General features: G+C 40.4%; 5 protein-coding genes across 9 annotated transcripts; 1 reads left to right on the top strand and 4 right to left on the bottom strand.

Moving 5' to 3' along the window:
• The first annotated feature begins 5802 nt into the window (after positions 1-5802).
• dph5 (diphthamide biosynthesis 5) lies at positions 5803-22119 on the top strand. Its single transcript, XM_063501387.1, has 7 exons — positions 5803-6071; positions 8012-8136; positions 8715-8823; positions 14366-14486; positions 16556-16595; positions 18201-18304; positions 21257-22119. Exons 1-7 carry the CDS (start codon positions 5937-5939, stop codon positions 21487-21489), a joined length of 867 nt encoding a protein of 288 aa, XP_063357457.1. The 5' UTR covers positions 5803-5936; the 3' UTR covers positions 21490-22119.
• A 115-nt stretch (positions 22120-22234) lies between these two features.
• On the bottom strand, positions 22235-36777 carry slc30a7 (solute carrier family 30 member 7). Of its 3 annotated transcripts, none has more exons than XM_063501384.1 (11): positions 36633-36777; positions 36251-36352; positions 33882-33995; positions 33710-33797; positions 32251-32380; positions 31217-31477; positions 30260-30310; positions 28781-28916; positions 23468-23558; positions 22887-23036; positions 22235-22706 (listed from the first exon to the last, which is right to left on the bottom strand). In XM_063501384.1, the coding sequence occupies exons 1-11, from the start codon at positions 36710-36712 to the stop codon at positions 22659-22661; spliced, it is 1251 nt and encodes a 416-aa protein (XP_063357454.1). In that variant the 5' UTR covers positions 36713-36777; the 3' UTR covers positions 22235-22658. The 3 variants fall into 3 exon arrangements, with proteins under 3 accessions (XP_063357454.1, XP_063357455.1, XP_063357456.1); XM_063501385.1 differs by having other exon boundaries at positions 33882-33990; positions 36633-36742; XM_063501386.1 differs by having other exon boundaries at positions 33882-33936; positions 36633-36742.
• A 14342-nt stretch (positions 36778-51119) lies between these two features.
• Positions 51120-64605, bottom strand: vcam1b (vascular cell adhesion molecule 1b). Its single transcript, XM_063500973.1, has 10 exons — positions 64389-64605; positions 61301-61603; positions 59874-60179; positions 59535-59792; positions 59182-59448; positions 58202-58480; positions 55057-55359; positions 54693-54965; positions 52767-53027; positions 51120-52640 (listed from the first exon to the last, which is right to left on the bottom strand). Exons 1-10 carry the CDS (start codon positions 64432-64434, stop codon positions 52480-52482), a joined length of 2457 nt encoding a protein of 818 aa, XP_063357043.1. The 5' UTR covers positions 64435-64605; the 3' UTR covers positions 51120-52479.
• Positions 64606-66035: 1430 nt separating this feature from the next.
• cdc14ab (cell division cycle 14Ab) lies at positions 66036-101860 on the bottom strand. Of its 3 annotated transcripts, none has more exons than XM_063460447.1 (16): positions 101345-101858; positions 95170-95260; positions 94591-94666; positions 93526-93618; positions 91971-92050; positions 86209-86275; positions 85793-85855; positions 84961-85048; positions 83208-83438; positions 82450-82588; positions 79529-79709; positions 78801-78901; positions 76467-76514; positions 76251-76367; positions 75209-75569; positions 66036-68871 (listed from the first exon to the last, which is right to left on the bottom strand). In XM_063460447.1, the coding sequence occupies exons 1-16, from the start codon at positions 101487-101489 to the stop codon at positions 68842-68844; spliced, it is 1911 nt and encodes a 636-aa protein (XP_063316517.1). In that variant the 5' UTR covers positions 101490-101858; the 3' UTR covers positions 66036-68841. The 3 variants fall into 3 exon arrangements, with proteins under 3 accessions (XP_063316517.1, XP_063316518.1, XP_063316519.1); XM_063460448.1 differs by lacking the exon at positions 101345-101858 and adding an exon at positions 96513-96893; XM_063460449.1 differs by lacking the exon at positions 75209-75569 and having other exon boundaries at positions 101345-101860.
• Positions 101861-103791: 1931 nt separating this feature from the next.
• On the bottom strand, positions 103792-108632 carry rtca (RNA 3'-terminal phosphate cyclase). Its single transcript, XM_063460450.1, has 11 exons — positions 108487-108632; positions 108232-108332; positions 107581-107724; positions 107325-107448; positions 106697-106755; positions 106471-106612; positions 104997-105118; positions 104707-104765; positions 104387-104481; positions 104203-104307; positions 103792-104018 (listed from the first exon to the last, which is right to left on the bottom strand). The coding sequence occupies exons 1-11, from the start codon at positions 108535-108537 to the stop codon at positions 103920-103922; spliced, it is 1101 nt and encodes a 366-aa protein (XP_063316520.1). The 5' UTR covers positions 108538-108632; the 3' UTR covers positions 103792-103919.
• Positions 108633-108837: the final 205 nt, after the last annotated feature.

Below are 108837 nucleotides of genomic sequence, written 5' to 3'. Positions count from 1 at the left end.
GTGAACGGGTTTCTCTTCATCATGAAAATGATTCTGCCATCATCCACCTCTGTTGTCTTCCATGGTCGTCCAGGTCTTTTTGTGTTACTGAGCTCACCAGTGCTTTCTTTGTTTCTCAGGATGTACCAAACTGAAGTTTTTGCCACTCGTAATATTGTAGCAATAGGTAGGTTAGCTTATAACAAAGTTAAAATGGCTAAAAAGCAAGGCCCACTTTAATTGCAGCTGGCCCTGCCCAGTCTGCAAGCAAAGTGCTCTGTTAGGATGATAATGTACTATGAGACCTTCAAGATTTGATGGTGCCCATTCAAGATTTTATTTGTGCAGAAAAGCAATTTAAATTTATTCTGGATTTAACAAGGAGCCAATGAAAAGATGTCATTATGGGAGATATGTCTCTTTTTCTAGTCACAGTTAGGTTTGCGGGTTCCCTTCCTTCATCTTAGTCTTTCTATGGAGTTAATAACCTTGTTTTGAATCTTCATCTTCATAATAACGGTACATCTTCAGTTTATTCTGTTTGCCTCAGGAGTCTGCACAGTGAAATGATCTAAGGCATTATTGACCTTCACCAAACATTAAACAGCTTTAATCCTGCCCTAAGTCTTTATCTGTTTGAGCCTGTTTCTGTCAAACAGAGACAGTCTGATATCAGATTGCATCACTGGTAGTTACTGAAGCTGTGAACACTTTACAAACATAGAGCACAACTGTCACTTACATTTTTAGAATTGCAACTAAGCTCATGATCTAAGACTAAGAAAAATAGTATACTAATATAGGTCTAAAGTATTATTAGTAAAACTTAAATGCTCCATCTTCATAATGAGTTTTATGAAAAAAGGTTTAAATAAATATTTTGCACAGGCCACAAGTTTTCCCAATGTTCACCAAAACTTGCAGATAATCTTCAACAAGACCAAGACATTAAAAAATTTTTTCAGATTAAGTAAGTAAGTAAGTAAGTAAAACTTTATTTATATAGCACCTTTCAAGATAAAAATCACAAAGTGCTTCACAGAAGCTAAAACCTAAAAATAAAAATCAACCAAAAGCAAGTTTAAAAAGATGAGTTTTTAGCTGTTTTTTAAAAGCGACCACTGAGTCCACAGATCTCAGGCTCAAAGGGAGAGAGTTCCACAATCTGGGGGCCACAGTTACAAAAACTTTGTCGCCTTTTGTTTTCAGCCTCGTGTGCTGGACAGCCAGCAAGCCCTGGTCACATGACCTCAGGGACCTGCTGGGAATGTATGGATGTAAAAGTTCACTTATATATGTTGGTGCTTGTCCATGCAGAGCCCTGAAAGTCAAGGTCAAAACCTTAAACTGGATTCTGAATTTAACGGGGAGCCAGTGCAGCTGAATCAGCAGGGGTGTGACATGGGAGTACTTGGAGGACTTGGTCAGAAGCTTTGCAGCAGCGTTCTGAACAACTTGCAGATGCTCCAAAGAGGCTTTACATAAACAAGTAAACAAAGAATTACAATAGTCCAGACGAGATGAAACAAATGCATGAATGACAATTTCTAATTCGGAGCGCGATACAATGGGACTCAGCTTAGCAATGTTTCTCAAGTGATAAAAACAGGAGCGAACCAGAGATTTTACATGGGCATCCAAAGTCAGAGCTGAGTCAATACTAACACCAAGGCTCCTAATAGACGGTTTTGCAAATGTAGCAAGTGGACCCAAGTTTTCCATAACACTAGGTACAAAATTTTTAGGAGCACAAACAAGAACTTCAGTCTTCTCCTCATTTACTTCTTATTTGTCAGCCAATTTAAATTGGCAGAAAACAAAACTGAAGTCATACATCGGCCTCCATCAACTGATGAATGCCAAACTTGGTGTATGGGTTTAGAAGCCGATTTTGAGAGAGCACAAAAATTGGACTTTATGGATCATTTTGCAAACGTTTTAATACTTTGAGCAGTGCAGAGCTCTATGCCCTATAATAAACAGACTCTCTGGGCCCTTGTTCTTTCTTAATCCACATCTCTTATGTTTTCATTGTTTTTCAACAAATAATTGAGCCATGTACATTACAATTTAAATAACTAACAAAAACTAGAAGCAGAGTCAAGGGAGAAAATAAACAAGAAAACGTAAAGACATTTAGTACACAAACAGAAACCTGAATACAAGGTAACAAAAAAAGCTAATTACTCAAATACAGAAACGCAGGAATACTAAGAAATATTTCTGATATAGGCCACATACGCTTATAAAACCTTTCAATATCCCAGGTGAGAGCACCCACCCTGCAGGTGGCAGGTAGAATGGGAACTGGGAAGGATTGTTCATTATCCGAGGAATACTGGCAGGAAAGTGCTTCTGTCTTGGTATTCTGAGAGCCTGGGTGGTAGGAGAGAGAGAGAGATTAACTTGGATGAAAAACAGAGACCAGCGAGCTTGCTGGAAATGAAGTCCTTTAGCATTTCGGAGATAAGTTAGATTTTTTTAATCTGTCCATAAGAGAAACGGCTGTTTGGCTCCCTCCAGCCAGGGATGCCATCATTCCAGGGTTAATTTATAATTTCCAGAAGCTCTCTATCCCCCACATTATAGTTTTGCTTGGTGGGGGTGAGGTGACATAAATAGAGCTGGCGTTTACCTTGAGGTTCGTATCTGTGGGATAGCACTGCCCCTACTGCTACGTCTGATGCATCGACGTCTACAATGAGCTGCTCATTAGTACCTGGGTGAATTAGAATGGGGGCAGAGGCGAATAGCTGCTTTAAATTAGTGAAGACAGTGTGGGCCTCCCAGGGCCAGGTGAATGGTATCTTAGAGGAGGTGAGACGAGTGAAGGGAGCAGCAACTTGACTGTAGTTTCTGATGAAGTGCCTGTAAAAGTTAGCGAACCCAAGGAAGCAGGGGAGTTCCCTTCATGGCTTAGGAACGGGCCATCCCTGCACTGCTTTGACCTTTGCTGGATCTGTCTTCACCTGTCCACCCCATGTTAGAGGACACCAAAATGACTGTCTCACATGATTTCAGGTTCAGCTGATGATTGGCTGTTTGTGGGCAATAGTTAAACAACTCACATGTCTTAAAGAAAAGGACATCCCATAGAGTTTTACTCTGTTTCTGTCTTGTGCTTCGGTTTACTGTGTTGTTAATGTACCACAGGACATAGGTTGATGTTTTTCAGATTTTTCATAAACTGCACAAATTCATATCGAATGGGACAAAAACACCTGAGCTACTGACTCATAAAATCTACTTTGATCTTTAAAAGAAGGACATGATAAATGAAATCTGCTAAATTGAATTATGAATCACAGGGCTGGAAATTATTGAAATTGTTTGTAACTATAAATTTGTTTGCTTTGCCTTTTCCTTTTTCTTTGAGGGGCAGATCCAGATCAGAGTTTGTCAGGATTTGAACCTGAAGAGAAACAGTTAACAGAGACGGAGTGTCAATTCTCTGGATGACTGGACTCCAACAAACCCTAAAACACAGCAACAAAAGACCACAATCTGCCTCTCCAACCACCCTCCTCTTCACCCCGTCGCAGAAAAAAAAAAGGATCCCATTATGTAACCCACCAACCATCTCACTCATTAACTGGTTCCCAGTTAAAAGAGTGAAGGGGATGGGAAGGATCACGTGGTGCAGGGGCTTGTTTACCAAAACAAGGGCTGAACGAGGGAGAAACAGACTGTGAAGAAAAAGAGTAAGAAAGAGAGTTAAAAAAGAAGAGGCGAAGCAGCTTTTCCCACCAACTCATTCACAACTCAAATGCTTTCAGTCGCTGTGCTGCTGACCGCCGTCACCATGGAAACGATTGCTCAAGCAAAAGCAGCAAGGGGTGGGAGGGTGAAGGAATGGGAGTGGGGGCAGAAACAGTTTCACATCTGTCCATCTGTTTGTCCACTTCATGAAAACTACACGATTAAAACTCTAAAGACACCTGAACGTCCTTTTTGTGCACCACAGTGTAGCCACTGTGTGGATGGAAAGGGGAAAAGAAATTCAATTCAGTTCTGTTTAATTTTCTGTAGTCTGTTTTATTCTGTTTGCTATTCGTAGTCTCTCTTCTCTTGCCTCTCAACTGTGACAGACTTATTTTAGGATAAAGTTCATAGACTTTCTGAATGCTTTCTGTTTTATTTGAATTTTTTGTATGTTTGTTTGGCTTTAATCAGATATGAATGGTAATTATATGCATGCAGTGTGACCATTAAAGTTAATTTAAATAGTATGTCCTCAAAAGGCATTTCAAGATGTCTGCTGAGTGGCAAGCCCAAAAAGGATCTTGCTGTTACCATAATATCAAAATAATTCCCATGTGTGGGACTAATAAAGGTTTGTATCTTATTTTTAGTTCATTCAACTGAAGGACAGATGCATTTTTCAGTAGCCAGTCATCTGTTGTCCACCCATCCCTCACAGTTCACAGGAATCCTCCTGGAATACTGGTCAGATTTTAGTGAAGTATGACTAATTTGTCTGTGATACAACTTTTTGTTACTCTCCTTGACATCTCGGAGGGTTGGTGGGATTACTGTTTTATACATTTAAAAAAAGTTTAGTAATAACTCTGTATTTCTGCCTGTATTAGTCCTCACCTCACTGTATCATCCTCCTAGACTGAGACATGGCTTCTTGGAAGAATTGGTCAACTTTTTTTTCAAACTTAGAATAGAATAGCCCTTTATTGTCATTGTACATGTACAACGATAGATGTGCTATAGAACTTTTTTTTTAAAGCGACGTGGGACATTAACGTCGTAACTCGGACAGCTTGTGATCTAATGATAAATAATGTTTTGTGTTCTTTTACAAATCATACAGGTCAGCCGTTCCACACAGATTCCAGTTTGTAATAATGTAGCTCTCCACTGGAGAAATCCTGCACTCCACCCGAGCTGCACTCACCCCAAGCTACTTAGGAGTTGCTTGGGAGGTAGAGAAGGAGGTACAGCAGGTCATCTACTAATTGGAAGGTCGACGGTTTGATCTCTGGCTGCTTCGAGTCTGCATGCAAAATGTTTGTGGACAAGATACTAACCACAAGTTGTTCTCTGATGTATTCATCAGAGTATGAATGTGAGTGTTGTATAAAAAGAACTTGAATAGAAAAAGTGCTCGTGTAAATGAGGTGCTTTGAGTGCGCAGGGAGATTAGAAAACTGCTATGTTGGACTGTTTTTTCTCGGGTCCCCTCCCCAATCGGACCTGCTCTTGTTAAACTGCTGTGTACAAAATGATGTGGTTCTTTACAGATAATTGGGAGATTTTCTGGGGTAAAAACAACGGCATCCACCCCACTTTGGATGGATGGAGCAGCTGTCATTTGTGGAAATCTGAAAAGCCCCCCCCCCCCCCCCCCCCCCCCCCCCCCCCACACACACACACACACACGGAACAATGCACAGTTGGGACCACGAAGCATAGTTGCAGTCTTACATGCTTACATGCCTCTCTGCTGCTCTGTCTCCTTGAAGGAGGAAGTTCATTGTCACACTGATACTTTCTACTTTTAGCCATTTCTGCTTCTCCTGACACAAAAATGAAGTTCATTGAGCTGCTTGTAATTCAGAAGTAAGATATATACAAGTTTTACGGTAATTTCCAACAGAAAGACTGCTGTCATGATGGACACATGCAGACCCACTTGTAAATCAAGCTCTAGTAAAACTACTTAACTAATCTCAAAGCTCCCGCTTAACAAGAAACTAGATCAAGTTGTAAACATATGCGATCCAGGTATCAGGGCTTGCGTCGGCACGCTGAAGAATTAACCGTATCGCGGCTGTAGCTGTCGCAATTGTAAACAGTTCACGACAAGCCGTATTCCGAGTAGAACAGCGAGTCCCCACGTGAATACGGGAAAATTTCACGCCTGGGTGCTTCTTTTTGAGAAGTTTTAGCTCCGTTAAGTGCTGCGGCAGTAACACTGACCCTGTACGGAAGGCGGGACCGGCAGGATGCTGTATCTGATCGGTCTGGGGCTCGGAGACGCCACAGACATTACAGTGAAGGGTTTACAGGCGGTGAAGAGCTGCTCCAGAGTTTACCTGGAGGCCTACACATCTATTCTCACCGTGGGCAAAGAGGCGCTGGTGAGTCCGGAGCATTACGACCCGGAGGATTTGGACCAGGGCTGAAATGAAAGCTCGTCCCAGGAGAGGAGCTGCTTGTTTTGGCTGTAGGACTGATTCAGAACTAGGAAGAAATGTGTTAGTTTTTACATAAGAACTGGGTTTCAGTACGTGTTACTCGAAGACATCATATGATTTACAATGAGTAATTATAGTAAATCAAAAGGATGAATCCCGTCGGGTTTTTTTAACTGCTTATTCAGACCTGGGTCCTAAATTGGATAATTCAATGAATTTATTTCAACAAATAAATGTAATTTGTTGCTTTCTTCAGACGATCGGTGTAGGATTAGAGATGTCTAATGTCTCTCATAGTAATTTATCTAGGACTTCCTCACATTTTGATCAAATTAATACCACAAGCTCAATGTCCTCATTCTCACCTGTAAATGCTAACAATCTGAAAGAAATTATTCATCAGTTAAATCTTGCATCTCTTTACTTGATCCCATCCACAACAAATTGTTCAAATCTGTATTTCACTGTTTTACAAATTATGTAGTACGCATTATAAGCAGCAATCTACAGACTAGCATTTTCATTGTTTCTATTAAATATACTTTAATTACTCTGATTCTCAAGAATAATAACTTAGACCCACTGGTTATTAATATTTATAGACCCTTTTCTAATCTAAGAAATTATTTGGAAAACTGTGTTTTTTTGCTGGGACATGTCGGTCCTGCTGACTCAGAAAGTCCCTGCTGAATTGTGCTGCAGGAGAGCTGCCAAAAGTGTCCCTACATGATCTGCATGCTGGACGAAGTGCAGAGTGTAGTCGTGGAGACCAAATTCAGGGTCTGAGTCGTCCACGGGGGGGCGGGTCCAAAGATTTGGAGTATGGGCAGACTGGAGATCCCAGCAGAATCTTCTCCACCAGCCTGTGGAAGTGCAGGCTGATCATGATGAAGGCCACAATACTCCGACCCCTCCAGATGCCGATGCCTGATCTGTCTGTCTTTGCTGATGAACTTCTATGGATGAGTCTGCATATATAGGTTTAAAATCCTAGAGCGCCAGGCCAGCTTCTTTGCTGACTCCGTGCTGCTGATATGATGGTAGGACAGGAAGCACCCTGCGCTCCAGCGGACGATCGCGGAGGACTCTCAGAAGTAGGCTCGGCTCTGCTCCAGCACGACCTTCTGACCCCCATGAGTGTGCAGCGTCAGCTCCCAGCTCACATTCAGGTTCCTGAGCACCCACTCATGCTGCCAGGGCAGCACGGTGTGTGGGCTGATGTCTCTCTATGCAGATGACACCCAACTTTATCAGTCCTTAAAGCCAGATAACACACACCAGTTAGTTAAGCTGCAGGAATGTCTTCAAGACAAAGACCAGGATGACCTCTAATTTCCTGTTCTGAATTCAGATAAAGTTATTGTACTCGGCCCTAAAATCTTCGAAATATGTAACCATATGCTTACACTGGATGGCATTACCTTAGCCTCCAGTAACACTGTGAGGAATCTTGGAGTTGTATTTGACAGCGACATGTCCTTCAGAGCACAGCCCAAGGTGCAATCAGAAGGTTACTGAATTGATCCCCAGCTGCTCCAGTCCACATGTCAAAGTATTCTTGGGCATGATACTAAAGACTGAGTTGCCCTCCAATTATCATCAGAGTGTGAGTGGGTGCATATGACTATAAGAAAGTATTTAGGTATAGACTAAAGTTGAGTATGAATGTGCGCCTGTGTGATTGGGTAAATGAGACTTGTAGAAAGTGATCTGAACGCTACAATTAGTACTTTGTAATTACCAGTCCATCCATCTTTTGCTTATTCAATGCAGGGTCTCAGGAGAGTGAGAACTAAATAGAAAATGAACATCTACTTGAATAGTACCTGTCTGCTCTGAGTATTCTTGTTAAAATATCCTAACAGTATATTCTTTTGCTTCAGGAGGAGTACTATGGGAAGCAGCTGATCCTGGCAGACAGAGATCTAGTTGAACAAGGAGCTGATCAAATCCTGGAGGATGCAGATGTCACTGATGTGGCATTTCTGGTGGTGGGCGACCCATTTGGGTGAGTCACAATGTTTCTGGACTGTATAAGCAACAGCTCAAATTGATCCCACAGATCTGAAGTATGCTATGTCAGCACACGCACTGTAGTGGAGAGCAGCAGAGGCAGATAAAACCACAGAGTTTGTGTCAGAGCAGAGTTTTTACATTTCAGCAGATTTCTGCCCAAAGCCACATTATTCCTCTCAGACATAATAACAGAGTGCTGAGCAGCTCGCCTGCTGAATGGAATATACAAGCTCTATAGTTTTGTCCGTGGGAATTTAAGACTCTGTTTTTCATCAAAAAAACACTGGTCCTTTTTTGGCCCACTGAAAACTATAATGAAGCTTTTTTTCATCACACTGAGGTTTGACCTGTCCGTGACCTCAGCATCTATACATTACTCTGTCATTCAATCTGCCCAACACAACACTGGGGAAAACCTGTTATCTTCATAGGTTAGTTTACTGTAATAATAATGAGGCAACTCATTGTCAGCTAGTTTGCTGTTACATAGGCACCAGGCATATAGCAGCTGAATTGATTTTGTGTATTTTATAAGAAAAGGCTGCCCTTGTTTTCTGTGTCTTTCTGCAGAGCCACCACACACAGTGACCTAGTGCTGAGAGCAGTGAATGCTGGGATACCATACAAAGTCATTCACAATGCCTCCATCATGAATGCAGTGGGCTGCTGTGGTTTGCAGGTAATTATTTCCTGAACTGAGTCTGTGAAGCAGAACTTCCAAACACAGGCTCAAACACATCCCCTTTCTTTTTCTGCATTTTTTTTAAACTTCTTTATATTTTTCCACCTGGTGGCAAGCAACAACAATAATGTAATAATTCAATGAAACTGGTTTGAAAATGCAGGAAGAAAAGCTGCTGTTTATGTGTGTAGCCTGATGGTTTCTACTCTGTTCACTGCATAGGAGTCAGTGCTGATAATAGGAGGAACAGAGTCACTGTGACTCCAGACTCAAGCACTCAGTGTTAGGAGTCCTCAGTGGCTTTTGGCTGCTTTCGGGTTTTTTGGGGGGGTGGGGGGCGCAGAAGTGACCATATTTGAATGCAGGGGTGGAGTGTTGCCAGCTAATTTTTTTCACAGTTGTCAATCAAAACACCTTTTACTAACTTGAAGACATAATGACAATGAAAAGGCGGATTTAAAAAATAAATCAACTGCATTCTCTTCACTATCGCTCCTCTGTGCATGTCCAAACCTTCTTAGCCTTGTTGCTCAAACCTTTTGTCTAAACTGCTCAACCAGAGCTGGCCAGAGAGTGCCTGGTGGCCAGGCCTTAGCCTGTGGGGCCCGGCCAGGTAAAGCAACCGAAAAAGACTTTCAGTCTGCTTCAAAGTGATTCTAGCAAACTCTCAGCCCAATCAGAAAGGGAAGGTGGTGCTCCACTCACATGCTGTTTAGTGGGGGTGGGGTGTAGCTGAATTCAACTGTGGACATAGTCTTCTGTATTGGAGTCTGGGAATGACAGAGATGACCTGGTCATCACTAGCAGCAAGGTTAATGAGAGAGTTAAATAGTCCTTGGTGGCAGCTCCCCTGTAGTGGAGGGCTTTCCTGGTCTTTTCCTGTGTGTTATGAATGAATCTTCTTTTTTGGGGGGTACCGGTACTGGTTTTATTTTGTTGTATTTATCCGTGAAACCTTAAAGGCCGGTCCGTGAAAATATTGTCGGACATAAACTGGTCCATGGCGCAAAAGAGAGCTGGTGTGGGTGACCGGTCTGGTAGCTGCGCTGCTCCTGGGTGAGTGCGGGGTGGGCTTGGTGACTTGGAGTTCTGGGGGTGTACCACCTCCATGCTCTGGTTCTGGCTAGGCCCCAGGGGCTTGGGTCCTAGCTGGTGTTTTGACGGGATTTTGGGTTGCTGCATGCACTGGGGCCTGGCCGTGGCCCTTTGGTGCATTGGTGGAACTGGGGGCCTCTTTAGCTGGCAGAGAGTGTTTTTGCCATCTTTTTGAAGGTGCTCTCTACTTTTGAGGAGACCAAAAAGTAGAGGGGGGATCTACCAGAGGTGCTGGATGGACTCAACCTGGGTGTCTAGATTAGAGATTAGATTAGATGAAACTTTATTAATCCCTCTGGTGGGTTCCTCCGGGAAATTCAGTTTCCAGTAGCACAGCACAGACAGAAGTTGCATGTTACAGATACATTGTCAGCTGTCTATTGTCTTATGTAGTCTGATGACCATCATTTCCAAAAGGGATTAAGCCCATTGAGTCACCAGAATAGTGTTTACTGAGGTGACAGATCAGGAGAGCTGGTTTTTATGCAACTGAAGGAGTTGGAAACCACTTCCATTTTTTATGCACAGTCTGTGTTTGTATTTATGTGTCATGAGTGCAGCTGCAGCTCATGATGAACCTTTTTACCTTTTTGTCACAGTAAACACCTCTCAATAATGCCATCTCATCAATAACTGAACTGTCAGAGCAGCCAATCATAGAGCAGAACCCAGCTGCAGCTCCTCCTCCTGCAAACATGCAAAGATTAGCATTAATGTAAAGAGACCATTTCCAGTGGGAGTAGTTAATATGCTAATGAGAAAGGACACATGCAAATGAGCTCTATTCCTTCCTCTAGGTGCTATGCACTCACACTTACAACTGGAGTCCTTCAGGGCTTTTCTCTATAAAACAAACAGTATATTAATTTTTTTGATGGTGTTTTATTTATAGATAAAACGAATAATAATCAGCAAAAAACATTTATCCAAGAACAGCTTGTCAGAATTTCACTGTTCAGCACCTTTCAGACATGAGCTCCTTTTTGTTAATTTGCATTCAGTCACATTAGCACATGCACATTAGGACTCTGTATCTCTTTTCTGCATCTTGAGTTGCCAGTGGCAGATGGTGCCCCCTGCTGATTGGTTCTGCTGGAGTTCGCTTCTCGATTTAAAAAAAAAAAAAAAAAAAAGAGTTCTTCTTTCCCACCTCTACCAAGTGCTGTTCATAGGACGTCGTTTGACTGTTGGGTATTCTATCTATGTAAAACTGATTAACAACGCCCTCTGTTACTAAGCATTGGCTAGCATCTTGATGCGTGTTCAGTCAGGTCCAGGCACATTTATAGAAAGGTAAAAAAAGAATTGCAATTTTGCCTCTGTAACCCAACATGGAGGATTGTAAACCAAGTTTTCCAGTCTTTCTAAAGGTCATTCAGAGTGTTTCTCTGGGCATTAACTGCTTCTTTTTATTATTATTATTATTATTAATTTTCAGTCCAGTTCTTGTACCTAAACCATTTTCAGATGGGTTTTTTTGTTGTTACACCACCCAATCATTCAAAAATGTAAAGCACTTAAGAACCAGTGTTATGTCTACATAAGAAACAACTTACCAAAGAACCACTTTTTAATTGCATCTTTAGGAACTTTGTTACTAGCAGCGTGTCACAAAAGCACATCATTTGCTCTCATTTCTCGAATCTATTTGAATCTACAAAGGAAAAAAAGATTTGACAGAACCAAAAAAAGCACTGTCGTATAGATGTCATATGTAATATCCTTGGGAGGGCTGCCATCTTGATGAGGCTGATTATGCTAAGAAATTATACAGGGAGGCTTATTTTCCCAAAAGTCTTGGGGATCATCAAGATGTTTTTGGCAAACACAAGCCTTTGTGTACTTTTTGGTCAGCAGTGGTTTTCTTCTTGGAACTCTCCCATGAATGCCATTCTTGCCCAGTCTCATTCTTATTGTTAAATCATGAACTCTAACCTTAACTGAGAGGAGTGAGGCCTGCAGTTCTTTAGATGTTGTTCTGGGGTTTTTGTGAGGGTTTACCACTTTTCTCCATTTTTGGATAATAGGTCTCACTTTGGTTCTCTGGAGACCAAAAGCCTTATGAATGGCTTTATAATCCTTTCCATACTGATAGATGTCAATGATTTTATTTGTCCTCTATTCTTATGTTCCCTTTTGTATGATGTTTTCCCTTTTGAGACCATCAAGCCTATTTCACTTTGTTAGACATTTAAATGATTTCTAGATTCAACAAGTCTGGCAGTATTTCAGAATGAGTGAAGTTGAGCTCAACTTTCCGAAAAATGTAGTTAATTGCAGTTAATTCATGATTTAACAAAGGGGTCATATAAATGGGAAGTATCACACATTAAACTTAATTTGGAGTTCCACACTTAAGAGCCAGTGTTGTGTCTACACATAAGAGACAACTTGGCAAAGAACCACTTTGTAATTGCATCTTTAGGAACTTTGTTACTAGCAGCGTGTCGCAAAAGTGCTAGAACCAATTCTATTTACATTTTACATGTTAGGCAGTATTAGAAGAAGGCAGCACAACATGCTTTATCTATCCATAAAACCAGATGGCACACAGTAATTATTTAAACTGCATTAATATCTTAAAGATATAAAGACATGGATGGCTTCCAATTTCCTGCTTCTAAAACAAGACAACTATGAGGTTATTGTACTCGGCCCTAAAAATCCAAAAACGTGATGTCTAACCAGACACTTGCTCTGGATGGCGTTACTTTGGCCTCCAGTAACAATGTGAGGACTCATGGAGTCATTTTTGACCAGGAAATGTACTTCAGTGTGCATATTAAAACTTCCAGAAAAGTCTTCAGTTGATCCAAAGTGCTGCAGCAAGAGTACTGACAGGGACAAGAAAGAGAGCGCCTATATTGGCTTCTCTTCACTGATTCTGTGTTAAACCCAAATCAAATTTATAATCCTTCTCCTCGTATACTATCACCCCAGTAGAACACTTCACTCTTGGAGTGCAAGGGTTTTCTAGGTAGAACATGAAAACATGTAGAACATGAAAGCTGGAGGTAGAGCCTCCAGCTTTCAGACCCCTCTTCTGTGGAACCAGCTCCTAGTTTGGATTTGCTTGGATTTACTCCCAACCGGTCATGGCAGATGGGTCCTCTCCCTGAACCTGGAGCTGTTCGAGTCTATCCCAGCTACCATAGGGCGAGAGGCAGGGTACACCCTAGATAGGTTGCCAGTCTGACACAGGGCTATAAATAACTGAATTCAATTTTATTTATTTATCATCAACAATTTTGAAGCAGTGCGGGATTATGTTGACCGAGAATTGAACAAAAAGTCGGCCAACATCCAAAGAACTATGGTGAACTATTCATGAAGACTACTTAACAAAATTAGAAGAAATGTTGTCTAACAGTTCAGTCTATGTTGAAGAATAAAGGTGGTCATACCAAATATTGACTTTCAAGCTTGGAGACTTGAAACAAAACGTTAGCGTATATACTATATTTCTACTTATGTTTGCACATTTGAAGAAACAACTGCACTTGTTTCCCGGTGTCCTAGAACATTATAAGTGTGTTGAGGCAACTCTTGTTGTAATTTGGTGCTATATAAATAAAATTTAATTTAATTATAAAGAAATAACCCAAGACTTCTGCGCATGACTGCATAGTCCCCCATTTTTCAGTCTCAAAAGTATTTGGACAAACTAACACAATTTTAAATGGTAAAAATGGTAAATGGCCTGTATTTGTATAGCGCTTTACTAGTCCCTAAGGACCCCAAAGCGCTTTACACAACCAGTCATCCACCCATTCACACACACATTCACACACTGGTGATGGCAAGCTACATTGTAGCCACAGCCACCCTGGGGCGCACTGACAGAGGCATCCAATTTCTTTGGCTTTAGAAACTCTTGTTACTTTTGCAGCTTACTTTGGTTCATTGTCCATTTGTTATGTGAAGTTCTGTGCAATCAGTTTGTAGTTTTTAGTTGTATCCAAGCCAAGCGTACATTAAGTCCTGTACACTTCACAATTCATCCTACCTAACAGTTAACTGGTTCCACTGGTAGCTGTACATGCCCATTAAATAACACTGCCACCTCCATGCTTTTCTGTTCCCATCCTTCTGGTATGAGTTCATCTTGGTTTCATCTGTTCAGATCATTTTTTCTAAACTTCACTGGCTCTTTTAGATGTTTTCTGCAAAGTCTAATCTGTTTCTCTGTATTTCCATTCAAGACATTGATATAGCTACCTCCTGGAGTATGTTTATGATTTTTAACCAGTGAAATAAAAAAATGTCAATCAACCATTTTACAGTCACATATTTGAATATACACTTGCTTACATTATCACATTGTGAGGCCTCGCTTCCTTTTGAGGGACAAGAAACTGTGATTCTCCTGGAAATAGCTGTTGGAAAAAAAGCCCTTTGATGTGATGGAAACATGTGTCTGTCTGTGTGTGTTTGTGTGTTTCAGCTGTATAATTTTGGAGAAACGGTGTCTGTAGTGTTTTGGACAGAGACGTGGAGACCAGAGAGCTTCTACGACAAAATTTGTAAAAACCGAACAGCTGGACTGCACACACTCTGTCTGCTGGGTGAGGCTTGCACACAAAGACAGACAAATCTCCTAAAATAAAATCCACAATATCCAAGATAAAATTATAATGTAAAACAAAAAAATTGAATTTCTAGCAAAGGATAATAGAATAAAATTATATATATTTGAAACAAAAACTGATACCACTGAAATTTCTGAAATTTTCATGTTAAGTGGCCAAAAAGCAAACAATGAAACATAATTTTCTAAACTGAACTGAAATAATTTCATTAACAAACTAGAAAAATATATTATAATCCTCTAATACATATAGTTTCATATATCCAAGAAAAGTAGTACAATTTACTAAAAAATAAATGATGGAATAAAGCATTTTAACATAAAAAACGTATTAAAAATGTAAAACATTATTGAAAATATGCAAACAAAAGGTCTGAATCAAAACAGTCATTGTGAATTAATCTGAAATAATGCTGATGGCCATCTGAGGCTCTTTTATTTTTTTCTGTAATGAATATTTAAAACACACCCACTCGCCAGCAGGTCATCCACCTCCCACTGGACTCTTAATTTATGGGCGTTTGGGGCATTTGGGGTCCCTGGGATGATTGATGCTGGTGTCCGTACCTCATCTATTACTTCTCCACACACACATTTACAAAAGAGCACGGCCATGTTTTTTGACTTCACAAACACGGCAGGACACCCAGATGAGCCATTTATTTATTTCAAGAATTCACTATGATTTTGGACATTTTTAACATAATAGGGAATTATTCATAAGTAAGTAAAATAACAACAGTGATGAAAAAAGCTGCGCCATAATTAAAAGATTATTTACAGACACTGCACAGCTTAAAATAGAGCATTAAATAAAATATTACAAAAAATAACAGCCATACTGATACATGATCAGTGAGATCTCTCTTTAGTTGACAGAAAATAATAAGATTTTGCTGAAATGTTTCACCCTACTTTAGATTTTTAGTTGGCCAGAAGGGCAAGTTTCATGGAAACCCAAGTTTGTGAATGCGATAAATCAAGAACAGGGCGACATAGGAGCTTCAAATTGATACCATAGGTGTATTTGCTAAAAATCTCAGATGAGTCCAATTAATCGGTGACCTTGACCTCAAGGTCAGAGGCCAAATTTTCTTAAAATTGTGTGAGTGAGATAACTCGGGAACAAGGTGACATATTTTTGAAATTTGTACTATGGGTGTGTGAGGGATGGCACTGGCGGTTGACAGTATTTTCTTATATAATGTTTTTTTGTAATGTTATGTGGTTTGTTGTCTAAACCTCAAGAACCTTCAGTCTGCAATATGACAGAAATTGTTTACCAAATTGGTAACTGGGTAGCTGTGGCTCAGGAGGTAGAGCAGGTTGTCTACTACTGTCCATGGATGCACTCGTTAGAGTGAGAATGTTAGATAGAAAGCACTTAGGCACAGAAAAAGTGCTTGTATGAATCGGTGAATGAGGGTTGTACTTGAAGTGCTTTGAGTGCTCAACCAGAGTAGAAAAACGCTCTATAAAAACCAGTCCATTTACCAGAATACTTACTTACATTCTTATCCATCCATTCTCTTCTGCTTAATTAATTTCCTGTGCTTGATTCTAGTAAAAATAAAAGCATGGTTTGGAAATGTTTTGTAATTTCTGTACTGTACTTGCATAGTGCTTTTCTAGTCCGATCACTCAAAGCATTTTTTTTTACCACAAGCCTCATTTACCCAACACACACACAAACACTTTTTTCTGCCTAAGTGCTTTCTATCTAACATTAACACACTCACAGTAATGTGTGCATTTGTGGCAACTTGGGGTTGAGGATTTTTTCTGAGGACAATTTGACATGCAAATCGACGAGCTAGGGATTGAGCTACCAACTTCCCAACCCACTCTGTTCCCTGAGCCGCATCCATTTTTAACGGGTGAGAATTTTTATTTAAAATAAAACTGACAGATTTCTGTGAGATATTTTACATTGGATATTAATTTAAAGGGATAAGTGTAAGTGCACGTTTAGTTCTGAGCTTAAAAGTAAAAACAGTGCGAGATGTGTTTAATACAGTTTTCTTCTTCTTTTGTTTTTATTGTTAGATATTAAAGTCAAAGAGCAGAGCATCGAGAACATGATGAGGTAAGAATCACATCCAGATCACATCCAGAACCACCTCTGGAGTGTTAGAGATCTCACCATGTGAGGTCTGTTATTTTCTAACTTAACCCTCAGTCAGCGTTTGTCAGAACCAGAAACCCAGACCATGTCCACATGAAGTTTTTGTGTGGCTTATCTGCGTAGCAATTTAATAAAAAAAAAAAATTATAGATGACGTCTTATTTCATAGTGTATTCTTCACGTGCTCTATCAAAAGCACATTCTCTGTTGATTCACCCACTAATTACATTCACAGTATTCACTTACTGTGTCTTTAGGGATTCGCTATCTTAGCTCAGCTCGTTACCGACTCGCTAGCAGCATGGCCTCTTCACCGTCCCTCCTGCACTTTCCTGTTCATCATGTTAGATGTTTAGTTACTCCTCAGCCGCCTTTAGTAATAACAATACTTGTAATGATTATAGCCTGTTTGCAGCTCCAGGATCACTGAATGGCAGACCCGGCTTTGCACACTGGGAAAAACCCGTAGGGCTAACACAGAGACAAATAACCATTTGCACTCACATTCACAACTACTTGCCATTTAGATTCACCAATTAACTTAACCCCATTTGGATTCAGGGGACAGACACTATCTCTACTTTTAAGATTTTAAGGCTTAAAACTTTCCTTTTTGATTAAGCACATAGTTAGGGCTGGATCAGGTGACCCTGAATCCTCCCTTAGTTATGCTGCAACAGGTGTAGGCTGCTGGGGGATTCCCATGATGCATTGAGTATTTCTTCTTCAGTCACCTTTCTGGCTCAGCATGTGTTAATAGACCTCTCTGCAGTGAATCATTACTTATTATTAATCTCTGGCTCTCTTCCACTGCATGTGTTTTGTTCCGTCTTCCTCCCCTGAACTCGGTTCTACTGGAGGTTTCTTCCTGTTAGCTTTTCCTTCCCACTGTTGCCAAAGTGCTTGCTCATGGGGGGTCATATGATTGTTGGGTTTTTCTTATTATCGTAGGGTCTACCTTAATATATTAAGCATCTTGAGGCGACTGCAGCTGTGATTTGGCGCTGTATAAATAAAATTGAATTGAATGATTAATTCTTTGTGAACTGATCAATTGGCTTAAATCTGTGACTCTCCACCACTTGGCCTTAGAACTGAAAAGAGGTGAAGCATCTTCGAGATATTTAAAGAAGTTCAGTGGCTTTTCAAGGTCATTAGGAGACCACATAAAGTTTGGAGGTCAGCAGCAACTCTGCAGAAAGTTGGTGACCTCTGCGTAGTACGTATCTCAGTATCCATTACTTTGTTATAATAGCACTAACAGCTGATCGTGTAACATTTAGTAACAAGGAATTTTCACCACTGGACTTGTTGCAAAGGTGGCATCCTATCACGGTACACTCTGGGATTCACAGAGCTCCTGTGACCCATTCTTTCACAAATGTTTGTAGGCGTTTGATTTTCTAAACTTGTGCCCATGAACACCTGAACTCAGTGATTTTAGATGTGTGACTGAATACTTTTGGTAATATAGCATAGTTTCAAAGTTTTCTTGCACAGATGTGAAGGTTTGAATTAAAGGAGCCTGACATGTGGTTAAAGTGAATCTTTGGTTACTGATTTCAGAGGGAAGAAGATCTACGAGCCTCCTCGCTTCATGACAGTCAACCAGGCTGCAGATCAGCTAATACAGGTCATCCAAAGGAGGAGGGAGGAGGGCGAGGAGTTGGGTGAGTCACACCTGACATGCGAGTACTTTCTTTCAACCCAGGGCTCGCAAAATCGCTAGCCCGACGTCCCGGGGCTAGCGATTTTTCCAGTCGGGCTACCAGAATCTATCCCTGCCCTGCCCGTCGGGCTATCATAGTAGGAAAAATATATGTCAGTGCTTTTGCATTCCTTCGGAAATGTAGCTGGGTAAATACGTCTTTGGCATCGGTGAACCACTGTCAATATGTGACTAGGGCTGCTCAATTAATCGAATTTTAATCTAAATTACGATCTGGGCTTTCAACGATCATTAAAAATGACTGAGCCGATTATTAGCACCTCCCTCGTGCTTTACTCTCGCGCTGCTCTGTGTGGCAAATCGAGCGCAGCTCTCGTCTCGAACACGCGGCACAACAATTAAGAGGAGCTAACAGAGGGAAGCTCGGAAAGCTAAGCAGAAGTTATTTGGAGAGGAGAGTGACTGCCGTTGGCTGAAAAGAGAGGTAAAAAACCCTTCAGTGGTGTGGAAACATTATGGGTTCGCGGAGTCAGACGTGGATCAAGTAGACATAGTGTGTAAACTTTGGTGTCGTAGCTGCACCACAGAGCGACATGGCAAAGTTCACTAAACATAGATGTTTACATTTTATTTTTTATATTGCAAACATTTGCACTGTTACCAGTATTTGCACACCATTTTATACTATTTTGACAATCTTTAAAGCCATTATTCAATACATTGTTATTGTTAAATAAATATCATCAAATAATCGAGATCTCAATTTCAGTGAAAATAATCGTGATTATCATTTTTGCCATAATCGAGCAGCCCTATATCAATCAATCAATCAATCAATCAATCAAGGCTTTATTATTCGTCACATGCAGGGGGGTCCTGCAGTGAAATGGGACCCCCCCCCCCACCTTACATAGACACACAAACATCACATGGGGATACAGTCACATATGACATGTGACATATTGAAATCGCATTTGAATTTGCGCTTGTTTTTTGCTTTCACTTTGCAATCGCGCGAACTGTGTATAGAGAGCGACAGTACTGATTGGTGAGTGACGATAATTTGCGCACCAATTCCTCTGACATCGTCTTATCAATCGTTAGTTTACTATGCAAACATGACAAGTGAAATCTCCCGCAGCAAGCTTAAACATGTGAGAGGTTGATCGCGCAGAGAATCGCTCAGTGTTATGTGAGTGCGTGTGTAAAGGCAGCAGGATATATATTTTAGTTCTGTTGAGCCAAATAAGACCGGTCAGGGTGAAGAAGTGACAGCCAAAGAAAAGCTTACCACAAAACGGAAAAGTTATGACAAATCAGACTATAAGGCAAAAAGAAAATGCAGCTTTATGGTTTCATGGACAAAAGAATTTCTGTGGCTGGAATATGACAAGCTAAATAACCAGGGGTGCACATAAGAGGTCCGCAGGTGCGCATTCGCTGTCAAAATAAAATACGCGCACAAGATAAGAAGTTGCAACGCGTGTTTGCGTCCATAAGATTTTCTGGAGGAGGACAGACATTTGTTTAGAACTATTAAAGATGTCGAAGAAGCTCCTTTAAGCAATTACTTTGGTGTTCATCCACCTCCAAAGAAATGTCAGATGGAGTCCGAACCACAAAAGAAGCGCGTATTCTCGGAAAAGTGGTTGCAGGAGGTGAGCTGGCTTTTAACAAATGATGAATGCACAGAGATTTGGTGCAGAATGTGCCATGAAAATCCCACTCTAGCGGACAAAAACACTGCCTTTTATATGGACGCAAACGCGCGTTGCAACTTCTTATCTGGTGCGCGTCTTTTATTTTGACAGCGAATGCGCACATGCGGACCACTTATGTGCACCCGTGTAAATAACATAATGTTCTGCCGGGTGTGTTGTTGGTTTCCCTCGATTTCTGAGTCGACAAGTGCCTTTGTTACTGGGACCAGTAATTTTAAGAAAGGTCCCCATTAGAACCAATGAGAAATGCAAGAAATGGATTATTGCTCAGTCTGCAAATAACATACTAAAAATCAACCTGAAAAATCTGTTTAGAACAGCCTACTATGTTGGAAAGAGTGAACTACCACTGGCAAAATTTAGCAGTCTTTGCAAACTTCAAAAAGCAAATGTCCTAGATCTTGGTTCCACTTGCCTCTTACCTGTGATTTCAGTGGAAATTTCAAATTCAGGATCTGACACAGACTCATTCATGTTCTACAGTTCTTACAAGTTCATAGAAATTTCTGTTCAATTACAACCAAATATTTGAGTTGATGATTGTAATTTTTATACAATATTGTAATTTGTGTTTCAACAATTTTTTGATTAATGTTTTGTTTCCGTTACAATATTATACATTAAAGTATAATATTGTAACGGAAACAAAACATTAAAAAAATTGCTCCCTTTTTTATTCGGGCTACTTAAATTTATTATGGGCTACCAAAAACTGAAGAGTCCCTGCCCGAAGGGCTACCAGGGATTTTGAAATTTTGCGAGCCCTGCAACCCCATATTTGTTCAGATTGAAGTTCTGGTACAGTCAAGTCATCAATTAGAAGGAAAAAGATCAAGTTTACAAAAATTATTGCAGTACTGAGTTTTAACTTTAGGATATTTTGAACCACGACTTTGCTTTAGGCACATTTTTAAAATTGTGGATGAAGGGCTCAACTGTCTGCAGTCTGAGCAATTCATCCTTTTATTATTTAACATTTTAGCCTTAAGCTCTCTTAATTGATAGTGCAACACTAGACTCAGACCTAAAACACTTGTTACTGTGTTGCTTAGCCCTGACACTGTGCTAACCACTGTTAATCACATATTATTGTTACTAATAGGAGTAGAACCAGCAGCATGCTAACAGTCAAGTCATGTGTCTGATTGGACCACCTCATCTTTCCTTAAAGAGCCAGTCAGCTGTGTTCGCTGCAGCTCTCAAACTCATGAGTCTTTGCCCCCCTTCTCCAGGCATGACGGAGGACACTGTGTGCATTGGCGTGGCCCGACTCGGCTCTGATGACCAAAAGATCCGTGTAGGAACATTAAATCAGCTGGTGTCATGTGACCTCGGTGCTCCACTCCATTCGCTGGTCATCACTGGTCGACTCCACCCGTTGGAGGTGGACATGCTGCGAGTAAATGCAGAACCAAACGCACTGGAAAACCTGCACATGATTGACAGCTCAACCTACACCTCTTGACACACTTGTGTTCACCTGCTTGTCTACAACTACCATTAGTGACACACTATATAATCCCAGGCCCCAAACGGTAAATTAAACTGCACCCTGAGGCAGACCTTGAGCCTTCCCAATTAACTGTTCTTTTTTTTTTTGTTATGTGATGTTTTAGACTCAATTGGAAATTTTTGGGAAGTTGAAGACATGTCATCACCGTGAACTTTTACTCAGTAGTACAGCTGCTGTCCATTTGTGAACTTCCCATGCTCATTTCTTTTTCAATGTTCCAAGTTTCATAGATTTAACTTTCCTTCATAAAAACAGCTATACAAGGCCGAGTCATTAGTCAGGACTCAGTGGCATAATATTAAGCATTTCCCTAATTCCCAAACTCAGTTTGAACCTTTTTGGGGCCAAAAATGTTCCCTAACTGTGATGGATTTAAAGTAATCCTCACAAAGAAGGCACACACACAGATGCAGAAAAAATGAATTAAAGTAATATATTTAAAAAAAAAAAAAAAACATTTGAAGGAGGCAGGAAATATGTTTGAACTCAGCTCCAACTTGTGATCATTTCATGTTAAACCTTCATGTTTCCACTCGTGCAGAGGCACCACTGTTAACAATTCTGATATTAAAACCATGTACAAATATTACTGCACGTGGAGTGAGAGCTTTTCTTTCCATAGGGCTCCAGTCCTCCTGCAGCTGTTTAATTAACTCAGTTTTGTAATCAGTACTACAGATGTGATTATGAATAATCATTCTCAGAGAACCAGATTTATTTATTACAGCTGTAATAAATATTTTTTTTTTAAAAAAGAAACAAAAAAGGCTTAAATCCACTGGTCGGTCACATGGTTTGGCACATACAGAGTGACTTCACACACACTGTCAACCAATCGAGTCTGAGCAGTGATGTCAGAGGTGTTGGGAGGGGCTCAGATTGTCTCATGACAAAGGCACTTACCCATAATTCTTTGTGGGAGGGGCAGAATTTCCACTGTGAGCAGGATTATTATTATTATTTTTATTTTTAAGAAAGTGGGTGGGGCTGTTTTAGTTCATCAGTTCTGAGAGCCCTCCCCCTATTCCAGTCTGTGCTGGGGTGACTGTGGGGGTCAGAAGTCACCTGCAGAAGTAGACTGAATGCGATTGGTCCCAAGTGTAGTGGAATATTAGCAGCTTCTACATGGCAGCTGTGTCGATCTGAACATACAGCTGCCGAACTCCTGCCTGTGGAGACAAAACCATTCATCATGGCTGAATACTATGTCGACATCCTACTACCATCAAACCATCAATACTGCTACTGAAATTAAAATGTGTAAGGATGGTGCTGCTGACACAACCCTACATCTACAACTTCAACTGCCACCAGGTACAGTGTACTTGAATGAAGCTGTGTTTAGGTACCTGCGTGAAGATGTGGTGTGTCTGGCTAAGGATCCAGCGGGTGTCAGCGTCAGGGGCGACCAGCAGCTTTAATGTTCCGATATAAACATCAGTACACAGAGTCCAGAAGTGAGGCTCCTGCAAATTATATACTCCCTGCAGTTGCTGCACCTGGCCACAACACAACAAAACAAACATCAGACTTGTCCACTCCATTCAAGGGCTTGAGGTACAAATACCTTCTTAAATTAGTGCTACAATTGTTACTACTACTAAAACAAATGATTAGTTACTAATGATAGTATCAAGAAATGTACAGTTTATACGCTAAAATACATATTACAGAATCTATTCAGTGGCATCTTTGGTTTCTATTGTCATGAACTGCCAGAACCTGCAACAAGTAAAGAACTGGTTCTTATTCTACTAACTGTATCCTAAGACGATCTGTGCAAAATCAGACTTCCAGGAAATGCAGCTGCATACACTTTAAAATTATTATGTCAAGTAACTGACAAAGTACACCAAATCTAACTTTATGCTAAATACTGATGTTTGCTCAGTTCCTACCTCTTTGAACATTGAGTATGGTCACTACTCACCCTCTGGTAGCACTCTGGTAGGGCATGGTCTAGTGAAAATGGAGTTCTCTGCATCAGAATCCCAATAGACTCCTTCAGTAAAGGTACCACACTGAGGATCAAATGATAGAAGAGAGAAAGTTAAGACAGAAAGTAGAGAGTCTTTATTGCTTTTTTAGTTATGTTGTGCCAGTTCCCAACAACAGCCACCTCAAGGCACTCTGCATTGTACGACCCCACAATTTTGGAGAAAAACATTCCAGCAGTCAGACGATCCACTATGAGTAAGCAGTGACAGAATCAAGGAAGAACTCCCCTTTAACACGAGGAAAACTCCAGCAGAACCAGGATCAGGAGACAAAAGTCAAAGATATAACATAACAGGAAAACAAGGGAGAACAAAAAAAAAAAAAACTTGCAATACTGTTCCACTGCTGTGCAAGAATACATTCATGTAAACATCCATGCCACTAGTCAACCAATTTTGAAATCATAGTCCCAAGTTCAGACTCTTGCATGTACCATGAACCACAGTTCAGTGTGAAAATTGTAGAGATTCTTAAGATGGGTCCGAGTTTAACTCGTTTACAGAATCTGTAGATTTACAACTGAAGTTCAGCTCCATGATGAGTTTGACTTTCCAGCTGCAGAAACCTGATACCTGCAGTTATGTGAAGGCCTCTCAGCTAACCACAGCACCACTCTGCTGACTCTTTAAATTGGCAGCTGTGCTCACTTCCAGCATATCAAACCACATCAGCACACATGAACTCCATTTATCTTGGATTTCTGGGAAATCTGACCACTGCATTCACATTCAGAAGACCAGCGATTCGAGAACAGACTCCAGGACTGTATAAAGGACAATACCAGTGGTTTGGCATGTTGGCGTCCATTAAATACTAATTGGACATTCTTTACATTAGTGGAAACCATTTTCCAAAGAGTCTGTCAGTTTTTGATTGATTTTCTTTCTTCCAGGCAGATGTTGTTTCCAGCTTGTTTTTCTCTGGAATTCGACTGCAAAGCTGAAACCTGATTGATAATCCATAAGCTCTAGTAGTCAATGAGGAGGATCTGTAAGATGTTAAGGAATGTCTGCTATCATCTGAAGAAAATGAGCTTTTCTAACATATGTTTCTGATAAGACAAAGTTACACATCATGAGCACTACTAAAGAATGTAAAATACTCAAGGGATCATTAAAAGAGAAACCAAAAAAAAAAAAGGTTCTCACAGTCCTGCAGTGACTTCAGGCCTGAAACTGGGTTTTCATTATTAGAGAGTGGTTCACTTCTTTTTGGCATACATCACTGTTATGCCACAGACCAGATCCGACCCAAGAACAGTTTATGTTCCAGATAGGAAAATGTGAAGTAATCACCTACTGACCCATCAGCTCCCTTAGATCTTCGGGTGGATATAGTTACTGCCTAAAAGTTTTAAAGACCAAGTATTTGCCTTTAACTGATGATAATTAAGTAATATAGATTATTGGGTGGTATGGTGGAACAGTGGTTAGCGTTGCTGTTTCACAGGAAGAAGGTTCCTGGCTTGAATCTTTGCTTAGGCCTTCCTATGAGTAATATTAGCTTATTTTGTGATTTTAAATTGGTCATGGATATGAGGTCAAGTGCTTATGATATAGAGAATACAATGGTTAAATAACTTTAGTTTCAAGCACTCCGAGTGGTCAGCAAGACTAGAAAAGTCCTTTATAAAGGCTCAAAAGCACTATATGTATATATAACTCATGGAAGGGAAGATTACTTGCTGTTAAATGTTCATAGAAACTGAACATTTAACAGTGTTTCCTGAAAACCCTCTTGTCTTATCACTTCATGATAACATTTAAATTTACAATAAATAATTACACAGCAGTGCGGAGTAGTTTTAGTCACAGTAGATGTCTTTCTGAAAGTGCTGTAACTAGAGCTGGGCGATATAAGATTTTTTCATATCACAATATGTTTTTTTCATTTCAGGCGATAACGATGTATATCACGATATAAGCCAAATAACTATATTTGTAAGATTTAAATGTGCCGTTGCTCACAAGTAAAATGTGAAATAATCAGCAGCTTGTTTTGATTTAAATATTTATTTCCCATAATAAGTTCAACAGGGTAGATGTACTTAAGGAACATGAGACTTCAGTTTCAGATAAATAAAGGCAAATATTGCAAACTACACAAAAGGCAGCCGCTAAAGCGTTTAAGTTTCAAAATAGAACAAACAAAACAGACTATTAAATTGTCAATTCCACTTAGAAACAAAATATTAATTCTAAAAATAAATCTTAGTTTGTTTTACAGAAGAACAGACAAAATTGACTAACTTTTGTCAATATCAAATAAACTGAGAACTAAAAGGAAATTCTCAATCTCTCCTTGTTGTATAGCTTAGCTTTTCAAACAGTTTTAACAGTGACTTTAGTCTGACAAAAGCCGAATGACGAATTAGCGCTTTCAGTCAGAGATTGAGCATGCACCGGTTTATTGTATTTCCACACTTGCTTTCGGCACAATTTACAGTGCGTTACTCTGTTTTTTGTCAGACTTGAAATAGCCGAAATACCTTCACACTACGGAACTTCTATGGCCCTTCCGTTCGACAATCTCTCCGGCATTGGAACCATCATTGGTTTTTTCTTCGGTAATCTTCGCTCACGCTCTCGGTTGATTTTTCTCTAGTCGGCACACTCATTTCCTCCATTACCCGGGCAGCACGGCGGCTGGCTGCTTCCCAAACAAATACACATGTGCGGCTTGGGACTTGTGTTGTACGTAACAAGTCACGTGACGTGACGTTGCGGCTGTGATTGGTTCGGCTCTGCGCTACTTAATTTGGATTGGCTGTTCTTCTTCTTCTTTTTTTTTTTTTTAAGAGGACAAGAGAGATGAGGCCTATCGCAATAGTTTAATTTTTCTATCGAGAGAAAGTTATTTCGCAATACATATCGTTATCGTTCTATCGCCCAGCTCTAGCTGTAACTAAGTTTAAGGATATAATCATCCACAGTTATCTTCTTCAATTCCTTGTACCAACACAGAGCAGAGCAGCTACACTAACACTACTCCAACAGAGGTCGATTATCTTGTTAATAATTTTTCCTCTTCACTACGTATGACTCTGGATACTGTAGCTCCTGTGAAAAAGACAGCTTGACTAGTATTTGACTCCCTGGTATAACTCTCAAAAGCGCACCTTAAAGCAGATAACTCATAAGCTGGAGAGAAAATGGCATATCACAAATTTAGAAGATGATCATTTAGCCTGGAGGAATAGTTTGCCGCTTTATAAAAAAGCCCTCCGTAAAGCTAGAACACCTTGATTGATTGAAGAAAATAAGAACGACCCCAGGTTTCTCCTCAGCACTGAAGCCAGGCTGACAAAAAGTCAGAGCTCTGTTGAGTCAACCAGTCCCTTAACATTGACTAGTAATGACTTCATGAATTTCTTGACAAATAAACTTTACAGTACATGTACTGATCCTAAAACAGGACACCTACACTGTGCTTCCTGACCACACATCAAATTTGCAGGTAGAATAAAGCCTTTGTTTGATATTTGTTTTATATTTAATCTCAAAACAGCTCTGAGTCTGCAGCAAAGAATCCAAACTGAAATTGTCAGGAGCAGGTTGTGTTCAGAGTTTTAGTTTAAAAGTGAGCTGGGAGTGCCACATTTTCACTGTTTCTTTTATTTACAGCAGGTTTTAAGCTTATTATAGATTCTCTGCTAGGGGGATATGTTTTATATGTGCATTCTCTTAAGCTGTACCTTTCTAAAACCATTGGGTGAAGCTCAAACTGTGTGCCGCACTGTTAAAGGAAGGTCTGTTTATTAATTTGGTGAATTTGAAAATGTATAAATGTTGTTATATGTGATTCTAATCTGCTGGAACTGCAGCTACTGAAACAGAGGACACACATCAAGTTAATCAAATTCAATTGTTTAAAAATAATTTCACTTTGATCTGCATCAAATTGAGGGAATTTTCACATCTCTTTTATCAGGCTGGGATACTACTGGGATGATACTGGGACAGTAAGCTTTAAACTGGATTCATTTAAACATTTAAGTTTCACAGCTCAAATGTGCAGCCATCATCTTAGAAATCAACAGCAGCACTGAGAGAAAACTCTGTGATAAAATAATTAACTAGAATTAAAATGTTTATTTAACTGCACTAAATCATCCGATTATGGGCATGTACACACATGTATTCAGTTCTCTTCTACTGTGCGTCTTTTGCCCTGTTACTGTCCCCAAGTGGTCGCAGCAGGTCGCTGCCTCTCCCTGAGTCCATTTCTGCCAGAGGTCTTTCCTGTTAAAAGGGAGCTTTTCCTTCTCACTGTCATCTGATTGTTCTGGTTTTCTCTCTGCTACTGTAGGGTCTTTACCTTACAATATAAAGCACTTTGAGGCAACTGTTGTGATTTGGCACTATATAAATGAAACTCAATATAAAATACCAGAGTAAAAAAAGGATTTTAGCACAGTATTACTGTCCAGACTAATACTCGCTGATCAAATCACTTTACGAATTACTGGCAATTTCTGCTGTAGCGTTAAGTCTAGGCCAGCGGTCCCCAACCCCCGGGCCTCGGACCGGTACCGGTCCGTGAGTCGTTTGGTACTGGGCCGCGAGAGTTGAGGCTCAGGTGTGAAATGCATGGTTTTCAGGGTTTGTATCGGTTTTCAGCGTTATTTTGTTATCGTTTTTATCGTTAACTCGGTTTTCCTGGGTCTTTTCACGTGTGTTATGAATAAATCTTCTTTTTTTCGGTACCGGTACTAGTTTTATTTTGTTGTATTTATCCGCGACACCTTAAAGACCGGTCCGTGAAAATATTGTCGGGCATAAACCGGTCCGTGGCGCAAAAAAGGTTGGGGACCGCTGGTCTAGGCCACTGTTTTTGTATTCAGAAGAAAATCAATCATCACCTCAGTATAAGAAATAATAATAACAATAGCATCAATATAAGGACTCACATATGTCAGCAAATCCCTGACCACAATGAGGTGAGGGGTATGCACAAAGAAGTGGGGAAAAAATAGAGGGACAAATTTGTCTGCCCTTAAAAAACTGAGCACAGTGAAGAGCGAGGACCCAGGAGGGAAAAAAGTCCAGCATTTTATTTGTTTCTATCAGCTGGCAGCATGTGTAAAACACCAGGATACCAGCACATAGTTAACCCATATGTACCAGCACACGCAGAAATGGCGGCAACGACGGCAGCCATTTCTGTAGGTTACATCATAGCTCTACATAAATTCCCTGGCCAAGGCTAAATCAGACATTAAACAGAAGTGACAAGGAAGTATCACCTGACTCCAATGAGGATGGCGATCAGCATGGAGCAGATGGGATCGGCAATCATTAGATCGTATTTCTGCATCAGCAGAGCGGAGATGATCACACCGACACTGCCCAAAGTGTCTGCAATAATATGCAACAGGACTCCTGGAACACAAAGATACAACACACATCGATACAACTTTGATACATAGTCATCAGAATACAACAAGTTGAGATTAGTTTATGTAAGACAATGAAAAAGATACTAAAATAGGTTAAAAAATAAGTGCACAAACTAATAATTATAAATGGTTGGCATAAATTTAATTCTTCTAAAATACTACAAATCCAATCGTAAGTATAGTTACGAAATTAAGCTAAATAAAAAATAGAACAAACTGCTTCATGTACAGTGATGGAATCTAACATGTAGCGTGAAGTTCTCAAAGACTTACACTTGAGTAAATTTATAATATACTCCTTCAGAGCTAGCTAGTAATAACTGTAGTTACTGTAAACTACTGTTAATTCTGACAGAATTACTTTCACAAATGTGACTGCTCAGGAGGAGGAGGTACTTTAGCTCTTTACTTAAGTAAAAGTACCAGTGCAAAAGTTTGAAAGCACTCTGGTTTAAGTCCTGTGATCACAATCCTATTTATTTGCACAGAAAGGGCCAGGGCAGTCTTTTCTGAGGCGGCTGAGGTCTTAACATCTGTCGGATAATGCTAAGCAGTTTCCAGAATTGTGCTGTGACCAGTGCCATCTTCTAAGCTGTTGCATGCTGGGGCAGCAGGCTGACACTTGCAGATGCCAACAGACTCAACAAACCGATCCACAAGACCAGTAGTGTTGTGGGGTGGAGGTGGGCTCTCTTAAGATGGTGTCGGAGAGGTGGATGTTGTCCAAGATAAGGACAATGCTGGACAATACCTCCCACCCACTTTATGGCATGCTGGCCAGTCACAGGAGCACGTTCAGTAAGAGACTGAGATTACCCAAAATGCACCACTAAACGACACAGGAAATCATTCCTGCTTGTGATCCTCTTGCTGTACAATTCCTACATCTAAAGTACAAATAAACACTGCAATAGCACACACTTCCTATCACATCCTCTACAGAGAAAATAAAGTCGGTATGAAAGGGGGGCACCATAATTTCAACTTCAGCTACATTCAACTTTGTGTAATATACTGTGATAATTATATATTAGAGCTATTTTAATTTATTAGAGATATTCTATAATATACCGTATTATTTAATATTGGTACTATTGTTATTATATGTATTAGTGTTCTTACTGTCTTGGAGCACATGTGACCACATAATTTTCTCTGGGATCAGAGGACAAATGTACAGGGTACCAAATGCTAAGATGATGAGGATGCTATGTACTGCATGCTCAGAAGACACAGAGCTTTGGGAACACTTTGGGAACGCCCCTCCACCCCAGTAGTATAGTGTAGCACTGTGTGTGTGTGTGTGTGTGTGTGTTCATTTCTCACCCTGCAGGATCTGTTTGCTGGCGCCTTTTCCCGGCAGGTGTTGCAGTTCGTCTAAAAGGCAAAAAATAAATAAATAAAAAACACAACAAGTGAGGTGAGGTTGGACATGTGCCAAGTCTGTACCACGCAGGTTTGTTTTACTACTAAATGAATTTCATAGACCAGGAGATTCTGATGACAGTTTGTTAAATCTACATGTGCATTCAAACGTTTTTTGTTTTTTTTACAATATACCGTATTCACAAATTCATATTTATAGATTATAGATAAAAAGCTTTCTAACATTCACACACTGATGAATGCACTGGGAGCACCTTCGGCATGCAGACTGAGGCAGCCAGAGATCAAACCAACAATCTTCTAATTAGTAGCTAACCTGCTCTACAGCAATCCCTAATAGCCCCTTTCCTTTAGTACCTACTAGAACTGGATCGCCTTGACCTACTCAGTTTTTAGGGTTTTCCATTAGGTGGTAGTACCTGTTACCAGGCACGTTTTTTAGTTCCTACTTGGGGTTCCAAGCGATTCGAGGCCATCCGAAATTGTGAGCCACTGATTGGCTAGTCAGTGGCATCTGAGTGTGTCTCCTTCATGAAAATCAAAACCGCCATTTTTGAAACCCAACAACAAAGGAAGTGTCTACACAAAAAAATAACACTGTGGTCCCCGAATCTGACAAAAAAAAAAAAAAAAAAGACATACACCAAGCAGGAGATATACCATCACCTCAACAGCCTCCATTGTTGTGGTGTTCATGTTGTATACAAATGACATCACGGGATGTGCGGCCACATTGCTATAATGACCCTCACGAGGTGGTCCTCAATTGTAATAGAAAATGAGTTGAGTCGAACTGAGCCAAGCCAATCCAAGTAGGCACTAAGGGAAAAGGGCTAGAAGTGTCTAAACTGTGTTTGTGGCATGTTGGTGCAGCATTTTCCTGTGTCAGACTCTCACCATTATAGTGTGGTTCCTCGTGTCCTCCATGACTGTGCCAATCTGCGTGTTTGTCGTGGTGATGTCCTCCATGACTGTGGCAATCTGCATGTTTGTCGTGGTGGTGATGTCCTCCATGACTGTGGGAATCTGCATGTTTGTCGTGGTGGTGATGTCCTCCATGACTGTGGGAATCTGCATGTTTGTCGTGGTGGTGATGTCCTCCATGACTGTGACCGTGACTTGTGCTACCATTAAACAGAGAGTGACTGTGTCCGTGGTCTGAGGATGGAGAAGGAGACGTCAGACAAGCAAAGATCTGCAGTGAAGTTGTACAAGGCTGCAGTCAACCTGTGAGGTTCTGCACAGATGTATCAATGTTCTAGTGGCATGCAGCAACGTTTAACTGAGCCTGAGTTTAGTTCACTTGATTTACAGAGGGTCTACAGAGTTGCAGAGTCCCTATAAAAGGTGGACAAGCTTCGAACATCTACCAGGTTTACAATATCAAAGTTTTAGAGACCTGCTTTAGTGTTTGTGTCTGCAGAACACATTTTAGAGAGCTGCAACAGTACTGTAAAACAGAGACGTGTGGTTACATGTTGTATGGTTGCACTCAGATGACTGATCTGTACAGGCTCTACTTGATTGAACAAAAACTAGCTATGAGGGTTCAACTCCAATAATGTGATATATTTATTCCCAACTCCATTACAATGAGGTTTTTAGGTGTAAAGCCAAGGAATCCATGAAAAATGTAGGATATAATGCTGGGTAGTTGACACTAAAGATGCCATATTCTAATTTGGCTGAGGTATGACTAAAACTTTCTGTGGAAAATGGCTGGTGAAGGTACACCGTAACCGCAAACCTTTCAGACACCCCATGTCGTATCTGCGCTCTAGAAATGTAATTGCACGCTGGCATCAGTGCAGCCCGCACGGGTATGAATGCTGAAAACAACATCATTTTCACTGGAACCAAACTGTGGAATCTACTCAAAGCACTTCAAGAGCTGCAGAGAGACTCTAGGCTAAATCTTTCAGGTGTATTACCTCCCTCTCCATGTGAGTGCCCATGTCCTCCATGCTGGAACGCAAAGATCCCGACCAGGTTCACCAGCAGACCGGCTACAGAGACAGGAAGCAGCCGCTCATGGTGAACATCTGGAGGCTCTAGAGCTCTCTGACAAACAGAGACAGATGGTCACATGCTGCCAGGTGTATTGTCACTAAATTTCAACATGCTCTGTTAAAGCTTAAGGTTATGTAACTACAAGAGAAAAAATGATTTGTTTCTACCCCAACTTTTGCAGTATTAGGAGAGCTGATACGGCACACATGATCAGCTGGAAAAACCTACACAAGGGACTCATTGTTCTTACCTTGTTTAATCACCCAGTTGATCACTCAAGATCAACTGGGTGATCTACTGTATACACTCTTATTATATACTCAACAAAGGTAAGTCTGACTGTGCTGTCTGATTTGTTGTTGTTATAATAAATCAATCTATTCTCTTCCACTTATCCAATTCAGCATCACAGGGGGCTGAAGGCCCATCTCAGCTGCCACAGAGTGAGACAAAGGGTACACCCTGGCAATTTAGAATCACCAATTAAACTAACCCAACTAATTGCAAGTCTTTGGACTATGGTCCTTTTAGTAGAAATGGGTAGAGGATAACTGTTCTTGAGTACTGGTACTGAATATATTATTTGGCTCATCTGATAAAAGGAGAGATTTCTTCTGCTGAAGACTGACGGGATGCAGCAGATGCGACTTTACTTCAGGTTAACTAAGCTCCATCATCATTCCTGCCATTATGTGTGTAACATGACAAACCGTGTAGTGAAATTTTGTTATTTTATTGATTTGATCAGTTTTTATGGACAGTGACAGGAAATTCTTTTTTCCTTACATGGGTGCTAATAAATTGCACATAAGAATTATTCCTAGACTGAAGTAGTACCTCTCTGACAGTAATGAATCAGGGTGTGCAGATGTTGCAGCCATAGCTGGTCAATGTCATTTAAGCCATTATTTAACCTCGTTTACAGTGAATAAACCTAATCCAGAATAGATTTGACTCTGAGTCAAAGACTGATTATTTGACTGGTTCTCATAGCAACCAATCAAACAATCTCGTCAAATCGAAGGCTTTCTCCCTATAGGCTCCCATCTGCATGAAACTGATGCTGATGTTAAAGCTTTATGATTTTCATATCAGTATACTGATCCCAAGTTGCTCTCTGATGCATTCAATGTAGTGTGAATGTTAGATACAAAGCACTTAGGTGTAGAAAAAAGCACTTGTGTCAGTGGGTGAATGAGGCATGTTGTATAAAGCATTTTGAGAGCTCGAGTACAGAAAAACAAAAGAAGAACCACAAGAACCAGTTCTTTTAATCCATTATGTTGGCCTACTTGTAATGCCATAACAGGCACTGCATAATAAGCAGACACACCTTGTAGATGTGATGGTTAAACTTAGGTAAAGTGGCAAATGTGTTACCTCAACTCCTTCCGAGAAAATGAAGAAAGCAGTGAAGATGAGGAAGAGCCCATTGACAAAGCCTGCCAGAACCTCTGCTCTCACATAGCTGAGACAGACAGGACACAGACTGATTAAACACACTGACTGTCAGTCAGAGACCAGAAACACAGCTCAGAGTGAATGCTCTCACCCGTAGGAGAAGCTATCGTTGGATCTCCACCTGGAGATGACGGAGGCTGCCAGACCTGCCAGCAGGGCAGTGCAGTCAAAAAACATGTGGAAAGAATCTGAGATCAGACCTAAACTGAACACATGACAAACATGTAAAGAGATTCATTAAGGAACAGGAGCATCTGAAAAGATTTTAATGCTGCCGCAGACAAAACGATGTTTTTAAATGGTTACGACACCCATCACGTTTTTCCTCTTTTTTTCTGTCACACATACACTACTAGTTAAAAGTTTGGACACACCTCATGACTGTTTCATGACTGTTTAAATTGTAGATTCTTACTGAAGGCATCAAAACTATGAATGAACACATATGGAATTATGTAGCAAACAAAAAAATGTGAAATAACTCTAAACATGTTTTATATTTTAGATTCAAAATAGCCACCGCTTTCTTTGATTATAGCTTTGCACACTCTTGGCATTCTCTCAATGAGCTTCATGAGGTCGTCACCTAAAATGGTTTTCCAACAGTCTTGAAGGAGTTCCCAGAGAGGCTGAGATCTCTTCTCCTTGTTGTTTTTCCTTAGTAGTGGTTTCTTAGCAGCTATTTGACCATAAAGCCCTGATTTGCGCAGTCTCCTCTGAACAGTTAATGTGGAGAAAGAATAGAATAGAATAGAATAGAATAGAATAATCCTTTAATTCTTCTCTTTAATTCTATGTGTCTGCTACTGGAACTCTGTGTGGCATTTATTTTCGCTCTAATCTGAGGTGCTGTTAACGTGCAATTTCTGAGGCTGGTGACTGGGATGAATTTATCCTCAGCAGCAGTGGTGACTCTTGGTCTTCCTTTTGGCCTCAGGTGAGCCAGTTTCTTCGTAGCGCTTGCTGGTTTTTTCGACTGCACTTGGGGACACATTTGACGTTTTCGCAATTTTCCAGACTGACTGACCCAAAGCTCTTAAAGTACACAACTGATGGTTCCAACCCCATTAAGAAGGCAAACTCCACACATGAACTGTGACAAGGCACACCTGTGAAGTGAAAACCATTTCAGGTGACTACATCATGAAGCTTACTGAGAGAAGGTCAAGGGTTTGCAGCACTGTCAACAAAGGGTGGCTTCTTTGAGAAATCTAAAATAAGACATAATTAGAGTTGTCAACTTTTTTCCTTTTCTACATAATTTCATATTCACTTGCTTCATATATTTGATGTCTTCAGTATGTATCTACAATGTAGATAGTGGTAAAAATAAAGAAAAAAAACATTAAATGAGAAGGTGTGTCCAAACTTTGACTGGTAGTGTATACTGTTCCAGTGATGGATGCTCATATTAAATTTGGCTGAAGTTTCCAATTTTGATCTCAGTCTATGTATGTATGTAAAATGTTTTTCAACCCTCTGAGCCAAAAGCTCAGCTCTTAACAGTTTCACAGTTTTTTTCTCCTCTTGGCTTTATATGACTCTATATATCAGTGGATATCCCTAATATGGTCATTTCTGGCACACAGGTTTGGCTGTGAGCACAGATCCACCCACATGCTGCTCAAAACTTCTGTTTCCCAATCAAAAGACAGGTAGTTTAAAGGGAGAGCAGCAGGAGGAATGAAGCAGCTTTTTTCAGACAATGGATGAAGTCCCAATGTAAGTCAAACAGGACTATTTTGAAATGTGACTTTTGTTAAATTCAAGAATCAATAAAATGGAGCTGGAAATGAGCAGAATAGCTCCACTTAAAAAAAAATATATTTAAGACATGTGGAAATATTCTTTGCAAGAACGGGGAGCTCTGTTCCCTGCACATGTCCAAACCATCTGAGCCTTTCCCATGCAGCTGTGCTTCAGCGCTGGAATATTTTGAGTTTGGAAAGGCTGACTGATGATTTAATCCCTTACTTTTTCACTCTATTACTACTTAATATTGTTCATTTTCCATCAGGTCACAGTATTTTCTCTCTCTAAATCCTGAAATGGTCAAAACGTATCATTCTTAGGTATAGACAGACAAATATTTATTCCCCTTGTCTTCTTCTGTTAACAATAATAACAACAACAACGACGACGATGATGATGATGATGATGATGATGATGATGATGATGATGATGATAATAATAATAATAATAATAATAATAATTAGCTATTCATTTTGGGGGTATTTTTCAGGATGCAGTTTTAGAAATATTGGGAAGATTTGGAAAGTTTGTGTAGTGTGGGTTGTGTATCTGCTGGCTAATGGCAACTTCTGCTTTCAGTTTAAAGACGACCGACACTAACACACTCTGGCTTCCTCCATGCTAACACGAACACATACGTGGCACATCCTGAAAACAGCAGATTACACACACGTACACTTTCCTGATGCTAACGCTATGTTAGCCTACCTGTTACTCCAGATACCATACATTAACTCCACAAAGGCGAAGGACAGGTTCAGACATAGGAAGAAGAACAGATTTCTGGAAGTTTTATCGGCGAGGATAGACCTACAAAAAGCACACAACAGTATGAAAACCAGCAGCACATATGATAGCATGAGCCACAGACCGCAGACAAATCCCTGTCATCAACTCCTAGAAATTATATATACGTATAACTGTCGTTCAAGCACAAACCCTGAAGGCTGACAATCTTATAAAAAAAAACATTTAAAGCAGAGGAAGCTAACAGTGGCACAGATTCATTTAGGCTAGCCGGCCAGCAATAGGCTAGCAGCTTATCATTAGATGGCTCCCTTTTAGCCGCTATTAGCAGTGCGAAGATTACCTGAACCACCCGGAGAGTTTCAGCAGCAGGTTATACTTGGTCGGCTTATACTCATCGTCTTTAATAGATAATGGTAACATTTTCACAACTGGAGACACACACACACACTCACACACTCACTTGATAGTTTAGCTACGGAATGCTAACGTCAATTTCCGGTTTGTGAGATTTCACAATAAGGCGTCATTACTGTCACAGTTTGTGCTCGCCTGCCATAGGTAATGTTGAAATGATGATGATTATTATTATAATTATTATAATTATGAATAATAATAATAATAATAATAAATCAACTACACTGCCGTTTTGGAGAGATCACAACAGTCACAATGGGATTTCTGTTATTGCTTTGTTGCTTGTTGCTAAAAAATTAAAAAATAGTTTGGCTAAAAAGAGTGGGAGACAATAGATAGTATAGAGCAGTTAATGTGTGAGCAGGTGAGTAGTGAGCAGGGGCACTATAAAGTGGAGAAAAGTGATTCTAAGGGTTTTAGAAAACAGTAGAAGAGTACGTCAGGCGTTTATTCTTATTCTTCTTATTCTTATTCTTATTCTTCTTATTATTATTATTGGCATTATTGTCATTATTATTATTACCCTATCACCAAAATGAATGTTTGCTTAATAAGGTCATTAGAAACTTGTTTGTTTCCTGGCACTAGGTTTGTTTTGTATTTGGCAACAAAGAATAGCATACAGTCAGGGTCCAGGTGCACGCGCTAGAGCTGCGGGATGGTTCAGTTAAAAGGGAAGTCTGGATTTCAAAAAAAGAAAAGAGGGACAAGTGGAAATTAAACTCATAGCGAAGTCCATACGAAAGAAATTGCTTAACTTTCCTCTTATTAGTTAGTTTCATTTCTAACAGAAAACAATGTGTTTGAGTTATTTTAGCATGTATTTGGTGCAGGCAGACTTTTAGTACATATGTATACTAAATTACTTATCTAACAGATCAAACCTTTGGCTCAGGCTTAGCTGTACCACTCCCATCTCCACATATCCACACTACTGACCAATAACCACACAGATATAAGTAGGTGAGTTCATTGATGTCAAATTGCAGGTGAAGAAGTAAAAAATTACCTTTGTAAAACTTTATAGATGAGAATTTAAATTTTCTTCCTTCCAAAAATCTATGGCCTCAAATCCCTGGTTTTTTTTACGCTAAAACAGAGATGTTACTGTTGTTTATCTAAAATTAACTTATTGAAAAATTAATACACAACTTTTTTCATCCATCTTTAGGATGAATGAAAATTCAAATCAAGAATCAAGAAATTACCTGGAAGGTAATATCTTTACAACCAACCAGTCCTTCCTGTTACACACCAGTATGTGTAAACTCACAGTATTTTAAATTGTGAATGGCACCTCACATACTTGAAGCTGTGATGATTTTCCTTTAGAATTCAGTGAGACACGAATAGGAATTAAATAAGTTAATCAAAAATATTTGTGTTTTCACATGTCCATATTCAAAATCACAGATGTCACGGATACTGATAGACAAATAGATAAATACATTTAAATAGACTATAGACTGAAATATGTCTAAGTCTATTTATAATTGTATTTAGCTGTCTGTTTGGGAGCGAGACCAGCATTTGCTGAGAACACACATGAAAATCACGGAGCTCACAGACAGAGAGAAGATTCAAATCAAGCAGTCAGATGATGAAATTCAGATGAAGCTGTCAGTTGTGAATGTGTGTCAGTTAAGTAGCTGCTAAAGTTACCTTGGTGATGGCTTTCTTTGTGACTGATATTATTGACATCTGCGTGAAATGTTGTGCACCGCTACTCGAGAAAGAGCTTATAGGTTCATGAGTCCTATGTACATGACTCGAAACACAAGCACCCAGAGACACTTTTCTACCCCTGTGCCCTCCCAGTTAATCCCTTTAGACCTGCCATTTACTTAAACTGTAATTCTGTGTGATTTATTATGGTAAAAGAAAAAAAAAACACCTCCTCCACCAGTGGGCTGGTAAATTTGATGTGTAAAATGAGTTTACATAAACCAGCTGCCACAGAGACAATTTCATCCCCCAGACTGTCACTCTGATAATCACAGTCAAATAACCAACTGTTCTATCATTCAGGTATGGCATTACACTGAAAGTCATCATGTATGATATGATAAATTAATCCTGGTATGTAAAAATTATTTGTTGACTTGTTGTATTATATTAGGTTTTGTTCAGGTATCGGTCTGTGTACACACGTGTGTGTTGATTATTAGACAAGGCAGACATCATGTATCGAGTTTATATTTTCTTTTTAAATAACTGTCAAGTCTGGCAGCTCTTGCAATCAGATTCATCATTTGAATACGCTGTTGTGTCAAACATATTTGGTTTTCCAAGATAAGTTTATAGGATCCTCTTGTTTGTGATTTTATTTTCTTTTTCATTTATGTATTCATTTCCTACTATTTACTACTATGTAATATGGCGAAGCCAGAGTTGACGGGCAGGAAGAAGAGTAAAAAGAGAGACAATACATGAAAAGATAAGAATAAGAGGACAGATCACAAGTGGAAAAACACAATCGGTCTTTAACCTGCACCTGTAAGAAACAAAAAAACAAAACAAAACAGAAAAACATACAGGCACCTAAAAATAAAGACAATAAAGAAAAAGGAAAAGAAGAATATGAGTGATGCACAGCAACCCAGAATACTAAAGGCCCGAGGCCACACATTCTCCCCCCCCCCCAAGAGAACCAGAGGGCAGCACTGCACTGTCATAAAGCTCCTAGCCTGTCAATGAATCCAGCCTTTACATTACTGCCATCTTGTGCTTGCAGTTAGCTATTGTTGCCACTATTGTGCTTATTTCATTTCATTTCATTGAAAAGCGTAGTCGTCTCTGTCTCTGAGGTTGTGTCTGGCTATAGTTGACACTGACTGGAGTTGGCCAAGCTGAAGGGCCAGCAGCTATTTTCTGGCATCGTTGTATTTGTATTTTTACTCAGTTGTATATAGCATTTTTATCTTATTGTATATTTTATTCTATTTTATTCTAGTGTATATAGTATTCTATTTTATTCTATTCTGTACAGTTGTGTACTGTATTTATTCTTATTTTATTTTATTCTAATTTTTGCTTCATAACTTTTGCACTGTCCACTTCCTGCTGTGACAAAACAAATTTCCCACGTGTGGGACTAATAAAGGTTATCTTATCTTATCTTATCTTCTGTTGGTTTGTGCATGCGCATTGTAGGTTAACCTCTGGCCTGACTGTAAACTAAAGGGAGACCAGAATGAGAGGCAAGTTACTGCTGGTCTGCTTTCACTGCTCAGTTAGTACAATCTGCACTTTGTATGGACACAATGAGCATGATCAAGAAAAATAACCTTAGTGACTTATGATCGTAACAGATGAGTCTCATCTTGCTACCTACCTTGCCTAACATGTATGATGTAGAGAAGATGGAGTGTGAATAAGTTGCTAATAATTCCTTTAAAAGCCACCATACATCACTGATATTAAGTAATACATTTTTTATATCAATTTATGAGGATAGTTTTCTTTGTGATGCATAAGACTGTAAGAACTACATGTGATTGTTTGCTTCCATAAATAATTCACTTACGCTGCCTAAAATGCATAGTTTGGGTGAGGTTGGGATAGAGCAACAAAACTATTTGGATGAGTCTTCACATATCGTTCTCAGCAGTTTCCTGTACAGTGGATTCTTATGTTTGAGCGTGTAACCCGTTTGGGAAATCCTTTGTCCTGTTTAGAGATATCTGGATTGTTCCAAATGGGTATTAGTTTACATGGCATAAGTGAAGAAAACAACAAACAAATCCCACCATGGTGTCAGGGAGGTGTTCATGGTAAGGTTTTTAAAGTTATAATGCTTAGTTCCAGTGAAAGGCAGATCAGTGTTTTGGATTCGATAGTGTTTTTAAAATTATTCATAATGGTTTGTTTTTCCATAAAAATAATGAGATGTTTGAGTGTAGTGATTTAAACTAAGCAATAGAGTGTTTTTTGGGAATTTGTGACAAATGATTTTAGGCAGAATCATCATTTTAATTGCAGCAACTCTCTCTATGAGTGATACAAATTTGTGAGATCAACCTCTACCATTTTTAGTAAAAGGAATGTGATTCAACCATACTAAGTCTGAAAGCCTGGTGGAAAAATTTATGCCTAAATATCTAATGTTATCTGGCTGTAGTGGATGTATTTAGAGGCAAAACCGTTGATTTACTCCAGTTGATGAAGTCAGAGAAGGAGGGACAAACAGGGTGAAGTGGAGACACCTGAGAGGAAACAGCTGAGCTGAATACGCTTAATGACACAAGGGGACCCAAAACTAACCATGATGCACACGGAACAAGAGACTATCACAATAAAACAGGAAATAGTGATAGAGACTATAATACATGAACTTGACATAGACAAAATGGGAAGCAAACATGGAGACATGACTGTCTGGGGGGGAAAAGACAACTTTCAGGGCACTGAGGGACCAGATGGATATAAGGACACAAGTGAGGAGACAAATGATAACAGACACAGAGACAAGACCAACTTCACTCAGGACACTTCAGACAAGCGACAAAGACAGACATGGCAACATAGGGAGGCAAGAATACAAGGGGGACTCCAAGGTCAAAATTTTACATAACAAGACTCTAAACACAAAATGCTGAGATAAAACCCAGGACCATGAACCCACAAAACACAAACCACTGAGTTGATGACCAATGAACCATGACAGAGCCCCCCTTATCCTATACAGCTTCTAGACATCCCTAAACAAAGACAAAACCTAACCTGCACCGGGCAGGCAAATGGGTTTGAAAGGAGGGCCTGAACCAAACACATAAGTAAAATCAAACTAAACAGAAAAAAAAATCCCCAAAACTGTCCCAGGCTGTCCAGGGAGATAAAAAAAAAACAGGTTCATGAGGCTAGTACGCCATTGGGAGAGGTGCAGGGACAGACACCTATAAAGTGCTCAGTCCACAGGGCTTCTCAAAAGCCAAATGACTGTAACAAAAGAACTCTGGGGTCCCCCCGGTGACCAGCAGTAGAGACAGCAGGGCTCTGGGGGCCAGCCCCAAGGCCAGTGGTGGAGACCGCATAGCTCTGGGGGCTGACTGAGTGGCCAGCTCCGGTGTCATGGCCAGAGGCTGGCAACAAAGGAAGTCCCCTGGAGGCCAATGTCAGAGATGACGTATCACCTCTGGTGGCTTGGCAGGGGGCCAGCAGTGAGGGCAGCAGCGGAACAGATTCACAAATGACCAACAACACAGATTGGCTTGAAGTGGCCACCAAGGTCAGCTTGAGGCCAGCATTGATTGTGGAGAGTCTTGGACTCCAGCAGTGTGGAAGACTTGGGCACTGGTTCTGGGTGCCCAGGACCGGAGCAGAGATATACTGGACTCAGGGAGTGAAATCACTTAAGCTTTATTGCTGATTACTTTCAGAAGATACCAGAATAATGTCCCAGTATGCGGCAGCACACTGTATGAATTTGCAAAGAGGACCCAAAACGCAGACACCAAGGAACGTGGACAAAACTTGAATTTTAACAGAAAGCGAGACGTTTATTAAGGCTGGTAAAAACTGTACAAAACAAAAGGCAGAGATGAAGCTAAATGATAACCTAAACTGGGGAAACAAGAGATAAACATATAAAACCAAAACATAAAACTCGACGTGGATACAAGGATACCTGAAACCTGGAGCATAGAACATGGAAACGTGGCACCAAAGACAACAGATGACCTGACAATGAATGAACAGAAACACACAGGCGGTGTCCAAATTCATGGGCTGCATCCTCCTGAGGCCGCATTTGTAGACCAATTACATCACAGCAACGCGACGAAGGCTGTCTAAATTCGTAGACTCCTCCGAATGCAGCCGACAAATGTGTCCTCCTTTTCCCCAAATTTGAAGGATGGGTCAGGTGTGTCCTTCGTGGCCCACCATATCCCAGAATTCATAGCGTGGCCCAGCCAATTCCAGTTTCCAACAATGGCAGCCGCTACTAAGTTTTAATATTTCTCTTATTACTCTTTCTGGGTCACAAAATAAACTTTTAACATATTTCAGTTTATCAAGACATCACATGTTTGCAAAAGAGTTCTGATGTTTTCAGAGACGTCTGTTACCCACCCACTCGATAGCTAGCCGGGAGCTCGAGGGTTACTAGAGCCGACGAGAACGGGAAACTCCCGGCACTTCATTTTCAGATCACCGCGGTCTTTCGCTACCCAGGTTAAACGTCACGTCACTTAAATAACCTAAAAATGTTATTGTTTGGCTGTTTTCAGTGTTTTATTTGTTCGTGAGTAAATTAGTTTGGCTGAGATTAAAATCATTAGATTAGATTCGATTAGATAAAATAAAACTTTATTAATTCCTCGGGTGGGTTCCTCCTTGGTTTTCACACAGCTGAATAAATGTCAAACAGAAAACTGATTAAACAGAGTCATGTTTAGGCCGTGTGCAGGTATGGAGGACCCACAGTGCAGACTCCGGAGACAAAACGTGGACTCAAAAAACAACTTTAATGCTGAACTCAAAATAACAAACTTCAAAATACAAAAATAAACTCGGGCGGGCAGGCAGGCATAACACACAGCATGAATGAGGGTAGATTGCAACACTGACACAGAAGCGCAAGGCTTAACTACACAGAGGGAGCAATCAGGGGAATGAAAGACAGGAGGGAAACACAGCTGGGGCAAATCGGGGCTAACGAGACAAGGGAAGCAAAACCTACACTGACATAGGACACAGACCTTCAAAATAAAACAGGAAACATGAGACGCAGACATGGCAATACGAACTTGACAACAGACACACAGCATGAAACACATAAAGGGCGAGGGAGGCTTAAGTTAAGCCTGTGACAAAAGACATTTGTGTAGAGGTCTTTGAGATTTCTGAGGTAAAAATCCCATCATATTCACCCATTATAGAGATTTTGATTAAAAGCCACATTATAACCATCCAAAAGTATACATGTCACGAGCTATGATGCTACAAAATTACACTACGCATTATTTTAGAGCAGGGGTCTAAAATACCCCTGCTTTTTTGTTTGTTGTAGAGTGCAATGTTAAAATAAGTGCTTTTAAAAGCAAAAAGTCACTTAATATAAAGGCAATATGAGCAGAAGGTAGCAACATGTTTTGTGTGAAAAACTAATGTGTACATTTATGTCTCCATTTTTATTTTGTTAAACATGAACAAAATTATGACCGAAGTCCTGCCATGTGTCTGGCCAGAAAGAGAGTACAAATATGTTTATTTGGTAGTCCACTCAGTTAGTTAAGAGTGGGGGGAAAAATTGCATTCCCATTTGCAGTTTTGTCTTGTTGTACAATATTTGAAATTTAAAAAAAAAAACTACATTTTCAGGAATATTTGTGGGTGTTTTCTTGTTTGTTTGTTTGTTTGTTTTTGTACTACTTGAATACTAAAGTGGCCCTCCAATGAGATGACAGTGCCAGCAGTGGCCCACAGCTCATTTAAGTTTGAGACCCCTGCTTTAGAGCCACAAGTTTGTATGACATCTAAAATGAAACAGTCTTTAACTGATTGAGGTTGCTTTTTCCATTGAATTTGTAAAAATAAATCTTCCGTAAAGCAGTTGTAATATCCACAGGTGTAGGTGGGTGGCAGGCAGAGTTGTGGACCCAAAAACACGAGATCAAAATGAAACAGGAAGTACAAATACTGAGACTAAGACACATTGGCTTGACACAAGGACTGGAGAGAAAAACAGACAAACATGGGTACATGACCGGGAAGGCTAAAAGACTAGCTTAGCAAAAGCTTAGAGGCATGTATAGACACAACTCAAACTGGGAGCTGTTTCCAGAAGGCCCTATAAGCTGAAGGTTTGTTACTCCCACTCTACTTTTAAATACTCCAGGATCCGTAAGTAAGCCAACAGTCTGTGGGTGAAGTGCTCTAATTGGGTTTATGTGCTCTTTAAGATAAGATGAGGCCTGATTATTCCAGACCTTGTATGTGAGGAGAAGGATTTTAAATTTGATCCTGGATTTAACAGGGAGCCAACAAAGATACGCCAATACAGGAGAAATATGCTCTCTCTTTGTTGTCCCTGTGAGTACTCTCACTGCAGCATTTTGGATCAACTGAAGACTTTTCAGGCAGTTTTTAAGACATCCTGATAATAATGAATTACAGTAGTCCAGGACAGAAGTAATAAATGCATGAACTAGGTTTTCAGCATCACTGATATATTGTGCAATTGGAGGAAAGCAGTCCTACATATTTATTTAATATGTACATTGAAGGCAATATCCTGGTCAGAAATTATTCCTCACAGTGTTACTGGACATCAGTAATGCCATCCAGTAAGTATCCAGTTAGACACCATGTTTCTCTGATTTTTATTGGCGAGTACAGTAACCTCAGTTTTATCTGGATTTAGAAGCAGGAGATTAGAGGCCATCCAGGTCTTTATGTGTCTTATCTAGCTTCATGGACAGATAAAGGTGGGTATCATGTGCATAGCAATAAAAATTAAATAGGTATAATTCAAACCACTGCAGCACAGTACCTTTAATCCCTACAGCATGCTCTAATCGCGCAATCAACAGTATTGAACGCAGCCCTGATGAGCAGGACAAGCACAGAGATAAGTCCATTGTTAGAGGCCAAAGAACATTGTTTTCAACCTTCATTAATTCTGTTTCTGTGCTGAGATGAGCTCTGAAACCTGATTGAAACTCTTTAAATAAACCACTGGAACTGCAGATGATCTGTTAGCTGTTTCACAGCTACTCTTTCAATAAATTTTGAGATTAGAGGAAGGTTGGAGACCTGGCAGTCAGTAGTATTGAAAGAAACAGCTTGTGCTTCGCTTCTCTGCCATGTTGTTCTCAGGACTATGGTAGTAATTTGCTATCTCATGTTCAGAACTAGTTTTTGCTTTGTGCCCTGTTTAACCTTACTCTCTTATCTGTCTTCAGTGATTCATTCAGTGAAACAATGCTTGACACTTCTTTTTTGTCATTGTTGCTTTGCTGTGGACAGGTCTGGGTACAAACCCACTTCAACCCATTATCACAAGACGGCAACCAATTACCTAAGGAATACTCACCTGCAATATGCCTGCCCACCGTTCACTGCTCTCTCAGTCCATTCAAACATGTAGGAACAAGCAGTAATGCAGATGAGGAGTATGGAGCTAGTTCGGGAGCAGCAGGCAACACTAGTAAAAAAAGACCAAGTTCACAATATCAGACAATATTCTTCAGGCCTAGGACAATGGAAGGCTTAAGGCTCCACTGGAGAAAAAGAAACAGCATGGCAAGACCAAAGATTAAAGGCCTTTCAACACCAGTTTGACCTACTTTAACTAGAGGCCCAGCTCCAACCCTTTTCAGGCTTGTGACATTTATTATAATAGAGGCTTCAAGAGTACATTGATTAAGATGGATCTTTACAAGAAACTACAACCAAATGATTTGGGGGTTTTTTGTTTTTTGTTTGGGGGGGCAGTTGTTGCAAAAATCAAGTGAAGATGTAGATTTGTAGTGGCTGTAGCTCAGGAGTTAGAGGTCATCTACTAATCAGAAGGTTTGTGGTAAAATCCCTGGCTATGACAGTCTGCATGCCTCAGTACCTTTGACAAGGTACTGAACCATAAGCTGGTCTCCGATGCATTCACTGGAGTGTGGATGTTGGATACAAAGCACTTAGGTGTAGAAAAATGTGCTTGTGTGAATGGGTGAATTAGTCATGTTGTATAAAGCGCTTTGAGTACTCAAGTAGAGTAGTAGTATTTCTTTTTATTTGTTTTGACTCTTTTATTTACAGTAAGTTATAAGTGTGATATACCTTCTATACTAGGGGAGTATTTTTTATACAACCAACTTAACCCATAAGTTGCACCTTACTAAAACCACTGAATGAAGCTCAATATTAAAGTTTCAGCAACGCAAGCTGTATGGGATTGCTATGGGAAATAATTAAAAATAACATGATATTTAAAAATAAAAGCCTTGCCCTGCCTCAGCTATGAGCAGCAGATGGTGCTGATATACAGCTGAAGTTCAGACACTCCAGGCCAGTGCAGAGTCTTTCAGGTCAAAGCCCAACCTGGTGTCGGATAGCTTTGTTACCACATCTCTAATCTCTCTAACGTATCTCTCTTACCTTATCTTCTTAAATTTGAGAGATTGTCTTTTAGTCTCAAGATGCTCACCACATGTCAAACCACTTATGTTGATAGAATTGTCATGTAAATGTAAAACATAAAACATTAGTCAGCTGGTTATGAAATCAGTATGTGCTGTGAGAGGACTGCTGATCAGTTTCCATGGTAACCATTAGACTCACTGCCCTCATTTGGATAGAAAAGAAAAACACCAACGCTGCAGAAGCATCGTTTTGCACGTCCTCTACCGTGAAAATAACAAATAACATAATCCTTCAATGTTCCTGCATTTGCATTGCAGATGTGTTCTCCCCCTTGCCCGGTTGTACCACTCTAATAGAGCCTTGGGTGACGTTGCATTCATGCCCCTATAAATTGCTTGAACATAAAAGACAAATTGTGTGGAAGGAACTGGCTGGGATGCTGAAAATGTGAGTAATGTAAGAGCGTGGTGTAGCCCCATAGTTCTCATGGTAAAGATAGATGTTGTCAGGGCTCTGTGTGCGGGCAGGCGGAGAGGAGGATCCAAACGCAGGACTCTGACACTGAATTGTAACTTAAAACCTCAGCTTTATTGCTGGCACGAAAACAAAACATAAACTGAGCAAAGGTACTGAAATACTGAATACTGAAATACTGAATACTGAACCACTGACACAGAAACACACAGGCATAGTCTGATGGTACGACGCGACGCTGGGTTGAGGAAAACACAGGGCTTAAATACACAGGGTAGTAATGAGGGAATGGGCAACAGAAGGGAGACACAGCTGGGAGAGATCAGGGCTGACGAGACTGGGGAACCAAGCTTCACACACTAACATAAGACAAAGACTTTCACAATAAAACAGGAAACATGAATTACCAAACAAGCACGCAGACTTGACACTGAGAGACAGACAGAATGACACATGGAACCTGAACTCACACAAACATGAGAACACAAATCCTAAATATAAATAAACAGAAACATGGAACTCTAATAACAATAATCATCATCACCATCACCAAAACACCAAGATAACTGAAACACAGTACCAGAGAAACATAAAGAATAATCCATGATGCAAAAGTAAACCAAAACATAATAAACTCAAAATACTGGGTCCAACGGACCCAGAACCGTGACAGATGTGGTCTATACGGTTCTCTGTTGACTACCACAAGGTGAATGAGGGTCACAGTTTGACACTTATCCCATGCCCCAGGTCAATGAGCTCCTGGACCCGTTAGGCACGGCTTGTTTTTTCATGACACTGGATTTAACCAAGGGGCTACTAGCAGATTCCCTTGTCCCTAGAGTGTACAGAGAAAGCGACTTTCTCCACTGCATACGGTTTGTACCTTCTATTTGGCTTGTTTGGAGCCCAAGCCACTTTCCAGTTCCTCATGGACTTGGTACTGTGTCTGCATGCTGCATATGCTGCCACCTTACTTGGATGGCGTTATCATCCATAGTGACACCTGGGTGGAGTATATGTGGTGGCTGGCTATTACCGGCGGTATATGCCAAACTTTTCACCTGCAAGGGTGCCCCAGATTTGGCCCAGTGGACAGAGACGTACCAGACAGCCTTCCTGCTGGTTTAGAAGGCTCTCTGTGGGGAACCTCCTAATTTTTCCCTGGCTGGGGCCATTTTGTCCCACCAGGTAAAGGGGAAGGGACAGTGTGCTCCAATTACAGGGGGATCAGACTCCTAAGTGTGCCAAGGTGCTGGGAAAAAAAAGAGTTCATCTGTTAGTCAAACGTCAGATAGAGGGCGAACAGTGCATCTGTTTTTTGCAGGTGATGGGATCCTGGATCATCAACAAAGCGTAGAAGAGTGCAAAGTGGTGGGAATAAGAATCATCACCTCCAAGTCTGATGGCATAGTCCTTAGCCTAGATTAACAAGGTCCATGTCAGGTGTTGAGGAACCAGGACACACTGATGAGAAGTGGGCTAGTGGAACAAGGAGGCAAAAGTGGGCAAGCGATGAGAACAGGGCACTGTTCGAATGCTACTACACAAGTAACCCCAGCAGAAAGGGTTACATGAAGAGGATAGACAGGTGGCTCCAGCAACATCTGAGATTTCTGTCCAGAAGAGCACAGTCCTAGAAACAGCAAAGATAATGCGCAGGACCCTCAAGCTCCCAGACCTCTAGTAGAGGAACCAGTGTTAAAGGATAAAGAAAAAAGATTTATGGCCTGCATCTCTTATGCAGTCGTTTCTATGCAGATGGAGACCTGTTCAAATAAAGCCTTGGCCGTTTAAAGTAGAACAGATAATTTCATTCCAAATGCATTTGGAATACAAAACTGAAAAATAACATACATTTATCTGTCCAGATGACTGTGGCATCTATGCAGGCACACTCATGGAGTGTGCGACTGTAGTTTATGCACATTCAGCTGAAACATTTTAGGGACTCTGTTGATTAATGTGTTTCTCTTTACTCCATCTGGTGTTTTTCATATTGTGTGTCCTGATGGGCCTCCAGGACCTCTCACCTCCAAGTGGTGTTGTGTAATAAGAGAGGACAAGAGTTCTGCTGTGTCTTGTCATTTTAATCTCTTGTTCCGTTGGTATTTCCTGTCAGAGCAAAACAAAAATGGAGCTCCTTTGTATTCCTGACCTGAAGCATCTTAAGCAGTATTTTTAAACACTTTTTTTAGTTGTTCAGTTTCGGTATAGATCATTTCCAACCCCTGAACTCTGGGCTATTGTTCTCCCTCAGAGTTCTATTTAAGCTCACAGTGGGTATTCTTGTAAACTTTCCCTTTCACTCTTACTGCTATCCTTCTGTTACAAATCTCAGTTTGTACATGATTTAATTATTGATAAACATATTGATTTATTCTGTCTTGCAGCAGGATGATTATGTTAGTTTAAATGAATCAAAACCTAAGTCTACTAACTGTCTGAATGCCAGTACACATAACCAGTGTCATAAATGTTTTGCAGTGGTGGTGAAGATATTTGCTATTAAGTGAAAATAGTATTTTAGATAGTACTTTGAATAAATATATTTTTATGTTTTATAGTATCTTATTTATTTTGTATGTGTGGTGTACCTTTACTGAGCAAAGTGCACTTCTGCTGCCCTCCATGTTAGCTGTAGCTGTTCTCTGTTGTTTTCTTATTTCTTAAGCTTCAGTTTTCACCACCTGGCTTGTTTGTGCAGTTGCATATTAGTCCGTGTTGTTAATTCACCTCTGTTTGTTTAAGAGCAACATGTTGAAAGCTAAAGAGACGGCATTATCATCTTCCCAGAGAGTCTGCATACAGATCAGTATTTAAGGCTTGACTCTCATCATCCACTGGAGTGTTTTTTTTTTTTTCATGCCTTCAATCTCTTCTCAAAGCCCTCACCTGGGTATGGAAACTGTAATAGGTCAGCCTTCCAAAGGTCCGTTTTTCATAGAGATCTATGCAATGATGTTGACAGCTCCTTAAAATGGTAAATAGAACTAGAGAAGCACAGACTGTCACAGAGTCTGACTCGAAACTGGTCCAAATACTTGGTCTGATCCACACTGACTCCCCTCTTCACACCTCACTTCTGAAACCTTCCTGTTTCTATGACAACAACGCATAGAGGACCCAGTTAGCTTCACACTGAAAACAAAAGCCAACAGAACTCTTTTAATTTATCCTTCCAGTTTGTTGGACCCTTCCATGATTAGGCACATCCTGCTGCTTCCTGATAAAAACAGTGCTTTTAATGTGGTTTTGTGGTTTTCTTGGTTTAGACCTTTTCAACAACAATCAGTAGATTTTCACTGGGCACTAAGTCTCTGGGCTTTTATGACACCTTTAGGACTTGAGTCCAAAGATGGATTATGAGAAACAAGGCTAAGGTTGCATATAGGAGAAACACTCACAGACTAGAAGAATGTATTATAAAGCCTTTTTTTGTATATTTATGCAGTATTTATTTTTGGCAGTAGTTTTCTGTGTGTCTTCGGGTCAATTTGCCTTTTTGGTTGTTTTCTTTGTTGTTGTTGTGGTTTTATATCTGTCTTTAGTTGCTTTGTAGTTTGTGTGTGTGTGTGTGGGGTTGGTGAGAATTTCTTTCTTGGCCACATCTTTCTTGTGAATGAGCAGTAAGGAAAGAGAAAAACAGACAGTGTTTTATTTAATTTTGGGTTTAAAGGCTGGTGAGCTGAAATGACTGAAAATGCAGCTTAGCCGTCACCATGGTAATAGCTGAGTCAATGCCAAGGATTCCAGTAAACACCGAATCTACCAGAAATAAAAGCGAAAGCTTGCCACTTACAGGGAATTCCCGGGGAAATCCTGCACACTGAAATTTCAAAAAGCCTGTGACAAGAAATAAAGACATAAATATCTTTATTGAAAGCAAGCAAAAAGAAACTGTACACATATTTACATATCATCTCTTATAACTCTGCAGATAATTCCACATCACACCAAGTGTGCAGCAATACCACAGCGAGAGTTCGGAGGAGATTGAAGACTTTCTGGAAGAGTTCAGCCATATGGTGTCAGTCAGAAAGTCTCCGTTAACAAGTTGAGCAACATCTTTGCTTTCCACAAATCTTTAAGCTGAGTAGCTCTCACTGAGAGGAATGTTCACAGTCACTGAAAAGTCACTAACTCAGCTGACCCTGGTAAGAGAATAAAATGCTGCTGAAAGCTGACAGTGAACATTATTGCATTTAAGATTATTGAGCCATAGGTAGTGTTTATTTTTCAAGCTAGACTCTTGTAGTCACATGTTGATTAATGCCATGGATGTTAGTAACTTGCTGGAAGAACAGCCACATTTTAAAATTTAGCAGCCATGAACTTGGGAGTGGTAGCTGGATTTCTGGGTAGTTTTGTCATATGTTGGACAAAATTAGCTTTATGTGTTTAGAGATAGCAAGCCACATGTTGAAATATTTAAACTGTATATCAGGAGGTAGAATTCCCATGTCACAATAACCAAGGATAAGATATGACAGGATACGACAGGATACGACAGGATAGGATAGGCTTTGATATTATCACATGCCGTGATACAAACCTGCTTTTGGCAAATGGAAGATAACTGTATGGCAATTCCTGTTGGGATATGAGGGTGTATTGGGAGGCTTAGACCATGTTGGGATTGTGAGAAGTGGTAGTAAAACGTTAAGAGGTAGTAGTCACATTTTAGGAAATGCTAGCTATAGGTCAAGATGTGGTAACCACATAATTGGAGATGGTTAGCACACAACGCCTTATTAGAAGTGGTGGCCACACATCAGTAGGTCTAATTCACATGTTACATAACCACATGTCATAAAGCAGTAGCCATACACTGGGATGTGATTGGGCCATGAACTGTAAAACACATCTGCAGAGGTGCAAGTTACATGTGACATGTAGCCATGTGATGGAACGTGTTAACCACACGGAAGGACAATATAGCCACATGTTCCTGGATACTGAAAATCATTATGTCATTTGTTAGCCGCTTATTGCTGGGACAACATGGTCACACCTATGAATATCAAAGCCATGTGTTTAAAAGCACAAAGCACATGTTGAAATAAAAGCCATCGGTCATATTGAGATATTGTCCTGCAGCAGCCACATGGCACATGGTAGTCACATTTAAAAAAATCTGACAGCCATAGATTCAGATGTGTTGACGCTACACACTTGGTAGCTGCATGAATCAGGGGCCTTTTAGGCCGGGGTTGGCCTCAGGCTGAAGGTGGAGCAGACTGGGGTAGTTGATAAAAGCCTTTCTTCCTGGATCTCCTCACATAGTCGAGGAACAGAGCAGAAGCTGCTAGCACAGTGGCGATGCAGACAGCTGGGATGATGATGACGCTGAAACTGGGTGGAAGCTTGGTACTTCTCTCTGCACAAGAAAATAGGCCAGTTTTGTGAAACTGTTTACAGAACTGCTGTGGGTAACATATGTTAAAATCAAACTTGAGCATTTTAACTTAAAGGGAATAATAAAATCCAAACTAATTTTACTGACCTCTTACACTGATGCTGAAGATTTTGACTTGGTACCCAAGGTCATTGGTCACGTTGACCTGGTATAACCCCGAGTCTTTGGCTGTGAGATTGACCAGTAGGAAAGTTCCATTGGTAGAATATAGCTCTGTGCCATTGGTCATTTTCTTGAGAATCACAGCTGACGGTGGGAAACTGATGGTTTGGCAGCAGACAGTGACATTTTGCCCCTCCTGGACCACTGTAGACGGCAGGATGCGGACTGTGGTGTTCCTCGGAGGAGCTGGATAAGAAAACAGATTAAAATTAGATCTTCCTTTTTGTTGTTGTTGCACAACTGCTTTTGCAGGAAATGTGAAAAGACCCAACTGAGAAACTTGTCATTTTGAGGAGTTTAGCTTTGTTCTAACTAATATATTGTGTTCATACAATATATATTACAGTTTACAAATTACTAATAATATCACTGTACTGATTGAACTTTTTGATTTTGTGGTTTGTAACTAACTGTAGCAACATCCTTGGTAAGATGCACATCCAGCTATAGCAAGGTACATTTGCATAGTACTTTCCCAGTCTTACTGTCGAATCAAAGCACTTTAGACCACAAGCAACTTATATCCATATACTCAGAATGCACTTCATCCTATAAACTCTAAGAATACTATCTACCTCAAATCCCCATGCAACTCAGCACCTATAACTGTAGGTACAGTACTATCTTTAATGCAGTACTAAAATCATGCTTTGAGCATAAACCACAGTACACTGGGGCTACACTGTGTTGCTGGTCCTTCTAGTTTATTCTTCTGGTTTACAGGGTATTTTGCTGATTTTACAGTGCATTCTGTAGACGTTCATTTCATGTTGATTTTCTAGGCTTTAAATTCAAAAAAAATTTCAGTCATAGTTTGACCAATTCAATTTTCAATTCAATTTTATTTATTTAGCATCAAATCACAACAACAACTGCCTCATATCTATTTAAACTAACCCCCTCCTCTTTTAACATAAGGACGTGTAACCTAAATCTCAGTGGAAAGAGGGTCATACAGTGAACGTGAAAAGCGTGTGAAAGCAGCTCAGCTGAACCTGCTGACCTTCTGTCACACCTCTAACCAACACGTCATCACCTGATAATGGAGAGCCCTGCCACAGGAAAAACAAACAGGTTTGCATGCCAGTTTGATACTAAACATTCTTTCACATTTTGCTTCTTTGCGTTTCATCATTTAGTAGGTCATCTACTCCTCACTGTTTCACTTACAGCTCATGGGGCCTTTTCTATAAATATGGTTATTTTTAACCAGTTGGGTTTAGAAGGCCCACAGACATAAATCTATTTTTATGCCTGCCACAACTTGGATCAGCTCTGAAGCAAGAGCAGACAGAGAAGTTTTGAATGTTTGGTAAAGAAATGATCAGAATGTCTGCTTTCATAAGATTCACTTTTGTGTTATTCAATGTATTTCAACCTCTTTCACTTGATGGCCCTCTTAGGAAAACCACAGCAGCAAAACACTTTAACTTATACTGAGTTTTCATCCTTGACTGCATGGCTGCACTGAGCCTGGCAGCTAAAGTTCTGAACTAATGACTCCACTGTAATGCCGGAAGTTTATTTCTGTCTCTGGCTTCTGATTACAGCTGTCAGAGAAAAAAAGCAAAAGGAAAACAAAGGGCTGATGAAGGTAGAACGTGATTTAAAATATGGATGGATGAAATTTAAATGAGCTGATTTTATAAACCACACTAAGGTGTGAATGTTTGTCTCTTTCCCTGTCTCTCCTGCCTGGACATCTGTCCTTCCTCTCGCCCTTCCAATCCCCCCTCCGTCCATCCTGAATTAGATGGATGGATGGATGATTTTTTGAAGTCTACAACATGTCATTCCCTCCTTTAAAAGCATATGAAAGAAGCCTGTTATAATTATTATTAATGATCTGACCTTTGACAGTGATGGAGTGAGAAGCCACTTCAGATCCATACTTGTTGGATGCTTCACACCGGTAAAGGTCAGAGTGTTCCAGGAGGATGGGGGAGAAGGTGAAGGTCAGTGGTGATGAGGTGGCTGGTTTGATTCTTTGAAGCTCCATCCCGTTTCTGCTCAGCACCAGTGCTGGGGCCGGAGCTCCATCTGAGTGACAGCTAAAGGTCACGTGACGACCCTCCACCAGCTCCTCGCCTGGCCTAATTAACAGTGATGTATTCCTCGGAGGATCTGAAAAAGAATTAGATCAGGAGTTTAATAAAGCTGGATCTGAAAAAAAAAAAACGAGAGCTGCAGAGAAAACATAAAAACAAACACTTACAGTGGACCTGCAGATGGATGCTGGCTCTCTTGGACCTCCACAAGTCTCCGCCTTCTTGCAGTAGGTCTGCGCTGCAGGTCAGCACCTGATGATTCTCGTCAACCCGGTGATGAAGACTAAAAGAGACGTTCTGTAAAAAACTGGAGAAACTGAACGACTTTTCTGCCACCGTTTTGTATCCCAAAAGCCACTGAATCCTCAGCCGATTGGCCCAGAAGACATTAATGACATCACAGCGGAAGACTGCTTCTTCACCCAGCAGGACAGGGCCAGGATTCTCCAGTACGGGATCAAACGGAAACGCTGGAGAGAGAGAGAAGTAAGTAGCTAATGATGATTCAGGAGTGTGAAAATATATAAATTGTGCCAATAAGAATCAGCTTCCAAAGATTTAAACATCAATTGATGGCTAATAACACATAAGAAACATTTTACATCAAAGTCATCAGACAGTTTTTTAAGCTTTTCTGATATTTTGGAATTTAAAGCGGTGAATCATAGTTGGGATTCATGATCTGAAATTTTTAGATTCAAAACAGCCCCCCACCACAGACCTCTAAGACCACGAGAAAGACCTGCAAAATGTCAGTACTGATTCCAGCAGATTCAAGGACCCTGAATCCTAGCCAAGACCCTTTCCTTCAATATATGCACAGCTTTTTAAAGAAACTGTTAAAAATTTTTTTTACTGCTAATCTAATAGAATTTCAACCAATAAAATATGTTCATCTAAAACCTCCTCATTCATCTCATCAAGAGCTCTTGATGACAACAAAGCGCCAGACTTCCTTAATATCCTATAAACTCACAGATCCCATTTAAAACCTTTGAAATGAGATCACTTAAAATCTCAAATGGTCCACCTTCCAAAGCTTTAAAAACTCTTTAAAGAATACTAGATTCCCCTGAAAGACCTCAAAAAGGTCTTTAAATTAACTTCTGAAACCTAAATGAGTCCTTTTATGATTCTCAAAAACAATTTTGGTTCCACTGAATCGTTTTCAACACCTCTAAAAGCAGGGAACCTTTTCAGGGAACACTGTAAACTCTGAAAATACAACAACCAGTGGACTCTAAACTATGGAAGAGGATTAGGGCCACTGGGGGTAAAAAAGTGGGCACACCTTTTTTGTTTCTTTTCCAGATTTCTGAGATCAAAGTAAGAACTCTGACTTTAAAAACCTAGTAACAAAGTATGAAAATATTTGAACACACGAGGCATGCAACAAACAACTGCATCTCTAAAATCTTTGTCATTGAAAAGCAAGTTTAACAACTAGAACGTAAAAGTCTGTGAATGGAGAGCTGAGCAACCTTAAGTGACTTGGAAGACTTTCAACAACTTGATCAGGATGGTTAAGTTATGGTCATTTTCCTGCTTCTTGTCCAGTGCCGTAACGAGGTCATGCACTCTAACAGATATTAAAAGCGTGGATGTAACTGTCAGAAACACTGAGTCCTCGACTCCTTTCTGTGTGGGAGGATTTTGCATGTTTTCAGTCTTTGTTGAAGTGGTAGGGGGGTAAAGATGAGTGCATGGGCGAGTGTTTGGCTTCTTTCCCCCATGTTGTCATTTCCTGACAGAGCATTGGAGTTCATCTTCTTCAGCTCAGATCTGACGGTCAACAAACCTTTTAAAATGAGCCTCTGTTTGTGGCTCTCAGATCACGAGCGTGTTAGTAATTGTTAGTCACTGCAGTTTCTCTTGGAGCTGCTTTTTAGCTCTGATGTGATCCGGTGAAACAGAGTCATGTTTTTTCTAAAAACACACTGACTTTGGAGAAAAATCTAGAAAACCTGATCTAGGTTACCTGATCAGTCATGAAAACGGCGATGTTTGTCAGGGCATGCTCTGCTCTCTGTATCGCCAAACCAGTGAAAGCAGTGGTGTACAGCTCTACCCCCACACTGATGAGCAGCTCGGCGTCAGGACATCTGTGCAAACATTACTAAGCCTCATGTCTGTTATGAGCAGTTCATCTTTTGATTGCACCTCTGAGATTATTGAATGTCTGACTCCCGTTGTGCGAGACTGCTGGGAATAAATCTGACAAACATCGCATTTTCTTATGTTTTAGAAGTTTTTTCCTGCTTGTGCTGTTCTGCTTCACTTGTAAGGGTTTCGCTTCGAGTTTTTAGTACATGAAACTCTTAAAATACAAGGACACAAGTCAGACACAACACTGTGTAAAAAAGCACCCAAAACAACAACAAATCCTTTTCATTTATCTTTAAATTCCTTTAACTTCCTCTTTTCCTCTCATTGTTAATCTAATAATTAACAATTATTAAAGAGTCTTTATCATATATTTTGCAGTACAATTCTTACTGTCAGTGACCCGGTGTTTATGTTTTTGGGTGCAATAGGATATTCTAGATTAGATTCTCTGAGGGGTTTATGTTTAGTTTGCCTATACTTTAGTGTTCTTATTAGATCCTCTGGTTTCTGTTTAGTATCTAGATCTTCCTCCCCTCAGAGTCTGATCTCCTCCTGTGGTTAGTTTGTCTCGTCTTCCCAGTCACCATGTCAAGCTTGCGTGTCTTGAGTCGGGGTGTCTGTCAGAGTGTTCCTGTTTCTTTTTGATAGTCCTTGTCCTCTGTTCAGTTTATCTAGCTTTGCTTCCCCTTTGTCTCGTTATGTCAGATTAGGTCCAACTGTGTCTCCCTCCAGTTGCGGTTCCCTCGTTACCCTCCGTGTACATATTGTTTGTATTGTTCCTCTGTCTGTGTGGCAAGCGTCAAGTCAGGTATTTCATGTTTAGGTTTTCCTGGTCGAAGTTTTCATGCCCCTGTTCGTGTTTCATGCCTTAGGTTCCCAGTTCATCCTGTTTTCAGAGTCATGTATTCAGGTTTTAGTTGCTTTTCCCAGTTGAGGTTTTGTTAGGTTAGTCGTTGTGTTCCATTTGTTTGTTGCTCAGTTTTTCAGCCATCAATAAAGGCTCGCTTTTAGTTTAAGCTTAGTTCTGTCTCTTATGTCTTCATTTGGGTCCACTCTCCACTCGACACCTACTGCAATCTCTAAATGGTTTGAGAGTATTCTTCAAATGAACATGAAAATCTACTTAATAGGTTTAATAGGTGTGATTTGAAACCAAATAAAGTGGCAGTGCGGGACTATAACTGCTATTAGGTGTGTCAGACTCACAATAGACATGGACTTGAATGTTTCTGCTCCTGTTGACGGTCTCGCACTGAGCCTGACAGCTGTATTCACCCCGATCCTGGAGATCCAGGTCCTGCAGATGGAGCACAGAGAGACCGTCCTGCGGCCTGGTTGTCTGGAGGACAGTCTGGTTCTGGTCTTTCCTCGACCAGGTGAGGACGATGGGGGTGTGCAGACAGCCGGAGGCCTTGCAGCTCAGACTCAGAGCTGAACCTCTCGCTGCAGAGACCTGAGGACTCGCCTCGACCTGTAGAGGGTGAGCTGGAGGAACACAGACATCTTACTGATCCTGCATGTTCACACTGAAAGCAGTTATTCTAATCTTGTCTGTGAAGGCTCTTTTACTGGAGAGTCTTTGTTTTTACCCTTACACCATTAACTTGAATAGTTTTTCTCTCACTTTAAACATGGATCCAAACTAATCTGCAAAGTGGTTAAACTGGGTCTGGTCCATTGTAGCTTAATCATTAATTATAGCTAAGCCTCCACTTTACTACAGAGGTTTGCACTCTGAAGTTCTCTTTATAGAAGCATCCCTTTCTCTGTGGCTGCAGGGATATGAGATCAAACTCAAGAAATGTTTTGATACGAAAATTCTCATTACTGTTCCTACTACTACTCCCTCATGTTGGAGGAACGACACACTTGATCTGCACCTGAAAAATTACAAATGAAATTGATGACTGTATTACTGGTATTGTTATATCAATTGTATTACAAGCTAGATATTGTGATATAATCTGTCTATATGATGCTTTATGTCTGCAATAATCTGGTGTGACATCTGAGGAAGAATATTCACAGCAGGTTGAAGGATTAGGAAATGGGATTAGAGAAGACAACACATGATGGTCATTTAGGAGTACCTTCACATGAGGTACTTTCATTAATTTCATTTCATATTAAAATTTGAGAGTTTTTCTGACATCACGTTGTAAGATACAAACTGGAGGAAAGACTACCTCTGACAGTGATGGAGCTGGAGGCCAGCTGGGATCCGTACAGATTAGAGGCATCACACTGGTAGACGTCGGAGTGTTCGAGCAGGGCGGAAGACAGGTTGAAGATTATCGTGGACGCTCTGTCAACGCTTTGAAGTTCTGTCCCATTCCTGCTCAGCACCAGTCTGGGGAGCGGACCCCCCTCTGAGCTACAGACAAAAGTCACCTGCTGACCCTCCACCACCTCCTCACCCGGAATTACAGAGAGGGAGGTGTTAGTGGGTGGACCTGTTAGGGAGACACAAGGGAAACAACTGACTCATTGGAACTAAAGGGAGTGCACAGACTGAGAGTGAAACAGGACCATCACTCACTGTGAACCGTGACGTCCACGGTGCTACTGTTGGTTCCTTCCGTGTTTCGCGCATCACACTCGTACCGTCCAGCCTCAGACAGTTCCACCGCTGTGAAGTTGAGCTGACTGCCTTGATCACGTTGCAGAGTTCGGCCATCTGCTGTCCTGAAACTCCAGGTGATGGTCGGCACAGGATTTCCCTCTGCCAAACAGGTGAGAGTGAGCGGAGAGCCGGCCATCACTTCCTTAGACTCCAACTTCTTCACAACAGGAGCATCTGGAGACAGAGAAGTCGGGTTTATGAGGACACGGACAACAAGACTCAGACGTGAGGCCTCAGAACCAAACCCAGACTCACATAAGACATTTATTGGCACTGTGCTTTCTCTGGTCCTCTTGTCATCTGGCAGGTCCTTCAGCTTCAGTGTGACCCTACAGGTGATATTCCTTCCCTGATCCATGTTTTCAGCTGTGAAGTTGTAGTCAGACTGGACTGCCCCGGATTGGAAATCGTCCACTGTGATCTGCAGGATAGTGTTCCCACTGTGCCAAGTGACGTTCACATCCTCATTAGGATATATGTTAAATGCCTTGCAGGTCAGAGTGGAATTTACCCCCAGTTTGACATTGTCCTGGCCTGTGATGACAGGGTCCGATGGGAAGGCTAGAACAGCAGAGGCACAGAGGGCAGGCATTAATTCTTATAACAACAATAGTCTAATAGTAAATAAAAACGGTGCAATTCTACTTGTAGCACCTTAAGTTTGGTTCCAATGTGGTTTTTGTGTCTGGTAATTCCCCCTTCATAAGCACACAGTTTTTTAATGCTAACCTCTCTGCGTGGATGCTGGTGAGGCATGAAGGTAACGCCAATTTGACAGACAGGGGTCCCGACACAGACAGCCAGCTAGTGACTGCTAGCGCTACGCCTTTTGAAGCATTTTTAACAAAATTGCCAGACAAATAATATGACCTAGGGTGTGTTACAGACCCTCAAGAAGTCTGTGCAGTTTTGGTTTTGGTGGGTGAACGCAAGTTTACCAGTTTTAGTTGGCAAGTCAGATTAATAAACAAATTGAAATAAATTGCTTTGATTAGGCTGATTCTGGTGTCCATAATGATTCAGAGTGAGGCAGATTACATTGTGCTTGCTACAGTGGATTTTTGTTTGTTGTAGTAGAATTAAAGTGATGCACTAGAAAAGCATATTGCTGGGAGAGGATGAAAGCCCCTAAAGTCTTTTACAGGACTTAAAAGCCAAGATTTGTTCACCTTTTCGCTTGATTTTGGTAACCAAAACTGCTCGGTATAGTGTGGAAAGGATCGTGGTTTGGATTAAAATGGACCCTTTCACAAATCTAACTACGTATCACAAGGTCAAACTTCTTCTTCTTTCTCTGTGATGTGAGCCTTGGAAGGGTAGGAAGTAATCTAATGGATTACCCTGCACTTTGAAAAATTATCCTAAAGTGACAGCAAGTGTTTTAAAATAAAGTAAACGTGGTTATGAAAAATGAAGGCGTAGTATATTAGAGGAGGAAACGGTATTTGGTGATGCAAAGGTCTTAGACCTCTATTTCTCAGCAAAAGGTTTTCATCCAAATTTCTGTGATTCCTAATCAAAATCTGCACTTCGTTCTCATCTTGATCTTAGATTTAAAATCTACTTTGTGTACAGAGGCAAAATTACAAAAATGCACTAAACTCATGTTGTTTTAAATACAGCAATAATAAAATATATAACATAACATTTCAAATGTATGCTGCATTTCAGTGGTAACTCACAGTAAACCTGCACCGAGCGTTTCGCTTGTTTCCTGTCTCCATTGCAGCTGACTGTACACAGTATCGCTTCATCATGCTCCATCTTTACACGCTCAAAGGTCAACACAGAACAAGTTTGGTTGGTGCTGATGGACCCGCTCAGAGGCCGGTCCCCCAGAAAGGACCAGGACACACTTGGCGTTGTGGTACAGCCCTGAAACAAGCAGACCAGCTGCTGACGCTCACCCAGACCGAACAGAGCTGTTTCAGGAGTTATGTCCACCCGTAGAGCCAAAATGTACTTCGATGACATCAGGAGCACAGCTGTGGACGGAAACAACAAAAATTATACAAAGCAACAACATAGCTGGGCCATGTTCCAAAAAACAGGTTTAGTGAAAAGTTAGAGTTTGTTAACCTTGAGTTGAACCTCAGGTAAACTTTGATTCAAATACAGATGATGTATGAATGAGGCTGATGAATGGTTGCTCTTATGATGCTTCCATCAGGATTCTGTTTCAGTTCAATTTTATTTATATAGCGACACAATAACAGTTGCCTCAAATTGTAAAGATGCTACAATAATACAAAAAAAGGGAAGAAAAAACTCAATAATTAGACGACTTGTGGGGAGGAAGAGAGGACAAAAGACATTGTAAGAGAGCCAGAGATTTTTAATAACTAATGATTAAATGTAAAATGGTGTATAAACACACTGTGAGTGAAAAAAAGGTGACCGAAGAAGAAATATCATGGGAAGCAGCCCCCAGCAAGCCTAGACCTATTTCATCATAATTAAGGGAGGATTCAGAATCACCAGAATTCTTAAGACTAATCTTAAAAGTAGAGTGAGGGCCTGTCTCTCTAATCAAAACTGGGAGTTGGTTCCACAGAAGAGGTGCCTGAAAGCTGAAGGCTCTGCCTCCCATTCTACTTTTAATTTACTCTGGAAACCACAAGTAAGCCTGCAGTGTGAGAACAAAGTGCTCTAATGTGGTGATATGGTACTATAAGGTCATTAAGATAAGATGGGGCCTGATTATTTAAGACCTTGTATGTGAGGAGAAGGATTTTAAATTCAATTCTGGATTGAACAGGGAGCCAATGAAGGGAAGCCAATATAGGAGAAATATGCTCTCCCTTTCTAGTCCCTGTCAGTACTCTTGTTGCAGCATTTTGGATCAACTGAAAGCTCTTCAGGGAGTTTTAGAACATTCTGATAATAAGGAATTACAGTAGTTCCAGCTAAAAGTAATAAATTCACAAACTAGTTTTTCAGCATCACTCTGAGACAGGATGTTTCTAATTTTAGAGATATTGTGCAAATGGAAGAAAGCAGTCTTATATATTTGATTAATATGTGCATTGAAGGACATGTCCTGGTCAAAAATGACTCCAAGATTCATCACAGTGTTACTGGAGGCCAAGTTAATGCCATCCAGAGTAAGAATCTGGTTAGAGACCATATTTCTAAAATTTTGGGGCCAAGCACAATAACCTCAGTTTTATCTGAACTTAGAAGCAGAAAATTAGAGGTCATCCAGGTCATTCTGTTATGTTTTTCCTGCAGTTTAACTGATTAGTGTGTGTAATCTGGCTTCATGGACAGATAAAGTTGAGTGTCATCTGAATAGCAGTGAAAATGTTATTGCTATGCTCTCTAATGATACTGCCTAAAGGAAGCATGTATAACAAAACTGGTCCTAGCACAGAACCCTGTGGAACTCCATAGTTAACCTCAGTGTGTGAAGAGGACTCCACTGACTACAACTACAGCATGCTCTAATCGCTGTAATAAAATATTATGGTCAACAGTATCAAACTCTGCACTGAGGTCTAGCAGAACAAGCACAGAGAGGAGTCCACTGTGAGAGGCCATCAGAAGATCATTTGTAACCTTCACTAAAGCTGTTTCTGTGATGAGCTCTGAAACTCTTCAAATAAACCATTCCTCTGCAGATGTTCCGTTAGCTGACAGCTACTCTGTCAAGAATTTTAAGAGAAAAGGAAGGTTATCCACGTGGATGGAAATGTATCAGCACCTGATGTTCTTGTGTGTCTACCAAGCAATAACCTGTGGGACTAAAACAATTTAGCCAGTGTAGAAGAGACAAAAACTGCAGTTCGTCTGTGCTTCCATGTTCAAATGTCCACGTTTACAACATTAAAAAGCACATTTACAGTTTGGTACAAATAAACAGTTTTGGTTTCTGTTGAGCTTCCACCTTCATAAAAACTTTATGATAGCTCATGTTTTTAGAACTCATTCATTTGGATACTGGCGAGACTTAAATTACGGGTGTGGTTGCTTTGATTGCTAGGGCTTGCAGCCTCACCTTGTAAACTGTGCTGGACCTCTCCATCGTTTCTGTGGTACATTTTGGAATATCTTAATGGAGTGTGAGATAAAAATGACAAAATAGTCAATAAAAAGGAGAGCCCAAATTCAGTAAGTAGAAATAAAAGAACTGAGGTGGCCATGTGTCAGCCCTTCTGTTAGTCTAAGCAGCCACGGCCTGCCCCCACTATCAGTGCAGTTGTTATGAAGGGGAAACGATCCACAGGCCAACAGCTTAATTTGTACCATACTGGAAAGACACTTTTTAATTCTGTGAAGCTGTTTTAACCTGAGACTGACCCACTTTTAGAACCATCCACGAGTGGCCATTAGAGGAATTGGAGTTTCTGGCATTTTTGTGTTGTCACTCGGGTTTCCAAATGTTGTTTTTTTTGTTGTTGTTGAGTGTGGGTTTTTTTTTTTGTTTGTTTGTTTGTTTGTTTGTTTTGATTGAGTTACACCAAAACATATAAGAGTTCACTGTAAATTGCAAAGGAAATGAAACATTTCATTTTCATGAAGTTGAATGTAGCTTTTAATGTGAGTTTTTGAATTTTCCTCATATTTTACGCATGTTTCTACTTTTTATTCTTTATTTGCGCTATACTAACCACATGCACAAAAGCTGATGAAAAAACGAGAAAATGACGAACGAAATCTCAAATGAAAATCCAGAGGTTACAATAACCCCCCCAACCCCACCCCCAAAAAATCTCTACGTTTAAAAGACATCACATAACAACCAGATTTATCAGAAGGAAGGACATTTACCTGAGATGAGCTGAACAAAGAGCCTGCGGACACACAGAAGATCCATCTTCTCTGCTGAGGCCACAAATACGCCGATGGATGGATGGATGGACGGATGGATGGGTTCGTGAACAAACAGAGCAGCGTCTCGTTTCTCGGAGTTTCGGGATCTGAAGCAGAAAATCCGGCGATGATGAATCACAGAGGGTCTCTGAACCCCTAAACAGGGCTGATGAAGCAAACGCCCCCTCCCGTCATCCAGCTCCAAGTGTGTGCCTGTGTGCACGCGCGGGCAACAGCGCCCTCTGCGGTACACGCGATGAGCGGGAAAACGTCACCGTCGCTTTGTGCTGTGTTTACGGCTCCTCGGCCTTTCCTTCCGTTCTCTTTTCAACATTCTGTCGCCTTTTCTTTCTCCTCGTGTCTGTGCACTACACGTTTCCATCTTTTTCTCTGTCATGCTCCTGTTAAATTTAGTTCTTCTCTACATGTGATATTCCTCGTTTCACACCTGGGTTATTTTCCTCTCACTTTTGGTTTCTCTATTTATGTGAATTTGATGTTTTTTCAACGATCTTTTTCAGTGACATTAAATCACCCACAAGACAGAAGTGTCACAGGCAGTGGTTATAGTAAGAAGGACAAATCAGCATTTTTCTTGGACTCCCAGCAGGAACTTTGTGTCCTGTGAGGGAAATTCCTAGGGCTGAATCCCAAAAAGAAGAAAACATGCTGTATGTTTTCTGGTATTATGCCTTTATTGGGCTGACTAAAAGCTGGGACGAACACCTTTTAACAAAACGTGAACATGAATTCACTTCAATGCTGCCTTCTCACTTAGATACATTTAAAGTCAAATATTTCCTTTTGCTGTCAGTGAGCTGATGAAGCAGCAGCAGACATGCTGAATCACATTAAGGAGTAAATGAGCTGAATACAGTGAAGCTCTCACTGTGGGGCCTGACTGATTGAATGATCTGGAGACTGAGTGATAACGGCCTGAGTGATTTACAGCCTCTGTGATTTAGTATTGATTAGTTTAATGAGGATTCAGACTAATCAATCATTTTCCTGATGAAGTCAGAGAAAGTCTGGACAGCCCCCCACCCCAGGCTCTGAGATATCTGACCTCTGATTTACTGAATCATCACTTCTGTTATTTGTGTCGCACTTTTCCTTTCTTTGGTCGTTCATCCCACACTAGTCTTGGACTTGGGACAGCTTCTTCTATGCTGGATTTGGCTTTTGTTTGTATAAGTGTGTGTGTTTTACACTTGGACTAAATGTTGTAGAGAATCAGGTTGGTCATGTCCAGAAAAGTTTATTCTCAAATGCAGCACACAACAGGAAACGGTGAGCTGCAGACACAGCGGCACAGCTCAGGTGAAAGCGCTGCTTGGACGGAGAGCAGAAGAGGGGGAGCACACGTGCAAGCACTGCAGGACGTTTTTGTCCCTGAACTTAAAAACCATCTTTGCACTCAGGAGGTGGCACCTCAGAGTCTTAACATCTTACATGCACCTCCACTGGGAGAGAGCCACAAAACTTAAGGGTTAAATGAAGCCTTAAGACTGGTTCGATTTTGGGTCTGACCTGGACTTGTCCTGTTCCAGACTTTTTTTCAAACCACACTCTGGTAGCATCAACAGATCAAGAACAAACTCAGAGTCGGAGGAATTGTTTTATTTCCTGTTATTGCTCAGACAGAAATTCTGCTAAAAGAAAAAAAAAATACAATGTTTTTTAAACGTTCCCTCAGTAAAACACTTGAGTAAGACATTAAATACACATCAGACATCCATTTCCACTTCTTCATAACAGCAACAAGTTGTGCAAAAATAAAAACCTTCTGTGCATTGCTCATATTTGCAGTGTTTAACAAATGTATTAGACCACCATCTAGTGTACGTTTTGTCACAGTTGACCTAACTCTGACCAAGCTCTATAATGAAAATCTTATTTTTAATGTTGTAAAATATCATTATTGTTATTATCCGTGACTTTTCACGTTTTCTGCTTTACAAAAAAAAAAGAAGAAGCAGAAAACAGTAAAGCACAAAATTATTCCCACGTCTCTCTTGGAAATGAGATTAATAAAATTACCTTTTGATCCAGATGCCAAATTACACTTATTTATATTCATTTGCAAACAAAAAAATTAGTTTCGTTTCAGTGGTTGGACGTTGCGTTCGATTCACAGTCCACTGTCCCGGATCAAGTTTGGGTATAAAAACTTCGTGGAATTCAGTAATTTTCAGTTTTAAACAAGTTTGTGAAATACTTCTGAAATATTTGTTCTCGTGTAAAACCGGTGGTCTCATAAATTTGTTCAGAACTGTATGTGACTTTCATCCAAACGATTATTTCTGAGATATTTAAGGCACTTCGCGTCAGTTTAGTTAAACCATCATGTGACCGAGGGACATCACCATCGAATAAAGATTTCAGAACGAGTGATCTCTCTGGGTTGGTAGCTGGAGCTTTTATTTTATTTGCCCACGATAATGTTAAAGACCCAGGAATCTGCCACAAATGACATATAAACTCATTTCTTACACACACCATGAGTGTAAAGGAAGACAACACTGTGCTGATGTCATCATCAAGCGCGTTTAAAGCTTCAGGAAAGTTACACATTGTTTTATCCAGCACAGCATGACCTGTATTTTACAGCAGGTTAAAAGCAGCAGTAAGGTGAAGCACATTAGTCAGCTGATGTGGTCTCACGTTCAGTCCTCTGCACACAGATAGAAATGACATGGTGCAATGACACCTTCTCACTCCTGTCTGTGGCTTAAGTTGTTAATCTATGCACAATCCAAATTCCAAAGAAGACACTGTTAGGACTCTGGAAATGTAAATAAAGACTAAATGCAATGATTTGCAGTGCTGAGCAGCTATAAACCTCTGTCAGACAAGAAAGGCACAACATTCCTCTCCCAGGTGTCCAGCTGCTGCTCTGCTTCGCTCCCAGATGCTCACAGGCTGCTGTTGGAAGCAGAGGGAATGCTGCACTGTGGGAAATGTGAAAGTGTCCCACTCTTTCTGACACTGCTCATATTTTTCTGAAATGGCACATTTTCTCAGCTCATGTTCTCAGACCTGTTTTCTGTGTTATAATGAGAATAAAATATGTTTACCACATTTGCAAATCCTTGTATTGTATTTATTTACATTTTACACAGGAGTCCAACTTTTGGGTTTTTGCAGGTTTAAATTCAAATAAAATCCTGAGGTGCTAGAAAAGGTTCTGTGTTTCTAAAGTTCATAAACCTTTAAAAAGTCCCGGGAGCTTCCGGAGGTAAAAGGTGTTGTAATCTAGAGGCTCATTCTTGGAGGACATTCAAGCAGAGAAAGTAATTTTAACTTCCTGTTTCCTAGAGAAAGTTCCTGTGGCGATAACCTTTGGAATAATACAGAACACTTATTTTCCACATAAAACAACACAGAAGCTCACAGTCATTCCTAAAAGGAGGACTCTACGGGCCACATAAACACACGAATCCATGTTCAGACTGACACCGTTAGCTAAACACAAAGTGCTTCCTGATGCTACTGACAGCAACAAGTGCTTCTAGTGTAAAGAGCATGCCTGCCGATGTCTGCTGTCCACATGGCTAAAACTAACCCTGATCCCACAGCTTAAACTCATTACTATACAACCACATGCTCACTGCCTGCTAATCATTTTCCATTTACTGTTCATCTCCTTTAAATTGTTTCCCTTCCAGCTCTACTGGTTAGACTGTATATAAAAGATGGCAGCCAAAATATCAGAAATCTGGCCTTGAATTAACTTCTTGTCATTCTAAACCGTACTGAAGTGGAAATGGTGCCTTGTTACCAAACTTTTAATTCAGTCTGACAAATTCATTCAGAGAGGTGAGGTTTCATTTTACAATCATGACGCTAACAAACTAAACTGGTTCTTTAAGGTACAGTGAGTGACAACACACACATTCACACCCATTCTCACTTTAATACCCTGAGCTTAGTTAATGACATTCTGTTTTTGGGTCCCTTATTCTTCTGCTATTAATAATGGTATTCCTTTAGATTAAATTAGACACACAAACACAAAAAAAGAGGGCTGATCATCACATCAACCAAACAATATCCTGGTTAACCTATCAGAAGCCGGACGGAAATACTGTAACCATGATGACAGAGCAAATTGTCATCAGCTGATCCCTCACTTTACCAAAAAGTTACACTGATCATTAAAACAAAAATACAACTTTCTGTCACAAATATAAAATATATCTTTTCCATGTAAATATATCTTCATGTGTGCGGACTATTTATTTACAGACAGCTCATTTACACAGTCTGACGAGCAAGCAGCCATCACCTCACAGGAGATTCAGTCCTGACAGAGAAAACATCTGAAGGTTCCCTCTGAACATCCAATTTAGGAGCCGGGTTGTGGAGAGAAAAAATACAAGAAAAATGTCTTCAGGTCAGTCGGGTACTTTTAGTACTGGATGTACTCGGACTGAAGAGACTGAAAGAGAAAACAAACAGTGTGATTAACTTTAGGGCAAATGTGATCCCTGCATTTCCTGTGGGGGGCTTTAACAGAGCTGTGGGAGGACGATGTGGGAAAAGGAAATTCCAGATGAACTGACATCCATGAAATCAACTATAACAACCAGGGCTTATCTAAAACTTTTGCCCCATGCACGGTTGTTCATCATGCTATTTACAATCTATATTGATCATAGACATCATGGCCACCTTAAAAGTCTGTACAAGAAAATTCAGAGTTCTTTCTATAGTCATAGCTGAAAACACGAAAAGCTCTACAGTACTCTGTGGAGCTGGTTCATGTCACCAGCACCAACATAAATGTAGCTGGGAATGACATAACAACATGAAAGGGATTTTCTGATTGTGTAAAACTAAAATAAGCACACCGGTGTCTAAACAGAGTTGTATCTACCGTGTCTTTGTGTGTTGCTCCCTGCAGACCATTTGCACTGTGCCTCTGCAGACATGCCCACATTTTTACAGTAGACACTGCTGCTCAGTTTTCCATTATTCCGAAAGAAATATACAATGTATATATGACTGTGTGCTTGATAACAACATTTCTCTGTGCTGTGGCTAACATATATAGTCTCTGTCACCGCACTGCATTTATTCCATATCATTGGTCCTTGTCCATGTATGCCTACATGTATGCTAAAGCACTCACAAATACCTTGACTAAGCAGCAATTTTATGAACCGTTCAGAAACCAAGCTGTGCGCACAGTGCATGCTGCAAAGAACTAAGTGAACCCTTAAATTTATTAACTCATACAACCCCTGTTAGCATCTCCATCAGATGCTTCCTGTAGCTGATTATAGTGCTTAGGAGGAATTCTGGGCCATTTCCTGCTACTTCCTACAACTGTTTCAGTTCATCAATATTTTGCAATGTCTTGATTAGTAAGCCTTCTTAGGACTCAACAAGTAGGAGGTCAGCACTGTGACCTGCCACTGCTCCAAAACATTCATTTTTGCTGGTTCAACTATTCTTAATTTCCCTAACATGCTGACATGTTAGGGAAATTAGCTTGTAAACTGCTGACTTGGCATTTTCCCCTAAAATTCCTCGATCCAGTTTTAAATGACTTGTTCCCTCAGGCTCTGAGGTAACAAATGCTTTACAGGAAGGACAAGGTCTTGTGTTTTATGTGCAGAGCCTTGGGAGTTTGTGATCACGCCTCATGAGGTCACATTTCTATTTGCTGATGGATCTTTTCCATCTAGACTTTGTAAGCCTTAATCACAGAAGTGGTTCACAAACAATGCTTGACTTGGGAAATGAAGTAAACCATGTCACACTTCTATTTTCATCTTCAACACCTGAGAAACATCTGAGACCTTTGGATTCAGCCCAGAGGTTCACTTCTTTTTTTCTAACCTGCACTTTGAGTGATTAGCTGCATATTTGGTAATGATATTATGGTTTAGATGAGGATCATATCACACTTTAAGGTGACCAATCACATTTCTGGTATTTCACCAACTTTTTCCTGGAACTGTGGAAGACACAGCAGGTGAAATAATTATTGAACGTGTCACCAATCTTCTAACTAAGTATATTTCTAAAGGTACTACTGAAGTGAAATTCTCACCAGATGTTGGTAACAACCCATCTAATCCATACATGCAAAGAAATGAAACCATAGGTGTTCTTAAATTAAGTTATATGTAATAATGAGAAGGACACAGGGAAAAGTATTGAATACGCTTACTGAAATGTATTTAATACTTTGTACAAAAGCCTTTGTTGGTGATGACAGCTTCAAGACACCTCCTGTGTGTGCCATTCTAGCAGCTTTATTTTCTTCTCTGAAACCAGCTCAGAGTTTTGTTGTCTGTGTGCTCGGGATTAGAGCTGGGCGATATGACCCAAAATTCATATCTCGATATTTTTTAGCTGGATGACGATATACGATATATATCTCGATATTTTTTTTTTAAGCCATAAGGTAAGAACAAAAAGAGAGTTCTTAGTCAAAGCTGTGTCCCAGATGTCACACAGGCACTTTTATTAACATACAGCGTAGATGTACATGAAGAAATTACTCAAAAATAAATTATCAGCATTTATTAAATAATAATGCTCCATAAATAAAAGAAACACAATGTTGTTTTTGTGCATAACAAAAAGCTCACAATTGTGCAGTCAAAATGTAAACTAAAAGACGCTGAGCATAATAACAAAGAGACAGATTTCACAGCTGCTCTATTCCCAAGTTCTACTGCGTGACTGACAGCCTTGAGTTTGAAATCCTCTTTGTAACCACGTCTCTTAACAGGTGCCATTTATGGTTCTTATACACACACAATACGGTAATGTTACGTTGAAGCACAGTACGTATCACCCCGCGAGGCTCCACTACGGTAGCCGTAATGCTCCGACAATCCATCAAGCGGTGCAGCTCCGTAGCTTACCAAAGTCGTACTAAAACATTTTTTGGCAGATTGCTGAGCGCCCTGTACCACATAAAAACGGTTCGCGGTCAGTAAGCACAACCAGAATTCATACATAAGGTGCACTGTCGATTTTTGAGAAAATGAAAGGATTTTAGGTCATGCAGCCCCTGTGGGCTGCATGTCGTTAGCGCGGTTAGCTCGTTAACACGTTGACACCGTCCAGCCCCACGCACGGGGCGATCCGCGGTAACTCGTTAACGGAGATTTGCCGTGTTCATCTTGTCGTTGCCTGCAGGTGAAGCAATGGGGGAGGGGGAGTTGTGTTCAGTGAAGGAGAGGCGAGGCCCAGTAACGCAGCGTAGAGACAAAAATGGACGAAAGATATAAACGATATTGTCACATCTTATATCTCGTATGAAAATATATCGATATTTTTAAAAAACTCGATATATCGCCCAGCTCTACTTGGGATCGCTGTCTTGCTGAAATGTCCACCATCGTTTCATCTTCATCATCCTGGTAGATGGCAGCAGATTTTTATCAAAAATGTCTTGGTACATTTTTCCATTCATTCTTCCTTCAAATATGAAAACTGCCACTGACATATACTTAAAAAAACGGCCCCACACCATGACGTCCCCACCTTCAAACTTCACTGTTGTTTTTGGAGTGATATGCAAATGTTGCTCAGCAAACTTCAACATGCTTTTTTGTCAGCAGTGGCGTCTTGTGTGGTGAGCGTGCATACAGGCCATAGTGGTCGAGTGCATTACTTATTTGGTTTCTTTGAAACAATTGTACCTGCTGATTGCAGGTCTTTCTGTGGCTCTCTACAAGTGCTCCTTGGCTCTTGGACAACTCTTCAGATTTTTTTTTTTTCACTCCTCTGTCAGAAATCTTGCAGAGGCCACCCGGTCGTGGTCGATTTATGGTGTAATGATGTTCTTTCTGGATTATGGCCCAGCAGTGCTCAGTGGAATTCACTGTAGCAGTGTAAAAATTCTAATGTAACCAATACCATCAAGTATGTTTTACCCATCTTGAGATGTTTCTTTGTATGAGACACCTTTTCATAGGCCATCAGTTGGCACTGAACCAGCTGATATTAGTTTGCACTAAGTGGTAGGATTGCTTTCTAATTACTGACAGATTTCAGCTGCTGTCATGACTTTCCATGCCTGTTTGCACCTCCCTTTCTTCATAAGTTCAATACTTTTTCCTTTATCATTTCTTATTATTGCACATAATTTATGGACATCTACAGTTTCTTGAAGAAGTTTCACCTCTCATCTGAGAAGCTTCTTCAGTTCTGTGTGTGTGGGTTTCCCTGTAAGTCAACAAACACATACCAGCATCTACTCTTTGACTCACACCACTCATCACAAACTTGGGAGTAATCAGGACCCTGCAGCACCGAGCAGAAAACATTCCCTCTAAACCAGAGGGGAATGACAAACAACACTCCCATGTAAAGAAAGCTCTTAAAACACGTGGTTATCCCAACTAGGCTTTCATCAAATCAGGAACGATGCACAGTAAACAAAGGTCAAGTGACAAACAGAACAACATGGTCATCCCTTATGTAGCAGGTTTATCAGAGAAGCTCAGGAGAATGTTGTATAAGCATGAGCTCCCAATGTACTTCAGACCCATCCGCACCCTCAGACAAAAACTGGTTCATCCCAAGGACAAAACTCCAAAACACAAACTAAGCCACTTCACAAAGGCATGGCACAACATAGAAGAGCCACCTCGACAGGACACAACTCAGCTGTACACCTGCATCTAAATGTTAAAGGTCACTCTTTCGAGGATGCCAATGTTCATATTTTAGACAGAAGATAGATGGTTTGAAAGAGGAGTGAAAGAAGCCATCTATGCCCACTGTTAACGACCATCCTTGAACAGAGGGGGTGCTTTAGGACCCCAACTGTCTGCAGTTTTGAGATCCTTTCCCAGGTGCCTTAACACCCACTCACATCTTGCATCAGCTGTCAATAGTTTACATGATAGGGCGAGCTATCACAATGGTTTCCCCCAAAACCTCTGCTAATAATAACCCACATCCTTTTTGACACCTTGGCTCATGTGATGACGTACATGATCAATAGTGGGTCAATGACCCTCTTAAGTGACACACCCACTAGGTTTTAAATACCTGTGACTCGCCACCATTTGGTTTTAGAACTGAAGAAGCTTCTCAGATGAGAGGTGAAACGTCTTCAAGAAACTTAAAGTCCAGTCACTTCTCTTTCCAAGCTCCACAGACTCGGACATAGACATATGTAGTTGGATTTCTTTGCATGTGTGGATTGAATGTGTTGTTACTGACATTGGGTGAGAGTTCTCAAGAACACCTTTAGAAATATATCTACTTAGAAAATTAGTGACATGTTCAATGATTCAATAATCATTTTACCTGCTGTATCCAGTTGCTAAACCTCAAAAAACAAATTGGATCGTTGAATTTGGATTTGTCATCAAGCGCCGAAGACTACATGTTCACACACGTACATATCCAAGTAACACCTACAACCCCCTCTCAAATGTGTTATATTCAAACTTTAGTTACAATAAGTTAACTCTTTTTAGGGATTGAGATCTGAGCAGGTTCCTCAGCTCAGCAGCAGCTTTGTGTTAGTGTGAGTGACGTTAACATGACTGAGAGAAACATAAGGAGCGAAACGCCACAGAAATACACTGATTCATAACTCCATTAACTAAACAACATCTTTAAAAACTGAGTTTCACCAGGTTCATCATGATATTAAAAAGTAATGAGAGGATCATTAACATCCCATTTATAAACCCCCAAAATGAAAACATTTTAAAGGAAGAACACTTTGATTAAAATAAACAAAAAAGAGTTCTAATGACAAGGTGTTTTTCAACCTGCAAATATTGGGTATTGTAGTTATGATTGTAAATCTTTGTCAATAATATGTACAAAATATTAAATCTTTAGGAGAACATAAAACACAATAAGGCATATAAGCACATTTATTAGAATGGTTGTCAATTACTTATCTGTTAACAGACTACTGAGTTATTTACAGGCTTTGAGGCTTCTGTGTCTCAGCAGCTCATCCTATACCGTGTTGCTTTTTATGGGTTTTATTTTGAAGTGGTGACACCTTATCAATTGATCCCTTGTTCTTGTTGTTACTGTCCAGTCAGAACACAGATCAGTTCAGAAACACCAGAGAAGGAAATGGAAAACAGCAGAGGTCATGGATCAGAAACACACTGGAAACATCAGCTATTAACAAGCTGTGTTTTTACTGGCTGAGAGTCAAACTGTTCCAGAGCAACCAGTGTACATTATTAACACACTTCAAAAAAAAAAAAACCAGAAGTCACAGATACAAAATTGAACTCTGTTTTCATATTTTGCTGTTGTAAACTTGCAGACTGTATGTAAAAGTATGTATCCCTGTGATGTCACTCATCCTCAGATTTAGTTTTTTGGCCCTTTCTTGAGCCAGCATGCATAAACTGTAGCTATGCACAGACATATTGAGTGGTCAGTACTAAATAATCCACAAAAACTGTGGAAAGGAGCTATTCTGTGACTACAGGTAATTTGTACACCTGTCAATCAAATAAGCCAGGGCCTTGCGAGATTCAACTGAGCGACTCATCTTAAAAATAAATAAATCACTCACCCTGTTTAGCGGGTATGCAGGGGAAAATCAATAAAGACCAAAACTATTTTGTGTAGCAGGTCATTAACCTGGTTATGTCATGGCTGAAGTTCACCAATCAAAGTCTGTTCATTTTTCAGCCCTAAGAGTTGCTGCTCAAGTGGCTTAAAGAAATCTGCTGTTGCATCCAGTGTGTTAGTGACATGAAAACAGAGAGCCAAGCAACACAGAGGGAGGGGCCAAGCTGCTGCTGTGTCAGAGGACTTACAGGTATGGAGCGGCTCAGGTAGCGTCCTGAGGGGCCCTTTGTTGCACTGTAGGGCCCGGGGCCCCTGTAGGGCCTGAAGTCCTGAGGCCCTGGTTGAACCAGACCTTTTCCTGTAGGGGGCACTGCAGGGCTGCTGTATAGACTGATGTTGTTGTTGACTTCATGCTGTATGCTGCGAGGTCCATTACCATAGCGAGAGACAGATGATGGAGTAAAAGATGATGACGGGGAGCTTAGAGAGAGAGAAGACGAAGACGAGGACGGGGGAGGAAGAGAGGAGTACAGAGTCTTCCTGTCCTTCTCGGTGTCAGCAGCGTACAGATCACTGAGAGAGCTGGCCAATCGAGAGCTCAGATTTGAGCTGAAGTCAGCAGGCAAACAACACACAAACAAATTATTACAACAAACAATACAGCTAATATAATGCAACACGTCTGCTCCATCTGAATTCAAGTCAGTGTAAAGGTGACTACACTGGTTTAAACCGGATTCCTGTTACTTTTGCTTAAATCCGTTTAAATCCAGTTTAAACCTGAAACAGATCAGGTTCAATCAACCATTGTTAAAACACAAGTTCAAAATCAGCCAAGTACTTTTACTAAATGGTAAATGGACTTGTTCTTGTATAGCGCATTTCTACTCTGAGCACTCAGAGCACTCTTTTCGCATCTTCCCTCAATCACCCATTTACACACACTTTCTATCTAACATTCACACACATTCATACTTCACTGCATCAGACAACCCTAAGAGTTGCTGCTCAAGTGCCTTAAAGAAATCTGGTGTTGCATGGGTTAGTATCTTGCATGCAGACTGCGGCAGATGGGACTGAACCACTAACTCTCCAATTAGTAGGTGACCTGCTCTACCACTTCAGCTACAGCCACTAGTACTTCTGACAGGTACTACAGGTAGTGTGTTAGTACTACAGAACGAGAAAGGAGGAGAGTAGTGAGTTCAGATGAAAAGCAGTAGGTTATAAAGGAGGTGATGTGATGTAGGTGAGAAGGGTGTGATGAAGGAGGTCTTTGGGATCACTGACCTCCTGATGTTTGACATTGTTGATGATGGACTCTTCCCGATCCTCTTGGCTGCAGCAGAATTGGAGGATGTCGGGTAGTTGGTGGACTTGAGTGGGGAAGTGGCGCCCATCGACAGTCTGGACACAAACATACAAACGGTGATCAAAAGTCACGATTCCTATGTTCTCGTGTGCACTGAGAAAAGCTGTAATATGTTTGGCTGTGAGGAATTGTACCTGAGTGGTTGTGAGGCTGATCTACTGTGCACATTTATCTCCTCCACTCTGAAAAATGACATCTTTGTCAATGCAGGCTCCGAACAAAACTTAAGACAAGACAGACTACATGCCAGTGCCTGAAAAATCAGCCTGCCACCTTTCAGCATGGGGGCAGGGGAAGAAGAAGGAGGAGAAAGATAGAGGAGGGTTCACTTGTCCTGGATTATAAGAAATACTTTTAGTTCAGTGCCAAGCAGTTTTTCGGGATTCGGAGCGCTTCCTGCAATCAGAACACACACACTTAGGGCCATCCGAAAAGAACCTGTGAGTTACTGCAGTGCAACAGTCTCTCGTAGCTTATTCCTTTAAGTGAAAGAAACCAATTTAATATCTCAGGAACTGCATTAGGATCCCAGGAGCTCTGATGTTCTGTCCACATATAAAGCAATTTGCACACAGCCTTGAAGGTGACGCTTGATTGCCAGTGGAAATTCCAGACTTTGGTTAACTAGGTAACCCTTTAATAAATTTACCACCCCCTCATATCTCAGTCAACAATATCCTTTGCTTTCACTGGTAGTCACTTCAGTTGCTTGTGTGAAAGCTGAGAAAGTTTAACTCAGGTTCCTCCCACTTCGTGTATGTAATGATTATTTTGGCCACTCCTGCTTCATATCACCCAAAGTGGTTGTAGTTGACACAAGTTCTAGAAAAAGTTAACACTGAACTATGAATCGTTTAAGCGTAAATTAACACACCTAACTCAAAGGCTGAACCAGGGTTGTGTCTACACATAATTATAGTAATACATTTTATTTAACAGCACCTTACAAGACACCCAAGGACACTTAACAATAAGAGTAAAAAACATATAACAGAAGAAAGACAGCACGAAGAACACTTAAAAACAAGACAAAATAAACAATAAGTTCACATTCAATATGCACACTTGAACAGACAGGTTAGATAGTCAGAGGAAGCCACCTGGTCAGGCCAGGAATCCATAGTCTCTTTACACCTACAGTTGACACTCTTTCAATGATGAGAACGTACAAATCCTGGACAGGGAGGAACGCTGGTTTAAGCAGAGAGTCAAGGAGGCCATTTACGTGAAAAAGGAAAGACCATCTCTGAATCGAGGAGGGGGCCTAAGGGTACATCTTTCGCCATCTTACAATGCTGTGATTGCAGCCATTCCCCAACTCTCTGTGAATGGTACTCGTGGCCATTGATCAGTGGTTGTTGATCAATGGTCATGAGAATTTGGATATGATCAAGGAACTGACCTCCCAGCCCATTGTTCCTTCAGTGGGCTGGTTTCAGTCATTGTGCAAATGTACTGTTTATAAGCTTGGGGAAACCTGCAGTCAGCTGAGACTGAAGAAGTTACTTGGATGAGTGACAAAACGTTTCTCCCACTGAAAACGCTACATCCAGATGAACAGAATCAACTTTCGGAGACCCTCTCACAAAAATATCATTTATTCATATTTCTTGACCCAAATCGATGAAAACTGCCCAAGATAACACAGTTTAACAAGACATGAAACCGCATTTTTCCACCAACAAGGTGATTCTCAAAGAACTATCAGCTGAATACTCAGCATGCATATCTCAGCATGGCACAGTTCCTGCAATATCGAAATAGTTTCTGGTGCTCAAAGCAATAAGGTACAAGAGACCACTGCACGGCAGGCTTTTTTCAGACGGCCCTAAGTGTGTGTTCTGATTGCAGGAAGGGCTCCCAATCCTGAAAAATCGCTTGGCACTGAACTAAAAATATTTCTTATAAATAACGACAAGTGAGCAGCCCTCTCTCTTTCTCCTCCTTCCTAGTGACTTAAAAGATTTGAGGAAACTGGACATTGTGAAGAACAAAAGAAGAGGTGACAGGCCTAAAGAACCATTTACAGCAGATGAACAGTATATGAAAGTCATGTCTTTAAGAAACAGAAAAAAACAGTAAAGAACTGACACAGAACCTGAAAGTTCAGCTGATCGCGCCATTGTAAGATGATAAAAGTGGTTCCCTTAGGTTCAGAATTGGTTGTTCCCTTTTCACATATATGACCTGCTTGAATCCTTACCCATCTTTCACCATCTTACAATGCTGTGATTGCAGCCATTCCCCAACTTTGTGAATGGTACTCATGGCCATTGACCAGTGGTCATGTCATCAGACTGACCACACAGCCCATTAGTTAGTCAGTGTTGCTAGTTTCAGCCATTATGCAAATGTACCGCTTATAAGTTGGGGAAGTGTGCAGTCAGCTGAGTTTGAAGAGATCACATTTTTCCCACTGAAAAGTTTCAGCTGTAATGGGTGGTACTGATTTGGTTAGGTTTTAGTACCTCAGGGCACTAGTAGTGGCTGGACGGGGGGAGCGTCGGCTCTTTAAGGCTCTCAGTTTGTCTCCCTGAGTCAGGCCCAGCCCACTGTCTGTTTGGTCACCCTGAAACATAAAACAAAAATACCGTATGACAGCTGACATGTTACACTTCACAATGAGAATAAACTCACAATAAATAAATAAATTATGCTATTAACAATAATAATGACAGAATAATCATAATGATGTAAAAGAAAAACTAACGGTAAGTAAAGAATATCAATGAGTGCCTAATACCTGTGATTAAAAGTGAACCATCAACAAATAGCTGATCCTGACCGATCAGCAGTCAAAGACAAAGCTCCTGTTTCCAACTTAATCCTATCATCAAGAAAAGTCTAAGACTAAATAGTCATGCAAAAACACCAATTCAATCTTTAAAGCTCAATACACTTAAATAAAAGCAGGCCAGCTTTCAATGTATAATTGTGCAATATTTTGGGAGTTTGTTGAATTACCTCACAGAAAATTCACTTCTTTGAAATATTGTAATGTGTTAAGAAACACAAAGAGGAAACAAGACTTTTTTTGATAAACGTCACATAATGTGTTTTGAGGATACTGATTATGAATGCTGAAGTTTGAGGGTAAGGACAATTTCAGGTCACATACACAAAGCTCCTTCAATGTGCCTGTTCTGTGTGTGTGTGTGTGTGTGTGTGTGTGTGTGTGTGTGTGTGTGTGTCCTACCTCCTGTAGTTGGTCGGAGCTCTGCGATCTGGACAAGTTGCCGTTAGGGTTTGTGTTGATGTGTGTAGGGTTTAATGTGAGCTCCTCCATACTGGTGATGAGGTGAGGCATAGCCCTCTCCTCCTGCTTGGCTTTTTGGGAATGCTGATTGTCTCCGAGTGACCACAGCGCTGCCTGCTTCCTGTTAATGCAAACACACATATTTTAACTCTCACTGTTAATGCTACAACTGGCTTTCTTTAAAGATCCTGCTTCACAGTTGCTTAAATTTTGTCTCGTGCAAATAAAAAATTTATTTGGATTACTGTTTTTGTTGGATCAAGTTGTTGTCAGCCAGACCCTGGATCTTTTTGCTCTTTGAAGCTGTTGTTTGACTGATTGATATAGCAACAAAACCTTAAACCTATTTGGTTGATCTTAATTCTCTTGTGGGTTTGAAGGCTTATTGGATTGAAGAACCAAATAAACAGGTTCAATATAACTAGGACAAACTGAGCCTTGTTTTAACTAACTTACAGACAACAGGACCCTGAACTGCAAACTACTATATCCCAACAAAACATTAATTTGTCACATTGGATAAAAAAAATTGGTTTTGAAGTGATAGATCACTAATTAACAACTTAAGCAATTAAAAATTTCAGCTGTTTGTTGAGTAGCTGCAGAGCTCAGACTCAAACCACTATGTGCTGATTGAAATCTTCACCACGTTCAAACATGTTTTCACAGAAACTGGCCTAATGACATGATGAGCTGCTCTATACTAGCCTGTAGTAACTTGGTAATCTGCACCATAAAATTAACTTTATTTTCAACAGTCAGCAAAACATAAAAACTGAATATATAGAAGTCACCAGTTAAATCTTCTAAAAACTAAATTTAAAAGTCGACTGACTTTAAAAGTCGGCTGCCCTATCAGAAGGTTTCTTAAAAAAAATGATATTACTATCACAATATTTTCTGTTTCACTTCTTTTGGTTTCTTTCTGGGAGTCAGTGCTGGTGGTCATGAGTATCACACCTTCCATTTACTTTCATGTGCTTCTCACATTTACTAGAATACCGGTGATCCATGATCATTTCCTCTCTTTCATGTAGACAGGGCAGAATGAATGTTACATTAACTTGTTGCACCATCTTGTGGTAGAAAATGGCATTACACAAAACTATGGTTCAGTTTTTTTGTTTGTTTCTGTTTTTTACACTGCACTTATGTAGTAGATACAGTTTCACTTTCACAAATCACAAGCATGGATGGCAAAGTATTTTTGAATGGTGGAATAATACAGACATCTTTTATGACTGTATTACTACTGTATTATAATTTTGGTGCACAAGTTTGAATTTATTTAGGATTTTCTTTAATGCACGCAGAATCAAAATAATACATAGAGGCTCCTCCAAAATTTCTTTAGGAAGTTTTAGATGTCACAGGCCTTTGGTTACTTTCAATAATTAACAGTTCTCTCTCCACTGGCTGTGTCGCAGAATACTTAAAGACAGCCTCTGTACAACCATCATCAAAAAATATGGTCTTGATCCCTCTGACCACAACAATCACTGACCAATCTCAAAGTTACCTTTTATAGTTGCATCATGCAACTGAAGACTGTTTTGGAAAGGCTCTCTACACCTACACCGGAGCAATGTCTTTGAAAAAAACATTCAGGTTCACAGCACTGAGGCTGTGCTTATTATGGTAACATGACATTGTAAGTGGTGACACTGCTGAAACTGTCTTATCTTATATTAGGGAATGGATGTTTGCAATTAAAAAAAAAAAACTCATTTAGATAAACTGCATCCAAGCATCAAGTCCTTCATTTGTCCTTTATCAGTTTATGCAAAATCAGCTGTCAGTAACCTGGGAGTGATATTCAATTCTAATTTCATCTTTGTGAAACATGAACAAGATCACCAGGTCGTGCTACTACCAAGAAATATCACAAGGACAGGATCACTTGAGAAGGAGAATTGTAGATTTACACAAGTTGGGAAGATATTTTTCCGGACCACTTTCTAAAGAACCGTACTTCCCAAGAGCATTACTTCCAAGAATTGTACAAAAGTACAACTTATTTGGATTGGCCGACACTTTGCCAAGGTCGGGACAACAGCCAAGCTCTCACCCTCAGATGACAGGAAACTGGTGGAACACCAAGTTAAACACCAGTGTCCCTATCCACAGTGAAGTGAGTATTGCTTCAGGATGGACTTGGAGGGTGCCGACTGGGGCACTTACTTCAAAATGAACACATTTAAGTTTGACTGCAATTTGCAGCTGCCCACATGGACAAGCCAAATGCCTTCTGCAGAAATGTTTTATGGTCAGATGAGAAAATGCCTGAGCTGTTTAGCCAAAATGACGGGAGATATGTTTGGAGGAGCAAAGGTGAGGGTTTCAAACGTAAGAACACTGTACCAACTGTCAAGCATGGTGCTGCTCATGCATCATGCTCTGGGGCTGTTTTCCTGCCAGTGGTACTGGTGCACTGCATAAAGGGGATATAATGAAGAAGAAGAACAACTACCTCAAAATTATTCAGCTTCAGCCGAACTCAACAGCTAGATGGTTAAAACCTGTGCCCCCAATCTTTTTTTTGTTTGTTTTAAATACTTAAAAGATGTATGACTATATAATCATTCCACCCTGCAAAAAGAAAAGCTAAAAAAACAATTAAAAGCCCAGAATTTCAGTAGCATTAATGCCCATAGTGAGTATACGTAAACTTGACCAAAACTATAGATGTTTGTGGACAAAATATGAGTAAATTTTGGAAGCAAGTTAGTTTGATGCATCATACAACTGAATACTGTTTATCTTTACATCTTAAGAATTTGTTTGTTGTTCTTTCTGAAAGATGAAAACACTCACAAAAATGAAAGGCAGAGATACAATCAAACAAATAATGAGAGACCCACTCCTCTAAGAAGTTCTGCTGGGGTCCAATCACAGAGCCCGGTCTGCAGATCCGTATCCATGCGATGGCCTCACCTGCCGTGAAGCGGTAATGTTTCATCAGGTAACAGCCAATTAGAGTTCCCGTCCTGCCCAGACCAGCTGACAGAAAGACAAAGAAGTGAACCAGTGAGTCAGCAGAGAAGTATTAAAGTAGACTTCAAACAGCCTTCTTGTTTGTTTCTATCACAAACTCTGTGGATGAACACCACTAACTCACTGCACCAACTGCAGATAAGTACCACATGCTAAATGACAATAGACTGGTCATTTCCGTTAAACTTCTAAAGCCTGCCTGAAGGGTCTAGGGATTTGGAAAAATCCCCTCACTTGCTCCAAAATGTAAATATTAGGGCTGCAACGATTCATCCTGCCTGCTCAAGGCTGATGCCAGCCGTCCTATATTACATATAGCCTTACCTGCAGCAAACAGGGGTGAGTCTAAAGGGGGGCATGGGGTGTATTAGATCATATTTATTTCAAGGTATTCATAATACTTTTTCAGATATAAATAATATAAAATACTGTGTTAATTAAATTGTGTCAATATTTTTTAAAGGGTTTTTTTGTTGTTGTTTTTTTTTTTAAACAAGTTCATAAAAAGCCATGAGCCAGTAAAACTGTGAGCCACTGACCAGGGGGGGTTTAGGTTGGACACTGAATTATTAATAATATTAATAAACATCTACACCATCAGAACCAGATAGAGGACAGGACATACCCTTGCAGTGGACGGCCACAGCACCATCTGTATTCTCACATATGTGCAGAAAGCGCCGTGCGATGATGTCGTTGGGTGTGGTGCCATCTGGGAAGAAAAGGTCGTAGTGGCTGAAGCCTGCATCAGTGAAGCGTTTGGCGTCGTAGATCTTCTTGTTAAGACGGATGATAGTAGTCACATTGTGTTTTCTGAAGTATGGGAAGTAAGCCTCAGGAGCATGCAGAGGGTAACCTGCAGTAGGCAGAATGACAACAGATGTCACTTACATCCTTTAATGCTTTTGTTTCATTGGGAGACTAGATTGGCCTGACTTTGGTCAATGTAGTCACACCTGGTTAAGCTGTGATGCCACATCATGGTCATATGTGACATCGTCATTCACTGATGCTTTTACAGGAGAGGAGTATGTGACCCCGTCATACTTCAGACCTATGCTACAACCATTTAACACTAGTCCCCTGGCACCCAGAGATGGGGATAGTAAGCTGTGTAAATCTGGCAAGACTAGCATTGTGGTAGTAGCATCTGCTACTCAACACACTCAATACAAGCACTAGCTACAGCACAGTGTTGCTACTTCTTGTGAACTAGTATATAACTGCAGCATAACAAAGTTCCCAGTGACTGCATTGTGCACTCAACTGTGGACATCTGTGAGTAGCAAGATGAGTTTGAATGTCATCTGACACCATGTCACCCTATTATATAGGATTCCCTAGTTCCTCCTGACAGGAGCATTGCTGAGCCAGCCAATGGGGCAAACTGTGCATTGTATGGCCCATTGGCCACATCTAGTCCCTTGGTTCTTGCTGACTGGCCCACATGAGGTCAATGGTAAATTAAGATTTAAAGTACATAAGTCTACATCATGCAGTTTGCATGCAGTCTGTGGCAAATCACAACACAACTATATAGAAGGCTACTCTTTTTTAATTTACTAATGGATGCATGAAGATGATTGTAGGGTTTTTACTAAAATATGGAATTTTAAGTATTTATTTTCTGTCATCGGTAGCAACATAGCCAAGCGCTTAGTTTGTGGAGAACACAGAGCTGTGTTTCAATCACTATGAGGCCCAATGTGTAGACAGAATACAAGAACCTGACTGTTTGCGAGCAGGAACCGCACAGCACACAATGCACCCGACCCTTACGTCGCCTTCTGCGGGTGGTGGGCCTACAGGAGTGTGGGCCCATGTCCCTTTTCGGGTTGTGCCCGACTGGGCCCTACGGACTATGGACCAGCCATCAGTAGCTTGCCCTCAGGCACCCTCCCTGGGCCTGGCTCGAGGGCAGAGGCCCTAGTAAGCCTATCCCAGGCAGAGTGAACTGTTCCCTGGATCTTCTGCTCTTAGGGGTTTTTGAATCATTCAATTTTCCATGGGAGACTCTACCAGGGGGCAAAAACATTACACATTTCCAATGCCTAACTAACATCTACTCTTACCAGTAACAGTTTATAACAACACAGAATGAATACTGAGTAGAACTGAGTTTATCTTATTGGCACGGACCTCATAATTTGTGTAAATTAAATGCTCACCCCTGCTATACCCCAGCTGAGGTAATGGTATCTGACCTTCTGATGATGTAACTGGAGGTGTTCTAACCCTAAACCCACTCCACCCCCCATTTCCACAACCGACCAAATTGATAACAGACAAGAAAATGATAATATATCCTAAAACAACACACACCCAACTCCCTTGCTATTGCAGAAAAGACAGGCTGCAGTCTGAACACGTTCACTCACCGTTCTCAACTTTAGTTTTAGGATGAGGACCACTGAAGGCCAAAAACTTTCCTGGTACAATCCAGTTCAGATCTCCATTCTCCACGCGCTACCAACAATAAACAACAACAAAAAAAAAACCTTTAGAAGATGTAGTCAAAATTCCATTAAGAGTAAAAAGCAAGCACACACATCAGATTAACAAAGCTAATTACAAGACTATCAATTATTTAGATCATGAATGAATGCTTGCAGTCACTACGCCAGAAATGATGATGAAAATCCTGAATATTTGTCAGTTAAGATTTAATTAATAATGCCCTGAGAGCTGTACTTAATCAAATTAAGAAAATTACAAATACAAGTGGTAGATGCCGTTTATGTAAACAAGGGGAACTTCCTGTATATTTATGTGTATTTCCATCAATATTTGATATAGATAAGAAGCGACAGGGGTCTAAGATGTACCTGTGTGCCAAGCTTGCTTGCTCAACTCATGATTTTGTGCATTATAGTAAGATTCTTTCCATTCTGCAAGGAGTGCTTTTGTCTACATAATGTGAGAATAGTAAACATCCTTTTAGTCTGCAAAACAAACACGCTGAATTTTGTATGAATTTTTTGCTGACTTTCTTTAAAACAAATCTTAATTCATTACAAATGTAGATAGAATTCAGTTGGAGTTACTCTCTTCGTGTTTTGCTTTGATGTCTAAAGTTATATGACTGTCAACCAGGCTCAGATTGTTTTTTTTTGTCTTTCTAAACCTTTCCCTTCTAACTGAATTTTAAAGACTGACTTGATGAAGTAAACACAGGCAGCGGCTGGTAACTAATGATGTGAGTATTCATACCTCATAGTGTTCGTACTCGTCTACATCAAAGGTTTCGAAGTTGAAGAAGCCATGCTGCAGAGCCTGAAACACAGAATGGCTGACACTGTAAACAACTAAAAACTGAGGGCATAAAGATCGGCAACAAAGCTGCATGATGGCTGCAGTAAAGGTCTAGCAGAGCAATAAAATATAAGGGTTATAAAGATATAACAAAAATGTTAAAAATGTAGAACTCAGTACATTACAAGAGTAATTTGAACTATGTAAATGTAATGTGTGTAAACTGTACTATAAACACTAAAAGAAACAGAAAATGTAATAATGCCCACAGAAAAAAGGTAGTGTGGAACATATACTGTGGAAAAAAAATGTCATTAATCCAATAAACTAAGATTTTAAATTCAAGTCCTCAGCAGACGGCATATTGACCTCACCTTCCTGATACCCTGCAAGCAGTCCAACACAGTCAGGTTGAAGGTGCAATTCCCAAAAGAAGCATCCCTGCAGAGATACATATTGTGAAGACACCATACAGCAGCTTAGCCCATATACTAGGAAGCTAACAGACATTACACAATTCAAAAACTCCATTTAACACAACACCAACAAAACACCCTGTCCACTGACAGTGTGGCATTTGTGAGTAGTCCTGTGTAGTCTTTATGTAGGGGTGCACGCCTCCTGGAAGAACAAGTCTCAGTAGGAAAGTTGTAGGAGAGCAAAACAGGTTGTCTAACAGTTTTGGCATGCTAGCAGGATGAGCCTTTAAAGCTGCAGAGACTGGCTGTGATGTGTTAACCCAAGCCAATATTTTAGCTGGTCTGCCTGCTTTGTTTGTCCAACAACTATTTATTAAAGGTTATTTAAATAAGAGAGCTGCAGCTTTTCTTGTCTGATGTATTTTAGACTTAAGATTGAAACGGTCAGTCTTACAATGGATCATTACTGACATGTTTTTTGTTTAACATCCATATTTTACACACTATTTTCCCAGCTGTACTGAAAATGTACCCCAGCCCAAATAAACTGAACCGTTCCACTCTACTTTTCAGCAAATGTCTTTGACAAAGCCATCCGTTGGCAGACTCTTCTTCTACATCCCGAAGAGTGTCTCAGAAAGTTGACTCTGTTCATCCGGACGTAGCATTTTCAGTGGGAGAAACATTTCATCACTCATCCAAGTTACTTCTTCAGTCTCAGCTGACTACCGGTTTTCCCAACCTTTTTTAATAGCACATTTGCATTATGACTGAAAGTAGCACCACTGAATACCAACGGGCCGTGTGGTCACTTTCATGTTCATTAATGACCACTGATCAAAGGCCATGAGTACCATTCAGAGAGTTGGGGAATGGCTGCAATCACAACATTGCAGATGGTGGAAGACGTGTCCCTTAGGCCCCCTCCTCGATTCAGAGACGGTCTTTCCCTTTTCACATAAATGGCCTCCTTGACTGCCTGCCCAAACCAACGTCCCTCTCTACCACATCCTAATCAATGAAAGAGTGTCCACTGGCCTGAAGGTGTGTATAGACTGCGTAGTCTGACCTGATGAGTTAGCTTTTATGTGTTGCGCTTCGCCAGAGGTTGTTTGGTTTCCCCGATGTATAAATCATGGCAATCCTCCTGGCACTTCACAGCGTACACTATATTACTCTGTGTTGGGGGACCCGATCCTTGGGGTGCACCAATTTTTGGCGCAGTGTGTTTTGGGGTTTAAAAGTCACAGAGACGCTGTGTTTAGAGAAAATGTATCTCAACTGTTCCGAGTCCTGACACATAAGGGATTGCTAAAGGTTTTCGCGTATGCAGCAGTTTTCCTTCTTTTATTAATATGTACACCATCGAAGTTTTAGGTGACCATGTCCAGGGGGGTATTCCAGGAAGTAGGTTTAGCTATCAACTCTGAGTTTGTTAACCCTGAGATGAGGGACACTCTGGTTTTCTGTTCCAGAAAGAGCATCAACTTCAATCCTGAATCAGTTACCAGGGTAACACACACCTGCTTGCTGGCAGGTTTTCTTCAGCAAACTGAGTTTCCCTGACTCCTCCCCTCCTGCTGCACCTGAACCAGCTGACAGACATCAGTTCATTTCGTCATTCATGAAGTTGCTATCGGGGTGCATAGGTGAGTCAATTAATTTCCAGAAGTTTATGTTTGAAACAAACACTGAAATCCCAGATTTACACTAGTTTGCCATTTTGTGTATTTAACATGAACACTTTTACAGACATTCTGTCATAATTTATTTATACACAGAATTATAATAATCTCAGAATAAAATATAAGTAGTCTCCATCATTTTAATTGTGACTGTGTGAATATGAATGCACCTGTCAACCTGTTTTTTAGTTAAATGTGAAACAGTGACCATCAGGGAGCCCATCATCTGTTAATGAAGGGTGATATTAGATTAAATTATAAATGCTTACACTGGGAGTTTGTCTTTAAGCATTTTTCTCCAATAATGGCAGAAATAATGGAATTCTCTATTACAATTATTGGAATTGTTCATAAGCAGCAAACGGTTTTATTTATTTATTTTTAATAAAACGGACCTGAGGGCAGAGCCACTCTGGGTAACTAATACCCGAGGTCCATCAGTAAACTGTGTCTGACCCATTTTTCCACATTCAGATATTTAGTTTCTGTTTTCACACGTCTTGTCTCTCTCTTCTTACAGCTGAATAATTACATTTAAAATCAAATGTAAAATTAGGATTTAGTTTTATCTAACGAAAATTCTTATTGGCTTAAATCATGAAAGCAGAGCTGTTGCAATTTAAATATTATATAACAAACTATGAATGAAATGAAAAATATGTTTTGGCTGTGATGATGACAGAGTGGCCCAAACTGATTAAAATGACTCTTCTTCCCTCCTGTTTTTATGGATGAATATTTTGGTCAGCACTGACATGTGTTCATATTCCTCGGTTCATTGGATTAAAATTGAGGCGCTGCACTTTATTTACCCGTTACTAGTGCTGGGCGATATGACGATATATATCGTGTGGACGATAGAAAAGTGTCTATCGTGCCATTTGTCTTCTATCGTTTCTATCGTTTCTAACCCGAATTTTACAAATTATTACATAAAATATATCATTAACCCCATTAAACCGGTCGGAGCAGGCACACTCCGTTTTCCCTAACTATTTTTAAATCCCTGTAGAACTGTAACCACGTAAGGTAGTGCAATAATGTTTTTTTTTTTTTTGCATATGAAACCGTAGGGGTTGTACTTACATCTTATTCCATTAGCTTGCCCTAGGTCACGGTTTTCTTCCACATATAGCTTTGCAAAAATTGCATAAAAAGCACTTCCAGCAACAAAAACATAATATTCCAGACTTGCAGCAACAAAAACATAATATTCCAGAAACAGGCTTTGCTGATCCGATCAGCTGTTCATAACACTTCCTAGTTGGAATATAAGTCAGCGCAACTATCGCATGTCCGCCATTACCTGTCCGAAACCGGAAGTGACGTCACTTTCGCGGAAAATGTAGTTTTTTAAGCTTCAAAGTCTATGTTGGTGTTTTTAAAAGTCATGTTTGACTTTATGCTCTTCTGTATCGTTTCTGGGATGCTTAGAAGTCAAATTACACTGTTGGAAATAGTTTATTTTGATGCACATGCTGTGTTTTTGCAAATTTGCATTTATTTATTTTCATTTATATATAAAAATTTGTGTATCTCAAAAATAAAACTATGAAGACACTCAAAATAAATAAATGTAAAGATAAGCTCTGGCGGACTTGGTTCTATGGTAGGTCTTAAAGGGTTAAATAGCCTGTGCAAATATATTAGTGTTGTCTTCTCACTATACATACTCTGAACTTTATGCAAGAGAAAATAAAGTATAAAAAAAATGATATTTTTCGCAAAGAAACTGTCTTGTGGTTTTGCAACATGGTGCTGCTTTACATGCACCCGGATTTGCGACATACTTTACAGTAACTCAAAACAAAGACTGTACCCTCTCCACTCGCTGTTTACAGACTGCATACTTTCCAGATGACCACAGGTCAGGTGGTATATCGTGATATATATCGTTATCGTGATATAAAATAATTCATATCGTGATAAATATTTTTTCCATATCGCCCAGCACTACCCGTTACCATGGTGAATTGTAGAATCAGGGCTCCGTGATGACGGCTTTCTTTCTCTGCCAACTCTGTTAACTCAGGGTGAACCTAGTCCGTTGATTGGACGGACTCTGATCAGCTGTTCTGGAACAGGAAACTCAGAGTTGCTGATCTCAGAGTTTGTTTTTAACCTCAGACTTAGATGAACATGGTTCCTGGTCTGGATGAATGAATATATTCCACACAGCTGCAGAGTTTATCACTTGTTTTGGTAAGAGGTGGTTTCAGATCCTCAGTGTGCAAGGACTCGGCTTCACTTTGACAGCACTCTGACTGAACTCGTCCACACCATAAATAACAGTGCCATTCCTGCTTAATGCGGCGCTTGTGGTATGCACCATCACATCAAGGCCACAGTTACCTGCTGTAACAGCGTTCCACAGAAACCTTAATTTATACCCACCGTTGGAGTGAGGTCGCTGCTGCAGTATTTTCCTGAACAATAGGTGTCGCAACGCAGGCAATATACCGCCACATAAACGCTGATATAGGAGGAGAAGTCATAACCAAAAGCCAAGACCTTGTCGACTGAATTTTGACGTTTTTTTGAAGAAAAAAAAAAAATAAAAAAAAAAAATGCTCCAACATCTGGTGTGGCAAAAACAGACATGTCATTTTTATTTTAAACATTCTTCTTATTTCTGTTCAGACCCAGACACCCAAGCTGCGCCTCCAACAGATGGCCTCGGTCTTTAGGAGTGGTGTTTGCTGCAGCTGCTTCAGGGGTCTAAATCCTTTATAGCTACAACTTAAAGGAGCTGTGATCAGACACTGAATGTTTCACTACTAACCCTCCCTGGAAAGGTGGGCCCTACCCATCATGTTTAATCCATTAGCAGCCAGATGAGACCTCAAAGCTTCTCATGAGGCCACCAGAAAAACAGCGTCCTCCTCCATTCAACAGCACGCTCGGCTGTTATGTAACAATTCAGTGAGTGACAACAAAAAGTCCTTTATTGTGAGCACACACACTTACACAGAGCTCATCTGCTCTGGGTCAGTCTCTCAGTGACTGTTAGCTGTGGTATACAAACTGCTAACACCCTTCACTTAAACGATAGCTGCATCCCTAAACTTATTTTAGTAAGAATGACTTTTGTTTTATTAATGACAAATATTAAATATTCAAAGGAGGAAAACCACAGGTCTTTTAGAATAAAAGATAAAATAAAATAAGATTTATACACACAATCTAAACTAAGGACTAAAAATGTACCTTACTCTGTGTTCTTGGAAAGCTTTTCGACATCAATAGGAGGACATTTTTGTGGTGCTGAAAACACACATTATGGTGGTGTAGCCATTAATTGTTAAAAATAATAATTCGGTGTTGAATTTGTGTTGAAGTTTTTTTTTTTAGTTTTGTTTGGCTTAGGGTTAGTAGGCATGTTTGTTGACATGACCATAATAAAGTGGTAAAAATTAGATTTGGGTTTTTTTGGGCAAACACTACCTTTCTACTTTTGGATATTCAACATTGTAACAATACAGCTTTGGTTTAATGCCACACAATAAAATAATCCCATCAAAATAAAGAAATTTGCATCTCAATACTGATACCAGAGAAGTCCTCTGAAAATATTTTATTTTATTAAACTTCCACAAAAATAATAATAATGCATTCAAATTATTAGAAACAAACAGTGCTACAGTAGAAAGCAAAAGTGTATAACCAACATATGCTTTCTACTAGCCAAGAGCATTGTAAGGTAGGGGTGGTTGGGTCGCCAGCCTGAAGACAGATCTGTTGTTGTTGTTTGCTTCACAACATTTAACTCAGCTCATAAGAACACTAAATACTATTATTTTTCAGACAAGTCACCATTTAATGTTGGAAATGCAGCACACAAATGGAATAAAAAAGAATTTTTTTTTTTTTTTTTTTTTTTTTTTTTTTTTAAATCAACCTTGTCATTTGTTTTATTTTATTTTTTTTAATCTCCAACTTGAACTGCAAGTTATGGATCTTCAACAGTGCTGGTACAGATGTCTAGTATGGTAAATGTACTTGCTGCAGTAATACTACTGTTGAGAGACTCACCTGAAAGGCAGGTAAGCAGCATTTGAGCCTGAGATCAAAGCTCTGTAGGCTTCTTCTGGGGTCTTCTTCAAGTAAATCACCTGAGAGAGGACAGATATTAATAAAGAATGCATTTAAAAAAAAATACTGAATGTTTTTAAGCAGCTAAAAATTGATACCAAAACAGTTTTGTACAACTTTAGCTATAAAACGGATCAGAATGATGACGGAAGAAGCTGAAGATTTAACAATGTGTTTCAGGGTTTATTTCCATGTAGTGACAAGATAACGGGCACAGAAATCACAGACTGATTAAATGAGGCGACAGGAACTGAAATGTGGAGAATCCAGCAGCATTGCTCACTGAGTCATGAGAGCGTCGCATTCATGAAAATCAAAACCACCTTTTTTGAAACCTGGAAATGACAGAAATGACTACAAAACAAAAACAACAACAAAAAAAACAAAAAACAAACACAGTGATCCACGAGTCTAACGAACACACCAGTCTACCGTTGTGTTTAGCGCTGTCTGCTGCTGTTTTGGGAGTTCCCCCCCCCCCCCCCAAAAAAAAAATTACCTCTGACAAGAAATTCTTCTTTAATACAGAAGAATTTTAAACTTTTACAAATGGCGCCAAATTGCAAAACACTTAGCTCTGTCTCTAATAAAACATCTGTAACTTTGCTCTGCTTCACTTAAGCAGCATCAGGTAATGTTCATATGCAGATTCATGGTTTTCTTCCATTTTTCATCTACTGCAGAATATTTTTAAGGTGGTTATCTGCTATAAAAAGCCAGGCCAGGAAAATCTCCTTCATGTTTTTTCTGCATTTTATTCTCAGTTACTTTGACACAAAAGCATCTGCTGTGATGCTTATACCTCTGAAGTCTCACAAGTGTCAGCTTTGTTTTTATATATGGATATGTACTGATAAATGATCAGAATTACAATATTTCTGACTGAGTCAATATTGAATCAAATCGAGACCTTGTGAATCAGAATCAAATTGATTATAGAAATCAGTGGCAATACCCAGCCCTATTGCTGATGGACAGAAGCATGTGCGAAGTTGATATCCAATAGTGATATCCATTAAAGAACAGTCATAATGAACACATTGAAGATTATTGCTGAGTTTTTGTAGATTTTTTCCCCATTTAACAACATCACTGCTGAGTATTTGGTAGTCTAAGGAGCTTGGAAAGTTTTTGGTACACTTTCTGTCCTCTTTAGTGTTATGCACTTCTGGAAGTAAATTAAGTCAACTTAAATGCCTTAAGCTGAATTACACCTTACATAGTTTGAGATCAAGTGCACCTATTAATGGGCCTGCCCATTAATAGCTCCATTGTGTGTGTGTGTGTGTGTGTGTGTGTGTGTGTGTGTGTGTGTACTGATGTCACACAACTGACAAATTAGTTCAAAACACTGAAAAGATGATCAAAAACAAAACCGATGTCATTTGTTCTTCTTTCCTTAACTTTTTGTTTGTTTGTGTTTGTTAGCTTCACCTCTCCTATGAAAAGCTCTGATTTATACACAAAGATGGATAAGAAGCAGAGATGTACTCACAGCATAGCCACCAATCAGCACAGCCGCGTTGGATCTCTTCCTTTGATCGAAGCTGGTGTAATGAACAATTCGTTTCCTGGTCAGTGTGAATGACTGCCAACAACAATAAAGAACCCAAGGTTAAACAAAGTGGACACGAAACACGAAATTTATAAAGACTAATTTACACCATGGAGCCCTGCTTTAAAAAAAAAAAAACTGACATACATGTAACTGTAGCTGGAATTAAGAAATAAGTGCTTAAAGTTGAGTTTTAAAAACATGTTTAGTGCCATCTTCTGTTAACACGGAACGTTAAGTCATCGGGTCAGTTCGTTGGTTGCAGTCAGACTTAAATGGCTTTATGTTAGATAAGTAGTAACAGAACCAAAAACTCATGGGTCACTTTTGTGCTGCCCCCGGCTGTAAAAATGAGTTTTATGTTATAACTGAGGATATACTGTCCACTTTCACTCTTGCTCTTTAAGCAGTAAGTGCGTCTTCATTGATTGGGTAGCTGCACCGAAACAGTAAAATCCACCTGTTAGCCATAATGTTTAGTTTTGTAAAGCACCTTAAAATTGAGGACCGTTTGGTTTTTGCTTGCACGTCTGTCGGGTAAGTCCTGTAAAAGTTTGAGGCTGCAGTGCACAAGTGAAAGCATGTTTTCTCTCAGTCTGAAAGGAGGCAGGCTCAGGACCACTAAACCTGCTCCCTTTGCGTCAGATCAGTTTCTGCAATTACCACTGTCAGCAGAAGACGTGCTGCCTGGTGTGGGATGAACACGTAGCACAGATCAGTGTTTATATGGGCGTTTTGAGAATGAACATGGGCTGTGGATCCAGATCGTCCAGTCAGCTGGACGTCATGACAAATGACAAGAAGAATGTAATCACTGTGGCAACGTGCAAACAAAAAACAGAGGTTTGAAGTCAGAAGGAGGAGTGGAAATAAGATGACACAATCTCATAGCAGGTTCACTCACTGCCACAGAGTGAACCTGCTGTGAGATGTTGTGTCATCCTGCATCTGTCCTTTTGCATTCTGGGCATTCCTGCACAGGGTGAGGCAGCAGTAGAAACTCACCTTGAGCTTCTTGTTGAGCTTGCAGCAGTATCGGTACAACATGGCCAGGTTCAGAGGCCCAAAGTCTGCGTAGAAGCTGCAGACACAAAGGACATAGAGTATACAGTCAGTCAGACACACAGAAGTCAGACTCCTGCTGGCTGAAAAGGAAAGTGATACAGAGAGTGAAAGTCTCCATTTAAATTCCTGAAGTATTTCTCCTGTAAAGGGGTCACACTTCTCATTCAGCTCTGGACTAATTTCAACTGTCCGAGCAGGACTAACTTCTTTTAATGTTCAGTCAGGACTCTAAAATTTCCAGTCATCGGCATCCAGAAAAGCACTCAGTTGCTTTTATCCCTTTTACTTCATTAAAAAAAATAAGTAAATAAATAAATATTACACTGTTGAATGCATCTCACGTCTTTCACCTACTAAGTGTGTGCCAGGTTGCACGTGCACAGCTCAAATCCTTGGTACACTCTTCAAATACAACATTAAACACACTCGTTGACAAAGCTGGTTCCAATTCCTGGCTTTGCAAGTTGTATATAAAACACACATAGTCAGAATGCAGTGCAGCAAGTGTGATATACTTACTTTTCATACACAAACTCGTCATCAGTGCAGAAGTAGTGTGTGTTGGCTGTGCTTTTGGGTTTACTGCGTAACGTGGCGAAATACAGGCGCTCTGTTAGAGACAGATATGAAAGGCAGTTAGATTTGCTGATTGTGGAAATCACTGCCTTTCCATTGTATACCACAACTTGCTGATAAGTTTTGAACCTTCAACGTTTACCGATAAACACACAGGTCAACTATGGGCATTCTGCTTCTTCTGCTTTTATGTTGCGCTGTTCCTGTATGTCTACAACTCTGAAATGAGGGTTCAGGAAGCTGCTCTCTATGTAAAGCGCTTAGCTTTATTTTTATTTTTTTTAAACCCACAAGAACATTGTAGTGCAACACAGTCTGGACTGATTATTGCTACAGTTTGATCTTCTGGAATTTAACTTCAGAGATTATGCAAGCCTAATAAAGGCAGCAGGAAAAGGAAAGAAAATGGGGGAGAGTGAGCAACATTTTAGGTCCAAACATCTCATTCATTTCTGAAATCCAAACCTTAGTGATGAAGCATATTTTTCACCCTCTCATCCTTGTTTGTACACTAGTATGAGACACAGACACAGACACACACTCATAAAAGATGGCATTGGTTTTGTTGCTTTGTTTTCACCAGCTCTTTCGCTCTGCTCATGGGCTCTGGGTGATCCACTGAGTTATTTAGTTACACACAGTAAGCTCACAATGGATTTCAGAAAATTCGATTTTTTTTTTTTTGTTTAATTCATAGCAAAGCTGATCAGTGTTACTGGAGAGGGAATACAGTGTAGAACTCTCCGAAAAACGTTTTTATGCAATGCCTGCCTCTCCACAGTGACCTTTCTGTCTGCACGATGAATCTACTCGTATACGACAAACGACAAGCTGCCATCTCTGTTTAAAACACGGAGCTGGCAGCCCTGGGGACTCCAAGCACTGACCGCACAAACAGTGCAGAGGATAAGGAACTAATCCAAGGCTAATTCTACAGAATGCTGCTGCTAGGTGTACAGCACTGTTACCCTCTTTAGAAGCATCGATGACTGATCAAATCTGAGAGGATGCCACAATCTCTATTCCAGCTCAGTAGGCGCTCAGCAAAGTTATCCATCAACATCACTTTATATCAAACCAGTCACCAATGGAAACAATCACTAACCTGCTGTGTAATGGCATAAAGTTGATTTTCTACTTATCATTTTAACGTTTATAGGATTTTACTTTTTTTTTTTTTTTTAACTCGACAGTTCTCCGTGGAGTTGTGACAAATAGTTTAACAACTATGTATTGTGTCTTTTTTTGTCCCCTTGTTAACTCTGTAACAATACTGTTAAAGTTACCTTTGATAAACTCTACGGCTCCCAGCAGCTCAGAGTCCTGGCTCATCCTGAACAAGGCAGACAGGATCGGGGACTGTTTTGCGCCCGCCACCGTCACGGATCCGTCTAACGCCTGACCTGTCTCGGCTCCGCCTGCTATCTCCACAAACTTTTCTGAACTGCTAGCAGTTCAATAAGCCGTTAGCGGGCTAGCAGGCAGCTGAACAGAGAGTTTTAACTAAAGTTAGAAACTTCCACATTAGTTCCACACTGGTCTTTTCAGCTTCTCCCCTCGAAAATACAAACTTTTCTACTCATTGCTTTCTGTTTTATAACGACAAGTATTCTCAGCCTTCATATTAGCATGTTAGCACCACTCGACGACGATCCGACACTCTAAAACTCAGATTGCCTAAATCCCTCCTTAAGACACGTTACTGTAGCAACGGGAGCCGCTCCCATAGCAACGACAGCCAATCACCAAACAGAACATGCTGCCTTTCTGCGTTGCTTTCAAGTTCCACTGGGAAACAAACAACGAGGCCTTCAATCACTCGGTCTACTCGACTAGTATTTGATAAGCTGGAAAAAGAAAAAAACTAGTTGGTTCCAAAAAAAAATGATGTAAATAAAACAGAGCAACGATTTGCAAAGCCAAAAACTCCGTATTTTATTCACAAAAGAACACAAATTATATGTGTTAAAAATGAGTCAATGAGAGGGACAGTTCAGACTGAGCAACTTGGAGACAAAGTGAGAGAGACAAGATTGAGATGGTTTGGACATGTGCAGAGGAGGGAAAGTGATATAAGATAAAGGATGAAAGGGCGGAGGAAACGAGGAAGACCTCAGGGGATTAAATGGATGTAATGAGCACATATAGAGGGTTGGTGTGACTGTCAGATTTATTATTCTTATTGAATGTGCCAATGCAATAACAATTAATTATCAGTTTTCTTCTTCTTCTTCTTCTTTCCTTTAACAATTTGATGTGTAAGTTGTCTTTCAGATTTGAGAGATCTCCCACAAAAGTTATATCAGGACAGGCAACTCATTCAGCAATTGTCTGAGTATCTTGAAAAGTAACAAACCAAGAGCAATCTCAGGCACACTTTATCAAAGAAACACCATTCAAAGGTTGTGAGTCACAAGGCTTTGAACTTTTCCATGTTTTTATATCATTTACTTTTTTTTCACAGTAGCAGTTTAAGGTTTTATGAAGCATTTGATTGTTTTCAAGAGATTTTCCTCTTGCAGCGTGATAACATCTATCACTATAAAAGCGAGCCTGGAAAATGATCAGGAAAAAATGCATGGGTTTTTTTCAACTTATTTTTTTATAAATAAGTAAATAATATTCATGGTGGATTTATGGCTCTCTCAGACATCCAACAACCTTGGCCATTAAAAGCATTTACAAAACAGCTTCAAATTTTCAGCTGAAAATCAGACGCAGAGGGTGTCTTTATACTGTAATCATGTCCACATATGCACACTAGGTAAGTACCAAATGAGCATTTTATATTTGGGAGTGAAATTCTTTCACTCGCAGTGAAAGAATTTTTCCAATATGACTTGTTGGTATTACTATGTCACTATCTCTCTCTCAATCTAAATCATTATGGCTGATCTTGTGGGTGTGTATGGCAGTCAGCATGTGACATTTCTATCTGGATCATTCAAACAGCAGCTTAAAACCCCTTTAAAGTAAAACCGCACCTATATTGATGTCACTTATCTGAGCTGATAAAATGTGCACATTACATGAGTACTACTGTTTAAACAGAAGGTGTTTCAATGTGCTTGCCTTTCAAAGTAAAATCGAGTTAACAGTAAAATGACATTTTAAAATGTTTCCAGCTGCCTTTATCACTCTCAGACCTTTACGGGCTAAAAAATAATCTCTACATGTTGTTTAAGCTTTCAAATAATTTTAGCCAAATTATAAAAGAACTTCAAAATAAAAGTTCAAAATTTTTAGGGGTTATCAAAGATGATTTCTTTATAAAATAAGTGTAAGTATTGACTTAACTGATTAAAGTAAAAGTGAAAAAATATGGGCTCTGAAATGTACTCAAAGTAAAAAATAAAAAGTAGCTCTTTGGAAGACATTTGTACCAGCCATTTATGTGCAAAGCTAACTGAACTATATTGATAAACTAATAAAACTATGATATTACATTGGAATACAAACATTTTAGTCTAAATTCTGATTCTAATAAAACAGAGAAAAAGAAAGGGAATTATTTTTTTTAAAAATTTAAACGGTTCTATTTGCTGTTGCCTACATTGTAGATGGTGAGTCTTCCTCAACACCTAAACAGAAAAATGAGTATGGGGTTAAAGTGGGGTTCGGCAGGTGGGTGAATGTTAAGAACAACTGTAGTGGCTCAGCGTGGGGGTAAATATCACAATACAAAATGATTTCTAATGTGGGTTCCAGTATTTTTTCTTTGTGTTCAGGCTGTGATTGGTTGACCCATGCTGCTGAGGCTGCTCACAGGTTTACTGCTCTTTGTGGATTTACGCAACTGAACGGAACAAGATGTGAGCAACGTGCTTCGGGACTTTCTGAACCAGTTAATCTTTGTCTTCCTAAATGAAATACTCATCATCTCAAAGAACTTTACAGACCACCACGACCATGTTTTTCAGGTACAAAGACAGCTAGAAAACAGACTGTGTGTTAACATGAGACAGGTGAGTTGAATCTGTGACTTTTCTTGGATTCATTATCAAAAGTGGGCAGGTGAAGGCAGACCTAGCCAAGGTTTGTGCAGTTGTGGATTGCCCAATTCCTACAACCTGCAAACAGCTGCTGTGATTTTGGGGATTTGCCTACTGACGCTTCATTCACGATTTCACTAAGATAGCTTTGCCACTCACCAACCTTTCGTCTTTCAATCGACCACCGTTGCTCAGCAACCATTTGACGCTCAGCAGAGATGGTTTTCTTTGACGCCTCTACTCAGGTTTACGGTTTAGGAGCAGTGCTCTTGTAACAACGGAAAAGCAAAATGCATCCGTGTTGCTTTTTCCTGCCTGTTTTATTTGTGCCCAAAATAAATCTTCAAGTTCTCCACCTGCAGGATTACTTAGACCTGTACTACACCTGTATATGGATTGTCCCTGGATTTTGTCATTGGGTTGCCTCTGCTATCACTTAACAACGTCATTGGAGAATCGATCTCCAAGCTGCTCATTTCATTGCTCTACTCTAGCTCCCTACAGCACTACAAATGAATCAACTACCGATCGACCATGTGATCCGCCTCCAGGGGATACTTGTTGTCATCATCTCAGACAGTGGCCCTCAAGTCACCTTGAGAGTCTGGAAAGAGTTCTGCATTGCCATTGGTCCAAATGTTAGACTCTCATCTGGTTTCCAGCTGCAGACTAATGGCCAAATCGAAAGAGCCAACCAGGAGCAGGAAGCAGCCTTTGGTGTGTGGTATCAACCAACCAGTCCCGCTGAAGCTCTCAATTCAGCTGTGTCGACTAAGCCCACTGCAACAGGTCTCACCCTATTTGTGGCATCTCTTGGTGACTGCCCACCCTTGTTGCTGTCTGAACAAGGTGAGCTTACAACACCATCTTTGTTGCTGTCTCCAAATTACAGTGGTCCATTTTAAATTTAGGCCATTATCAACTCTGTTTCTATCCTCTGTTTTCAGCCTATCACAATTGCTCCAAGAGCACACTGATGACTCATCCAGGCCACAAAAGAACCCAAAACATCTAAAGAACTGCAGACCTCACTTGGCTCAGTTAAGGTCAGAGTTTATAATTCAACAATAAGAAAGAGACTGGGCAATAGTGGCAACCGTGAGTTTCAAGAAGAAACCTGCTGCTGAGCAAAAAGAACACAACAGTTCATCTCACATTGGCCAGAAAACATCTTGATGATCCCCAAGACTGTTGGGAAAATGTTCTGTGACTGATGAGACAAAAGTTGAACTTTTTTAAGGTTTGACTGCTGTTACATCTGCCATAAAACGAACACAGCATTTCATAAGAAGCACATAGCAGCAACAGTTAAACATGGTGGTGGTAGTGCGATGGTCTGTGGATGCTTTGCTGCTTCAGGAACTGGATCACTTGGTATAATTGGTGGAAACATAAATTCTGCTCTTCTCATGCTCAAAAACCCTCCAATGAGGTTGAAGCAATTCCTCAACAGTGGGCCAAAATCCAGCACCACGATGTGAAAGACTCATTGCAGTTGTTGCTGCCAAGGGTGGCACAAGTTTTTAGGTTTAGGCAGCAATTACTCTCTCACACAGGTTTTGGTAGCTTTTATCTTTGTCTAATATTAAAATTTGTTTAATATGTGAAACATGTAAGTGCAATGTAAATAATGAAATTCTGAATGCAATATAATTTCATTTAAATTAGATTTCTTCCTCCAGCCAAATCCAAGACATCAGCATTTCTGGATAAACAAAGGTAACCAAGGTCAAGCTGTTTTGAGTCTACTATCTGTAATTAATGGCAAATCCTCAAGCAGATGACCAAGAGACATGCTTGTTATGGGGCTTAGGCCTCATTTAGTCAATAAAAAGTCATATTTATAGATAAATATGAAAAAGAATATGTCATTAAAGTTACAATAATGAGTCCCTACAATAAATAAGAGTTTCTATTCTTTTGTTTTATCTATGTCTTTCCTAAGTCAATCAAATAGTTTCTAGAAAATTCTTTAAACTAATCTGTGTGAAATGTAGGTGAAATGATCCTTCCTCAGACCTCAGACTGAGTTTGTGGTAAAGTTTACTGCTGTATTTGTATTACAGAGTAGTCCTTTAATGTCCATTGAGCATCTGTATGTATCCCAATGACGACTTTAAACTCACCTGCGATCAATGAGATCCACACACAGTTGGGAGCTGATCCTGATCCAGGTCCCGGCCCTGGTACCGATCCTTGTCCAGGTCTGGGTCCTGGCTGGAGTATCAGAGGGTTGACCTGGTGGGTCCTCCAGGACCCGGTGTCTGCCATGCTGCAGGGGAACAAACAGACTGTAAGGGTACAGCTGAAGGAAAGCGGTGTCAGGTGCCCTGGATTGGGTTACCCCTGGTTCCAGAGGGGACAGAGGTGTGAGTTTACAGCCTCCTCAGGTTTCAACACACATTCTGAGCTGGACTTCCTGCTATGCAGACTGTACATCATGTCACCTACCGCAGGTGAGTTAGAGGGGCAACCAACACAATAACTAATGACATCACGGAAACAGGACCACAGGACACAGGAAGTCCAGGTCTATATCTAGAACCAGGTCTAGAATAGTCAGGAGCCAGTTACCCATTTAATCCGCAGGCATAGGCACACATTCAGTTTTTACATCAAAAAAACTTTGATGCTATTTGGGAAGAAACTGCAAGGGGTAGAAAAGCTACAAAAATATTTTAAAAATCCTGCCAATACCTAACCATTCAACCACCCACACAGTACACAGTGAGTAACATACGTTTTGAACACGTCACCAGTTGTCTAAGTAAAAATATTTCTGAAGGTGCTATTGATATGAAATTTTCACCAGTTTTTCAGTGAAATTTTCAGTACCAACCCATCCAATCCACACATGGAGAGAAATCAAACCATAGATGTCCATAATTTAATTTATGTGCAATAATGAGAAATGACACAGGGCAAAAGTATTGAAAACATGAAGAAAGGGAGATCCAAACAGGCATGGAAAGTCATGGCCCAAAGCCCAGGGAGCTGGGCAATGTGGATGTGGAGCACTCTGTGGAACCTGAGGAACAGGTGGTGTGAAGATTTAGGGTCATCCCCTCCTGCCAGTTCTGGGGGTAACATAAAACTTAAATAACTAGAAAGACACCACAGCCCACAACATAAGATAAAAAAAAAAAAAATTCTAACGATTTGCTGAACACAGAATAAAAAAACACTGCTGATTTGGCCAATACGGACCCCTCGTACAGCTGTAAATCCTCCTATTAACGACTTCATCAGTGCCTGTAACAGTACCTCACTTTATAGACATGTACAGCTCTGATGTACTGATAGAACTTTTTCTTTTTGGTGGACTGATTTTCTCTCTTATATCAATTTATATACTGGATCTGCACACAACCACACAGGAGTCCCTCAAAACATGCAGTAACCACAAACACACACTTTTTTCTATTGTCTCAGTGTCTTGTCCTGGTGTATGTCTTGTGTTTGTGTGTATTAACTGGTTAAGTCATCAGTCCAAAATTAAAGTGGTTACATATGAACTGCAATTCTTGAGCCTAAATCTTGCAACCATGTAAACAGTAGGAGTGTGTGGTCAAATATCTATAAACCTCCACTCACAGCTCCTACACAACAACATAAAGCCACAGCACAGGGCTAATTGCAAATGGCTTTGCTCTTACATAGCACTTTATACAACATCACATTCACACACATGCATCTACATCAAAGTGCTTCCTACTATTCATACGAACACCAGGATCAAACCACCAACCCTGTCATTAGTCGGTAACCTGCTCTACAACCACCCCAACTGAGAACTTCCTCCTTTCTAACCCCCATATCTGTATTAAGCTTCTATTTGCCATATTTCAGATCTCCTGCAGGTGGGACCAGTAAACTGGGAATGCCGTACATTTGCTGAATGAATTTTATTTTGGTTCAGGAAGCACAGCAGTCATCTCTTCCCAGTCAGCCTGTACGCTCATCTGTAGAGGCCCGATACATCGGTTCATAGTGGGCATGCTTCCAATAAATGTAGATTCTGAGCAAAAACCATTGCTTTTAAGAAATCATACTGAAGGTTACTCTGTAGTTGAATTGCAATCAGTTTTATGACGAGCTTGAGCAAAGCATGCATATAAAAATAGAACTGGAAGACAGTTTATTCATTTTATTGGTCAGGTTATGATTACAACTCAAAAATTCATATGTAGTGGTCATTGTTAGATAATCAGCAATGCTGATTTCTGAACCGGGCTGAAAAAGCCTCTCAAAAGTCTAACTACTATAGTCCACATAAGTGTTAAATAGTCCTGATCCTTTAATCGCAAAGACCCTTCTTTGCTGAGGGTTCAATTCTCATGCAAAAAGCCAAAATCTCAATCAAGGCTGTGGATATATGAAAATTTTCAAAACTCTGAACAAAGAAAACTCAATTTTGACAAAGGAGGATACTGATCAAAAAGCATATTCCCAAATCTGCTTTCAGTCAAAGAGCCATAAACTAACAACCAAAGAACCAGGAAAGTGAAGTGCACATGGGGAAATACTGGAAATCTTTCCTTGAAGCAGTTAAAAACAGGCAGAAACATGCGAACACAAGGAGGAGATTTATTTATTTATTACAGTATTTATGGAAAAACCCTGAGAGACAGAAACTAAGAGGGTCGGCCACGTTAGGAGCAGCTACCAAGCGTGGGGTCAGTGTGTGCACAGCGTGTTCTGCTACAGGTTGGGGTTCACCGCTCCTGATCCTTGACATTCGATGATGTAGGTGATGTTTCTGCTCAGCTCGTCCTCACACTTTGTTATTGTGAACTTTGCCTGCAAATACAACAGCACACAAGGTTAATGACTGATCAGCTCGACTCAGACAGACCCGAGGGTGACCTGAGGTGCTGCGTCAAGAGACCAGGACAAGATAAAGAAGCAATATTAAAACTGGAACTGTGACTCGTGAACAGAAAAGGCACCATTGGGTGAGTCTTGTGCTGTAAGAGTTTCTGACCTGAGTCAGCTGCTCTGCGATGTGAATTGCTGTCTGTGTGTGTAGTGTCACAGCACCAGTTCGAATCCGAGACGTTCCCTTTGCCAGTGCCATGAAGATAATGAGCTGCAGAGGAGAGTCAGAGTAAGGTCAGAGTAAGGTCATAGAGTGTGTGCGTGTGTGTCTCTCTCTCTCTCACACTCACCTGGTCCTGCAGGAATTCGTCCACGCAGCCATTGTGTCTGATGTTTTTCAGCAACATCTCAGCAGCTTCAATACCCACTTTATCTGCATACACACCTGAAAAACAAAAATCCCATGTACTTGAACATCTGCACTGTCAAAGAAAAGTCTCATCACACTGTTTCAGAACATTAGCCCAACAAGCATTCAAAACATGTTTGTTTTCAAAGAGTTGCATGGGAAAGTATTGACTTCATATAAATTACATTTCTCAATGAGGTGTCAGCATTTATCACATTACTGCAGCATTGCTGCCACCTGCTGGTTCGTGTGACTCCTCACCTTTCTTTCCCAGTGCTGAACCAGCAAATACGCAACCTGTAGAGGACTCTGCGATGATTCTGAAAAAGAGGCGGAAAAGCAGTCAGGGAGCTGATCCTTTGGGAAGCATTGGCAGTTTTAAACCAAGAGCTTCATAGTGTACGGCCTCTTATAGCTTTGTGAAACCTGGTCTAACTCCTCTTCATGCTGATGATTTTAAATGATCAGAATTCTGGCCAAATGCTTTTCCTCTTTTCTAACGTTCCAGAACATTTTTTCTTCCTTGCTTGCCTTGTATGTTCAGAGCTTACATTATTCCATTTCCATTCCCGCAGGCCTTCTCCTTCTCTTGCTGTGGCTGGATGTTGATGTAAAGTTCTTTGATTTCCTTCCTGATGGTTCGAACAGCAGCAGCTGACATGTCTTTAGCCAACTGTAGAAAACACAAACTACAGTCAGCTCAATAAAGAAAAGCATACCTGACATTTTCACATTTAGTTTTACAATAACAGACTACGCAGCACCGGACAGTACATTTCATTTGAAAGTTCCTTAACTATGTTTAAGTGAATCCATTTCCACAGAAACCTTGGCTGCATACAACCTTGGCTACAGTGGCTCTTCTTAAACAGAAGGCAACAAATCAGAGAGGTTTGATTTTCTCTGTATGTTCCAGGCACAACTTGTCCTGGCATCACATATGTTGCCCATATCTTTATGCCATATTTAGAATGTTATCTTGGCATGTACCGTTTGAAAGGGCAGCATCTCCTAAAGCAACCAGACACTCATCAAGTGTGCTGTTTGCACTTGAGATATAGATGAGAGGCTGGCACTCCCCATACTCCAAAACTCTCTGACCACTGCTAATTTGTCTTGTATCACGATTGTCAAAGTAATTCCCCCATAACAACAGGGAAGATTTCTGGAGTCACATGATGGTCTGAAAAATTGTCTGACTAGAATCTGCATCCCATAAACTGCTGGCAGATTCATTTCTGGGTCTTTGCACAGTACAAGGGTAATACTTGTACTGTTCATCAGGAATTCAGTGCAGTTGTGGAAGACGGTACTCCAAGGGCAATTCCAAGGCATTTGCAAACATGACAGTTAAGTGCTAACTACACTGTTATGCACTGTCCCCACTGCTGTTCTGCATAGGACTCAAACCTAACGCCAATTCACCGCAAAGAGTGGATATGTTTATATATTCAGGAGTGGAGTGCACTCCTTAGCCAGGTGGAGACCGAACGACCAAGTCCAACACTAGGCTGTTGGGTCTCCAGGTGTCCGCAACAGACTAAAATCAAGGCTTAAAGTCACCATCATGGACTCTAGCTAGTGATGTCAGTCCTTATCCTGTTCTGAAGCCTCTGAGCTTTGTGTAGCTCAATATAAACAAAGTGAAAGACAGTATAAAAGATGGCCGTAGCAAGGTCATCACAATAGAAAGTTTCAAAAAAAAAAAAAAAAAAACTGATGTGAGTAGGAGGCCTCACTGTGAAACTGCTTATTCATTGGCTAGCCATTTTTGACTGACAAGTTATTAGCCAACGAGCTAATAATGAGCACAAATAATCCTTTCTGAAACATAGCATGTGGCTAAGAGTAGTTAATTAGCAGTGACTGTATTTTCAAAAAAATAACAAAGAAGAAATTGTGTACCGGCAAATTAATGAAAGACTGGAAAAACAATCCAGTACACAAGAAAAACAAAAACAAAAACACAACAGTCGACGCAGTAAAAACCATAAAATGAGTAATGTGAGTGAGTGTGAACTTTACTTTGAAAGGTAGAACTCCAGCAACATAAGCTCTACCATAGATCTTTGTGATGTTTCCTCTCTCAGTCATTGTGACAGGCGTCAGCTCTTTGATTGGATTCACCGTCACCATGACCTCACCTCCACCTTTAGGGTAGAAACCCCTGATACACAAATACACAGTACACGGTCAGATACACACAAGTACTCCAGTAACATTTCAACTCTGTCGATCTTGGTACACTGACCTCATTCTGATGTCACAGTCAAAATGGACTCCAAACTTCTCCACAATGGGTTTGAATACCTGAAGACAATAAAAAATACAATCAAATGTAATATAAAAACAAACGCTATAAACACACACTTAAAGTTCTCTGCTTTCACTTTCACTGGAAGTGCATCAAGTTAAACACTAACTGAAGCTCTGAGTCAGTTAGCAGGGTAACAGACTGTGGTAACCCGCAGTTTCTCTCTGGTTGACTAATATCACAAGCCCATCAGTAAACTCTGTCTTATCCCTTTCTACACATTTGATCTTCACTTTCTGTCTCATAGGCCACATCAGATTACTGCTGAATAACTAGATTTAAAAGTCAAATAGAACTCTAGCAACATCTAATGAATATTAGACTTGGGTGGATGACCACCGACAGCATAAAAAGTTATGTTCTATCAAACTTTAATACCATCTATGATGATCACAGAGTGGTCCAACCAAAATAAAGTGACTCTTTCCACTCTAAAGGTGAACATCATGGTCCATACTGACACAATGTATTCTTCAGTGAGTTGGATTAAAATGGAGACTGTGTTCTTGATATTGGGATGATTGCTTTGTCTGTTATAGGGCCGTGGTGTGTCTATGTCGATTACCTTGATAGTGTAGTCAATCTGAGGAGCCATCTCTGCGTTGGTTCCTCCCTTCAGACACAGCAGTGAGGCAGCATCGGCATACAGAGCACAAGGCAGAGCAACCTGCAGCAGGAGACACACACTCCTGACACACACACAAGAAGTGATTATATATAGATGTTTAATGTTTAAAACAAAAACAATCAATAGCTTTTGTATTACTGCCAGATAGCAGCTGGTTACTTAGTAAGCGATGCAGTCAGTGGGTCAGACTTACCCTGCAGTCTGCGTGTCAGCCGTGTAGTTCCCAGCCCGGGTTTTACCAGGAGTCAGACTGATGTCAGTGGAGCCAATGCTGGCTCCTTGAAGACTGCCAGAACACAGATCTGAGACCAGCTGCAGGCCGGTCAGGTGCTGTGGTCTGCACACAATTGATCAAAATGTTACCATTAGAAATTTCAGAACTCTGTTCTTTTACTGGGACTTTGAGGGGGCTTGTGCCTCCAACTTTTTCAGAACGAAACAAAAATACACACGAAAACGTCGCAAATAAAATGCACCGAACAGTAATCAATAAAATCTAATTAAGATAACTGATTAAAAGCCGAGGAAGTTCTGCGGCACAGAGTCGTGAAGGTTTCTGCTGAAGCTGCTAAAAGTCGTGCTGTGCAGACTGAAGCTGAAGGTGACAGATGGTCTTCTTTTCACACAGAAGCTGCGTTTTTAAATCAGCTGAGTCTCAACAAAAGCACGCAGACAAACCGGGAGGTACTTAATTAATCAGTGTTCACGCGGTAGAGCAAATAACACCAATGTAAATAAATCGGACAATCGGTTGTTTTTGTTAATACTTTTATTAAGTTAACCGATGCATCAACTTTAATGAATAGGCTAACATTAGCCTGCTAGCACTGAGCTAGTAACTCACCTCAGACCCGGCGTGCTTCTGCCGGCTCGGATTTTGGTGATTTTGATGGAGGACCCGGTGATGCAGCTAAGCGCCGCCGAGACTCTCAGGATCTGTCCGCCCTGCACAGAGCAAATTAAGGGGAAACAGAAGCGACATCAGCGAGCTAAAAACCGCCTGCTGTCCGCCGCGCTAGCATTGTGCTAGCACATTAGCGGCGGGGAAAGCCGGCAGCTTTTCATGTGATCACTTCCCCAACATAAAGTGAGTACTCACTCCTTCCATCACGCTGCCGTCTATCTCCACAGCCTCAGAGTCCATCTTCATTCAAAACAAAGAATTTTTTACTCGGATGCTGTTGCTCAGCTCAACTCCAGCTTCCCGTACTTTTCCCTTGTGTTTGTTCTTCTTCTTCCTCTTGGTCTTTATCAGCAGTTGACAAAGAACGAATTGGTGCATTACCGCCACCAACTTGTATGGAGTGGGAACCAGAATGACGCTTCAGGATTGGATACAAATGGGTTTGTCTAAGATAACTAATTATGACCTGATTACTTCCTGGGTTATTTCTAAGTAAATCAATGTTTCAGTTTCAAGGAAGCTAAAAGTAAGGATGCTTTTAGCTCT

The sequence above is a fragment of the Pelmatolapia mariae genome, linkage group LG17, assembly GCF_036321145.2.
Source record: "Pelmatolapia mariae isolate MD_Pm_ZW linkage group LG17, Pm_UMD_F_2, whole genome shotgun sequence".
In the NCBI taxonomy this organism is placed as follows: Eukaryota; Metazoa; Chordata; class Actinopteri; order Cichliformes; family Cichlidae; genus Pelmatolapia; species Pelmatolapia mariae.
This window is presented reverse-complemented; position numbering and strand designations above follow the sequence as displayed.

What these genes read in the sequence shown, in the direction of transcription:
- dph5 (XM_063501387.1), top strand. Translation starts at nt 5,937, where the DNA reads ATGCTGTATCTGATCGGTCTGGGGCTCGGAGACGCCACAGACATTACA. An exon ending in CCGTGGGCAAAGAGGCGCTG is followed by an intron (nt 6,072 to 8,011) that starts GTGAGTCCGGAG and finishes CTTTTGCTTCAG; the next exon opens with GAGGAGTACTATGGGAAGCA. An exon ending in AGCATCGAGAACATGATGAG is followed by an intron (nt 16,596 to 18,200) that starts GTAAGAATCACA and finishes TACTGATTTCAG; the next exon opens with AGGGAAGAAGATCTACGAGC.
- slc30a7 (XM_063501384.1), bottom strand. Translation starts at nt 36,712, where the DNA reads ATGTTACCATTATCTATTAAAGACGATGAGTATAAGCCGACCAAGTAT. An exon ending in GCACTCACATGGAGAGGGAG is followed by an intron (nt 31,478 to 32,250) that starts GTAATACACCTG and finishes CTCCATCCTCAG; the next exon opens with ACCACGGACACAGTCACTCT. An exon ending in GCCATCCTCATTGGAGTCAG is followed by an intron (nt 23,559 to 28,780) that starts GTGATACTTCCT and finishes TTTGATCCTCAG; the next exon opens with TGTGGTACCTTTACTGAAGG.
- vcam1b (XM_063500973.1), bottom strand. Translation starts at nt 64,434, where the DNA reads ATGGATCTTCTGTGTGTCCGCAGGCTCTTTGTTCAGCTCATCTCAG. An exon ending in AGTGCCAATAAATGTCTTAT is followed by an intron (nt 59,793 to 59,873) that starts GTGAGTCTGGGT and finishes CTCTGTCTCCAG; the next exon opens with ATGCTCCTGTTGTGAAGAAG. An exon ending in CATTCAAGTCCATGTCTATT is followed by an intron (nt 55,360 to 58,201) that starts GTGAGTCTGACA and finishes CTCTCTCTCCAG; the next exon opens with CGTTTCCGTTTGATCCCGTA.
- cdc14ab (XM_063460447.1), bottom strand. Translation starts at nt 101,489, where the DNA reads ATGGCAGACACCGGGTCCTGGAGGACCCACCAGGTCAACCCTCTGATA. An exon ending in GTGGATCTCATTGATCGCAG is followed by an intron (nt 95,261 to 101,344) that starts GTGAGTTTAAAG and finishes TGTCTCTAACAG; the next exon opens with AGCGCCTGTATTTCGCCACG. An exon ending in GCCACTACTAGTGCCCTGAG is followed by an intron (nt 76,515 to 78,800) that starts GTACTAAAACCT and finishes GTCATTTTTCAG; the next exon opens with AGTGGAGGAGATAAATGTGC.
- rtca (XM_063460450.1), bottom strand. Translation starts at nt 108,537, where the DNA reads ATGAAGATGGACTCTGAGGCTGTGGAGATAGACGGCAGCGTGATGGAA. An exon ending in AGATTGACTACACTATCAAG is followed by an intron (nt 106,756 to 107,324) that starts GTAATCGACATA and finishes TATTGTCTTCAG; the next exon opens with GTATTCAAACCCATTGTGGA. An exon ending in TTCAGCACTGGGAAAGAAAG is followed by an intron (nt 104,482 to 104,706) that starts GTGAGGAGTCAC and finishes TTTGTTTTTCAG; the next exon opens with GTGTGTATGCAGATAAAGTG.